This window comes from Gallinula chloropus (genome assembly GCF_964237585.1).
Source record: "Gallinula chloropus genome assembly, chromosome: 4".
NCBI classification, from domain to species: Eukaryota; Metazoa; Chordata; class Aves; order Gruiformes; family Rallidae; genus Gallinula; species Gallinula chloropus.
The window spans coordinates 57,770,120-57,914,298 of NC_140088.1; the positions used below are offsets into that span (position 1 = coordinate 57,770,120).

The following is a 144,179-nucleotide window of genomic DNA, read 5'->3' on the forward strand; positions in this document are numbered from 1 at the left end:
GCAATCTCTGTTAATTCAGAGCTCTCTTACAAATAAAGGCCTTCAGAATAACACCACTTTCAAGGCTACAACTTAATGAAAGCAGGCTTCACATTAATGCAGGGTGCCGGTGCACCATCCTTCTGAAGCCCCATGTACTTCATGCAGAAACAACAAGGCAATGGTAACTCCTGGAGTCAGGTCACAAAGTGACCAGTGAATGGGAATCTCAATTTCTGGATTGAACTCTTGAAAAAGATGGGGTCAGTCAACAGAAACAGAGTGCCCATCCGTAACAAACTACAAACAAACGGACAAATGTAACAAACATACATCTTTAAAAAAAGAAAGAGAAACAAAACCCCAATCGAACAAGTGTAGAAAACACTCAGGCTGTAAATTTCAGTTGTGTACTTATGAGCCACTGGAGAGTTACGTGACTGCTCTCAAGCACATGGGTAAACTGGAAGTGTTCCTCTCCAAAGTGAACAAAATGAACGGATGTAGATGATGAAACTGCATCCAGGCAGACACAACTGTTGCTATTGCTTTTCGTGACCGTCTCAGAATGGAGTGTGCAAGGAGTGACAGTGCTCTGGAGGCATGTGCATGACTGGTCCAAATCCTAGAAAGCTGACTCAGTCCCTCCCTGTGACCCTCCCCTGTAGTTTAGTGTTGGATCTCTGTTTGTTTTTCAGGATTTCACCTCTTCGCAGTCTTGATCAGTGGAAAGCTCCACATCGGACAGTCCAACCTCCATTGCCATAATCAATGAAATATCTGAATCACTGCTGACTGCTGGCTCCTGTTCATCTGTGAGGGTAGAAAAGACAGGAAAAGGGCATTAAGGTCACATCTTTCTGTCAACGCGTGCTATTTTTTATCTCTGCAAATGGAACCCAGAGGTTTCTCCACCACTGAGGTTTTGCTTAGATTCCAAAGTTTGCTCTTAATTAATATCCACCTAAAGCATTAAAAAATATCAGACAGTTCAAGCCATCAGTAGTAAGAAACACAGTGACAAGAAGCCTGGATGGGTAACACTTTCTTCTCATCCTAATCCTCCTAGGGCTCTCCATTCAGGCTCTTCATCACCATGAGCCTTCCTCCCACTGCCTGAGCACTTCCTTCTCCATCCCCTTCAACCTAGCATCACCCTACTCTGCCCATAAAGGCAGCCAGTTAAGGACAAAGTCACAGGCAACTGATGGAGCAAGTCAGCCACCAGGACAACACTTTGAACAGGAAAAAAACATCTTCCCGAACCCTCATTAGGTGACAGAATCTCTGTTAGTGGAGCTTTTTAAGAGGGTCCTAGGCTAACATCTGCAAGGAGCAACGTTGTTAGTTCTGCCTCAGGACCAGACTACCTGCCTTCTCAGGTGCCTCCTCTCATCCCTTCCCAGTCTCTCTTCTATTCACCTTTTCCTCAGATTTGAAGGACCTAGCAGTTTCTTGATCCAGGTCGAATGGATCTACCTTAATCCATCACAATCCCAAATACAGTAAGAGAAGGATTACTGACTTTCACCAAACTGCAAATCCCATCCAAACTACAAGTGTAGGAGCAGCAACTCGCTTTTGTTTTGATCCCACAGCACTCACTACATGTGCATTTAAGGGCAGATAAAGCCAACAGATTTTAAAGGACTGAAAGCTAATCTTATTTCAAGAACAATCAGGAGAAGCAAAGCACCCTGGGTTTTCTGGGGAGATTTTCAAAGGCACAAAACTCCCTTAGGTGGGATTTTTTAGGTCCCTGAGAGGAACAACTTGATGGTTTGTATTTTCAAGTGGTTTAATTACAGTGATGATACTTACAGTGTAACAATACAAGGTATTTAAGTCTGTGGCAGTTTTTCCTTTACATGTTTTATTTTTCAAACAATAGAAGCAGAGCTTGATTGATGCTAAAAAGTCAAAAAGTTGAACATCTAAGAATTAGTAAGTAAAAAACATTACAGAGGAGCCAGGAAAATAACAACTCTTCATAGTTTAATTATTCACTTGAATCCAAGTGAGCACAATTAGTTTCCCCCCCAAGAGCTGCATTTTAAAAAATCTGTTTTAGAGAAAAAACACATATATTTGCTTGTGCTGGGATCAGACCTCATGTGCTGCGGAGAAAGCTTGAGTGGGATCTGCATTATTCAAACTCAAAGCGCCAGTGCTTTCCTTTACAACCCTTCCCATTTTTGCCCTGGATTATTTTTATACTTTCTTGATTGCAAGATAAATAATTAATGCACACTACCTCTCTAGATCTGTACTTTCCCCCTCCCCCCCCATCGATACGACAGTAGTACAACATTTCAAGGCATTGCTTCTGACTACAAAGGTTTCCACTGAAGGGGGAAGAAGCACTTGCAAACTGAATGATACCTCCCACAGCCTTCAGTGGGCTTCAATTATATATTGAACCATCAGGTGAACTGCTAGATCCAGGCACACAGAAGGGCATCACACACACCTCCAAGACCTAAAGCATCATCTGTAGCGGTAACAGCTCCCTGAGCCAGAACGATGTGGTTCCAGACCACTGGATTATTTATCATTCCTCTGTAAGTAATAGGATTACAATGAAAATGATGCTTTAAATGTTGACCTAAGAGCACGGTTATATTTGCATGACAGAGTTCCTGAGGGTTAGCCATGTTAAACAGCCACTTGGAGCACTCTTGAGAGAAAGGTGGTTTCCATCTGAACTAGCTGCGCAGGAAAGGAGGGCTGGCTGCACAGTGACAGCCACAGGTATCCCAGAGAGGCAGGCTGAGCTGCCAACACCAAATGTCAGAGCATCACACGAGAAGTGTTTATGGTGCTCAAATGTTATTTCAAGAATTGTTGTTTCTTCTAGGGTTGCAGAGCAGAAAAAGATCTCAACTGAGTTCAAGATAGGCAGACAGAAGAGGCAGATCTACAGCTCACCTACCGTCTAACCTACATACACAGGAGCACCTGCTCTCCAAACCAGCAAAATTAAGTTTTACATTAAAAATCCTATTCAGTTATTGAAATTCTTGGATCTCAGTCTTCCCAAAGCATGGGCTCTGTAGTCTGTCTGCTTTGGGACTGAAGTACAGGTCAGCAGGAACAATGAACAAAGGATCCTAAAAACGCCCATGCTTATACCCTGGCATTGCTTTTCCAGTGCTGCGGAACTGCCTAGAAACAGGAACACTCCACCTTTCTTGTTTGCACACAGTGCAGCAGTTCAAAATCCTCACAGCCTGTCGCTTCAGCAGAGTAAGGAGAAAAACTTGGACATCCCCATCCCTTACGCCTTCCCTGTCAGGAAAGGAGTCAGCACTGACATTTCTCTGGAAGACGCAGGCAGACCAAGGAAATTAATGCATCCCTCAGCACTACACGCTCGCTCCTGTGAACAGGAGTCCTACTACTGACCCTCCCCCCCGCCCAGGATGAAACTCTGGTAGGATGCAGAAGTTACACTAGATATGGATCTGCTGTAGGGCTACAAACTGCCTCCCCCCACAACTCAGCCTGTCCAGACTGAGGTGGGTTTAGTCTCTTCCTCCTTTCTGTTTCCTTTTAGCTGGCTGCGTAAGGCACCGGCACAGCTAGTGACACTTGTTAAAGGCAAGCAAACCTCAGCTGAACTGCCAGGGCCAGGAGCTTAGCCTGCATTTTGCTTCTCTGGTTTTTCGATCCTATTGTATAAGCTTTGTCACTGTAAATCACATGCCTCCTACAGAAGATGCCTGGCCAACTGTTAAGAACTTTTATGACCTTTTTGCAAGTTTCTTTGAAATTTGGTGTTTTTCTTCAAGCTCTGAAGTCAGATGAGGATCTCAGCTTCCAGTGACGATCCCAGCTTTCATTTTTAAATAAATTAATCTTCAGAAGTAAAAAGGAAAGAGAGTTAAAACCCCCATATCCCTGATTCCTAGACACAGTCTGTGTTTGAATATCTGACTTGCAATTTTAGATGTTTAAGACTGGCGATCCTGCCTAACAACATACACTCTAATACTTCCAACCACGTTTTATAGCGCTTGGAGCCACAGGCATAAAGCCTTTTGCTTAATGAAGCAAAAGGCACATCCCAGGCTGCTTCTCAGCCCACAGCCGGCAACTGTAGAGCTCACTACCACATTCCTCTCATGTCAGTGAAACGCAATACACCACAGCAAGCTGCCTACTTCCAGACAGACTTTTTCCACTCACTTATATTCCCTGACACACGTTTTTTTTTTTGAGAGGTGCAATAAAACAACCCCCTTCTCCAGCCAATCTTACTTTAATTATGCTAAGGCAGGGAGAATATCACCGCGTAGGCATGGAACTGCCCTACATAACAGCGGTACAGCCCTTACTTCTTGTGAAGTTCATTAAATGATGTTTACATTTGGGTATAATTGCACTCAAACAAGGGTAAAAATAGTTAATTACTCGGATGTTTTAAAAACAGTAAGGCTGCACGCTAATAATGGTGAGCTACTACTGCTGCTCCTAAGGCTTTACCTAAGTCTGTAGCTGTTGTACACTAATAAATATTCTAAAAGAAAAAGGTCAGGTGATGGGTTTCTAAGAATTTGATACTGTTTGCAAGAGCCTTGGGAGGAACCTAAGCATTCAACAATGAGTTGAAAGAGCATTTGCAAGAAGACTTATCTGCCAGGTGTAGGTAAGCATACAGGCATGGGCACAAATTGAGATAGACTTCTTATGATCTACTTGAGGACGAACAAGCTGATGTAGCCATGGTAGGTTTTGCACTTATGGAAGCCTCACTCCTGCTTGCCTCTGTGCTCCTCCCAAGAAGGCCACATCCAACACTATGTGCTGATGTCTTCAGGACATGGGCAGTGCCATGAGTCTCTCCTAAAATTGCTCCTGGTTGCCTCGGAGGCTGAGATTTCCCCCAAGCGCAAGGAGGTGAAAAAGCTGCAGAACCCCGTGACAGGGATAAAAGCCCCAAAATTCACTTGTATCCAGGGAGTCAGCAGTAAAATAGAACACACTAAAACACACAGCAAAAGCTTGTCAGCACTGAATACATATAAAGATTGTTTAAGATGACAGACTTTTTTTACTCCTCTGGACCTTCAGGTGGCTGTCAGCTATTACACCCATTGGTGAGTAAGCAGAGAAGTATTGATTATTACATGTCGAATGAGAGCTGCCACCAAGTGTGTAATTCATCTACTGAAAGCGTAACTAAAGCCAGCAATCTCCTGTTCTTGTGGATTACAAACACAGGCCACAGCAATAAAGTATTCAGCTGGGAGTCAGTCTCCCTTCCCTCATTTATTATCAGCTCGCTGTGAATTAATTCGGGATACTCAGTCCTGCTCCACACACACCACTGAACCACTGCACAGCGCTGTGCAGCTGCTAATGGTTTCCTTCAGCCTCTGAGAGCCACAGGAATCAGAGAAAGAAGCTGCCACCACGCTACTGATTCAGGTGTAACCTGTTTGCCCAGCTAAGGTGAGCATTCAGCACGAGAAGCGTGCTTATTTTAGGCAGATCTTCTGCTTTTGATGGTAGATGCCCAGCTTTGAGGAGAAATGAATAATTACTGATTTCTTCATCTAATGAAATGCTGTGCAAAATTTATCAGTTGTTCTCCCATCCTTAGCTTGCAGAAACTGTACAGCAGTCAGCAGGACTCCGCCTAAAACCTTGTGTTGATAATAAATATATGGCAAGACTTGATTTCACTATTCATTTCACATCCTCACTGCTGTGAAGCATACCTTATTTCTGAACTTTACATTTTCTGAAGGTAGAACTAAGCCAAAACACAAAATCCCTGCTGACAGGTATGCTCTTGGATCTAGACAAGTATCTATGTGTTAGCATGAACCTTATGTCAGGCTGGGGTTTGCTTCTGCCGAACAAACATTGCCCCAAGTCAGATATGTCTGGAAGTGTTTTGCTCCAGAATAAAACCAGAAGCCTGACCATCTCCTGGAGCTCTGTGGACCCGAGAAGAAAATATATCCAGGGTCATTAGAGGCACTGATACGGGACCTTTATCAAAATGGATTCTGTTCAGCCTGAAGCCACACAGAACTGCCAATGCAAGCAGTGTTATTCAGATTTTCTTTCCAGTATCGGAAAAACCAGAATGCGATTCATCACATTTAACTTATGACAGGGAGAGAGAGACGTCTCTAGAGCCCTCTATTTTAATTTGTCTGCCCAAGAATGCATTTTACCATTTCAGAGTTTATTGCTCCCTCCTCTCACAGCCTCACACAGCATCACTTTGCTGCTTATAGCTTAAGAGGAGGAGCATGGGCCAACAAAGGTAGCACCGCAAATGGCAACTCCTTCCACAACAGCACCAATCACATTTATTTTATTGCTAAGATCCTTTTCTTTAAAAGCCTTACCAATTCGTAAAAATAATTCTCAAATTATCATCCAACACTTCTTATTGGATCAGTTTATATGCAAGTCTCAAATTCCTTTCATATCGTCTTTATAATTGCAACACTTCAGAAAGGGCCATAACTTCACTAACAAAGCAGCTGAAATAAAGCACAGGGAAAGCACTGCCAATGACATCTCTAATGCAAAAGCAGCAGAGGGAACGTGCTTGAGGAGAGGGTTATAAAAAGCCTGTTAGGAACACGGTCCTTCTGTACACAGAGACTAATAAAATGGATGAAGAAGTCTGGCTGACTACAACCAAGACCCAAGTAACCGGGGAAATATTTTGCTGCTGTTCCCTGGCGTCAGGGAGAGCCCGATCTGAGCAGCGGGGGGAAAAAGTACTTGAGCAGGGTAACTGCTTTTAGAAGAAAAGGTCAAAGTCTTTTCCATAAATAACGAGCCAGAGTTGAGTGAATGTACTAACAGCAACAGGGCTTCATCCAGAGGATAAAGCACACGTCGTCTGAAATGCACTGCACAGAATCCCCACACATCAGCATGCCAGGAAGAACTAAATACCACAACCTGGCAAGATTCATTCAGGACAACATTTCAAAAATGTGTTTAACTGGGTCAAAGCCCTAAACAGCTGAAAGACTTGAGAGATAGGCCTAAATATGACATAAAACACTAGAGTCCCTCCCAAAGCAAACTTGGTTTTTTTAGTTCTTATTGAGTGAAAAGGCAACAAACTTTCTGCCCTTAATTTTTCTCTAGGATATATGTTTTGGGAGAACATACAATAGCTTTTAAATCAAGAGCACCAGAAGCCGTAATTCCTTGCAGTAATCATCAGCATTGCTGTAGACATGAGCTACTGAGATGCCCTTCAAGGCATTCCCAGATTCTGGGTTACGGTTAAAGACACCATAAATCCTTGGGATTTTGTCCATGAATCAGAACATGAGGCCTTTGAAATTCACAGCATGTATTACCATTATTTTAGGAGTCACCACTTCGGAGATCTGTCTTCTTTCTATGAGAGCCTGGCTGACATTTGAAGAACTTTGGATCAGCTGCCTTAGTGGGCAGCTGCCAACTCCCTCTCTCTGTGATACAATGAACATGCCTCTGCCATGTACAACACAAGAAAAGACAGTATTTTTGCTTTCATTATACTTCCTCTTTCTCCTTACTCCTATGGGTCGTGCTCATCATGTTATTGCCCTAGGGCCATCAGGAAAACTCCTTTTGTGGGCTAAATACTGCAATATAATTTCCCTTTCCCATGACTAGTCTTTCTTTCCTGCTGGAAATATGTTCAGAAAGATTATGTGACCAGTAAATGGAGTCATCACACAGGGATCTCTTGTACCAACCTCTATGCTCTCCTATCAGCTAATCCCCACATTCAAGGCCCTTCACACTTTATCTGGTCTTACTACAAAGCATTTTCTTCCTTCTTTGACTGAACCCATCCTTCATTCTCACACCTTGTTTGCCAGACAAGAACCGCCCTACTTCCCTCACAACAGGGCATCCAGCCTCTCTAACCTTTGCAAAGCTGCTTTCCTTTTCTCCTCCCTGGAAAGGGGGGACCGACAGTGAGATGCTGCTTACACACCCTCCTTACTATTTACCACTGGTCATCCTCAGTGCCCAAATACTGCACACCAGATGCACCTCTGGTTAGGACAGCACGTTCTTCTCATGCCCACAGTAAGTTTCAGAAATGAATCTGAATGTACAGCCTGGTAGAAATGATTATTATTTAGAACATGCAAAATTATTCATGTATTTGATTGAAAATCAGAAAATGAGATCTCCTGTTAAAAAGGAAAAGATTTAAATGTACTAAAGCATGAGGCTGTAACTACACAGCAGTTTTGATTCTCAAGTACCTTATCTACCTTTAGTAATACATTACATAGTCAAAGATCTTCAATTCTGAAGTAATTTAGCTACTTTTTGTAACATCCTGCCAATTTCCTGCACCACTCTACGAGCCCTAAGAAAGATTAGAAGTTTTCCATTTCATGTTAAACAAAAAAATCTAACTCAACTCTTCACCAAATTCACCCACAAAGGCCCAGACTGAACTAAAGTCACTATTAGCCTGCACTGCGAGAAACACTTCATGCACAGGTATTATTCTCTGATCCTTTCTGCTATTCTTCCATTTCATTTCTCTGTATGCAGACCACGTTTCTGACTTAGCTGGTGTACAGTTCCACGTACCAGACAAGAAGTGGAAGTGCAGCTCCCCTTCCCTCCCTCACCCTCCTGCCACCTATCATCAATCAATTCTTCTGACTGGCCATGGAGTTGACTTAATTTGAAAAAAAGCAAACCAAAAGTCATCTGCAAACTGTGTTGGAACCATTTTTTGCTAAGCTAGCAGCTGAACAGACGGGCTCAATCTTGAGGCGAGTTCTGCAGCCAGCTTCCAGAAAGAAGTGTGCAAGAAGAGAAAGAAGGGAAGGGATGTTTCACATCTGCAAGCTGTCCCTGCAGTACTATGATGTTACACATATGTCTGAAACGTCAGGTGTGGCAAGGAGACTGCATTTTACTTGGGTTTTCTAAGCAGCTGTTAAACAACCAGGGCTCCTCGGTGTTACCGCAAAACAAACAAGCATTAGTGATAAAAGCTAAAAATAATCTTGTTTTGACATGTTAATGGTGTGTAAGGGATATGGCAAGGATTTTTCCAGCAGCCAAGGTGAGAAGTGCAGAGAGACATACACCCTTTGAGCAGCGAGCCCATATTTGAATCACACTGCCAGCCACTTAAGAACCTGCAGGGACGGCAGGTATGTGACAAAAGCAGAGTTAAAAGCTGTGTGTACTTGCACAGCTTACAGGATGCACGGCCTGCTAGCGGGTTGTCATAATACAGAGGCTTTTGCACCCAAGAATCACAGAGTTGTAGGGGTTGGAAGGGACCTCAAGAGATCGAGTCCAACCCCTTTTACAACTTACTTGTTCACATCTCAGTTCCCACGGGCTATACTGGTGACTGCTATTGTGAACTTTCCTATTTCTGTTTCAAAAACCCGTGTCAGCAGCGTGCTCTGCTTCCTGCAGGCCTGAGAGGAGAAGGAAGTGACGGCCTGACTCAGACATGTAACGCACCGGATTGAATGAGCGAGGCTGCAATTGTAGGAGAAACTGCAGTTTGGTTCTGTTTTTACAGAACATAAGGAGGAAACACCCTTTCACAGGATGCTTTAGAGGTGCACTGGCCGACACCACACAAATACCTCAGGGCAGTCACACAGGAGAGACACTGCAATGCCCCCAAGCATGACACAGGGTTGAACCAGAAGACTCAATGTAAGGTAGTGGTTTCCAAAACCTTTTTCTCCGGTCTCATCATGCAGCAGAGTCTGCAGCAGGGCCTGGAGGAAGCTGCAACCCATTGTTCTGATCTCTGCCAAAGAGCTTTAGCGCTTCTGGATCCTGCAAAGGACCATGGCCCTCCTGGGAAGGGGGAATGCCACCTCCGGCACTCAGGGGAACACAGGAAGGAGGGTGTTTAGTGCTTGGAAGAGTAATCCACCCCGGGTACACAATTAGACTTGGACACAGAAGAGCACCTGCAGAGCAAGGCCTGGCTAGGCTGCTCTAAGAGATCTCAGGTTACTGCAGCTTTTCTTTAAGGACGTTGGAAGCTTCTCAGCCCCACTTCAGCTCATGTACAAGGTGCCTACTAGCCCATGAAAATCTGCATGGGGGCAATTAAACCTGAGAACTTGATGTGAAACGTAGGCTGCCATGACAAGCAGAAAAAATCCATTTCTCCTAAATCACTATGAACTGCTTCCTCAACTGCCAGCATGCACACAGCTGTAACAGAAACAACAGCTTGCTTTAAAGACAACTCCTGTTAATTTTTGAATGAGGGGGTTGGAAAAGCTCAGGTTATTCTGGCTGAGTTTGTCTGTCACGGCAGCACGTGCATGGTTTTCAAATCTGTCTCTTTAAATACAATTTACTGCATAAGCTCTCAAAAACCTTGGTCACTAGAGCAAAACAGAGTGCTGAGGAACTGTATAGTGAACTTTCAAGAACACCCTTCTGCAGAGATGTCACAAAAATGCCTGTGCATATGTTAAAGGATTTAATGAGAAAATACACAAAGAGGTGGCTGAAAATCTCAACAGTGATGGAATGACTTGAATAAAGTGCTCGTGTACCCTCGCTCATGCTTTCTCATACGTGGTGCAGTCTTCCTTACCAATGCTGGGCTCCATCTGAGATCTCCAGGATTTTTCCAGGATGAAGGGGCAAGCCATTAGCCCAGCACTTCCTGGGATCTTGAACTTTGTGGGTATTGCTATTTACTCGTTCCTCACCATGTGTGCTGGTGATGGATGGCTGAAATGTAATTCCATTAGAAATGTCCATAAAAAACATTTCACCCAGGGCTGTCTTCTTATTAGGTATGAAAGAAATGCACACAGTCACGAAGCCTAAAGAGAAAAATCCCACCGTGGTGGAACTCCCATCACCTTTTCTGCTGTCACAAGCAAAGTAAAACTTTTAACTTGCATTGTTAAGGGGAAATCAGTCTACCTTTTTGCTCTGTGCAAGGAAACAACACGTCTGAGAGACAGGCCTGGCTCTGTTGCAGCCACAGCTCCCACGCCTGAAGCAAGGCACAGCTGTGGGACCACCGTGCCTGCCAAGTCTGTGCAGATTAGTACGGTATTCAGTGGTCACCCATCCGCACAGCCACAGCATCCTTCCCGCTACCCAAGGGCTGCCTCTAGAGATGTAACATCCTACGTCACACTTTTGCCTCCCACCAGCCACATGCAGACTTGCTGGATTTAAGCATTTCTAGTACATGGCACCAAAAAATGGAGACATTTGACCAAAGTACTGCTTAGGTTAAAGACCAATCGCCACAAGTCCATAAAATGAGAAACAGGACAATGACCCAGAAAAATTTGTTCTTGAACTTTTTGAAGTACTGTCTAACCTGACTTGAATTGGACAGCTTATTTAAATATCTTGTCATAGGCCATAGCTTATCTACTTACCTTAGTTCAGAATACAAAGATTAATTTAAGTGCCCTTCAGCTGTAGAAAATCTCTTGGAGCCAGGAAAAAAAAAAAAGGCAAAAAGCAGCACAGAATTGTGGAGCTTCAACTGTACAGGGGCTCAGTGACTCTGTAAGAAATCCCCTGTTTAAAAGCAAAACATGTGCTTTTCAGTCTCACAAGCTCTACCAAGGACCTGAAGGTGTAGTCGTTCTTGATGGTGTGACATCAACAACAGTGCAATGTTCTGTAGTCAGGTCTGATGCAGGTATTGGAACAAAGTAAGGACCTGAACAGATGGGTACAGGCATAGCTCTACAATTTCTGCTAACAAGGGCACATAGGTAAACAGATACTTTTCTGAATACAATTGTTTAGCCAGGCATTTTTATTTTTACACAGAACATTTAAGAATTGATAGAACAATCAATTAAATAAGAACATTCAGTTCTCTATAGGGAAGAAACAATTTCAGCCATTTTTATGTGCATTAGCAATGAAGAAAAATAACATGACAAGCTGAAATGCCGCCCCTTAATTTCATTAGAATTGCAGTATTTTTTAAAAATAAATTCTAGATGCTTTCGAAGTAACCTATTCTACTAATTCAAATCTTGTTCCTACAGGTTTCTTACAGTATCCATACTCCTCTCTTTTGAGGATAATTTAAAAATTCTGCAAGGAAGCTTTCTGTAATATCTAATTTTGCAGAATTTTTACCCTAATTGAAAAGAGTGCACTTCATTTTAGTGCCCTATGCTCAGATGCACTCTTGGTAGGTACTTGTGTCTGATCCTCCATCATACACACACATGAAGACCAGCCCTGACCTTCACTGAGCACTGGCAAACACTTAAGATGAGTCACTACCAACTGCTGGAGCTGCCATAAATGTCTCCTTTAAAATAAGTAACCCAAAATGCTTCGCTGTTTTCAGATTTTTCCTCTCTGGAATCTAAGTGACAAAGCTGTTTTGAAACAATAGCAAGAAAGGGTGGATAAGGCAGAAACGACGCTTCAAAATAGCTTCAGTAGCCAAATCCTTTAATACATGGAGTATTTCTTTTCAGTTAAAGAGGAAGCCTTAGGAGACTTGCACTGGAAGGGACGTCCTGGGCAGTTAGTCTACTCTCTACTATTGTAGTGGCTGCACGATATAATCCCTTTCAGATGCGCTAGCAATTAGCATCATTCACTGTACAAGCTCCCCAGCTGCTCAGTTCATCTCTATCGCAGCGCAGAAAGAGACATCCGCAGCCGGATGCCAGTTAAAAGCTGTAATACCTGGTTTTCAAAAGATCCCTTCGTGCAACACCAACCCACAGAGATTTAATTTTTTTGGTTTGATTTTTTTTTTAACATCCTCAGATGACAGATGAGTTCGGCTGCTAACGCTTCTGTCTCCTGAGCCTCACAAGCCTACCAAACCTTGCGACACGTTTTTACATCCCAGTGTCATGATGCAGGTTTTGAGCAGGAATTATTCCAGCTCTGATCTTCCCTGCAGCCTACTCAATAGTTTCACTAGTGGGCACTTCTCTGCTTGAGAAGTGAACCTGACCACAGCCAGAAACAGAAATGTCCCTATCAAAATGTTAACTTCTGTACTTAAAACTTTGTAAAATGGGAGCATCCCACTATTTGGGTGGCCTATGTACCAGGAAGGTCCTTGTGTACCACTGGGCAGTTATGCTGTGGGTTGGCACATGCGAAATGACTCCAAGTGCTGTTGACGTCTACAGATTGGCAGGTGGGATAGGACATTCTCAGCACTGGTATAATTTTAAAATCTTGTATAACTGTGACAGTACAAGCAGGAAGAGTAAAGTAGATCTGTGCGGCCAGAAACAGCCCATAGTTCCCAGCAGGAAGATTTCCCATGACTTCCTGCAAACTTAAGCAATAGAACTGATTTAATCTGTCTTTGCATAGATAGTTTAATGAGAAATATGGCACACTTCATTAGTTTAGAAATCAGAAAAAACCCCCCAAAGACTGCATCAAAAGCTTTTGCTTTTGGAAAAACAAAACCTCTTAAATGTCCAATATTTTTGATGTAACCGAAAGCATTCTATAGGAAAGAAAAACAAACACATTCAAAATTCATCACAAGCACATGAAATGAAGATTAAGACATGACTAGGAGGAATATAGATACCACTGTCTGTTTGGAACAGAAATATTGAAAATGTTATCGAAACAAGTGTTTCTTGTCGCAGGGTTAGTGCACCAGATAAAATGCACATTCACAAACACGAGTACAGAACAGCAATCGAGAAAAGCTTTCATAAAGAAAAAGGTCAAGAGTTTATGTTATGTTAAGAAATTTTAAATGCCAATCTCCTTTCAATGGAAACATTTCTTTAGCAATGCTGCAAAAGCTCAAGGTTTTTTGGTTTTGCTGTCAAAAAATAAATCTTTGGCCTGCTACGTTCAAATCTTGTCTAAAGATATATTTATAAAAACAGCTTATGGAAAGAAGAAAAAAAATAAATCAGCCTTTACAAAGAACAGCAATGAAGCTAACAAGAATTTTGAGTTAAAGATTTTAAATTAATTTAGGGCGAGTCTCCCTCTGATCCCGTCTCCTTCCTGCCTGTCTCCCTTTCTGCTTAAAATGAGGCTTCCTGAAAAAGAACATAGTGCAGTTTTACTTGGCTCCTTGACCTGAGATGTGAAACCAACAGCTCCATCTCTCCAGCCTACAGCAAAAGCACAAGCAAGCTCTCTCCTCAATTAACTACCTCCTCTTGGCTTCCTCGCTCGTGATTCACACTAGCAACAGCAAAAAAAAAGTCACCTCCAGTTACTTGCTTACCAAACACTAGGTGTGGCAGAGAGAGGCAACCAGGCCACCCAGCAGCAGGGCTAACTCTAAAGAGGGACCTCAACCTCACCTAAAGGCCACTAAAGGTGCCTAAAGGGCACCTCAGTCCTAGCACCCAGGGTAACTTCTCACTGGCCAGGTGCCTTTGAAGGCCTGGGCCTGGCTGGTAGGAAGCTCCGCAGGGACAGAAATAGAAGGTGGCCTCTATAACTCTAGGGCCATTTAGCATTTCCTTTCAATAAAACTTGCAGTCACAATCCAGTTTCAAGTGAAAAACTTCTGGCACCAAAAATCCCCCCAAGCCACTGCTTTTATCAGGGACTCTGGCAGAAATGCTTGTGAGAACATGAGAAAGGCCAAGATTAAGACATCCATTTTCAGACTTTCTTCTTGGACCGATGGAGGGGAAAGGTCAATTTAAGTTTCAACAAATTACAGCTGGAATTTTACCAGGAAATAAGTCCATTAGGTCACTTGGACATCACCACTACCATCAAAGACCTCCCTACCACTCTACAATTGAAACTCAAATTCAAACCCACTGTTTCTCTGCATGAAAACATTTGTCTATTTCAATCTTTTTGGTGAACATATGCTCCTGTTCCACCTTCTTTCAAGTTCATACAATATCCTCAGTCAGAAGGGACCCATAAGGATCATCAAGTCCAACTCCTGGGTCCACACAGGGCCAGCCACATTCACACTCCTCAGAGGAGCAAAAGAATAAACTATTACTCTGTGCACCACTATGTACCTGAAAGGGTAAGAATAACAAAAGCTTTCTCATAACCTGGGAACCATCCATACAGCTTTAAAAAATGTGAATGCCTTTGCACTGATTCATTATTATTCCCCTTGGGAATACTACTGTAAAGTTAGAGTAAACATTTTGTGACATTAACTTTGGTTTTAACCCATTCTGCCTTTCTTTTTCCATTCAAGTTCTTAATTTTCAACTCCTCTCATCGAAAAGTGGTAGTTTCCAGAGGGTGCCCAGGCAGCTCTAAAAGAATACTTAGACCCTGGGAGCTATCAGAAAAAAATTAAAGATTAAACAGTTACATTATTTATTTAGTCTGTAAGGAGAACTCTTAGGAATTGCATATAAATTTACAGTAATTTTCCAGTTTTTGCATGGGAAGTGGATTTGTATTTTCCAGCCAGAATCAGACAAAACCTGAAGGATTAATTAAAAAAAAAAAAAAGAAAAAAAGAGGCAGAAGGAATGAATTACTGCAAACAACTGTAATGTTTCCACCCTGTGGAATACGCAGCTGTTACCGTAGTTAACAAGGCACTTCTAAGGATGAACAACTGAAAATATAATATTTCTATTATAGCTTTTCTTCAAAACTGTTTCCTTTGAAGTGTATCTGTAGGCTGCAGGTTACCCAGCAGCTGGGAGCACATCTCCCAGAGCAGGCTGGCAGACAGGGTTATTTTTCTACAATCTCCTCCTCAGACTATTTTGGCTTACAGATGGATAGCTTTTCATGCACAGGAAGACAACTTGCTGGGGCCACTGCCCTTTCAAAAAGCAATTATAAGGAAGTAATAAAGTTCAGCAACATCTCAGTTGAATTCAGTGTCCCATGCACATGGGGGCAAAAGCCAAAGTCAGGTTTGTCATACATACCTGAACACCTGACATAGCCCATTTAGTGGCTGTCTCCAAAGAAACATGAGCAGATGAAAACGCTGCATAAGGAACTGGCAGATTTTAAACCTCCTTTGTGGGATTTTTTTTCCCCACCACTGAGATGCTATGATTTAATACAGCTACTTTAGCTAAGTGCTTTTCCTATTTTGACTTCACCAGGGGTATCTTTGTTCTATACATTTTCTGTGCATTTTTCCTGTAGGAGTATGGTTTTTCATTGTCTTGCAGCAGTACGCTACCTAGACAGTGGCAAACAGAGCAGGAATTCACCACAGAGATCTCCAGGTAAGTGGTTCTGCACATTAATAAGTGTATTAACATAAGGTTTAATTATTGCCACTACAGAGCATATGCTCTTGCCTACTCTCTCTGAGCCCCTCAGATATGTTAACTAAAGTTAAAGTGAAAAGAACAATCAAAGGTATTGGCACTTGCACGAGACAGTCACGATAAAAGGTCAAGTTGTGGGGGATGTTCCATCGTATCTCCTGGGTGTTTTGCAAGTCTGGATATTCATTAATACAACACTGATGTTACCGTGCACTGTGCTGAGTACAGCCCAAGTACATTCCTCAGTGTATCAGTGTTATCACTGGGGTGGCAAAGATGGCATCTAGTCGGGCTAGAATATAACCACGTGGGATCCTATTTTCAGCATCCCTGAACGTGAGGGCTTACCCACCTCTCCCCCTCCCCTCCCACCCCACCCCAGGCTCTGAGGCATGAGAAAATCCTTTCCTAACACTCATGCTAGTAGTTGGATATTTCCTCTAGGATGCTGGGCTTGACCTGTTACCTACATTTCCTCCAATCATTCATGTTTTCTATAAACACTCCTTAAGCCAGTTTCTCCATCCGGCCTATCCACCAATTTCAAAGCATCAGTTTCAGGTACTATATTCATTTAAAACCACCCAAATCCAGAACAATAGAGAGACAAGTCCAATTATTAAAGATAGAGTGAGAACTCCCACTTCTTGGTGAAGTGACCTGGTTGCTGTGGTAACCCTAAGGCTCCCTGAAGCACCCTAATTTCCACTGTAGTTGGAGGTAACCAGCAAAAGAAAGCTGTTTCAAAACCACACTCAGACTTGACTGGCATTTTATGAACAAATACCAATTTTTTTTAAAATTTTTTTTTTTGGTGCAGGCTGAAATCATATGCACTAGAAGTTGTATGTGGAAATCTGAGCTCTTGCCCCTACAAGAATCTAGAGAAAACTTAAAGCAGAGCAGTTTTGAATGCTTCTTGTAGGCCAAACATCTCCTGCAAGACTATTGATCTATCACACAAGACACATCACACATGTACGCACGCCCACACCTCTTTTGCTTAATCTGCTTCTAAACACAACTCTCATGGTTTTTAAGAAATCAAAACTTCTGGTTACAAGACAAGAGGTACAGGTGTAAGTAAGCATGCATGTGACCCTTTAAATGCTCGTGAGAAACCAGACAACTTCTGTGTGCAAAGGATTCTCTTGCACATTCAGATTCAAATCCCAGATGAATAAGGAGGAAAACCTACAAGCCAACGACTGCAGGCAGTGCATCAGTAGAGCTTTTACCTGGCTTACTTCTTTCATCTGACTGACCTTCAAAGTGGACATGACACTATGGGAGCACTAAAGCAAATGTACACTCCATTATGGAGCATTACAACCAGAACAGAATACATGCAAGCAGAATCAAGGGTGACTGCTGCAGCACTGACACTGCTTTCTGTGAGTGCCTCCTGTATTGCAGCCTTATGTTCTTACTCTCCCATAGGCATGGCAGCTTTTCACCATCTTTCTGTTCTTATTTATGAATTTGTTTGCTTGCTGTCATCTGCTCTCACCTGTGAATTGTTCAGAAGTGGGTCCACTTGTTCCTGTCTGCGTAGAAAATGACTGGTACAGCAGAGACTGACCCTGGCAGGGGTCTTTGGGGTCTGCACTGAACAGGCGAGCATTGCTTTTGCACTGGTCATCTGTCTGAAATAATAGCAGCAACCAGCAGCTCTGAGCCCGCAATCCTGCCTTTCCTCTGCCTCCCTGACTAGAGACCTGTTGCTCAGTCTTATTTCTTAATTCTTACTTTCAGGTGTTGATCTGAGCTTGTGTCTCCCATTTGTCTTTGGGCCTGAACTGGTCAGAAAAAAGATTCAGAATCACAGCAGTACATTGCATCTTAAACAGCACTTCCTGATGATTCCGGTGGAGGCTTTTGTGTAACAGCTGATGGGAAAAAAAGTCCACAGACTTTTGAGATGTGAGAATGAGTCCTATGTAATCAAGGAGATTGCATGCAAGGTGCTGAATATCTCTTGCAAGGCAAAGTTTTAATTATCAAGTATAAATCAAAGAGATCAGCCAGTATTGAGTCATCTGGTCTCTCCACAGTTCTGATTTGTATTTTACTCTACACTGTTTGTCCATTTTGCTATAAAAGCTTTCTTGTTCGATATTTTATCTAGCTGTTTGTTTAAGACAGTGAAGTATAAAGAAAGATATAAGCTATGTTTCCACTGATCCCAGTCCTCAGATCCCCCTTTCCCCTGCAGGTATGCAATGTGTATTCAGAGCAACTGGGAATGATGTATCTAAGGACACGCTTGTGTGCCATCATGGGTTTTACAATGTGTTTTTCTTACTGAGTTTCATTGTCAGAGATAATAAGTCCCTTATGTCTCTCATATTCACTGACCATTAATAAAATGCTATATACTCATACAAGCATCCAAATGCTATTGGAAACTTCATGCTCGCTTTGCCTATCAGTTTATACTGACTCCTGGGCAATACAGACAGCTGCACAGGGTCTAGGCTGTTCTTCAGCGAGTGTGCTTGCAGTTGGCAATACTGCTGTGAAAACGGGCTTAGATTCCCCTCTCTTCTCTTGCACTTCCCCCTGCTGTACCAGCACAACTACTTCTGTGTCAGGGAACTGATCCAGATGAAAGCCAAACCCACACCAAACCCAGGAAGAAATTGGTTAGCTTCTGGACCAGGCTCACAAGGTACCTGCACAACAGAAGGGCAACACAGAGGCAGGAACAAGTAATCTGGGACAGAGAGGCAAGAAGGTAACTGCCACAGCATTTATCTGTGGAGACAGACTTCTAAGTGAAGTTTCCACTGCTGAAAGAGAAAATGTTCTTCTAAGTCTCTCCCTAAAAGTCAGTTGTTAATCACATTTCTTAACGTCTGCACTCTAGGTTAAGCCAGACTAGCACGTGTGCCCAGCGTGCCCCCTGATGAGGGGATGAGGGCACAGTCACAGTGTGGCTGCAGCAAAGGAGGGAGATACAGTAACCAAGTTTCATCCCTGCTCCATACACAATGTCAGTGTACACAGATGTGAAACAGAAAGAAACAGGAAAATGACGCTTTAAATTTGCTCCTGGTTTCACAGCATTCTTGTACGTCCCTTTCTGCAATGTGCTGTACAGAAACACTTCGGCTATACTTCACATCCTGACATATGGAAAGGGAGAGCAGTTTTGTAACAAGAAAACTTCTCTGTCCATTCACAGAGCCTGGCAGGACTCTTGTGGGTCTACACAATAATCCAGGGCACCCTTTTAGTGCCAGTGAGGTTTCACTAGGTGACTCTTTCAAGCCACCAATGCTATTTTGGCACTGGTGTTAGTCTCAAGATTAATTGAGGACCTCAGCTCACTAGAATTTTCAGTCCATGGTGACTACTGAGTGTAACATCTGCAGAGGCTTTTAATAGAGCCACCGGGACTTATGTCATACTCTGGGCACATGGGATCCGATCTGCTCAATCTTTAACTAGGTCCCATCAGTATTTGTCTCCAGGACAGTGTGAGGTGCTAACGCAAGTGTTAATAATAGCTTGCTGCATTAACTACTGTCAAGGGAGTTTTTCCACCTTTTCCTCCCCCTTTACATTCTGCCAGAAGACCCCTCCGCTATTAATAGCAAGGAGGAACAGTCAAGTGGTTGCAAGACAACAGTGGATCACATTCTTATGCACTTTCATCCACTTCCAAAGGCTGATTATTCTTCACAAAGACATTTTAGACATACACAGATCAAAATAATTACTTGAGAAGCTATATTAATAGATTTAATGAAAAGCTATCAAAGAGACTTGAAAGTGTCCTAACAGTCACGATGAGCTCTAGGTTGGCAGGGTTTTATGGAAAGAACAAAAAGAGAGGCAGAAAAGGAACTGCCAGTGTTCTCTAGACTGCCCACACTGCTGTGCAGCCAATCTCAGTGGACTTTGCAGGTGATATGACACCTTGGGGCAGAGTTTGTGGGTTTACATACTGAAACTCCTGCCCATATTTGCAGTATAATTATTTATGAATCTTCCAAATACAGAGACAGTGCCAGTGGGATTTCTGAGCCCTTATATGCAGTATGACGAGACATCCCACTGAAGAGAATATAAAAGCTTGTCTCAATTGAGAAACTAGAGGTATTTACCAACAGAGAGAGAAAATTCCGGCAGTGCATATTATCTAGTGCAGAAATTACCAAGTGCCACTTGGGTTGAAGGAGATGAATGACCACAGATGGTGTAAAAGATGAAAGAGGAAAGAAACTGTTTTTTCCCCTGCAAGTGTCAACATACAACCTTTAAAATACTGAGATGCTACTTTCCCAGCAAACTACCTTTTTTAAACCGTATCATTCAATCCTAGCTGAGCCTGACCTAAAGAATATTCCAACGTCTTCCTCCAATCCCAAATCCACCTTCCACTCCTCCAAAGTCGGTGTAGCCCAGAGTTTCTTCAAGTTCAAACCTTAGCCAAGTCCAGCTCACACTCCCATCATCTGTAGAGCAGGAAATTCCACCTGTGCTAAGACTTCCAAAGATGTTAACACTCTGCATAACTCACTACTAAAAATTAGGCGACACATTGCTAGGATGCATTCTGGTGGAAAAAGATCCTTATCTTCTTTCATAGCCTCTGGAGAGCTGAAAAGTCAGTGTCAAAGCAGGAAACCCAGCTGAGATGAACTCATGTATTTCACATAATTTTTTCACCACTACGCTCCCTTTTTTTTCCCCCCTCCAACACCAGTTTTCCAAGTTTTCCATCCACGCATTTTCAGCAACTGATTACAGAAATATCACATTACAAGATACCATCCCAGGATCCTGCACAAAATCCCACCAGAGAGAGTAAGCCATCACTAAATCTAAATACTGAACAGACTTTGGGCTGTAGATACACCCAAGGGGCTTGGATCTTGGTAGAAGCCAGCTGAGAGAAACTGCTGGTCCATTTTTAAGTGCTCAGTGCTACTACACAGGAGATACTTGGCTTAGTAAGGAATCCTGGAGATAGGCTCCCAAATGAGGTCCCATCCAGATGTTCATAGTACACTACATCAACCAGGGTCCCACAGAAGACATAATCTATTCAGGAGCATGGGGAGAAAGAGGGAGGGAGAGAAGAGGAAATGTCTGCTGAGCACACACAGAGAAATAAAAAGAATAGCACTGGCCCTGTGCCAGAAATGAAAATCTGGCCCAACTGAAGTAGGTGGGAGCTTTGCCACCAGATTTCAATGGAGATAGAATTTCACCCGATGTGAACAACACTCTGGAAATATCTTCCCTCCAGACACACTGTGGGAGCTCTTCTGGCTCTGAATACTCACTGGAAACACAGAAAGGGAAATTAAACCCAAAACAACACAACAATACCAGAATGATTAATCAACAAACAGAAAGGATGCAACCACAGTTACGCAAACAGTATTGCAGAAGCGGGTGGAAAGGCGGTGGCAAATCCTTTACCTCCAGGAATAAGGAGGGATGCAAGGACAAGTGATGCTGCGTACAGGCTGCCACATCAAGACTGCACTGGAGACAGTCTGCACAAATTCAGTAACAAGAAGAAGAAAAACTTCTAGCACACATTCAGCCTTGGAGTATGCTCCTGTCACTAATGCTATATAAAGAGGCCAGAACCTAGCAACTTCAGCAAGATTCCTAGGAGCAATCAGCGTCATCGCTTGCAAATTCCCAGGCAGGCTAGTTCACAGAAAGGGCACGCTCAGCAAGCCCTGATGTTGTGTAACTATGAGGAGTCTGCAAATGAGAAAGACAATGCCTGAATGCAGGAAACAGACACAGTGTCTATAAGGCCCCATCTACACGACAGCTATGACCCAGTTATTTAGCCTACAGTTGCCCTCTGATTTAGTTAGCATTTGGTTTCATACCACAATTATATGGTGACCCTGGATGTTCGTTCCCCTTTCACTGGCTTAAGAGTTCAGGCTGCCTAAGATCCAAAGCTCTACCTTTCAGAGAGCTTGAACACCCCAAATCCACCTAGGGAATTTATTCCTTCGGCCACCTATTACTGCTGGAACTCATCCCCTAACTCCCAACTGAAGACCTCTTCTTGCTGCAGCTCTGCTGCAAAGAGAGACTAAATGACTCGTTTTCCGGAAATTACTGCAAATTGCACCACTTTGGATGTGGCAAGGACAGCATTTAAACTTGCACATCTAACACTGACCAATATTCAAGCACTGTATTCCACTTTGAGATGAGAAATCCAGGTGAAGATTCATGTCTACATATCAATGATGGATGAGTGACAACAGCCAGACAAGCATTAGACCAGAGTTCCCCGACTGACTGTGTAGGACATCGAGCAGCGTAGGCAGGCACATATCAGAGTCTAGAGGCTCCCAAGGTCCTTTGAGCTCTTCTCAGGACTCCTCTTTCCTAACAAAACAACTGGAAAGGCCTGATTTTAGCAATGGGTGCCCACCCAGCCCTGCGCTGGTGTGAGGGTCGCAACCTTCACAGAGCTCAGGCCCTCCCTGCTCTCTTCTCTCTCTCAAATAACCGGGCAAAACCCCTTTTCCCAGCCCTTCCCCAGACCACATGGCCAGCCTCTTCACATGAAACTCCATGGTGAAGCTCTTCTGAAGCTCCATGGTTTGTTGTCTCATTATCCATGTACCTGGAGAGACCACTAGTCTTGGTGTGAGTTCCTTGTCCACGGGCTCTGCTGTCAGTTCTCAGGATTGCCCAGGGTTACAGCTTATTGCCAAATGCCATTAAAGGTAGAGGGAAAAAGAGAGGACACCAAGGCAAAATAAAGCATTTCTGCAGACCCCGCAAGTTTTTCCCCCAGCTCCTTAGCAGACTACTTGGAAAATGAAGAACAAATGTGTCTGGACTGACACTGATCCTTCTGCAGACTCTGGAAACAAAGCTGGAGAGGAAGAGAATGGTTGGAGAGTTACCGAACTCTTGTGCTGCTTGGGTGCCTCCATACAATTGTTACCCCTGATGACAAACCAGAAAAATTGTTTCTTGGTGTGCCAAGATCCTGGGATGAAAAGCATGGACTACCCCTCATGCTGGGCTTCGCACCGCGCTGCCAGCTCTTCTCAGCGTGTGCCATGCAGCTGTGGGTGTAAAGGGCAGACCACAGCCCCCCTTTCCCAACTTCTTGCAAAGAAAAGCACAGCACAGATAATTATCTGCCAGAGGAGCTCCTCACTTCAGGAGTGTTAACGGGGTAACAGCTGAGACCAGTGTCTAGCCCAGTCTTTTGTTACATTGTGGTACCATGAAGGAGAGATTTTTTTTCCTTCATGGTTTAAATCAGCCTCAAATGCATTTCAAAACAATTACTGGAAGGAACAAAATAACAACTCGTTTTGACCAGCTCTTGCCTGCATTCAAGGAGGCTTGAGAACACTGTGTGCCACCAGCTGACAGGCTGGCTACAGATGACAGCTGGGCTTACACCCTTGCTGGATCTTGGACTCAGACCATAAAGGGACCGAACCTGAAAACACTACCTAATCCACAAAGGGAGAACTTAAAAATCCACTTCTGGGTCACTTGTGGCTTAGCTCACAAGTCCAGCGCTTCCAGAAGTTATTCTCACTGCCATGACACTGGCTGCAATAGGAGAGAAAATGTGATTACCAAGTCTCTCCATGAAGTAAGGAGACTGATATAAAATCATTTTAGCATAGTCCCCTCTTCTCTCTCCTGCCTTTAACACATCATTTTATTACCTGCCTTCTTTTTCACGCCCAGCCCCATAGTAGTATCTAGAAATGGTTGAAAAAGTGTAATTTTTTCCAGGACCTACGCTGGCTCCATACACAAACCTGTACTTAATCATGCTCTTCTACCTCCCTTCAAGTGTATCTGATGATTTCCTACAATAGTCTTGTCAATACGAACACACCAACTGGTTATCAAACAGATAGCATTTTCTACTGATCTTCTATTTTACCTAAAACTGAAAATTTTAGACTAGTAAAATCCTCACTCAAACAGCTGACAACATTTCTTTTAAACTGTCAGAAGCAGATTTTCAACAAAGAATATAATTTTTAGGAACGGAGACACATGCAGACTTTTTGAGAGTAGCTGGTTCAAATGGTGCCCCTGAAGTGAAAACCAAACACATTGAAAGCATCCCAAATTCCCCTTTTCTTATAGTAATTGGCAGCATTGTTTCACTGCACAAAGGTTTTCAAGTACCACACCTCTGACCATCAACCCTTCCCAAAATGAGAAGTTCAAGTACAACTGAATAACCAGCCAAGCTTCAGGTGATAGCAGATGAAGGAAAAGCAAAACCAGAATACAACACACCTTTTCTTTCTCTTGACCAAAGGCAGTAAGAGTGATTGGTGTGTTCACTAGTTATTTTAGAAGGTGCAGGTAAGAATACCTTCCACATAGTGACACGTAGCCCAGCGAGGGCAGGCAGGCCAAGGACACGCGCCGCTCTGCTTCACAGAGAAGCCAGGTGACACGTGGCAGGTTATCAAGGCGAATGGGATCACTTACTATAAACAATACCTGGAGATGGCCGTAAGCTTGTGTTTGTTGTGTGCTGACTGAAGCAGCTTGTTTGATGCAGCCAACTCCAGTTAGTTTGCTGTTCAACACATTGCTTCGCACACGGCCTGGAAGTGTTTGCAGTATGGCACAGCAACACGATATTTAAACATACTTACCCTGTGGATTGCTGCTGGGCTTAAAGCAAGGCCACTGCTCCAGTGAGAAAGCCCTCAAAGGTCGTTTTTCCCACACTAGAGATCAGCTTGTGATTCAGGTTTCTAAACATTTATTTCAGTGAAAATTCAGCCAGAAAGGGAACTTACTGCTTGTTGTGAAGTTACCTTCCCCAGTCTGGGGGAAGGAGTCTACGTCCTGGATGACCTGCAGTACACCCACAGTCCGCACTGGGGGATCCAGGGCTACAGAGCTCTCGTTCACTGTTATATCGCTGGCTCCTGTTATCTGGTTGGTTGGTGGTCCACCTATGGATGCTTCCAAGTCTGGAGGTATATCATCCATGCAATCTGCATTTGGCTAGTGGGAAGAAAAAGAAGAAAATAGAGCTTTTACCTGATAAGAAGTTTTAATATACCTGTTCCCACTTCTTTAGGGCTTTTCACTTTCTTTCAGTACTGAAAATAGCAACATAAGATGAACAAGCATGCACAGTCTGCTTGTTTTCATGTACTTAAATTTTTTTTTTATACAATTTGTTGCAAGAGAAACCCAAAGTATGCATTGGAAATATTCAGTATTAAACTGGACCTCATACAATCTCTAAATATTCTTATTTATATTTTTAAAGTGTTTGGGTAAGCACACATTAAAAAAGTCACTCATTGATATCATCTGTTTAACCCAGGCAGATTGCTGAGTCAGATTACAAATGTAAACAGAGATGGTAGCTGAAGGGGAATGATTATCTTTTCCCTAAATATACATTTTATAGAGCCGATATCAGAGCTTTCGGGAATAGGAATTCAAGGGAACTGCCTGTGGGCGCATCTATGTGTGGGGTGCAAAACCAGAAGCTAAAGCTGTTTATAAGACAAGTTTTTAACATCAAAAGACTTTTCCTTTGCTAATGCTGTGTTTTCTACAAAATAAAATTAGGAGAAAAGAAACGGAGAAGCAATAATTGAGTATTATTTGATCAGCCTTTTTTGCTTTCCAATTCAGACAGACCAAGGATGGAACTGAGTTCTGGGAATTTAGACACTTCCCTCTTGCAGTTACATAATGAACACATCAACACCTCCAGAACGAGCCCAGCTCTTCAAGCCAAGTGTCTGCCTTTCCGCTGACATCACAGGGAAGCAATGAGAGGGGGCTGTGATGCCCACCTTTCACATAGTGTCCCTAGCACTGACTGCCTCTTCACAAGGCGTACTGAGACTTTGAGTGGGCACTGGGTGGAAAAGAGGATCATGTGTCCACAGACACTATGCCCAAGATGAGCTTCTAATCTTGTTACAAGCCTGATGCTCCCATTCATACAGCATTGACTTCTGTGGAGGTCCCCCTAAACACTGGTGACAAACATTTGAGTAAACAAGCTTTTCCCTCTAAGAGGAAACAGATTCTTACATCATTTTCCCACAGAACCAGGTCTAGTTCTTCCCAAGGCATGGGGAAAAGCTGTTTGCATAACTATTTCAAGAGCTGGGTTTTGAAGTTTTAACATACTGTAACAAAAGCAAGGCTAATTTAGAAACAAGCATGCTGCCTGTCGAGGTGCAAAGCTTCCAAAATGACAGAGGGTCATAGCAAGGTTGACCTGCAACTACACAGATACTTTGTTAAGTTCAGAACCATAAAGTTAAGTTCTTGCTAATTCATCTTTACTGTCCAAGAGTCAGACAGGTAATCTGGATCAGTCAATTGGGTTTCCTCTGACTTCAGTGGCTTGAGACAATTCTAGAGTGTGATTCATCCCATCCTAAGGTAAGCAGAATGAACTGCTCCCTCTGCTTTCCCACTGCCCAGCACTGAGCAGAGACTGGGCTTAAGCCCAGCCCCTCCATGGTGAAAGTCAGAGGAGATGTACTCTGCCCTGTGGATCTGATTTTTGCTGTGCTTGGTTGTCTCACTTGTGAAGGTGTTATTAAAAACCCCACTACCTGCCTTGTCTCCAACAGCGGGTACCTAGAAACTAAGCAAAATATGATACAGCAAAGACTTAAACAGAGGCTTAGCTTTAAACACAAGAGTAATCCCTTTGAACTCGGGCATAGAGGGTTACCATATGCTTACATTTTTTGCAGAACCAGGAATTTAGCATGTTTTCTCTTTTCCCATAAATTCCCCGTCTGATTGTTGCCACCTCATAAATATCTTTTCACAAATGTTCCTAATGAAAAAGGCAGGCATGTTAAACAATCCCCAGGTGACTTGTATCCACAAACTGAGTTTGGGATAAAAATCAGAATTGTCATTGTCTGGCTCCAGTCTAATCCACAAGTAGTTGAGAGCTCCTCAGAAGTGGGATAAAGGCACATTCATTAAAACCTGGTACAGCTGAAAGTCACTGAACCTGTACTTTTCTAAGTGAAATACCAATCATTTATCTGTGGGGCTCAGATCCAAAAATTATTCCCTCACCCTTAGCTGCTATAGCCAATGCTTTAAGCATTTCATTTTTAACTTAAATTTGGCTTTGTTGGCAGTGTATCTTAAAGAAAAAAGTCTGTTTTTTCTTTTCCACTCTGGGAAAAATTATTTTACTTTTTTCTTTTTTTTTTTTTCTCAGGGCATCAGTTTTCTGTCCTTCACTCTGATTCCAGATATTCTTAGAGTGGGGTTTTATCACTAACTTTTAAACCTTTAAAACGGGGGGATTATAATTGAAAGCCAAACCAAACATTAAAGATGCAAAAATAGCATTGCTCAATATAATTAATCCCTTTATTCCTGAATCATTTTAGTTGGAAAAAAAATACCCCAAACTAAGCAGCATACTATAAAACTAATGATATGAAATACTGATCGAAAAAAACCCCAACATTATGGCTTCTGCTGTCAGAGTGACCCAGATACATTTGCTAAGTTTAATTATATTGGTTTCACTCATTCCCTGCATGTAAGTGCTTTGAGGGCACAATTCCACTAAAGTCAAGGGAAGGCTTTGTGTTGACTTCTGAGGGCTTGGCTAAGGCTCTTAGTGAATAGCTTCAAGTCATCCAATCTGCTGCCAAAAATGCAGCTGTCTGCATATCCAGCAGATATTTGCAGAAAAGGGGGAGAAGCAGAGGGAAACTATTTTATGCACTACGATCATCCCAACAGCAACGTAGCTTTCTGAGAGCGAAGGACACTTTCACTAATAATTCACTTCAAATATTGCTGCCAAAAGAGGTGCAGTCTGAGCTGAATTCACCAGCAAAGAGACAGCAGGAAAGGTTATGCCAAGCGTTTGCTGATAGATAGTTAGTTAATAATCCTCTGGAGCTACAGGGAACCCCGGTGAAAAGCGGAGATGCGAGGGTGCTCAGCTACCGTGAAAATGAGTGCAGTCATTTTGGTGCCTCATGGCAGCCTGGGGAATCTGGTTTTAGGGCAGATAGTATTTAGAATCTCTGTTGCAAAGTAAATGGAGAGTTTAGATGGGAAATGAATCCAAGTGTTTGGATATTTGGGTTTTAACCAATCACTTCCTGGAAAATCCTGAGTCTTCCTGCTAAATGAAGCACAATATATCCACAGTCACACAAGCCAGCTCTTTAATAATAACCATAGGACAAACATACAGCTGGCAGGAAAAAAAACATATTAGCCCTGCCTATGGTAAGATTTCCTCATTCCTCCCATTGTAGAAGCCTGCAAAAGGACTTTAGCAAATCTGTTCTGAAGTCTCCCATGCCACCTGCCTAAGGCTGCTTTTCTGGGTGGGAAGTTTCAGCTAAGATGGCTCAGCAAGACTCAAGAATGTGATTATGGAATGACACTTTGCTTTATCTACTCTACAGAAATGTTTGCCACCTCTCCACTGTCAAGCCCTAAAGCTTTACAGCTCCTTCCAGGGAAACGTCCTTTCCCACAATACCCTACTGACATCTGGCTAAGTTATGAGCCTCTGAAAATATCAATTCATGTGTGCTGATAGAGACCAGTGGCTTATTTGGGACCAGCAACTACACCCTCCTAAAAGAAGTGGGCTTCACATGATGCCTGCAAGCTCACAGCAGCACCAGAAAGCATCCCCCAGGACTGATGCCCACCCTGGGCTGCCTTCAGACAGTGCCAGGCAGCGAGAAGCAACACCACAGCACAGCTCAAGAGAATAAAGGTTGTGCAGGAGGGGTTATGTAGAGGAGAAGCAGGAAAGGGAATGAGGTAGGAGAGGGAGATGCTGGAGTTGAGGCATATTTTAGAAAGAGATGGAAGAGGAAACAAGAGGATGAGGAGCAACTGATAGCAGTACAGGACTTTTTAACCCCAGGCTACCAGATGTTCTTAGACTCCCACCGCCTTTGCTGTCAGCCTGAGGTAACGCCTGATATATAGGCTACCATCTGCTCTCAGTTCCCCTGGACAACAGTCATCTTAAGTCTAGCATGCAGTTCTCCCTTCATGAACCCAACCCATGATCCTTGCAGGTGGGAGCCAGCTTCCTCCAAATGATGGAGTGGGCTGTCTGCAGTTTGTTGGCTTAGAACAACCTAGGGAAATTTTTACAGAAGTTGTAAACTAAAGTGGAACATTAATATTCAAGCGCTTGATCTTTAGGGTTAAGACAGACCAGCACTAAGGCTGACTCTGAAATCTTAATGTGACCCAGTTGTTTATGTTGGCTATAGCAGTATCTTTAATTTTGTGCCCAATACAGTTACTTCCCCAGAAGCAACATGTGGAAAGCTCTCAGTGATGGGAGCAGGATGGATCCATCTTCTGCTACGCAGGACAGAGAATGAGAGGGGGAGCTGTAAGGAGAGGAATGATGGCTGAAGAAACTGAGTGGTGCTTTTAATTATGGCCTGCAATCAGGTTCTATACCTGCCACTACAGAGCTGGTCATACGTAGTAAAAGCCAGTCATGGAAACCAAAACTTCTACACACAACCTCTGTTCTCCCTTGCCCTTGACACACTCAGAGTCTGTGGACACACTTGGCCTTCAGCGAGAGCCAAGCCACATTCCAGGTATAAATACTGTACTAAACTTCCTGGAAAGATCTTAATATCTCACCGCAAGCCTCCAAAAAGTGGAGGTCTGATTTGTCTGTATCCCCTGATCATGATGCTGGATGAAAAGTGTGTTAATGAAATGTGTGGGTGAAAACGTGAATGGACCGGTCTGAGAGCAGATATCATGTGCTGTTGCACAGTGCAGGAAAAAAGCATGGAACATTACACTGGGCGTGGAGAAGAGGTGTCAAAATCCTGGGTAACTGCTCATTGGCAGGCCTGTGAATGGAGACAGGGAACCCAGGAGGGATATTTCTGTATTTAAGCCTAGGCACAGAGATGCTGAATGGCAGAGCCAGCCATGTTCCCTAAGTACAGTGCTCCATTTTTCCTGTTGCATGATTTTGGCTTGGCTTGTATTAGGTTGATTAACATATCTGCCTACAGCAGTAAACACATACTTGATCACTTGCTGTGGAACCTCTTCTGCAGCAATATGGTTGGCTTCCTAGTCTCCATGAAAACAAACTCTTGGGGAGTGGCTGCATTAGCTACATTCACGTGAGCCATTTTATTTAGACAGCCCTTCAATATGTGAGCTGGCACATCACGCTCTGTAACTGGGGAGCGTATTTACAGCATCTGTTAACACATCAACTGGTGGTGTTTCAGTGTTAAACTTTACTATCTCAAGGCAGGACTCACACAATGTGACAAACTGATGCCTTCCTGGCGAAGCCCCTCATCTTTGTGATAGCTGTGGTTTGGAAACTGTACGACAGACATGCACTATCTCAACATAAACGTGCAACCTAGAAAGATCAGTTGCTTTGGCAGCTTCTAACCACATCTGAATGTTCCAAATAACAAAGAGCTTAACAATTTCTTGTACGTCATGTGGTCCACCACATGCTTAGTAACTGGGAGAAATGCTCCCTAATTGGAATTAGGAGTCCAGAGCTTGCTGCAGATAGACTTTAAGAGAAATCTGACAGAAAAAAGATTCGGCTCCTCAGAATGAGCAATTAGCTGTCCTCAACTAGTACAACAGGGAAAATTTTATTTGCAGACCTTCTGCTTTCAGATTTGAACCAAGAGCATGATTAAAAAAAGAAATCCAGCCCTGATTTAAAACACAAACAAAAGGTACATGAAAGAATCTATAAACCCACCAAAACACCAGTAAACAATCCTCTGCTCCACAAAGCAGGCAACCACAGAGGAACAAATCCCAATATCCAACCAACCCTCATAATACACTTGCTCTTCCTTGCTAATAAAAGTATGGTGTAGAAGAGAGGTTGAGTCAGACATTTCAGCTTCATAAACCAATAACATGGCAAGAAGAGTAGGATGGGACAAACAGGCAAAGGTCTAGGGATATACCCCAGTAGCTGGTGCTTCCCCTTCTGCCCTGACAGGCTGGTCTGCTTACCGGGATCCCTAGAGCTTTCAGAATATTCATTTTACACATCGGGCAGGTACGATGGTCTAGCAGCCAAGGGTCTACACAGGACTTGTGGAAAAGGTGCCTGCAAAGAAAACCAGGATATTTTAATTCAAATCCACCACAGCACAATTTATGTCTTAGTACCAGATGCTTCTTCCGAATTCAGTAAGTGAGAGTATTTGAAACAGTGTGGTTTGTGACCTCTGCAAGGACTGCAGAATGGTATCCTATGTACACAGGAATAAAATTATTTCTGCAGCATCACAGGCACATGTGAACAATCTTGTTCAACGGAGTTTGGAAAAGAAGCCATGTACAGAAGCAGAAAAAATACATACAATGCATCAGCAAACCACATATTCTTTAAATGTTAAAGGCTGTCAATAAAAAAAACCTGGTAAAGGTAAAAATCACATTAATATTTCTTAATGGTTCTACAGACAAACCTGATTACATATAATTTAAATGTGAAGCCATTGGGGGGTGGTCTGGGCAGTTTTAAGATGCAAGACGAAGGAAATAAAGTGGTTAAGAAAAAAAAAAGCACTACTTTTCATTTAATTGGAAACCCCAGAATGATGCTTTTTGAAACATTTTCTCTGACTTTCCCACTCTTCAGAAGCTGCCCATCAGAGTAAGCTCCTAAACAATTCCAGCCCTGAAGGGGTTGTTGCTAATCCTGTGCTTGGTCTGATGTGACCACTAGGCAAGTACCTGAGCCCTGTGGCTGCTGGGGGCCCCTGTTCTTAGGCACTGTCCAGGTGGAGGAACTGAGATCTTCTTGTCTAACTTCACCTGACACAAACTGAGATGGAACACAGAGATATTCAGTGCATGTACCTGACTGACAGATTGCATTTTCTCCTGCAAACACATTCTGTTACCCTGGGGTTACAGAGAACAAATATTCTAAGCCACAGGAATGTGGGGCTCAGGATTTGGGAAATGCTATTCAGCAGGCCAAGCAGAGGAGACAGGGCTCAGCTCAAGACAGAGAAGTTTGTTCAGCCCCACTTCTTCTGAAGAAAAGGAGGAAAGTTTCCTACCATGCACACAACCTCAGAAATTACACTGGCATGTAGGAAACTAAAAATTGACTTACCTACCTAAAATCCTTTAAAAAAAATTAATTGAATTGGACAGTTCAGTTGGAAGACACCTCAGTCCAACTGCCTAATATAACAACGACAGCAGTAACTGCAGCAAAATTGAAGAGTGCATTTTATTCTGAAATATGAGGCTCAATATACACACACAGCCTTGCTCCAAAAGGTGCAAACTAAGAACAATTTTGCTTGGTTTGAAGCACTGTACTGATCAGCTCTAAACGCCCTTTCCACAGCTTGCAGCAGGTGTCCCACATTTTACTTGGCAGGTCCTGAAAGTCGTATGTTTCAGTCTGCTTCAGCAGTCCCCAGCCAGCGTTTCCCTGTGCTGCCACTGCCCCACATGCATCGTTGTGCAGCTCAGCCACAAACCCACCAGGTAACTGTGGGGGTGCACACAGCTCTGAGCAGGACACCTACCAGCCTCCATGAGGAAATGCAACCTCTGGGAAAGCCAGGATCACTTAATACACCAAAAATCTAAATATTTAAGAGGTACATATTCAGCTGCTGTATTGTGTCGTGGCCTCTCACACAAGATACACATGGCCTTTCAACTTGATGGAGGATATTGAGCTACCCTTTCACCAATACCAATTTGCAGTCCTGGCTCTTGCTAACATGATATTGACTCACATGGTAGCTGGCTGGCTGGTTTACTAGCTGGCTGCAGTCCTAAGTAACTCCAGAAATTCAAAGTCAAAACTGTGTGAAACTCAGAATTTTGTTCTTTCCTCTGAGATGTTTTTTCTTGCTGCTTCTAGAAGAAATGGGTCCTTTGTGAAACAAAGTTACACGGCAAATTATCACATTCCTGTACTTGGTCTGACTTCACACAACTATGGGAAAGGGCAAATCTGTTCTTGGAAGTTCAACCTAGTCTAATTATATCAGTTGGCTGCAATACCAAACTTTGTCAAACCTCATCTGATCCTGTACATCAACATGATTAATACAAATGAAGTACCATGATACTTGAAGTTTAAACAACTACTTCACTAAGGCATCTAAAGCAAGACTTCCAAACAAGAGTTGCTTTACTGGCTAAAAGCACAATGCACCCAGTATTGATATCTGTTCCTGCACAGCTCTTCCTTCCCTTTCTCTCAAGAGGGATATGTTCAGCACACCATCAGGCAAGCATTCTGAACAGGTGAAAGCACAAAGGTACAGTCCTCAGGCACCCACGGCTTTACGTTTAGAAGTCTCACCAACAGGATTGCTTGGGTGTGTTAATTCACCAAGGGTACTGAAAGTCAGAGCCTTGCTTTGCAGCTACTTGAAAGAACTATGAAACTCCTGATAGCGATTGGTTTTCTTTAAATATATACTCAAAGCATAAACAAATATGTTTAACTGCAAACATCTGATGGGTGTTTGTGCCGAAATAATCAGTACCTTTACAAAATCAGAAATGCTTATTATTCTTCTCTTGAAAAAAAACCAGGTTTCCAAAATCTGTTTCAGATAAAAAATACCTAACTTCTATCAAGCCATTTTACCACAGACTAGACAGTCTCCTTTTGTTCTCAAGTTCAAGTTTTGCAGGCCTCAGTCAAGCTGAGGTTCATATTACAGCATTTCAGAATGTTTGTTAATCACCAAAAGCTCGGAGCTGTCGTGCCTTAAAGACCTGAAAACCTCAAGTTTAGTGTTCCTAAAGCTGGCTTCAAAAAACAATATTCTGCAAGGAACCCTACCAATGACAGTAATTGAAATACATGACAGATCATGTCACTTTACACCTCTCAATAATAAATTGGCACACTTTATCACGGCTCTATTAATTTCAGATTTAATACCTACAACAGAAGGAACTTGATTATTTGACAGGAATCTACAGAAAAGTGGAATGTTATTGAAAACCAGATAAAGATTTGCATTTTTAAATTTTTGTACCGCATTATATGATTAGAGTGCTCATAATAGCTATTTTCGAACATGTAAACATTTGTGCAGAGAAGTGAGGTGGCAGGCCTTGCAGATTTGGATTTGAAAGTTTATTTCATTTGCTACTACCTATAGCACTATATATGTGCTTATGGCTTTTGCCAAACTGTCAATTATTTCATGTCTTGATAACTTTATTATGCAAATTCAGGCAAAGTAAGGGTCAGCACAAACTGCAATATTTCACTTTCACATGGTAAGACAAAGATGCAAAGAACATCAACTGCAACTAAAATCCCTCTCCTTCTGCAGTTCTGACTGATTCAAGTTTTAAAAGGCAGGAGAGGCTGTTCAGAAGTAATGACCTGTACAGGGGGACAGTAAGGGATGTTTCAAGCACAGGCTTGGGACATGGCTTTGCCAATCAAAGTCAGAACTAGAAACGTTTCCCCCCCCCCCCCCCGCCCCGGTTGTGTGCAACCACAATGCATTGCAAAACCATGCTGACTTGGATGGACTTCAAAGTTTCTCAAAAGAACTGTAATTGAGTAGTTGAGAGAGAGGAAGGCAAGAGGAGAGAGATAATAGAATCACAGAATGCTTTGGGTTGGAAGAGACATCAAAGATCATCTAGTTCCAACTCCTCTGCCATAGGCAGGGACACCCTCACTAGCCCAGGTTGCCCAAAGTCTCATCCAACCTGGCCTTAAACACCTCCAGTGATGAGGCTTCCACAACCTCTCTGGGCAACCTGTGCCAGTGCCTCCCTACTCTCAGTAAAGAATTTCTTCCTAATCTAATCTAAACCTACCCTCATTCAGCCTGAGGCTGTTATCCCTTGTCCTAAATTTGTTAACAACCCTCATACAAACCCAAGGCTTTCGTAAAGAGAAAGGAAACAACTGTTCTTCACCTCTCCTAGGGATAAGAGACACAATAATGTGTTTAAACTGCAGCAAGTAATACCCAGGTTACACAACAGGAAAAGCTTCACCACAATCAGGGCAGTAAAGCAGTGAAACGAATTATCAGGGGAATGTGCAGAGTCTTCATCCCAGGAGGCTGCAAAGTGTGTTGGAAAACACTCCCAAGAATGACATGTGCACGGCTGGTGGCCCTGTACTGTTCCAGAGGTGGTGGCCTCCTGGGATCCCTCCTGCGCTCTGCTGTGACTCTGCGATTGCACATGGCTGTGTAATCCTCAAAAAAAAAAAAAAGAGAACCTAGAAAATCCCAGAGCATTTCATTTACTATTACCTAAATAGCACTTTGTATCTTTTAATTGGAGATTACTTTTGTTTCATTGTATTTAAACTTTCTTTAAAGACACAATTTTAATCATATAAGGAAAAAAAAAATTCTGGCTCAGCCCAAAATTGGAATAATAATTTGATTGTTGTAAAACTATTCTAAAGCTTTCAGCTTGCCAACAACTTTGAGAAGGTTTTTTTCCAGGTTAAGGGAAACTGTTCTCCCACTTTCTAATCCAAGCCCAAATTTTTCAAACAGTATGTAGACACATCCCGCAGTCATGAAATTTTTCTCAGAAGAAAAGAGTGATCTAAGAGAAAACAAGGCAAAGGCAGAAAGAGGTACAACCCTAGGGACCCTGAGTAAGAGCATGGATTAGTTGCCTGGATTAGACACAGGGCTGAAGCAGAGGGCTGAGAAAGGTTTTGGTGAGAGACTGAGCAACTCTGCCGTATCCAGCGAGAAGGTTTGGGCTTTTGGGGGTGCATGATTGATATTACCTTGCTTATTTTTGAGGAAGAAAGAAGGACAAAAGATGATGATGGTAAGTGAGAGCAAGGAATCAAAGGACGTATGTGATGAAATAATTTTCAGTGGAATCTCAGAAAAAGAGAAAGGAGGAGTGCAGCAGACTCTGCAATCACAGCTGTTCATGGAGTGAAGGCTTGGGAAGGGAACGAGATGGAACAGGGCAGAAAGCGTGTTTATTGGTGAGAGAAATAAAACCACCCAAAAAAGAGCTTATAAAGAACTCAGTAGAGATGAGGTTGAAAGAAGTGCTTTGACTGCCTGTAGAAGTTTAATAAAGTTAGTAAAAGTTCAGTAAAAGGCACACACTGGGAGAAGCAGCACCAGTAACTTCTCCAAAGTCAGAGCAGAAAAGACAAAGGCATTTTGAAGCTAGAGATGGAGGACAAGGACAAGGAACTAGGGCTATGACAGGAGATGTCACTCTGGGAGCAGTGAACTTGGTTACATTTGATGTTGTGTCAGTGCTCTCAAAGATAACTTCAGTGATGCTTGCTACCATTAAACATAAAACCAGCTGCAAGCCAACACTGTGGGGTTTTTTTAATCAAGTGTCAGTCCTTATTTATTTAATACATTCTGTAGAGTGAAGTTTATTAATATAGTCAGTTGTGGGAGCTGGCTAAAGAGGACAGAGGGGAAGAAGTGCAAGTTAACTGGAATTCTCCTCCTAGGTCTCCAGAGTGGGATACATAACAACAGGCTATCCCAGTGTCGGCCCTTTGCCAGCAGAAAAGGAAGGACATGTAGGGAAACTGTATAGCACTAGCAAGCACATATCTATGTGACTTCAGAGCACACCTGCTGCAATATTAGCTGGTGGATTTTCGGTACCAATTTCTTAGGAGAGTCAGGCTCCATCAGCCTTAAAAAGGAATCTGAAGATATATAGGGCTTTACACAGAATGTGCCTGCTAGCAGCGGTCTTCCCGTTACTGCATGGGCAAAACCTGCAGGATAAAGCAGCATCTTTCGTGTGCAGCTCTTGGGGCGTATTTGGCTTTGCAGGTAACATGTTCTACGCCTTGAGCACCTCCTGGATAGAAACAATAAGGTCAGCCAGCGCTGGCGTCATACCGTGCTGGCTTCTCCAAGGCTTGCTGAAATGTCAGCTTCTGATTAAACACCTGGCTAATGAGGTTCCCATACTAGAAACTGCGCACAGTTTAACTGAGGATGCTGGAGGAAGAGATCTGGAGTCTATAGTCTTTATCTAGATACAACACTCTCCTACTCACTTAACAGAGACAGAAATTAATCCACTTTTTTTTTTTTTTTCTTTTTTTTTCGAGTAGGGGAGGCTGACAACAGCAGAAAGAATCATGACTACCATTTCCTGTTTTGGAAGACCAAACCCATGCGAATGTGTAAAATACTGCCCTCCCAATTTGGGTAGCAGGAAAGCTAGGGCTTGTGAAGTAGCTGCTTGAGAAGGATCTTTGCGTTTTTATCATTCAAAACTGCTGAGGCTCAAACTGTGAGTACTCTACAAGACAGTTCTGCTGCTGCTGCTACCCTTTTAGCATGAGTCATTTTCTAGGTGACCTTTTCAGTCAGCCAAGAACTGAACATCACCTGTTAACTATGTGTTTCCTATTCCTGCTTGACTCAACACTGTGGATGACAAAGTCTGACTGGAGCCTCATTGAATTATGAGGCGAGACACAAGTGAAAGCCAGAGCTTAGGCATATTTTTTTGGCTGTTGTATAACTACCTCCAAAACCTGCCTGTCTCTATCATGCAACATTTCCAAGCTTTGAAATGTTCTTTGCTTCTTTGAAAACAGGCTAGATGTCAAACCAAACGCCACATTTTCTGGTAATTTCTCATTTTTCTGTATTTGTGCTTCATGAAGTGATGTGTTTGTGTCTGTACATGAGAAAAAAAAGAGTTCACAGGCAATTTGTCATTGTGGGGGATTTATAGTAGGTCAAATTTATGATTAATCTGTTGCTTTTTGTTTGCCATTTAGTGATGGCAGTAAACAGATTTAATGAGTCACATGAACGAACAGAAATGGACAGCTTGTAACATTCAAATCTCTACTAGGGAACAACATAGCAGGAAAAGAAACAAATATTTCAGTTTCTCAAGCCAGTGAACATGTCTGCAGGAGGAGAAAAATACTAAAAGATAGTATCTGCTCTGTATGTACAGCACTTGAGGTGCCTATTTCTAGGGAAATCAAACTCTTGCCCTCCTACGGGAACCACTGTTCCTAGGAAATTTCCTAAGAAACTGTTTTCTTTAGACAAGTCCTTCATTAGGTAACACTTTGCAGATGGCAGTGCCATGGCAGAGCCATTGCAGGTGACAAGCGGCTGCGCTCCCAAGTCACATCACTGCGAGCGCCATGTGCTGCACAGGGCACATTCACATGAGGGGAAGAACAGAGAAAGAAGCAGCCCAACAGTTCTTGTCACCACCACATCACACATGTCCCAGAACATTTTCATGGCAACAACAGACGTTATCTTTGCCACGTTCCCTTTTTGCTTTACTGTTTCCACTCAGCATACCTCTGTTTATGGCTGGGTTTGGTGGGGTTTGGTTTTTGGGTTGGTTTTTTTTGGATAGAAGTCACCCCTTTCTCCGTGCCTGATCCCAGGCCAGGTCAGCAAAACAAGCAGCTCCATGGGGAACAGACACTTGCTCTCTCTCTCTGGCTGCTGTGCCCTCAGCAGGAACAAACTTTCCTATGGCACTTCTTCTGGGCTGATAGAAAACCAGTGAGGGCAACAGAGGAATCGAAACTTTTCATTTAAAAATCGTGCAGAAGACTCTGTAAGCCATCCAGATCAGACAAAATTTATGACTATCATGCTAAACTCAGGTTCTCACCACCATTAACACTACTTTAAATAAAGTAGTTAAACAAAGGGGCATTTCAGCTATCTTTACCAACAGACCTTGAATAGACTGAAATACTTTACTTGCTCTTCCCTCCCCAAGCTCGCAGGTAACTTCACCACCATGATACTGTGAGAACAAAGCCTGTCTTGAAGCAGAGAGACTATCGAAGTTGAACTTACCTGCAAGGCAGAATTCTGACAACGTCATTGGGCTTGTAGCCTTCAATACAAACAGCACAGTTATCAAAGTCTGGCTCAGTTTCCTACAGGAAAGAGAACATTCATAATTTCATGTTTTTTATTTTGTCAGCTAATCTCTTCATCAAAGAGCCTCTGTGACAAAGCAGAACGGTCACCAACGCATGCTGCAAATCTAGTAATGCATTTCACCACAAGCAAGTCAGATTTTTCCAACATGTTTCCAGTTGGAAACTTGCCCTGGGAAGCATGCAGATTTAGTCAGTATTTTTTAAACTTTCAGGATTTTCTGCATCTTCACAAAATCACCTTCTCTCTCTACTCCGCTCCCTTGGTAAATTGCTTACCAGTATTTCTTCCCCGCCTGAAGGACACACGGTAGCTAAATAAGCAATTGCCATTTCTGCTCTTGCCTCATTGTCCCAGTGGTCTGAAGGAATCCTCAGCACAGAGTTTCATTTAGTAATGAGCAATTTCAAAAATTACCTTATCACCTTTCCTGATTGTTCTGACTTGCAGCTTGCTGATTGCTTTCTTTGCAGCATCTCCAAGCCGGCGCTGTAATACAAAATTTGCTCTTAAGCAAAGAGTATCTCTTTATGCAGAAATCATCACCTTTTCTCCCTAGGCTTCTTAATAATCTGAAGTGACTGTACATGAAACAGGACAGTGCTGTATAAACAGATGAGGTCATCATACTGTTAGTGACAATAAGGACACAGTAGGCATTCTAGGCTTGCTGGAAACCCAAGGCTGGGTTCCAGTGGAGACTGCATGTGAACAAATCATGATGCTACCCTAGAGAACCCTTACTATTACAGTGAGTAGCATCCACTATTTGAGTATCCTACTTCTTCCCCCTCCTTTCATAACAACACTTGTAAAAAATACCTTACTAAATGAGGCCTGAGTGAACACTAAGATTCAGGTCTTTATTCTTGTTACAGAACTAGTTAAAGATCTTCAGCAAGATGTGAGTGCTGTGAGCGAGCTGTCAATTTGTTAACTACAAAAAACACAAACAGTGTTCTCTGCTGTTCTTTTTTCCTGCAATACAGAGTTGCCTGCTTTAGGGGAGCAGTACAAGGTATAAAAATGAGGTGAAAGCATCTGCAGTTTCTCACAGGTAAAGAACTATGTAGTCCTGCAGTAACATCCTCTCTGTACATAACCATCTGCTTGTTCTTTGCCTTTCTATCTTCCCTCCAGTGGACCATGAATTGCTCACCACGTGATGTTTCTGACTGTTCTCCCATATTTCCAAAACACCATTCCTGTGCTGGCAGGGTCAGAGCCACTCAGGATTAAAGTATGTAATAACAGCCTGATGCAAAACACCCCGTTCTCAAATGTTGACAACAGAGATGCCTGCTGCTTGCAAGAGGCTGTGAACACTACAGGGCAGTTCGTACAACCCCTGCTCAGCAGAGCTGCCTCTGTGGCCTGTGCTCCAAGGGCTTTGCTGCTCACGTGTGCTAACCCAACAGTGAGAAGAGCTGGAGACAGACTCACAGCCTGGAAAGGGCTTTGAAAGGTCATGTACTCTCACCCCCTGTTCAAGGCTGGGTCAAGTTGAAAGTCAGGGCTACGTCCAGTCAAGTTTTGAGTATCTCCAGGAAGGGAGATTTCACAATCTCTGTGGGTAATTGGTTCCAGTGCTTAACCACTCTCACAGCCCTTTTTTAAAAAGAAACCTCCAACCAAAACCCACAACATACAAATGGAATTTCCCTTCTAATTTGTGACCATTACCCTTGTCCTTTCTCCACACACCTCTGAGAAGAGTCTGACTGCCTCCTCTCCAGCCACCTGACTCTGCAGCTGAAGGCTGTGAGCAGAGCTCTTCCTCCCCCTCTGCTCCCCTCCCAGCTTGCCAAGCTCCCTCTGCCTCTCCTCTTGTGTCATGTGCTCCTGTCCCCAGACCATCCGGGTGACTCCCTCCTGGGGTCTCTCCAGTTTTGTCATTCCTTTCTCATACAGTTCCATGCAGCAACACCTATTCCAATGTTTTCTTGTCCATTTTCTAACGTCATGATACAGCGCATCCCAAATTCCCACCAATAAATGATTCAAACTCTTCTTTTCACCTCCCCTCCCCATCTGTGTTTCCAGCCATGTGTTATTAGATAGGAGGGAGACTTCAGAGCTTTGGTGACTCAGAAGACATTCAACTTTTTGGGCTGGGAACACTGCCTGTGCCAGAGTTCAGAGGAGCCTGCCAGCAGGAAGGGTTTCCAGCTGGAGGGGGTGAGAACATCAAGCCAAAAATGGAAGGAAGCTGAATGTAGTTTGTAAATGGAGACCTAATCATCATACAGACACAATTAATAAATTACCATGTTGTTCTTCAGATTCAATTAAAACCACTGAATTACATTTAGAGAGCAAACTTAGTGGGTTGGAAAGACATGGAAGACTGACAAAATGCAGGCAATGCTGAAAGCAGAGAGCAATTTCACATCTGGCTAAAGAGGTGAAAATTATTTTGGCCATCATGTGAGATTTACATATGAGTTTTCCCTGATAACTAATTACTACATGTGAGAGTGTATTTTGTAGCTATGCAGCATCTACTCAGTGGTATGTTTTTCTCACAGTCTCCCCAAAACAAATGGATCAGACAAGAGCTGGAAACATTACTTGCCAGCTATTTGTTTCTTTAATGTAAATCAAAGACAGACTGATAACATACAGCAAGAAAAGAGCCATCATGTCCTGCTTCAGGAATTGCTTGTGATTCTTTTTTATCATTATCATTACTTAAACTAATGAAATGTTTCAGTTCTTTTTTCCACATTCTTCAAGGGGAAAGGACAAGATTAAAGACTCATGTACATCTTTGATCTGCTTGTTTTCATGTTTGCTTTCTCTTATCTATCTTAAATAGACAAGTTCATGACTGACTTACAAATGAGAATAATTTAGTTTTTGAAAGAACAGGAATATCTTGGAGTAAAGTCATATTCCAAAGGATTCTTCAATTTGAATGAAAGGCATGCTACCACTAACCAATGATTTCCCCTAAAAGACAAGAGGCATTACAATTATGTAAGGGTTTAAAGTGAAGCACAGACATTTACGGCCATAAATCTGAAAATCTGAAACTCATTAGCAAGGCTGCAACAGTCAGTACTGGGCTGGAAGGAGTTAAGCACGTCAGATGCAAGTGGTCTCATGGAGATGTTGATACTAGTTAAAAAGAAAGGACAGTAGCATGGAAAGCATGTCTTGTCTGCTCCTGAGGAAGTAAATGATGCAGTGGAAGAGAAATTACGCTAAGTGCTTCTCTCAACAGCCTCACTAAGCAACCACCTTTGCAGGGAGAAGATTGCCTCGTGCCCTGCACAGGATGAAGTGGGCCATCACAACAAGGTCTGCGATATGTCTGCTGTACGACTGATCAAGTTTGCGGACTCCATCACAGGAAGCATCTTCCCAGACTGCTTCAAAGATTGATGTGTCTCTTCAGTGACCCAAAACTCTCATTCAAAGCCACAGCCAGCAGTCTTCCTCCTCAGATAATTGCTTGACCCTCCACATTCTGCCAGCCACATATAAAGTAGATCCTTTACTGGAGATTAACCCCAGATGCACAGGGCCCTTCTCAGCCCCAGTGCAATCGCTGCTTCCTTCGGCTTTCACAACCCTGCAAAACTCATGGAGCCCACCAGTTTCAAAACTACTTCACAGAAAACTTCTTAACAAAAACCCATGGGAAGAAATGGTACAGAAGAAATACGGTCAGCAGGGTCTGGCACGTAAACATCATTGCCTTGCCATCTTCCCCATCTCATGTCTCACAGATGACAAAAAGAGAATTTGACTATTAATGAAATATGAAATCTGACACATTGACAGCGTTAGTTTTGGATTTTTTTTTCAGCAAGTGTCCTGGCTGTTACAAGGCTGAGAGAGCAAGTCACATTTTGCTGAACTGTCTCCAGGACTTAACTTGTCATGTAATTCCAAACTGCTTTCAGTTAGCTCTGCAACCCAATGTCTCTTGATGCAAACAATTCCCACAGTCTTACACAGAGAAACTCTCTCATCTTCAGGAGGGCTCCAGAATCAAGCTGTGGAGGAAGTTGATTGCCTGTACTTTCCTTAGACAAATTTAGCCTCTTCATATCAAAAGGGCATATGATCAGGGCAACCACATACTTCCTGGACATCTTGTTAAATGGGGAAAAAAACCCGATGTCTTAGATTTTCATCCATGCAAATATTACTACTCATCTTCTACTTACACATGTACTGTATTGTCATCTGTGCTTGAAATGAAAGGTATTAAAACAAAACCTGAAATCTAACCAATCCAGAGGAGGCCGAACTGCTCCTGGTAGAAACTCCATTGTCAGCCAAGCTAAGGAAGGGCATGCATAACAGAGGTTAATGAAGAGGTAGGCACAGGTTTTTATTTGACACAGAAAACACAGGCCTTCACAAACTCTTGTTTTAAAATCGTAGGATTTTAAATCCTTCAGATATCGAAATGAATTTAAGATTTTTTTTTTTTTTTTAATTTTAACTGAAGCCTAATAAATGAGTCACAGCTTTTTGCGCCTTCAGAACAGGGCAGCCAGTCTGCACAGTTAAGATTTTATCACGTCTTAGGGTAGGAAGTGATACACAACTTTCTCTGAACAGGCCAGCTGGCTCCCCCTTCATCTCATGCTCTGTTTATCCAAACATTTCAACCTTTGGATAAACTTTGGCCTGAGCACACCAAATACACACAGAAGGAAGCATCTTTCCTAAAGTTGGCCAGCAACGAAGGTGCTTATAACACATGCAAGGCTTTCCAACAAGTAAGCACAATACCTTCATACAGACACATGCAAGATACAATGGCAAAAGCTTTTTGAGCGCTATGACAGAAGAATCTTGCTCTAGCAAAGCAATACAATCAATTTTTTCTTGTATGTATCTGAATACCCAGTATCTGCTTGAACATATAAACCCATCGGTTCCAAACTACAGCACGTTACCTGAATGAGCTTCTTACTTTGCTAGATCTCATGTTTATGTATGTCTATTTATGCTGCTAATCTGCCTGTATAATTACTTGATTGAAAGCACATTTACGGTACTCACATACATAAATCAGGCACACATGTGCTTCTGCAGCCAAGCATCTAAAAATTATCACAGCCGTTACAGTCACAGCAAATCTGCTGCCAGTGATGTTCAAATTCCAGCTGGGATAGTCTCATTCTTGCTATCCAAAATTTCATACTGTATATTTAAAAGGAAAATACATTTTTTCTGTCTGTAAATACAGAGCAGCTGCTCTCTGTTTCAGAGGATGCCTGAATTTTAATGGTGGAGGCATCCCTATACATTAAGTGTATGTTACAGAGTACGCAGTAGTACTTTTTTCTCCAAGATGATTATTAACACTCTTAGTTTTACTTTTTCTGCAGAGCAAGCAAGGCAATATCCTCCCTCCCCTGCCCTGACAGCAATTTATTAAGGGCCCAGAACCATCTCTGAATTACAGGGCATTTTTTTCCCCTGCAGTAAAATTGTTATCTCCTCAGATTTCATACACTGATAACATTTTCTACAGTACCATTAGAATGAAATGTAGAAGCCTCAGCTTCACAGTTCTGCTGATGCCGAGATAGTTGCATCCAGTCAAGAAAAGATTAAATTTATTATCATCATTGCTATTATTATTCACTGCTGAACTACCATAAAGATGAACGGTGCTTCATAAATTCAGAGCGCCTCAGTACCTCGGGCTCATTCCCACTGCTGCTGACTTCTCTCCAGCTCCATGGGTTTTGTATTTCTTTCATGGGATTTGGACAAGACGCCAAAACCAAAAGTAATGGTTTAATAACACTGGTGGCTATCACTACAGCACTCACATGTTCAGTGATCATTGTCAAATAAAGAGGGAACGTGTTTTCCTGTCCAGCCCAAGACCCTTGTAAAGAAGTATTAAAATGAAAATACTATGTTCTTTTTTAGTTTCTTCACTTACTGTGAACCCTTGTTTCACACACAGACATTCACATACTTTGCTATATTTTAGTAATCATTTTGACCTTGAGAGACGTTCTATACATTTCCACATCGCTTGGCTACATGTACTAAGGCAACATTTTAACTAATAAACACTATATATTTTCTGCCTATTTCTTGTTTCACATGGGAGACATGCTCTACAATATATATATACATATTCATAAATTCCTTCTGTCCTGAATCCTAACTGTATTGTCTTGGCTTTCCCCAAACACAGACACTTTTATTCCCATTCTTGAAACTTCTTTTTTTTTTTTTAACCACACATTCACAGTCTCTTCAGATTTTACTTTTAAGCTGAATCCCACAGTGACTTTTTGGAAACACAAACAGCCATTCCAGCACTGCTCACCTGATTCCTGTCTCTGGCATTTGCGTAGCGGAACCGCTGGATGTAATAGAAGACCAGCCAGGCCAGTGAGATGATCATCAGCACAATGAAGGAGATGGAGACGAACACCACAGAGGTCCGGCTGACATACTTCTGCAAGTTGCGTGTCCCGATGGTAATGTACATCATCACAGTAATGTTCCTCTCCAGGAGGCTTACTATCTCTTTTCCTTTGGGTTCAGGAATCATTATTGCTACAACATCTTCTAGGCCTGTCAGACAGGAAGGAGAAAAAAAAAAAACCACCTTAAGTAAAAACAGTTAATCGCCTCGTAATAAAATGACAACAGGGTGTGGCCAGGCCAAAAATACCCAAAAAGCAAAACAGAACAGTAACAAAAAAGCTCCCAATTCTCCTGCTGGTTATCACCAAGAGGTAAGTCAGATGGATCTGGTGAAGGTTTCAACTGGTACCAGTTGCACAGTGTTTTTCTATAAACTAATCTTGGTGAGACACATAACTGCGTTTCATGGGCTGACATAAACACAGATTTCCAGCACTACTGAGGCTTATCTCGATACCACAGCAAGCACTGCAGAAAGGGAGACAAGCTGCAGTCAGCATCTTCCCACCCAACACTCCCTATGGATTTATCACAGTCCATTTTGCAGGATGCCACGTCTGTTGGGGAAGCTCCTCCAAACGTTGCATTCAGACCAGAAATACATCACAGATCCACACGTGGCTTCACAGCACCAAAGCATCGCTGCCCTCGCCCAGGGCTGTCAACAGGAGAAGCCTGCAGGCACAAGCCGGAGATGTTCCCAGCTCATGCCACAGGATGCTCCTCAGCCCAAGCCCATGTGAAAATTCGTGAGTCCCTGCTGGGAGCTGGGATCATCAGCTGATCCAAGTTTAAAGTCAAGAACAGTGTTTTATTCCACGAAAAACCCACTACCGATGCTAGACCAGCCCCCAACACAATTTCGCAGCATGGCCCCACAAGGACACCAGTCACCCAGCTGGGGTGGCAAAGCAGTGTCCACTAGTGAGATGGGGTAGGAGCTTCTTACAGTCTGGTTGATCTGTCTGAAGCCACCACCCTCTAAGATGGGCTCTCCACTGATCTATCATGCCTCGACGCTGCACCAGCTTTCCTTTCTGTGCAGTGCTGTTTCATTTTACTTGCATCACACACTGCTGACACTATTTTCCTTTCACAATTTTATGTCCCCAATGTAGATGACAAATATAGTCTGAACTTATTTGGAATTGGGCAGCTTGCTAAATGCCTTTTCCAGCTTTATAAACAAGCTATCGCCGCTTTATGGTTTAATATTAGGGAGATTCTGTTCTTCCCCTTCACAACACAAGTACATGGACAATTTTTACACCTACGCTATATACTGCAGTAGTTAAATCCTGAAGTGCACTAAGCAGCTGAGGACAAAGAGGAAGTATGTTAATGTAAAAATGGGCAGCATATGGAGTAATTATAAACTGTCATTTAGTAAGAAAGGCACAAATTTGGGCATGTCTGAAGTCAGAGAGATGATGCTGGTGAAACCCTGTGAAACTGGCCGCCAGCATGCTGTTAACCCCATGGCTACCTGCATTTTGAGTATGGCTACCTGCCTCTGGACATTCATGGAGGTGGGAAGGGATTGCTCAGCCATGAATGAAGACGTGAGAGGGCAACTAGCGTTTCCAACAGCATCCCCTTATTTGTCTAGTAGGAGCTCACCTTCAGCCACCAAGACAAACCTACCTTTGCAACTCTTCTGATACTTGTTTATTACAAAAGGCTAATGCAAACATTGCCCTAACCACCTGGGGAGAATTTGCCAAGTCTCAAAGTGGCTGAGAAGGGCACTGGTGCCATGCCAGTAATTTTCCTGCAGTCAGTAAGACAAATTGTCTGGAGGAGTGCTTAGCTGTCCACATGCCTGCCTTTGTTCTGTCTTTTTTTTTTCTTTTAAAGAAAATAACAATTTAAAAATCAGTCTACAGGAAAACCAAAGCAACCACCTCACATGTAGCCAGAAAGAATTCAGAGTGAAAAATGCCACAGCCAAAAGCACTGAAAGGAATTTCATCAGCTCCTCTCAAAAGCCACTACTCTGTCCAGTATGAACCTCTAAAATCATCTTCAGTGCAGTCTGGGATACTATGAATGAGGTTATGTGAAAGCCTATAAAAATGATAGAGACAAAACTATTTTCAGTAGAAAATATAGCTAGTATGTTAACTGTTTAATTGTCTTGATCTTAAATATAGACACAGGCCAGCTATTGCATGTCACAAATAATCACACTGAATGGTTCCATTATGAAATTAATATTTTTGTAACAATAAAAAAAGCACCCCATAGTAACATCCTACCCTTCTTTACTATTGCAGTAATTAAAAAGGGGAGAATAAATAGCGATCTCCTGCTTAAATTTAACCTCATTCCTGTTTTTCCATCACCTGCCCTTTCTGATTAAGCTACAGTGTAGGTTTCTGGCTTCAGGTCATGATGGAAACACAACCAGTTCTAAACAGGAGCGCAGCCACATGCCTCCCTTCTCTGCTCTCCCCTTCTGACGTCTCTCTGCCAGCAAGGCCTACGGTCACCTCGGGCGAAGGGCCTTTTAAAATACTTTAAAGAACACAAGATCAGCAAATTGCCAGGGATATATACTAAGTAACACTGCATTTAGAATGCCAAGTAGAAGACACAGCTATTGCAAGAGGAAAGCAGCTTCTTTTGTTAATTCAAACCCTTAATATATTCAAATTGTAGGCTATCTGGTTATTTTCTTGGAAGTCATTACCATTCGTAATGAAGCATTCCTGGAAAAAACTCAACCCACAAATCAGCAACAAATAATAATCAAGAATTTTTAAAAAAACATTTTATTGAGTTTATGATAATTTCTCCAAGGTACTATAGAGAATGCAGTTTGATCAATCGAGCCATTAAGCTATGTTTTTCATCTCAAGTATGCTTAAAATTAGAAAGAAAAGGGGGAAAATGAATTTATTTCCTTTTCTCCCTTAGACAAAATGTTTGTATTACTGCAGTTTCAGTATCTAATGACACATGGGAGGCTCTGACATACATGAAGACGACACACGTTAAAGAGGAACAATAATGTAATGAGACATCCACATTTGAGTTGCATTTCTATGCCCAAGAATGGATTTGTTCAACAGACTTCAAAAAAGAGAAAGTATCTGGTAATACGTCCTGATGCTTCTCTGGCGAGTTAAATGCTAACGATGCCTCTCATTAAACACACCCACAACGGCAACAGCATTTTGTGGCACTCTTGTTACCTAACACATTTCTTTTCTTTTCCTGGCCAAGATTAATGCAGAGTTTGACATGAATTTTTAAGTAGCTGTCAGGATGAATCAGAGATTCATAAATCAAAGGTATTCAGGCTGCAATGAATGGATTTTTTTTTCTTCTGTTTTGGTTTAGGAAACATTTAACGTATCAGCACTCTCTCCTTATGAGCCAGTAACAAAAGAAGTAAGGTAGAACTTCTAGACGTTTGGGATGATTTAAGTTCCTTGAGCTTGCTGAAGCGTATTCTGGGTGGAGAAAACGTGCTGCTGGCCTTCAGGCAGCTGTTCCGCTTCTGGGCTCTATGTCCCGTGGTGTAAGGTGGGAGGGCCATTGGCACGGCGATGGCTGGGTGTTGGGCAGGCCCAGGCATCGCTGGTTTCAGAGGGGCTGCGCCGTGGAGCCGTGGACAGGCTCAGCTTGTTTCCCTGTCGCCGAGCCAAATGCATGGCCCTCTGGCTAATCCATCTGCGGCACAACACCTGCGCAGAGCTGCTCCGGAACTAATAGCGCTTGGTGCGCTGAATCCCTCAAGCGCTGCACCTTCCTGTGTTGGTTACACTGGGCTCTTCCTCACCCCAGCCTGCAGCAGAACAAGTCCCGTCTCCAAAGGAACTGCTAACAGCAGGAGGAACTGCAGAGGACAGCGAGTCTCCGACACCTACACGTGGCGGCGGATGACAGAGTTGCGAAGCAGCAATGAAGTCAGAGTGTTTTCAACAGCAAGACGCACAACTTTGGAAATCCAAAGACCCAGAAGATCCTCTCCAAACCTTCCTCCTTCCCACAGTACTTGGCTATGGAAATACATTCCAGCTGGGATGCTTTTATGTAAAATTGCAAACTTTTTCCAAGTGTGCCAATCTAGTCACTGGTGAGAGGGGAAAGGAAAGACTTCATTTCTCTAGCAGTGGGTTTTGGCCATTTTATGGCCAGAAGATGGAAATTCTCCACCCCTGGCCACAGGCTGTGATGACAAACCTGCAATATTTTTTGATGCTGTGCTGGGAGCTTCAGGAGTGACACTGAAAACAGTCCCTTGGTCTCCAAATTAGCAGTCAGGCCCTGCAGCAGCAGGCTGTGGCTTTAATGCTTTGTCAAGTTTTGTTGGAGGCTCTAAAAAGCGGTGTTTCCGACTCATCTCAGAAGAGATGATTTAATTCTTCATGCTTGGCAACTGCCAGAAGTCAGTTAGAGAAATAATTAATTGAATTATTTGAATAGAATTCTGATTTGGGAGGCATATAGAGTCTTCTCCAAGATATTCTATCAAGATGTAAAAAAGGATTTCTCTCATGTTGTACACCAAAATCAAATACCGAAGCATTTCCTTTCACAGATTTTGTAGCTGAACACTCAAACGCTATTTCAGAGTTCAGGAATTGCCCTGACAAAACAGACAGTGCTCAGTCTTGCTTAGAGCCTAGGAACTGAAACCTCGCAGGAGAGTGTAAAAATGCCAAACAACTCTTTGTTTACTTGTTGAAGAAATAATTTCATTTTCAGGAATCTATTTCAGTAACTAGCAGCTATTAGAAAACAGCAAAACAAATGCAGATCTAGACAATTTGACAGCATTCCCATGCCCAGCTCTGGAGCACCATCCCCAGGCTCAGCCCGTGGTCTGTGAGTCCTGCCTGCCCTACGAGGTGTGAGCCAATTCTGTGATGGTGCTCCCAGCAAGCACTGAAATTATATATATTTTTTGAAATATCCTATGTTTTGGTTTGTTTTTTCTTCCCCTCCTGAACAGCTCAGCTGAAAACTACTACTGAAGAGTATGAAAAGGAATCCATATGATGGTGCTGTAGTTGCAATTGTCTAAGCTATAACCAAGAACGGTCTGTTGGGCTATTAGCACATACTACCTTTTCCTACAGACCTTGCTCTCTTTGAAAATACTATTGCTTTATAATCGTGTTTGGTTTCTTTATGATTAAATTACATGGGAAATGGTATATAGGTTAATCAGATGGCATTTCAATTGAATTTTAATGCCATGTAATTTTTTCTAATAGTTTCATAGTTCCAATATTGTCCCAATTTTTTAAAAACATCCAAACCATTAAAGTTCAATCTCAGTTTTTCTGTTTTCTGTGGTGCAATTATAAATTGACCAGAAGATCAGCTGTTGCCTCTTTTTCTCCTTTAAAAATAAACTTAAATTACATTTTTTGTGAACTGAAAAATTACTTTTGGAAACCAAACCAATATTTTGGCAAAGCTGTTTTCTGAGCAGCAGCGTAATACTGTTTTGATGACGTCTCAGATTCTTATGTGGGCCAACTGGGAAGCATTACCAGTAAGAAATCAAACTGGATAAAAGGACTGTTCCCTGTAAGAACTCTGCTTTATGGGGCATTCACAGCATTGGTCTAAAATAGAAGCGTCTGTAAATGAGACTAGAAAAAACTGGCAAAGAGAAGAGCAATATATAGTAAGGAACAGTAAAACATAGTCAATATCTCATATATTCATAGGTGAAATGACTACAAACTGTAGTCTATCATCTCTTGCATGAACTGTCTCAGTGCCAGAGGACTAGAAAAGACAAAGATTTCAAATGATGTTTCATAACAGATATGGGCAACTACAGATCAGGTTGTCCAAAGTTATTCGGTGAGGTTCCTCACCAAAGACTCTTCTGCAAAAAAGATGTCTTTGAATAAAATTGAAAGGGCCTCACATGAGAAAATAAGAGGTTAAAAGACAAGTCTTGGAGTTCAAAGCATCAGAGAGCCACAAGTACAAACAGCACTCAGGGATCACAAACTGCTGGAGGCTGGGAGAGCAGTTCTGGGAGAAGCAGGACTAAACATTCAGCTGCTGCTGTTAGCCATTACAAACACCACGATGCTGGGACAGATGGACCTTTGGTCTCAAACCACAGACTTGCTTTTACATGAACTGAAAACTGCAAGTTTTATTTCTCCTGGAGAGAAGAAAGATTAAATCAAGTCATGATGGTGAAACAACATGGCCAAAGTCAGAACTGTGATTATACCAAAAAGTCCCTCTCTGAGCCCAAGTGGGAAAACCAGAACTGTTTCTGTGACTGGTGATGACCAGTAAAGGACTGGGGCCAAGGCAGTTAGTGCCTCTTACTTCTCAAAGCACCAGTGAGGGCTTGACCCATGGCAGAAGGGTGTGTTTCTGATCTGGAGGCAGGCGGGTGGGCTGGTGGCTCAAAGCTGTACACCACATACCCAAGCATCAAGTGTCCCGCTGCCACTGCAGGGTATTTATGCAGGCCCAAAGCAAAGGAAAGCAGTAGCAAAACAGGAGATACATCTGCAGGTCCAGAGAGAGACTGCATTACCTCCTGCGTTGAACATCACATGTGGGCCCTGCAGATGGGCCAGACCACCTCTTCTCTCAGTCCTCATCCCAGAAAGGTACTGCTATCACCAAGGGCATGGATTGTTGGGGTTTTGGAAAGGATTTCACCTTACAGTGAGGGAAAGTGGCAGGGCTGGATGCTGAAGTCTTTGCCTACCCACTTGTGGTGCCCCACAAACACTGCCTGCCCCGGGCTGCCCCACACAGCAGCCCCACTCTGCCCTTGCACCCTGCCAGGCAGGGGAGAGTTGCCAGCTGGGAAAGGAAAGCAGGAGCATGATCATTCTCCGCTCCTTCTCCCAAAACCAGGATGCACAAGGCAGGCAGCTAACCCCCTTCCAGGGTGCCAAACCCGAGATGAAAAAGAAATGCTGGGAGAGGCCAGAAGTGAAGACAGCACAGAGCCCTGTTTTGGTGGATATCAAATTACTGAGGTTATCAAAACACAAGTTTTCACCATATAATCTTTTTTCATTTTTACTCTAGAGCTCTTGCTTTGCAGTGACGTGGGTGCTTTCATCTCCCCCCCGCCCACATTTCCAATTTGTTTTCCTTCTCTGTCTAAAAGCTGAGAGATATTTCCTTCAAGTTATCCTCTCCCTCATTTCCCGCTTCTCCTTGGCACTGTTAGCACTTGCCTTGGCCCTTTTCCCATCTTCCAAAACATTTAACTGTAAATCACGTTTCCTTAAAAGGCAAATGCAGCAACCAGGGAGAGAGGAGCAACACCTTTTCCCCACAGCTCTTTTCCCATTTGTAAAAGGAAACTCTTTTCCACAAACTATTTATTATTTTTTTCCTTAGAAAACCTTACTGTTGCGAAACACTTTTCACTGCAGAGGCACAGATATCTAGTGGGATAATTAAGTGACCTGTGAGGAAAAAAAGACTTACTGATGTTAAGGACTGGCTACAGTACTTAGGTAAGGGACATCAGTTTTCTATTGGGTCCCCAGGCAACAACAATAACCTCAAGCAGAGCTGTTCCCGGTTCGTTTCTTTCAATACTATAAACCAGGAGAGGTAAGATGGTTCTGGCTGTGATCTTTCCTGTGCAAAGAAGACTCAGTCACCGTTTATTACTGTTTAGGGACAAAGGCATTTCTGTTCGTGCTTTTGTAATCAATGCTGATCTCGCCAAGGCTGTAAGAGCTCAGAATATATTGACTCCTTCTGATTTTATGCAGAAACTGCAGCAAAGGAAAAAAGTAAAAAGCTACAAATCTCACAAAATCAAATTCAGCATGATATCTGCATTCTTCCTGGGCTTGGTTCCCACAGTGTCAGCTCATCAGTCTGCTGAACTAACCACTGCTAATGAACCAACATAGTGTTACTTATTCACATTTAATTACAGAACTCCAAGGTTTCCTCAGACCCTGACCCAAGGCACAAATGTTCAAGACTGTTATCTTAACCAGGATGGCACTTCATTATAACTGTCTAATCATTAGTTCTGAAGACCTCTCTAGAAATCGCCCTTGGCTTCTGAACAATGTACACTGTTAATGCCATATAACAATCCTAAGTTTTCCATTCTGGAATTTTCACAGCAATGCTTTATGATTTTTTTGCCACATAGAAAGATGTCAGACAGACCCCTTCACGCAGGCCTTACAGCCAGGGTATGCTCCAACTCATAGCAAAACACGCTACGGGGACAAGTTATTAGTAAAATACCACCTTTTCCAGAGTTGTGGCAAAACACTCCCACTGTGCAAAGCAGGAGCTGCTTCAGTGGAATTGTGCCAAAAGAAAAGATGCCTTAAATAGCATCTTAGGTAGTACAATGCAAACACATGCCAGCCCCTATGCCTGGCACTCTTGGAACAGGTATAAATACATTTTCATTCACAGATGGGGAAAGCATCGCACGTGTGGTGAATGCCTTGATAAAGCTTCCCGTGGCAGCCCCCAGGCCAGCTACCCCTAGCACAGCCGACCACAGCAGGGACCTGCGACTCCCCCTGCCAAACTTGCATCCCATACCTTGACAATACATGAACACACTGGGCAGAGATGCAGCCTACAGGTGCGCAGAGATGCACGGAATACGCAAAGGTAAAACGAGGGTAACAAATTAACACCACTGGAAGTAACTGGAGTTGCTGTGTGCGTAATTAAGTCACCTGTATGGAATTGTGTCCTGTTAATAGAGTTACGAGCTGTTTGTGCTTTACGAATTTCATGAACAAAGAATATTGAAAACACGGAAAATTAGGAAATAACCCTGAGACTATACACACTGCAGCCGCGATTATGCAGATTAATGACAGCTTTTCGTCTAGAGAGACAGAATCAGGGAATTTTTGGGTTTTGTGGGGTTTTTTGATGTAGTGACAAATTCTTCCCATTTACTTACAATGTCAGAGAAGCTGTTAAGAAAATATTAGTGCCATATGCAAAGTAAATAACAGTTGACCTTGGAGAGTAAAGTATTATTAGGAACTTTCCAAGCCATTAAAAAAAAAGGGGGAAAGACACGTATGCAAAAATCTCATTCCGACTAAAATGCCCGAGTTCCAAAATGTGTTTCAAACAATTTTTAACGCAGTTGAAAATACCTCTTAAGCCCATGAGGCTTCATCTGCAACTCTCACTGAAAACTATTCATTAAAGGAAATAGATGGGGACCAGATGAGGTTTTCTTAACCACCAGTCCCCATGACTGGGACTACATCAGTTGCCGGCACAAGCCCAAGCGGTTTCAAAAGCACTACAGCACCCGTGGGCTGGTGAGGGCTCCCCAGGGTGCTCCAGAGCCCCCACTGCAGTGCTGTTCTGACCCTCCATTTCTCCCACACCCTCACCATCTCTCCCTGCACTGCCAATGAGTAGCAGGTCACCCCAACATTTAGCTGAGCTCTCACTGAAGATCTTCCACCTCGGCACCCTAATTATTATGTAAGGACAGCTTGAGAGTGCCTTAAATTCCCTGCACCCCTGTCCTCCCCCTTTCATGCTGACCAAAGGACTGGGTGCTGTGGACTGCAGGCTACAGGAAGGGGGACATGGCGACACAGTCTGACACTTGGAGAGGCACAACTGCACATCCTCCTCCTGCACCATCAAACCTGCCAGCCAGGGCAGCTTACAGGGTTTTTCTCCAGTGAAGATGAGCCTTCGCAGAAGCATCCCTCAGACACCCTCACCTACAAATCTAACGAAGAAAACCCCCAAACCAAGAGATTAACACAACTCTGGTTGAAGCCACATGTTACAACCCTGGTGGCTCTACATGGGCTGGAGCAGTTTGAAGTTTAAAAAGCACAGACAACTGGCAGAGTAAAGAGCTAGAAAACAGCACAGCGTATCTGATGTGGTTTTAACCACCATCACTGAGCATGTTCCAGTTCAAGTGACCCTGCATCAACTGGGCAAGAAACAGGTTTCAGAGCAGCAGTCTGGGAACTATGTAAAATTACTTAAGGGGATTTCCTCTTTCCTCACTCAGATCAAACTTCCCCAGAGGTGCAAAAACACTGTGGTTATCACTCCGTCCAAGGGGATGAGATTAAAGATAACTGGCAAGAACAATTGATTAAAATATAGCAAAAGAAAAAGAACAGTGAAAATGAATGATAAAAACAGAGCAAAAGGACAAATAAGCCGAATCTTGGGCAGAGGGCCAGGGACACATCAGCAGGACCAAGCCAAAGCTGAGGCAGAGCATCGTACTACCACATTGCCAAACCTTCCAAAAATGCTGAACCACCCCCAGTGCCATTAGCTTTTTTTGTGGGAGTTTGAAACCTCTACAATATGTGCCTTTAGTAATCTCTCTTCCAAACTGAATGATCCCTGTCTTATTCAGCTGCTCCTCATATGGAAGCCATTCCATACCTTTGAACATACTTTTCCATATAGGGGCTGGATAGCTTTGATTAATAGTGGAGCATCTGCCAAAACTTTCTATGCTGCCATCTTAAAGACTTTCCCAGGAAGAAAAAAGGCTTCAGTCATTACACTCAGTCTAAGTTGCAGCCACAAGCCTGGACCTTCCTGTTAGTGTCACAGGGATGACTGATGCCACAAGTCTTTGTACCTTCTGCAAAAGCAGCAGCCTAGATTTCTTGTAGAATTAGCCCTTATTTGTTTTTAATCAGTGATAACAAAACTATTCAGAAAATGACAAAGAAATGTAGAAATATCCTTATTTCCCACTTCAAGCAACCCTTCCCCGTAATGCCTTCCCAACTGTTTGGTAAAACACACACTCCTATGGGTCCAGCCTCATCTTGTCTTTCTGCACAGCAACAAGCCAGCACCATGTGTCTTCTAGGTGTGGGGAGAAAAGGAGGGAACACAGGCAGGGCAGTGTCAGCTGCTGCCCTCAAAATACCACCCAATCCAACCACAGAAGGTTTTTTCACTGTTCCCAGAATGGTGAAGTCTGTGTGGGGGAATACCTGTAACTTCTCTTTATAAGCTTTTAAAAGCCCAAATGCCAGTGACTTCCTGAAATAAATAAAAAAAAATAAAAATCAAAGAATCATCTCTAAATAGAGAGAGACACATCTTAATTGGTTCTACCTTGGACATAAACAGGAATAATAAAGTCTCTCTTGTTTTTGCTGAAGAGATCTTGTTTGCTCAAGAATCTTGTCATGGAAACCTTCTGTCCTGAGGATGGGGCAGAGCTGCTGAATCTTTGGCCTTCATTTTCAGGTAGTATGGTTAAAAGCCACTTAAAACTGGGGACCTATTCCACATACTGAAATTGAAAAGGTAAAACTACTCTAAATCACACAAAAATCACAGCAACACACATTATTCAGATGCTAAGTTTCACCTTCGCTCTCAAGAAATCAAGTTTTATTTCATTAGTCTCTACTGTTGTTAGCTTTGCAATTCTCCAGCTGTCCTTCCAATCCCTTAGGGTAAACAACACTTAAAATGTCTAATAAAAAATAAAAATGGAGCAGAAGACAAATGTTAGGTCTTTCCTACTATTATGAACAGACGTAACTAAAACTGAATTTCAAACTGATATAGTTAAATTACCTACACCAATGCAAACCAGGTTAAAATAATTTCAAAGAACAGCAATTTCAGAGAATGTGAGAGCTTTTAGAGGAAAACAAAACTCCCAGGGCCTCCCTATCATGGAAAAAGGTCTGGCAGGTGACACACTCCATTTTAAACTGTTGTGTCAGGGTTTTCTAAAGACAAAATTCACTGAAAGTTAGTTTATATTGTTTAAAAAAAAGGAGAATAACAGGAATAGAGACTTAATTAAGAACAGCTGAGACAAAACTGAGAATAAGCTACCTAAAAATGCTGGTTTGCGGCGGGGGAGCAGGGGGGCACTGCTTGGACAAATGCCTAGATTTTTGTTTTGTTTGAGTATTTTACGTCCAAGTGAGCTATCCTGGTGTCAGAAAATATTCCTCTGACTGCCTGATTCAACTTCCAGCTCTGCAGTGCAGGGCAGGGGTGATTTAACCCTGGCAAATAACCAACCTGAGCCCTGACTCACATAGCAAAAGTATGTCTGAAAGCAGCTAAACATCCTCTTCACCGTCACAGCCACCGAGCTCTCCACGCCAGCCTTTAGTGGTAGCAGCGCGATGAACGAGCCCAGCTAGCACCACAGATCCTGCTTTTCTGCACCTGACCCCATCTAGAAATGACTGCTTCTGATCCCACTGAGAGGTTGGGCATTACTCTCTGCAGCTGTAACATCTTCTCTCGCTGGTGGCTGTAATGTAGTGGGTAAATATTATCAGTTTAGAGTGGGGCAAGGTGTCCAAGTCAGAGAAAATCAATAGCAGACTGGGAAAAGCAGATCTAGTTTATCCTGACGCACCCACGCTCTAGTCCGCAAGTCCCACTTTCCAGCTCCACTACAGCACAGGAGAGAGAAATCCAGCTCACTAACCACTCAATGCACAATAAGGAATGGCTTCTGACACACAATGTAAATGCAAGAACTAATGTAACCCCCAACACATACCAACTGATGCTCCAGAGGAAAACCTAGCCCAAGAGCACCCCCAGTAGAGCCTGTTTCTTACATGAAGTAGCCAGCAAAGCAGACTGAATGGCAGGAGAGGGTTGACAGGGATCACCTGCCCCCCTTTCAGCAATACACATTTCCAAAGTCACCCCTGCAAGCAAGGAGGTGTTTCTAGAACCAGGCAGCCTGACTGGGCAAACAAATAATTGGGGAGTGGGGATAAAAGAGAAGAAAAACCCCAAACAACTAAAACCCACCAAACCAAAACCCAACCCCCCAAAAAATTCACCAAAAGAGACTGAAAACTGGAAAACAGTTATTGTGGCAGGACAGCCAACCAACCAAAAATGCTACATCAGAAGGGAGTTCAAAGGTAACTTTGTGGCAAAAAAGTAGGATTCTGCTATTTATAAACAGGAAACTGTTAGCAGAAGGAAAGAGCAACTGGGAGGAACAGCAGAGTAACACAACTGCTCTTGGCTGCAGAGAAAGTGTCTCAGGGAGACCTGCAGTATGCCAAGCTTGCTTTACTGAAAACAGGACCAGGAGGTGACTTGATTACATGAATATACATACGTATCTATATGAGATATGCATGTGAGTGTGCATATACATATATGCATATATATATGTGTGCATATATGTTTGTGCACATGCTCCGAGAGAAAATAATGATTAGTAAGAAGGCCTTTGTCTACCTGGAAAAAAACTGGAGTCTTAAGGTCATCTTTTCAAATCAGAAATAAATCACAAATCTTTAAATGGTGAGGGTGATGAGACAAGGAAACAAATAGGTTTGAGGGGAGCACATAATTTGAGCTGAATAACCTATTCAGGCAGCACAGGAGATGCTGACTAAAACATGATTATCTGGTTAGTAAAACATAAATATGACTCTGATTTCTGTGACGTGCACTGTAGCTTCTCAGACACTCTGAAACTTAAAGATGGTAAACCTGCCTGGTCTAGTTTCAAGCACATTTAGCTATCATGAGAACAAAGTTTTAGAACACAAGAACTTTGCCAGGTTCCTTTCCATGTGGACAGATGTCCGAACAAGGATTCAGCAAGGATGTGTACGTGTGGGTGTTTGTTCAGTACCCTCACCAGTACCTGCCATGGCAACTGTAACTACCACTTGCATTTAGGCTTAAAGCAACCTGAGTGCTGAAACAAGATTATCTGATGGGAAGCCCAAGATCACCAGGTTTTGTTGTTCACACAGAACGGTGTCACTAAAGAATTCCTTAATATTTATTACTGAGCCGGTCCTCCTTGGCTCCAGGAGCAAGACCAGAGAGGCACTGCAAGCTGCACGTTACAAAACACACCATCTTTCATAAGGTGATGTTCCAACTCGAGCATAGAGCAGAAATCCTAATTCAAAACAAGAAACAGAACAAACAAAAACAAACTGAAGAGAGGAAAAACTCCACAAGTGAAACAGAGGAGAAGTGTTTTTTTCAGGCTTCAACTAGACGAATGAACCGTGTGAACCCAGAAATAGTTGGCAGTGTTAACCAAACCTCAAGCTCTGCAAGATACACCCACCCTTAGCTAAGGCTGCACATCAAGCCTGAAAATGTTTTGAATATGCAGGCCTTCTCACAGCAGAAAAAAAAAAGAAAAACAACCCTCAACAGCATGTGAAAGTCTAAATGTCTTGGAGAAAAATATTTATACTTCTATAGAGGCACACTGTTTCTCTCCTGATTTCACACAGAGAAAGTCACTGGAATGCTTTCTAATGCAACACAGAGAAACAATTATACTCCAGGACCTTAGGATTGTTAAATCTATGTGGATTTGGACATGCAGCTCCTTAAAAATCTTTATAAAGCATACCTAGCTATGACAGTAATATAAACAGCTCAAAAGCACAATTCTAATATGTAAAAAGCAAATATCTTTTAAATCTTATTTCCTCACCTTAAAACCAAGGAGGAAAGGTACACGCTCCCATTCAGAAGTCACATCCCTTCTCTCCGTAAGGCCAGATCTCCCCACAGTGAAATCAAAGTTAAATCACACAACACAGACCTGGACTTTTCCTATGTAAAGCCAACTACGGAAAGGTTACTGAAGAGAATGAAAAGCATCTAGCACCACTGAAAAAGCTGGATATTTTTATTTATACACTATGTTTCCGACAACAGGTTTGAACAGACTGGCTCACAAGCCTTGTTTTCCTAGCACAGGATATGAGCAATTTTGATTGATTACATATGGAAGCAACAAACATCCTGGAGAAAGGGAACAGGGCTCCAGATGTCCTGGCAGGTGTAAGAGCAACACGTTTTCTTGAAATACTACAGTTGTCCCAGCATTTTACAGGTTACCACTGGCAGCAAAGTAGAACTGCAGATTTCATGAAATCCCACTTTAAACAGCGTCTCAATGAATCCCTGCCAGATATGCACCCTGGCTAAAACAGCTCCACAATCTCATCTCAGAGATGTTATTTCCAAAGAGTTACTTAAAAGGAGTTATAATTATTGACAAACAATCCCACTGCACACAAAGAAATTCCTCTTCCTCTGCTTAGCGCATCTTTTTTTTCCACTGTCAAAAGCCCGTGGGCAAGATGGGAAAGGTTAAAGCTCTGATGTACCTTGCAGATACATCATCTCTGTATGTCTTCAAAGATACCATTATTTTTATTTCACTGTTATCAAATTCTATAGAGCTGCGTCTGGCTTCACGAGAAGCGCCACCACCACACGGAGGAAACACCTAGTCCTCATGTAGTACCCGAAGAGATACCAGATTCTCCAATGTGTCCTCCATACTTGATGTTGAAATGTAAAACAAAGAAAACTTCGGCATTATTCCAACAGTCAATGTAAAAGGCTCAAAAACACAGTTCTGTGACTTTCACGGGATGACTAAGACGACAACACGGGAGTGCCCACTGACAGCCACGTGGGCAGAACGGTTCGGTACCACTGGTGCAAGCAGCGACGCAGGGCAAGGGCAGCGGAAACCCAGGAGCATGTGGTCACTTCCCACCAGAGCTGCACCTGCCTGAGGGGCCAAAGCTCATGGAAAGAGCCACCGATTTCCTAAGAGGCCACTTTCCCAAAGGATGACACTTTTTCAGAATACAAGGATATGGAATTTTCTAAAATGCAAAGTTATCATATTATACAGTTAGCAATAATAATGCCGCTCTCTGTGGGCTTGGCTGTTTAGATCTCTGTGCCATGAGACAGGAGCACTGTTATCCCCGGGTCTTTCCTGCTAATTTTTCTGATACTACTTAGGTTCAGGATGGCTTTAAGTAATACATCAGTTCCATAATTCCTGTAAATGTTTTGGGGTCTTAGTATTTAGTGCAGTGCCTCACCGTGCCACTTGCTCACGTTAATGTCAAGTTAGAACAAATCCCCTTTTTCTTTTTACCCAGTCTTGAAGCAATACATGGGCAGTGATTCATCAAGTGCAGTGTTATTTATGACATGAAAAGAAGTGACTTCAGAAATAAGAGAGGGAAATACCAAGGACTTTAAAGGAGTAAAAAAGCAACACGCTATGTGATGCTCCAGTTATGTAACATTTCCCCAGAAGGTGAGCTTGGCAGTCTCAAAGATTGGTACATTAACAGTCAACACATACACGTGTTCTACACCAAAAATATACTCCAGACACTTAAACCTGGACAGCCACTTCCAGAAGTCAAAAGAGAAAGAATAAAAAAGACCTCACAATGCATTAAATTCAGACTTGTGGCTGGAAATTTTTAAGGTTCTTTCAGCTCAGCACTGAGATGCAAAGTATATCCACAAAGATTTCAGTTTTGTTAGTGAATTCTTCTGGACCTTTTTTCCTTCCTGCAAAGAGGCCACCACTTTCTTCTGTGGAGCACTGTCACATTGCTAACAACATGAGTCCCACACGTACAGCACATCCGTTTCAGCCAGCGTTTATCCCATTTACCAACAAAATAAAGAAAAATGCACCTAGCTTAATAAAAGATGTGCCTTTTTAAAAGCCCTGCTGCATTGTGAATAACATTTGAAGCAGTAGAGGAAGGGCACCAAGTAAGAGCACTCAGGTTAGTGAAGACGTAAACCAAACCTGCGTGACCTGTCAGAACAGTTATGCCTGCCTGAAGTGCAGAGACACGGCCTAAGTGATTTTCTGAGGTTCGTTTCAATGCTATTTTTACATGATTCTCACAGTTACTAGCTTGTAGCACTTACAGGCATTGTGGTAGTTCCTAAAAATATTTAGTGGAAATGTACTTGCAAAAAGAGGAAGATAAAAGAGGGAAAAACCATAGAAACAACGCGTTTTGCTTGAGATGCTTCTACAGATCAGTTAGTCGTGAGCATCATCTCCAAACCTGAATACAGCAATCTAAATGTTAGGGGAAAGAGAGGAAAAACACAGAAAAGTTAAGCCTAATACCCTAAACATGGGATGCCTCAGGTTGGATGAGTCAGTGCCCAGAAAAGGAAATAAAACGGTGCTCAGGTGTGGTCCCATCAAAATCAATGAATGGTCTGTTTTAAAATTGTAACATGGAATTAATGCCACCTCAGTAACAAGGTAGCTACCTCAAGGCTCTTCCTGCAGTTGAAAAAGATGAGATATTCACCCTTGAGAGATGTTTTCCTCTCCTTTCCACCAATAAATAGGACCCAAATGACTTGTTCAGATTAGTAGCCTCACTTTTAGGTAACTATGGTTTAAAAAAAAAGAAAGAATGAATGTCCTCCAAAGTAATCCATCCACTGCCATTAAACAAAATCTGAGTGAGACCAAGGAACTCAATCTCCACACACTGAAGGCTGCCCCGAACCACAAAGCTGTGCATCTCAGCATAGATGTAATTGAAATCTGGTCACAGAAAGCCTGCAGGGAATAGTAACCACCTGACTCAACACCCATTTGTTTACAAGAAGTGAGAGAAAGACCGAGAACGGAATACTGTTTTTATACCCATAATCAGAAGTCACAGCAGAGGTACATGCCATTACAAAGACAAGCTTTGTCAAGGATCCAAAAGGGACGTCACTAGGCAATGACCACAGTGAACTGCATGAACCCTGAGGTCTGAAATTCATGCCAGCCCAGGGTATTTTTATTGCTCATATGTGTGAAGGTACACAGCCATCCAGAAACACACCAGAAATGCATATAAAACTGTAAGGTTTTCTTTAGTCTTTATTCTTCAGACTTCTTTCTAGCAGGAAATACTATGGGCAGTTGCCGTATGTCAGGCAGATTATATGGCAGAATGCAGAGCCCAAGATGACAAACAAAAGCTAACTCTCACCTAGCCCTAGACAAACTGGGCAGGCAGTCCTGCTTCTGGCTGGAAGGTGTAGCCTAGGCAAGGTGGTGATAGCTGCTACATAACGCTTGACTGACCTACCAAAAATGCTAAAGGGCAGTGAGACGCTCCAAGAAAGCAAGCAGTTTGGCTGTCACACAGAAGTGGCTTTTGCTGGGATTTCAGATTCAGCTGCACAAAAAAAGTAACATCAGGGCCAAATGATGCAAAGTGACTTGTATGGATTGGTGGCATTGCTCTATTTTGGAGTGAAGTTTGGTTCACTGGAGCTCTGGTTGCAACATGAAGCTTTTAGAGCTCTCCATTTTGTCAAGATCCTTGGAAGAAGTTACCACAAAAGGAACTGTTGCATGATTCCTACAATGATGGTCGAGAACGAGCCAAACACTGCCAGGTTGTACATGGGTGGCAGCTTGGGCAGTTACTAACATGTAATACTGCTGGAGTGCAGCGAGTTGAGACCTTCAGTTTAGCATTTCTTGTAGTCTCCTGACAGGAGAGAGAATGCCAGAAGGTTTCAGAAGTTTGATACAACTTTCTTCTGATTTCTAGGAATAGAGGACCACTATATTACTCTAACGTGCTTAACCCACTGTGGTATTACCAACTCCCTGTCTTTTTCTCACAGATACCAGTGTTAAACAACATGTTCTTTGCTTGGCTGCAAATACCTGTATGCATTAGCAAGCTGTCTGGATTAGAGCAAATGCTGCCCTTTTCAGTTTCCTTGTTTATTAATCTGCTCAACAGTTCATATACATTATGTGAGCTCTTCCTGGGGACTTGGTTTTGAATTACACGTGACTCTTAATGTTTCGAGTCACTAACACAATGCTTTTTGCTCCTTTCAGTATTTGCTTCATTCATTAACACCCCAAACCCAACTTGTTTACATTAGAAAATATAATTTCTGCTCTTGCTATCCTGTATTTTCTTCATTTTTAGAAGGAAGCAGTTGGCAAAATTGAGCTGCAGCTGTCAAAAGTCAGCACTTAAAAACACCTGGTATAGCAGCAACGAATATGTATTGACATACGCATGACATGGAGACAGTCAATCTTCAAAATGTCTTTCCTTGGCATACAATATTAGCCAAATACTCTGATGGCAAACCCTTAGTGGTTTAATGAGTTATACACCTCTAATAGAAGGAACTGGTAAAACTGACCAAAACTTGCAGAAATCTGAACTGTGAAGAAAGATGACTTTTGTCAAGGGACAAGGTAGATTCATGCAGGGCTTCCACATGCAATAAAATCAGTGCCGCAAACACAGAGGGCCAACAGGGTGCTTTGTTTTGGGGGCTTCAGAGCTGCTTGCTGAATGGGAGGGAATGAGGGCTGAGGCTAGAAACCATGTGGTATTGTACAAGGTGTCTCTCCACATCGAAACCTTCAGAATGACAGATGCTGGCTTAGAAACTGACTATGAGAAATCAAAGAAGGGTGAGAGTTACATTGACATTAGGGCTAAGGGTTGGGGCAGGAGTTGAGTCATACACAGGACAGACCTGACAAACAACATAAGAAAAAAGCAAGCTCAGAGAGGACAAATATAAGATGCAAGAACCTTGGCTTCTCCAGCTACTGCTGTTTGCCATCCTTTGGAAATGAACGGAGAGGAGATGGCTGACCACTGTCTTTGATCACAGAGGAGGTTTATTCATGACCTTTCTAGCTATTTGTCTAGAAGGTAAAAATCATTCGATCCATTATCCCAAGGGGACCCTTTCCTGACTACAGCAGCTCTCAGATTACTCACAGCCCCAGACAATCCCTGAAGCCATCACATTCACACATGGCCACTATGCCCTCTCTACCATCACAAGAATCAGAGCTTCTCCCTGCATTCTGAGCCCCTGCACCCTTTCAAAAGGCCACTTGGCATCTCTCAATCGATTGCCTGCAGGATCTTCTAAACACCACAGTGAGAAGCTATCACACGATTTATACACCCTCCATGGACAGAAATATCCAGGTTCAAATACTATAGGTATATAATGAGACAGGACACTTCCTTACAGTGGTTAGGACAAGTTTGGCAAGTCCAGCTAAGCTAACACAGCATTCCCAAATAAAATACACACAGTATGACCCTTTGACTCCACACTGAGGTTTCTTGTTATCCTGGCAAGATTGTCTAGTTCTTGGCTTGTCCCCTACACTGTTATTAGTTCAGCCCTGTCTGTACTGGCTGAAATCTTCTGTCTCTGATGTCAAAATAGATTCTTGTACCATTTATACATAGACTAAAGCAAAATGCAGTTCTGGAAAAAGCAAAGTATCTGTGGTTTTTAGTGCCTATTACCAGGCTCTGATTCTCTCAGCTTCCCCACAGCACTTGCTGCAACCTGTCAGAACTGCACGTTGTCTTAATTTCATTAAGCTTTTACCTCCTGACAGTTGCTACACATTAGCTAACGTGATTTGTTTTCCCTTTGTGAAGAGGCTTTGTGAAAGCTGAAGCTGCAGAGTCTGGATTCACCCTGCACAAACACGCTGCAGTAATCTATACAGATAAGGCACTTGGGGTCCGCACCAGGGTGCCCTTGTGATGTGCTCCTCATCTGCGACAGTAATATGAATAAGAGACGGCAAAGCCTCTGAGCAGCACGTACAAGACAGGTTCATTCACTCTAATTAGACCTAGGTCTTCCCTGCCCCCCTTTACGTCACAAAAAAAGAGGAAGCCTATAATGCCATGAGGCTTCACGGTTCTGACATTATAGAAACTACCAAGCACGATATAAACTGGTACTCAGGAGCTGTACAAAGATCTACAGACTGATGGACATCACTAAAATATGGCAAAGTGCAATAAATGTTAACAAAACACATATTCCCACCATTCTTCTAGGGGAAGAGGAAATAGGCTTGCTACATAGCCTGAATATAGATGTTTACATATGCACACACGCTGGGAAACAGTAATTATCTGTCTAGAAATGAAGGAGTTTAAGAGCAGCATAGATCACCTCCAGCTCATTTCAGAACTTTTCTGTATATGCTGAAAAGAAACAGGCTCAAAAAAAAAAAGGTGAGTGGATTGTGAATTTAACCACCTGGGTTTTGGTCAGTATTAAGAGGTGGTGAAAAGGAGTAATCACAGCCTTAGAAGCTGGTCAAGGGAGACTGATGGGGATAAACTGGTTTTTTTCATAAGGGAAGTTGAGGAGAAAAGCTAACTTGTTGAGCACATTGGCCGTTAACACCAAGTTCCATAGGCAACAGCCTGAAATTTAATCCTACGAATCACTAGAAGGAAAACATATAGTTGAAACAGCTTGCTCTCAAAAGTGCTCCCCCCTCCCACCCGAGTCTGTTCCTGAATGAGCGGCTGTCGCTCAGCACATCAACAAAACAGATTAACTGTTAGATAATCTGATTTGGGGAGGGGAGGGGGAAGCTACCCACTGGCCATGCCACACTCTGCTAAAAGCACATGGCATAGAGTGTCACAAATTTAAGGCTGTACAGTCTGGTCCTCCTCTTGACTTTGCACCAAGTCTGGAAGCGTTTCTTCTCCAGCCAAAAAAGGCAAAAGGATTTCACGTGGAGACAGTCAGCTCTGCTTAAAATGCCCACATAGCACATGGATGCTGCTCTCCAATTTAAGACATGATTCTAGACCTATAAGCCATGCATATTATAAAAACCTACCTTAAAAACCCAAACAAAACAACAACAAACCACCAAACACTTTACTTTTGAATGCATAAACCAGCAATGTATGCTTGTTATGTTCAGAAGTAGAGAGTTAAACCCCAGTAGAATGTCGTCTTTTATTTTATTTTGCTTTCAGCTGCTTTTTATTAGTTAAGCCTATTTTTCCTCTATCTTTGCAGTGATCCTTTTCAATTGGTTTCATTTCTTGGTGTCAAGTCAATGTAAACGGCTGTTGCTGAATTAGAGAGAAGTGATTTAAATCATAAAGCACCTTCCAGGAAAGAAGCAGGCAATGAAGCACAGCAGCTGGTGCTTTTCCAGAGCAGCTGGACAGCAACAAGCTGAAAACATCCCAGCAATACAGGGGTTTTAAAAAAAATTCAAAAAGCTGATTTTGGTTTTCATAATTTATCATGTTTACATAGGTACTAAGAATCTTGATTGGTTTTGTCTCGGCTGCAGAAGCAAACTATTACTCTGTGTGGCTTCAAGTGTTTTGTAAGTATTGTAAATTAGCGCAAGGTCTATATTTAAAGTGCCAGAAAGACACTGCGAAATACCCGATTCTGAAAGTCATACCCCAGACTATCCCAGACCACATTTCACAAGAAGGAAGTTTTTATGGATTTAAGCAGTCATTATGGAATTGAGTGAAAGTTTCACCGTATTGATTTTGAGTTCAACAACTCATTTATTGTAATCCTAAACTGAGGATGAGGGCCACTGCTTTTAGCTAACCAAATGTCCTTACTGGCAAATGACATGCCGTAGGCTGTCCTTTCTAGGTTTTTTTGTTTCACTTCTTTCTGACACATCTGCATTATCATATTAAAGTCAAGCATTTCCAAGGGACTGCCTGCCTTCTACTTTGCACCTGAAGATGGCTGTAAAAGATCCTGCCCTACTCTGTCTCTGTCCTGAGGACTCCAGCAGTGATGTCTTCACAACTCCATGTTCTGGGGCTCTGCCTTTGACAACCCCTACTGCCAGACATACTGCTACACAGGTACGTGGAGCCTACATTGCAAGTGCAAGGTGACACTCGTCTTGCTCTGTACAGTGACACTCACTGCACATGTGCACATGCAGGTTCTCCATGCAACAATTCCATATGCTTGTGGGAAGTCTCACAAACGTTTGGGAAGGCTCTGGACTAAAGTGGTCCATAGGGACTGCACAGATGAGGGATTTTCACTCTGAAGCCTGTTTAGTCCTGCGAAGACGAAGTTACCTCAGCAATCAGTGCAGGTTAGAGGAATGGGATCTGCACTGTCCAGGCTTGGAAGAGGTATTTGAGAGTATTCTCTGCAAATTTCAATGCCAGACATGGTCTGTAATGTATGAAGCACCTCCTCCCCAAAATCACTTCCCTGCAGTGGCATTAAATCAATCCCGAACTAGGAAAGTAGCAATCCACACCCTCAATCACCAGCACAAACTCTTTTGCCTTTGTTTAGGCTGTGAAGTTACATGCTGGAGGGCATCAAAAGCACCTCAGAAGAGAATTACTGAAATTCTGAAGAACTGACAAATACCAACAAAACAGCTGACTTATGCTGTCTAATACTGAGCACTTAGTACAAGAAGAGTTTAGAAGTGCAGGCTAAGGAACTGATGCAGTGCATATGCAGGGCCACAGTGGAGTAACAGTGCCAGCATCCTGCTGTGTGCATGTGTCCAGATGTGTGAAATAAAACGGAGCTGCAGGACCATCAAGCTACAGTACAGAACCACCGCCCATCAGATCATCACCCATGCAACGTACTTACAGAGGGACTAGAGAGGGGTGAAGAGGTGCACATTTGGTACTCATTGAGAGTTAGTGCCTGGAATTAGTCAGAGTCCTTGACCGTTAATCCTAGAAATTCCCCATTAGAAAAGATGTTCAGTCATCTGGCCAGATGTTTCTTACTCAGCCTTTAAGAGAAACTGCCCTGTGTCTGCATCGCAAATATTTGACTTAGTCATTCAACAATGGACATGTATTTAGCCAACAGTCTGTTAATAAAAAGACAAACAAGCATAGAGCTTCCTAGGGATGCTTTGGTTCTTTGACACACAAAAATTACCGGCAATGTTCAATGAAACAATATGGTTTCACTTTGGGGGTTTTTATTCTGTAGGAAAGCCACGAATTTATACTGTCTTAAAACCAGCTCTGAAATCACAAAAATATTCCCTTGAGTTCTAGCTAAAGTTCTGTAAATCACTTTCTGTCTGACGCCTTTAGTGATATAGAAATGTGCTCTTGCAATCATTGCAGGCAATTAAAAAGCTCTTTAAAAATTAACTGCCACCCTGCCCAATTGTAGCATATATATTTTTCTAACAACATCAGTAATAATTTTGAACAAACAGATTCAGAAAGTGAATTATACTAAATGGAAAAAAAACTCTCTCACAATGCTCTGACAGAATTAAAATTGGTGAGACACTCATTCCCAGTGTTAAAAGGAAACCAAAACAGATCCTATCCTTGGAATGAAAATGCACTGACTTCAACGGACACAGAGTCAAGTTCCATGTGCGCAGCTTTTCTTCCACTGCCGTTTAACTGGAGGGAACCTGGCTGATTTCCCTCTTAAGTATATAGCTCAGTTTTTCCTGTCCGCAAAGAACTTGCAAAATTCCTACACTTTTTTATCATTAAAATACAAAATGGGTTCCGAGCCAAATCCTTGGATCTGAACACAATCAGCCTCTGAGGATTAAGTCCTTATCTAAGCAGAAAGGAAAGATACCACCTACAGAGCCAAATATCCAAAGATCCCCTAAACCGATTTTAAAAGCTAGTCCAAAACAGTCTTTCGTATCACCAAATGCCTTCTGTAGTGAAGATGTTATGTCATTTTAGACCTACCTGTAGATCCCCAAAATTTCATCTGGGGTTCTATAGTGCAACCTCTTCTTCATCAAGAGAGACGTTTATGCTAATTAGTCTAAGCTAGGAGAAATGCTGGATGAACCTCAACTCCACTTCTGCCATGTCACCCATCATGCCTTGGGCATAATGCATGTGGGCAGGCATGCTGCATTTGAGGATCTGTGTTTAAATTGCTACTGCCCAAACCACTTCTGCTTGTCTATGTGTGTGGCCTTCAAGGTCTACAGTATTTTTTCTTCAAAACATTAGCATGTCACCTCTCAGATACCTCAAATCTGGTTAGGGAATTGCTTTTTTTCTCTCTGTTGTTTCTGTTTATAAAGTGATTAACCAGCTAAAACACTCACAATGAAATCAGGACCACCACCAGGTAGGGAAACTGCCATCTCTAAGCTAGACTTACACACATGATTCTTCATCCCCATAAAAAGTTACTTTTCTTTAATACTCAATAAAAATCATTTCAGTGCAGAGGCTCTTTATACATGGAGAAAACCAAAGGAAGATGCAAAACCTAAAAGCGAAGAAACATGCCCTTTTAATGAGGTCTCAGGGGAAGTGTTTAAGTCCCCCACTCTCAGGGCACTGGTTCAACAGAACAGAAAACTGGGAGCAGCCTGGTCAGCTTCTAAACCTAATTCTTCAGGTTCTTTCTCCTGTCTGAACAGCCCAGCAGCACAAAGTAGGTAATTAGACTGGAGGCAGCTGGACTGGAAAAGGATGTCTGTCTTACTCATCTTTTGTGGATACTCTTTATAATGCATTTCAAATAAGTAAATAAATGAGGCAGGAGAAAAAAAGAAAAAAAAAAGGGTTGATGGTTCTGCGCCCACGACCTCCACAGAGAAGTCTGATGTCAATAAACGAGGCTTTGTTAAAGTCAGGAAATGGAAGGCTGAAAGATGTTCTGAGATATAAAGGGTATATTTTATGAAAGATTTACAAGAGAGATATTCAGTGACATTTTTCATCACATTGTACTCCACGGCATTGCACTATGCTCTCTAAAAACATCCACTGTAAATCAGGTATGCTTTCTCCCTTTTAGTTTTTGAAACTTCTTACAATGCTGTTTAGGAACCTGGTCTTTAGTAGGTCCAGTGTACCCTGAAGTGCAAAAAGCCAAAGCACTACACACCACAAAGACTCTCTCAACTTCTGCCAAGTTGCATTTGACAGATGACCTCGACGTCATGTCACTTCGGCCCCTGTCAATAGGCTCTTCTCCATACCTACGTAAGTAGTTGGTGCAGTTTTCAATTTCAATACCCAGACAGTCTAATTATTCTCTCATATCACAAACAATTTTCAAGAGTGAGCTTTTGGTGTAGGATGAAAATACCAGATGGATCAACTTCCATTTAAACCACTATGTTGCAGCTAAACAGAGCATAAGGTTGTCATTCAAATTTTAGGCCTAATCCTGCCACCTCTGCTGTGCTGCAGGAGGAACCCGACTGGCTGGGTAGCTACTCAGCAGGAAGCAGGTGGTAAAATATGACACTGTATGACTAATAAGTAAAAATTTATCCTATCTTTATGTTTGTCTGCTATTAATTGAGTAAATGGAGGGTAGTTCTGTGCTCGTTAATTTTCCTAGATGTCCTACACAAACAACAGAAATCAGCTTTCCAATGCCCAACAGTGAAAAAGAAAACATATATAATTTCTACTTCTCTGCCTAATTTCTCTGTTTTCTCTGTTGGGACAAAGCACAAACCAAACATTTTGCACCATTCAGGCCTTTTTGCTGTAGTCCAGTTATAAACCTGCTTTGCAGGGTTACAGCTTGCTGCAAAAAGAACATGGGAGAAAGAAAAAGCATCATTTTATGCCAGCTACTGGCAGACATATAGCAAAATACATTAAATTACCTTGCATTACATGAGAATCACATTCCTTATTAATGGAAAATATAGGTATATTTAAACAAAAGCATGATTTTTTTTTCTTCTCCTAAACAGATTTCAAGTATATTTATTACTCTTTGATGTCTATTCTCATTCTGCATTTAGACATGAGTAACTTTGTTACAGCCCATTTCAGGAAACTGGTTAGAACTTGTATCATCATCATAATACCTCTTTTTGGAGGGTTTTGGTATTTTTTTTTCCTCAAAACAGTATTCCTCATTCTTTTCTAACTCAAAAGGGGCTCTAATCTAGAAGCAGAAACAACTGGTATGAGGATTCATGGATTTGATGACAGATCAAACAACTAAAAAAATTGTTCGCTGTAGAACAAGTAAATATAGATTGAAAAAAAGGAACATTTTAATTTCTATTAAAAATATTAATAAAATATGGCTGGAGAATGAAAATCAGAACTTTCTAAAACAAGTCTATGAAGTGTTCCACCATTTCTACACATTGTCCGATCCAAATCAATCCACACTTCACGTATACTTTTTAACTTTAAAAAATCTGAAGCAAAACGTGTTCCATGTTCTAGATTAAAAGAACATTAGTCTAAATCATTCAGCTTTCAAAATAAGATGCAGTAGAACTTGATCTTTTAATACCAGCTTAGGCTTTTCAGAGAGGAGGACAGACAAACAAAGAGTGGATCCAGACAAAGAAAACAATTATGGGAACTGTTCTATAATCCTAATTACAAAGATCACTGCTCACAATGGACATATTACGACCATGTTAAATATACAAATTAATTTTATGATTCATCGCATTATGTTCTAATGGCAGAAGATCTCTCCTTAATCTTGAGTCCTATAACCGAAATACTCTGAAAACACTAAGCCAAAAAAATTCTCCATCATCGAGCTCTTTTGAAAATAATAGTGTATGGGAAATGCTGGTGCCTGCAGACCAATAGGGAACTCAAGTACAGGTAGTTATTTGCCTTCTCTCCATTAGCATTGTTAATTAACACAGGTTTCTACAGCCAAGCACCTCAAAGACAAAGCAAGGTATAGCAAAAAAATGAAGACAAACAAGGGAATAAATCAAGAGAAAAGATAACTATGGGTTGGCAAGATAAAAAAGCCCAGCTTCTTTCCATAGAATTGGCTCTTATATTCAACATGATGCTTCACATAGAATGCCTATTCCTGGTAACCGTGCTTTTGAAGTCAGTGCCTTCTGCACTTACAGCACCCATGGATCTTCCCAGGATCCTATATTATATATTCAGTAGTGCTTGTTCATGGACTTGGATGTATGGATCGCTTCAGGATTCTTTTTAGTGAAAAGCAGTGCAAAATTTAAATCTCTGGAATCAAGGTACTCTTCCTTTCTATACCTTGCCCAGTTTTGGATGAATAATTCATTAATATTCCAATGGGGGAACAAAAAGAAGAAAGGGAAAAGGTACAAGAGCTTTTTTCTAGCAAGTAGAAAGCGTGAAAGAGTGAGTTTTCAGAGCAAAACCAACAGCTCATGTTTCAAAGAACAGCAGAACTGTAGTAAGGTATTTGTTGACAAAGGGACTATTTCACACTTCATTTGGAGCTTCATTTCCTCAATGCAAAAGATGGTTTAAAAAAGAAAAGCTTCAAAGAAACACATGAAAGGACTGAGAGGAAAAGACAGGTCTGACACTCAGTACAGTGAGGGTCTTACACTTCTGCTGGGATTCTGTAACAAGCATAGTTAATCTTATGACCTGGGATCACACTGTGGGAAAGTAATGAAAATATTGAATGCATCCAGAAATTCCACGTACCGGGCTCGATTAACTTCTCATAAACATAACTGGAAAACCTGACTGTGGTGGACAGCCTGATGAGGGTTGGAAAGCTCATTAAAGTATTTAACAAGTTGGTAGCTTTGCTTTCTCCCTCTTGACTTTGCCCATACCTCGCACCTGCAAGTATCACTACAAAACTGACAGCTCTGCAAGTATTTCCTGAAATAAAACCTCACCTGTCTAGTATCCTGCCTCTGAAGGTGTACATCCTGACACCTTGCTGAACCTCTGGGTAGTGCCTGTGGGATGGATGACAAAGCATTCAAGGGCTGTGGGATGCTTCAGCATCAGTGAGGGTGCTGGGCTTCCCCAAAGACAGTGACAGGGCTGAAAGGAAGCCATCCACTTTTTCTCTGGAAACAAGTCCTCAGCTAAAAGATGATCTGAATATCAAGTAGCTAGACTGAAGTGCTAAGGGCCTGAGAGGACACTATAGAGGAAGGAAAAAAATAAGCAATTACATATGAACCTCAAGTTGCCTTAGGAAATATTTCTGGACCTCAGAGCTTTTTCTGGGGAAAAATAAAACCCAACAAACAACAACAACTCAACACTTGAGAAAAAAGCAAAAGCTTAAAATGACTACACTTTCAAAGTCTCACACAAGAAAGTGACAAAGAAAAAAACCTATAGCACTTTTTTGTCTCAGTTTGGGAGCTGGAAAGGGGAACTTGGCTGATAGGAATCTGAATGCTGAGGGCTGAGAACAGCATTTTCAAAGGGCTGGAGGCCTGACATGAAATATGTGAGGAAGGACTATACCAATGTAGGCAAAAGAATGTTTTGGAATGGATACTGAGGATAAAATTCATAGCAGGGGACTGAAATGTTCATGTTAGGTAAGGAAAGAAGAGAAACATTTAAAAAATTGGTTTTCAGCTTTTCTCTTTTTACTTCTTTACATTCCTGCAGTTGTTCTCCAGGTATAAGCAATGCTTTGTAAACACAATGTGTAAACAAATAAGTATTTTACTCATATTTAATTGGAATTGTATCTCTTAACTTTTATATTTAAATAAAGAAATTTAACTACATGGGAACTGGAGCTCTTAATGTATTTTAAGGACAATTAATTAGCTTCACTACTTCTTCCACTTGGGGAGATTATTTAACTCTTAAAATTCCGAGGACTATTGCAACAGTTCTGTCCTCCGCAACACGGCTCCTAGTTTCTAAAACGATCCCATTATAGCAGCTTCCCTTCGCAGTGCTGAGGGTGAAAGAAGGGCTTCTGTAAAGCACTGAAATGGAAAGTTCAAAACTAGCACAAACAGAAAAACAGCTTATTAAAAAACCCAACAAAACATTAACTAAAAAGCCCAAAAGAAACCCAAAAGCAAAACATCCTCTCTGCAAACGCTTCTGTTTCTGCCAGTGGAAACTGGAGAGCTCAATGTTTACTTAACCTGTCTTCCTACTTGTCTACTATTTGTATTTGTGGTTTGTTTTGGTTTTCTTTTCTTTCCCGCATTTAATTACAACATGAACTTTGCAGGCATGTCTTTGTTCAGGCAGGTGCATGTCTCCCTCCTCCTTCCAGCTCAGACAAATGCTGGTTAAGACTGACGTGAATAAATGCTTAGATGATGAGACGGGAACATATACTGAGGTCTCCTCACCTAACAGCAACGAACAGTAGCAAGTAGGCAGATATACACTAACGTTTTAGTAGCACTAGGCTTCATCTCCAGACATCTCCTCTTACAGGCTGTAAACGAGCCTTAGTAATTTCACATTGTCAAGGACAGGGGCAGAATTTGTAAGCGATATTTATCCATGACTAGGATTAGTCAGAAAAAAAAAGAAAAGAAAAAAGAAAAATGGACTAGAACTTCACAAATGACATGTCAGAGACACTGTGGATGCAGCAATAAGCTCTTCTGCAAGTTTCTCAAAGGAGGGAAGTAAGGGTAACCCCAGAAAGGATATACATGAATACAAAATTTGTCCATAATGGGGAAAAAAGGGAAAGGTGGACAAGAGAAGGTAAGTTTTAACACTCATTTCAAATATATGTGTCCCACACGCTTTGCCATTTAGAGCTAGGAAAAGAAAAAACAGACAACAATGGGGCCTTGTAGAAGTATATAGTTTACTGTCTTCAGCCCAAGTGACCGATGGTTTTGACAAAACCTGACAAGACGCTGGCTGCAGAGAGTTGGACCAAGTTGCAGGCTTGGTGAGACTGAGTGCTTCCAGTCACTCAGCAACCTCCTCTCCAGCTGCCCTGTGCCTCCTCACCTCCTCATCAACTCCCTGCACGTGCCTATGTGAGACCTGACACTTCTACTGGGGCTGGGATGCTGGCTCCTGCACATATCCTGCAGCATCTGAACACCTGTGGCCACTCACAAAACAAAATGGGTATTTTCTTCTTTGCTTCCAGATGCTGGAGTAGAAGTCACTGGTTCCTAATGCAATGACCTCCCTTAGCTAAAGAAATCACCATCTTGCCATTGTGTAAAAATCTGCAAAACTTACAGATATTATTTTGTAATTGACCCTATAACTAAAGAATTCCAGGAGGTAAAGGAGGTCATTACAAGATATGGCAGAGAAAATTTCTTTTTACTGCCAGACGAAACACAAAAAATGTATTCAACAAACTTCTTTCTTTACAGAGTTAAAAATAATAATTCAAATGTACTGACCATGTGTTTCTGGCTAAGATCTGAGCTAACCTAGCTCTCCAGAAGTCATTAAAAATACCAGTAATTCACTGGTTACCTTGGAGCCAGCTCCGGGCAGATGCCTGAGACAGGGTTAGGTGAGGCAAGGGTAGAGCCAGGCCAGTGGCTGGTGCTGCGGCAGGGCTCAGAGCGTGAGGGTCAGTGCCCACTGCAGAGGTGCAGCCAAGCACTGCACAGACACCGTCCTTCTGCAACTACGGTCCTGCAAAACCCTCTCTCTGGGTCCTTGCCTGTAGTTTTCGGCCACTCCCTCCTTGGCTGTTCCTGTGGGGCCCCATGCCCAGGGTGCCACAAAGTGCAGTTTCACCCCTGCACTGAGCAGTGCTGACTTGGCTCAGCTCCATCCCGAGCAGCGCTCACGTTCCGCTTCTGGCCACAAAGCTGACTTGCTCCCAGGTCCTTCTGCCTACAGCCAGATTTTTAAACATATGAATTTTTGTTTAAATTCATAAACCTGGCAGTTGTTTCTCAGTACCTGATCCGGCTACTGCTTCCCGTTGCAGTATGCATATGCTAGAGTTCTTCCCATTTGGATTTTTTTTTCCAAGTGTGGCCTAGTTAGTGATGTCATCGCTAATGACTCTCCAGTCATGGCTCTGCCACGTGCATTTTCTTTACCTCTATTTTTGGCTTTATATTTCCTTGAAAAGATCTCTTGATGCCAAGACCAATCTACTTCAAAACCATTTTCAACCATCAATTTGGTTCCTATTAGTCATGTACAGTATCGACAAAGGGAGCTTGCAGACTACAAACCCTTTGGAGAAGAATTTTGTCAACAGACCTAACCCACAGAACAGCAACATATTACACACAGGGAAAGATCTACGGAAAGACAAATCCAGCCTGAACTACTTTTCTGGTACTGCAGAATCACTAACGTGATTTTCTGTCAAGGAACACATGTCGATGTAGAGAAATCAGGCTCCTATATTTTGAGTTTCTTTAATTATCTGCCTGCTCTTGGCACCTACACCCTTTATTTGCCTCACATTATCACTTGCTGTCTTTGCTGCCCAGCTCCTGGCATTTCTTCCAGTAGCACTCCCTCGACCCCCAACCACGTCAAATTCAGTGCACTTGAAGAGGTGCCCAGTGCTACTTTACACTCCTTGGGGTACGTGAGAAACCTGCCTGGGGCCAGCAACTATGATGCAGGACCTCTGTGAGCCCAGTGGTCAGCAGGGTATGCTACTGTGCAGGCAATGGCATTAGAAATCTCCTTTTAAGTGACTGACTCCTCCTTCCAGGGTTAGGGAATGCTTCGGTGACTCAGGTGACCCGTCCCATCCGAGGCTGCACACACACATGACCCATGCTTTCTCGCTGTACGTTGCCAGAAAGTTTTTTTCAAGGTCTGTGCCTTTTCAGACCTAAGGCATCATACCTCCAGTTAAGGCTGCCCCGCCAGCTTTGATGCGTAAGCGGCACGGCCAAGCCTGGCTGAGCAGAAAAGCAGGTCCTTTTGGTTCAGTGACTAGATGCCGTCCCATCTCATTGGGATCTCTTTTTCAGTTACATATTGCACAATCATCTGTAACTCCGTGATATGCACCTGGAACTTCTGGTCCATATCTTTAAACCAGTCTCCTTTGTGCTTTTATCTAAAGCATACCAATTGAAAAACACTTTGAACTCTTCTCATTATTTTAAATTTACCTACTGAAATACAGCATTTCAATTCAAACCCTCCTTTGTCACTCAAGAACACGAACTAGGACATGAATCTACAGGGATTCAAGAGACAGAATGCTAGGAAACAGGAGTATGCTCAAGTCTTGCTATTAATTACCAACTATCATTAAGAACTACATAAAATACACTCATCAAAATGCGTCAGTGGGTGTTAAACCCTGGGACTGTGGCAGAGAGACCCTGCTCACTGAACGAGGGTCTGAGAGACAGTTTCCTTCACCAGTATGCTGCTGTAAGGCTAACATCTTCTGAGGTAGTAGTAACCGTAAGCCAAGAAATACTCCTTTGTGGGATTCTTGTGTGGGACAAGAAATGGCAAGATGGAAATAAAGGCAGAGGAGGAAACGGAAATCCTGAGGAACCTCTCATCATTTTTTTTTCTCTGAGATAAAATGATGGTGCTCTGGACCTTGGAAATTTCTCCACATTTTTCTGTGAAGTGTGTACGCACGTGTGTGCATGTGCATGAGGAGGGAACACAGTTAGGAGGAAAGCACAAAGAGAATTCAGATAGCACTAAACTAAGAAAGAACAAGAAAACATACACCTGACAATCGTCAAATGAAACAGAACAGTAAAATAAATTTTCAACCAGGGGTTTCATGGGTCCCAGGGAATGCATTTTTCATCTTAGCCTCAATTATTTTTCAAAAACACCAGTGCTCTGGTGAATCACCTGATTCTTCCAGTCACACATCTATGAACTGTGTCCTTTTTTGACCTTCACGGACTTCATCAGCACATCAATCAGCATACGACATCAGTCTCTGCTTAGCGCGAGATGGAGTATGTTTAACTTGCAAAGGAGGCACAATGAGAACTCAGTTAACAAAAGTAACCAGGAAAATACATGTAAATAACATGACTCCTGCCGTAAAGGAGAGAAAAACCACTGTGTGCACAAGATGACTCTTGATTTTCTGTTTGTACCATCTCCTGCTGCCATCTTCCCCCGAACGGGAAGTGGCAAATAGTGTGGCCCAGAAACCTGCAAGACGCATCGAGCAATACCTAGAGGAGCAGCTTTTCATTTCCAAAAGGCTGCAGGTACATTTTTCACAGCTGCCCAAGTAGATCCAGGAGACCAAACTCTGGGGCTAAGACCTACCTCGTTAGTGGAGCTATATATCAAACCCCAGAAAAAGCAGTCGCATAGGCAAGCGCATCAATTACATAATTACCCTCCTGGCAGCAGTTCAGTTTCTTCTGCTTCCATCGCATTTATATTCAGCTTAGTTAAAAACTCCCTGTACATCTATGTATGTTTCTCCATGCTTTTCTTATGCATAATTGCTGTTTGCTTTATGTTTGCGAGCTTTTGCACCCTCTCACCCATGATCTGTTATTTAAGCAAAAGGAATACACTTGCAGGGCGTTTAAAGGAGAGACATCTATTCAGAGAAGGGGGAAAACTGCCGTGTATGCAAAACAGTGCAGTGACAAACAGATGAAATCATTAGGTATTCATATTCTATCCTGTAACTACCTTTGTATCCAGCTTTTGAAGAAGGGAAGGAAAACAGAAAGATCATTTAAAAGATCGCTCCCAAGAAGGATAAAAATGAAATGAAACCAGCTCTTGCAGCCAGATTTTTCTTATCAAATCCTTTTCTTCCACCAACTTTGCCACACGACTACCTGGCAGGTAAATCTCTTTCTAAGCCTACAGACTGGGGCACAAAGCCTCTCCACGGTGTGCCCATTTAGCTGGGAATGGTGACAAACTGGTGTCTCTCTTCTCTGCCCCTTCATTCCCACTATGCTGCACCCGAGCAGATTATTCTTTTGGGGATGTTTTTCAGCCAGTCTTCCCCTGCAATGCTTATTTTCTGGCAGTGGCAGCGACTGGTCCACCCAAGCGCCAGGAAAGCAACCAGCAGTTAGGCAAAAATGTGATTGCAGCTGGCAGAGAGCAGCAAACAAAGCAGGCTCATGGCGTGCTGTTTGGAAGACAGTTCTTGCAGCTTATGCTACTGTCATATTTAGATTAATGACGCATTTTATTTTCTAAACAAGCTAAAATCCCTCCCTCCTTCCCCTCTCGCTCATACACACACACACACACACACACACACACAGATGCTTCCATCACACAATTCCCTGTCTCATTATGTGCAATTTAGCTGCAGCTCACTACAGGTTGATCAAGTTATCTTTTACGTTGAACTGAGGAATTTGAGCGTCAATAGGCTTTCAGAGAAAGGTAGAATCCTGGGCCTTTATACCTATATAAGGAGCACTAAATATCTTTGTTTAATTCATCCACTCAGATTAAACTTTCTCCCAAAGAGAATGCATTTCTAAAGGAAGTGCAACATCACCTCTGACCAAATCACCTTCACACAAATTTAAGAGCCAGACCTGGTTAAATGTAATTTATCTGCTTTTAGAACAGAAGACTGAAGAAAAAGGTTTTTAAATGGTGGTTAACAAAACATTCCAGTGGTGTTCAATCACTGAATAGACAAAGAAATTCAAATGTTTCCCAATGGCACTGAAATCATAGCACAGAAATGGAGACAAACCACAGCCAGCATTTGTGTCTGCTGTCCCAGTTCCACCCTGTGGTCTACTAGGCAAGCCTCCTGATTGTGTCAGAAGTTCTGCAGAAGCCCAACATCTCTGACATGAAAACAGAGGTCCAGAAGTTCAACTACATAACACAAATTGGATTCTTGGACTGCAAGTCTGTGTAGTTCCTAAAAATTACAGCCTGAAATCTCTTGTTTTGCACGTGCATCCTCCTGAAGTACCTAGTTCCTGTGAGCTAAGCAGCACTTAGGTCTTCCAACTGATCTGTATGCAGAGTATTTTCCAATAATACAAATAATGGAGAGACCTTTTTTGTAAAAAAAAAAAAAAAACACAACCAAAAAACCAAACCAAAAGCAAATGCCTTAAGTGTTAGCAGATTAAAGTATGTCTCTGATTTTCCCCTTAGTCATGACCACTGGCAACAGTACACTCAACGCAGCAACTGTGGAGTACAATTCCAAATGGGGAACACCCGCTCTCCTGGGTCCACATCTCCCTGACTTTTGGTGCTCTGTGAGCTACTGATTACAGGCTACTGTAGTACTGCCCAGACTTTTCAGAGGAATTATCAAACTACAAAATGAACGGGTATCAAGGATCCATCCCTAGCATCAGGCAAATTACCCATCACTAAAAAACCTGACACCATGTCTTTCCTGTTTTCAGGGGAGAAGGCTAGATCCTTACCTCTACCTGCCTATTTTTAAAATTTTAATCCCATTTAAAGGGTATTATAAAAACAGATTCTTAATACACACATGATATTTACTCCTTAGACTGTACACCTCTTGGCCAAATTCTGGTCTCATCTACATCCTGTCCTGTTGATAATTGTTTTCCAGGTTCATCCTTAACATTTCAAAGTATGGGATATCTCATGAGGGAGCTCAGTCTCACAAGGTTTTAATTTTATCTGGGGCTTGCTCTCACCTAGGCACTTTACATGTTACTCAAATCCTTAGTGTGCAACAGAAAGTACTCTGAAAATGGAACAAAGCTATTGCACTGGAAACTCTCCAAAACCAGATCAATAAGTATTGGGGAAGCTCTTGGTGTTTGCTCCACCCTGAAGGGATTTCAGGTCAATTCATTATCACTACTGTGATGTTACAAGTGTTCTTCTTACCCAGGCCTTCATATTAATGAACCTTGTTGCATCTTAAATAACAAATCTCACAGAAAGAGTAAGGACTGTACCTTCCTTGGACCTGCTAAAGACTATTGTTTAATGTTCAAATTAAAAAGAAGGGACAATTCAAAGATACAGAGTCCATAAGTTGCATGATTTATAGAAACTCTTCCACAAATGATATACACCTAGTCAAGTTCATGTTCCAGCTTTCCATTCCGGTCTCCTGTTAACTGCACTCCTTTCTTAAAGTTTATTTTCAGTGTTCTATGGAGCAGAATCTCATGAATGTAAGTAAACAAAGCCATCTTTTGTCTGCTATCATCCACTCATTTGTATTTTTGCCATTTAGATGCCTCTGCAATGATAGACGAAGACAGTGAATTGTACTTATTTGTATTTGCTTCTGAGTAAATTCAAAGAAAAATTATTCCACTGCTGTAATAACCTCCTTAATAGGCCTGAATCACTGAGCACATCATTATAGATAAGTAGAGCTAAGGAAAATATGCTCAGGGATGAAAAAAGGAACCATGTAATCCAAATGGTGCAAAGGACTAGCTAGAAAAGTTGAAAATGCTTTTCTTGCTCAAGGTTTGGTATTATTAAACCTACGGTGGTGCTTCCTGGAAGGAGGCAGCCTGAGGATCTGCTACAGCATCTTTCAGCGTCAAAATCATTCTGACTGTTGAAACACTCAAAACGATGCCCTTAATTGTACACTGGAGCATTTGCACAGAGATAAGCACCTTGACTTTGTTAATAGTTCTGATTTATGCCACGAAGCCAGCTTCTGAGAATCAGGACTACTTCTGAGTAGATTTTTGATGCACTTTTCAAAGGTCCTGAGTAGCCACTGTTTCCTCTGAAGGAAGAGTTGCAAGCACATCTCTCAGAAAAGACCATGCATGCAGCCAAAGTTAAATCACTGAAGGTCAGAGCTACTAACCTGTAACTTTCCAAGTATCAGGTAGAGTAGGCATAGTAACGTAAATCTTCACATTGAAACTGACACAATCTGGAGCAGTGATATGCAACAGACCAACCAATGTGGTTAAAGCAAGCAAATGAAGAGTCACACCTATGCAAAGGAACAGGTGTTTAAAATGTGAAGTTTGATGCTTTTAAATTTTTTTTTTTTCCTTTCAGCCTGTACTGGGGAAGAAAAAAACAAGCACACAGATAAAACTGTCAAACTTTTAACCTGAACTTGGCCAGAATCAAACCAAACTAATCCAAATACTTCATTTACTGGACTTCTGTTCCAAAGGACAGGGTAGTTCACCAAAAGAAAGTATTCCTGAACAAAAATAGCACCGATGACTAGTGTAAACAGCTTCAGCCCCCAAAATGTGCCACTTCGATTGCTGTGGTCATGTACCTCACTGCATACCCCTTTCAGGTGACCACCAATGAGCAGTGCAGCACCCATTCACAACAACATGCCCTGTCCAGCTCTCCCCACCCTTCCCAAGAGATTCAGGATTGTGTTCCAGCTTGCATAGGAGTTACTGAGGAATGGCATGTACCAAAAACCTACTGTGTAACTAGAAAAAACACATTATGCGTGTGATGCCAGTCTGGGGATTTTACAAAACCTTTTTTCTCTGGGGGCTCTCTGGGCTGAGATAACTTGCTATATTTTAGCTGTTTCTAAAAGACATCAGCTACCCTGTGACACGTTCTCCATTTGACTGGCTCTTACTTCAGTATTTCTTGTTCAAATACTCCATGTGTGTTCATTTCTTAACTTGAATGTCCCAACTGGGAGTGGAAGGAGGAAGGTAAATCTGCAGAAGTTTCTGCCCTCAAATCCTCTTGCATTTTTCCTGGAAATTGTGACTGGATGTGAGTAAAACAAGGTCAAGCCAGGCATCCACTACTGTGGGACAAGTTAAACATGCATTTTGTGCAAAGTGTCCCCTATTCTCAAGCACATTTCTTATCAATAAAATGAATATTTCCATTAAGTAATCAAATGAAACAACCCCCTCCACCCAAATCTCTCTGTCCCAAACCCTCTTTAAATGCCTAAAAGGATAATTTCACAGAGACAGAAGTGCTGCAACCCCACACTCCAGATTCTGACTGCACTAATCTACCACACTTCATTTTGTATGTCACTCCATCAGCGAGCATTTTCTCTACATTTCAGTAATCAACTAAAGTAACGAGCTAGACAGGATCTTTTTATGGCAAGGAAGCGAGTGCGCTGGCATTCAGACAGTAAAGCTTAATCTGGAATTAAAGCCTGTGACCGTGCCTTAAATGCCACTTCCACTGTCCATTCACATTATTTTCTCCAAAGTTTTTTCCCTCCAAAAGAAATATAATATGATTTTTGAATTGTCTACCAGCATGTCAGAGCTAGAGTTAAATGCACTTGTTTTAGATCAGCTTTTTTGGTGCCGTTAAGACGTGTTCCGATCATTCCAGAGCTAACTAGTGAAACCATCCTAAAATAGCACTGTCAAGAGCTTACAAGGGCAGACGGTCATCTCTGCAATAAAAAGGACCTGTTGAAGAGCATTTCTGATTGAAGCAGAATTCTCAATGTATGCTAGGCAAGGCGCTTATAGTTTGATGTGGAGCCACAGGTGCTCTGCACCTGAAAGAATTGTTCTAGTTAAGCATGGGAAAAAACCCCAGCTCTCTCTCTCTCTATATATATATACACACACACACATGCTGTGGCTTTCATTACCAGATTAAATGGCATTCAGAAATAGATCAACAGTGTTGACAGACCGCTGAATTTCATTTTACTTTGCGATCAAAATATATCCCACTGTTATTTTTATCACAGATCCCAGATATGGATTATTTTTTCAGGTCTGAATTTGATGAAGTGTCCAATAAATAATACTCTTACATACTTTAAGCTATTATAGCTATGTGTTATTTTATAGCTATTGCACTGGGTGTATTTTTTTAAAAGTCGGTAGCCCATGAAACAGCTACATACGTAATAAACAATGTTGATGCCATATGTATATTTTCAAAATAAAGTGCCCCTCTGCAAACGAACCACAGATTTCCACAAACACACCAAGGCTGCTAGACTATACAAGTAAGCCCGTAGTAGGTACATGGGATTTCTAAGGAAATTGCTTTCTTTCTTTGGCTCTTAGTAATACAAACTAATGCTAATACTCACATTTCAGACTGCAGTAAGACTTGTTTTTTTTACAGACAGTTCTATTCTACAAGGGAGAAGAGACACACATGAAGCTGTTACCAGTTCTTTTCAGTAACTCGCAAATCCAGTGTTCTTTATCTAGAAGTAAAATTACCTCTCACATTTAGCAAACAAAGGAGCGAGCCAAGCTTTATTCTAGCTGTTCAGCTTTGGTATACCTCCAGGACTCTCCAGACACACGTGCAGCTAGCTCAGAGGACAACTGTTCCCCACCGCAGTAACAGACACAGGCTTAAGCACACAGGAGCAGCCGCGACTGAACTTACAGCTGACACATCGTTATCATCTGCTGTGTTAACTTTCCAAAACCTTAAACTACTGTAACATGAATTAACTTGACTGTATAGAGGGAAGATGCCTTTAGAAGAAGATATGGCATTAAATCTACTTCAGACAATTGAGGCTCCCTGTAAGTAGCAAAATGGAATAATTTTTCTTCCTGTCTTGCCTCAGACATCAGCCTTTTCACTCTCCGGGCACCTGGGTGTTTCCAGGACTGAGCTACAGTTTGTAAAACTCAGGACTATGATCAAATGGAGATACAAACTTAGTGTCTCAAAATGGCATGGATTTGAATGTAACAAATTAGCATTTCTTGGTAAAAGTGATTTTTTGTTTTACGCTGGTAGTACAGTATATTTGCATCAGGTTAATTGTGATTCCAAACTATCACAAAAGGAAACTAAAATAGAAAGACTTTCTTTTTAGAAAATAATTTCACATATTTGAACTGTGATTTTTATCTCAACGCGCAAAAAGATACAAAACCCCTGGTTTTTTTAACTCCAGTGCATGAACACTGCCTTGTGAGGAGCCATTATTTTATGCACAACAGATTTTTCATGATCACATGCCAAGTTTGGTAGCAGTTTACTGACTTTGCTACCAATTGCAACATTTTTTTCCAGCGAAGCAATTCCTTCACAAATACAATAAAAATGACAACTTACGTTTTATGCTTACAATTATGGCTATCCCAATTCTTTCACTCAGGAATGTTAAAACATGGAACAAGACTACTAATCAGCAACCTCCAGTTTTATACACTGGGAGAGCTCCAAATCAGCCAGATGGGGCTTTCACCCATTATCAAGAGAAATCAACTTCTGTACTAAGGGTAAGAGTGACAGCTTGAAGCCTAAAAGCCACGTTAAAACACAGTTACAAAAAACAAACAGGGAGGGATTAATGGAACTGCCCTATCTGCCCCTGTGTACAGACAGGGAGATGTTGTAACTAGCACTGTAATTCCAGGCAATATGCAAAGCAATTCAGCTTATGGCACAGAAAGAGTTCTGTTAAACACACTCACACGGAGTACAGTAACTGGAATTGTAAGAGGTTATAATTGGAGTTCTTGTTCATCTAAAATGAAAACCTATTTCACCCTATTAAATTCTGACAGTACGACATTTACATGTACTGAAAGGCTGACAGCTGTAGCATTTGAACACATCTCAGAGCCCTCCATCTCTGAAGTACTGTGTGACTACCTTTTTTTCGTATTTCACAGGGAAATTCAAACTTGTTTTCTTCCTATTAACAAATGTACAATGTTATATTTACAAGCACTGTAGAAAATGAGGAGTTTGTGACTGGCCTACACTGATACTCTGCGTGGAGGAGATAGGAAATAACCTGAAGAGGTTGCTGTTCAGAATTCCGCTTTAGCTTTGCAAAAATACAACATGCCACATTTTCTTCTTCACTGAGGGCAATTAACACCTCCCAAGTGCTTCTGCATCAGAGGACCTATCTGCACCACAGCCCTCAATAAAGGTTTTAGAGGGGGCTAGAGAGGGTTCTCTAACCAGCATGAAAAGTACAGACAAAAATCATAGAATCACAGAATCTCCTGAGTTGGAAGGGACCCATAAGGATCCAACTCCTGACTCCACACAGGGCCAGCCAGATCAGAGCATGGGACTGAGAGCATCGTTCAGACACTTCTTGAACTCAGCCAAGACTGGTGCTGTGACCCCTTCCCTGGGGAGCCTGTTCTAGTGCCTGACCACCCTCTCAGTAAAGAACCTCTTCTTAAAAATCCAACCTAAACTTCCCAAAGCAGAAGGAAAACCACTAACCATGAGATCCACAGTGTAGACAGTTGCATTATTTGTGCTTTGCCTTGCTCAGGGTTAAGTCACAACCTGAGGGACCCTTCCATAGCATGCAGATACATGGCGAGCAGACACTCGTGCTCTTTGACACTCCCTGGCTGCTCCTTTTGCCACCTCCCAGCTGGGCAAGTCACAAAGTTTGCCTAAAAGTATGTCTGTAGGGATACACAGAGCTGCCTACTTGTCAGGCTTTGCTCCTGCTAGTACAAATAACAGTAAGAGTGAAGATACAGGGGGTGGGTGTTCATGTGCATTGGTAAACAGAGTAGGAGAGGCCGAGAGTACAGTCTTAGTGCTGATGCAGGTGCCACTGATGCTGTTGAATACTCACTGCTACTACCACCCCTTCAGGATCACACTGCCTGGCCTTAGGGGTTATAAACACACCTCTGTTTTCTAGGTGAGTATACTTTAAACTGGCTTGTGGGACAAAGCTGGACCCCAATTTGTCATTGGGTATTCATTAAATAAGTGTTACATCCGCATGTGCTGAGCAAAACTTAATTCCACAGATCTAGATAAGAACAGGTACTTCTTCTCAGAAAATTCATTTAGAAAACCACTTAAAATACTTGTAGAAAATTACATTTCAAATACTCCAGTCCATAGCTTTCCTTTTCTACTGAACATTATCCAACATTACAAGATAATCTTATATAAGACTATAAACCTATGATATTTTTGCTAGCTCACGAGCATTCAGCTGGGAAAATGAATATAAACAGAAGTAAAATCACCTTATCAAGTATAATCAAATCACCAAATTGTGGTGAAACAGAAAAGACCTTAGGAAATGCCCTAATCCACTCATGGTCTGGTGATGATTCCTGTCTTGACAAATAGTTCATACCTTTTCCCTTCCTAAGGATTTCTACTACAGCCCACATTCCTCTATTTCTCTTCCGCTTTATTTTTGCTGCTATCTGTTCTTCCTTTGGCAGCTCCTGCATTAGTCTTCTGGCTCTCCAAACATCTGTAGCTTTTTGTCATTTCTATTTATTTCCTCTTTCTCAGCACTCATCCTGTTTGGAGCTCCGAGCGGCTCCATCACATGCACGCCTGCCTTCTCATGAGGCTGTTCTCCTGGCAGCAACTGACGACGCACAATGTTGGCAACAAGCCGCCAATGAGTCAATGAAACTGTGTGAAGTGATGGCACAGCACATGTAATTTTGAGACAATGTGCTGCACAATAAGGAAACCTGGAAATGTGTTATTAGCCTCCTGCAGAAGGCTCCCTGTCATAGACCCTGATACCACAGGGTTCTTGACCGTAAACCCAACCTTAGAAACAAGTTGTCTTTGACCCCAGACGAGACTATTTAAATGCTCCGAGTCTGCTGTGCCACAGGTGGTCTTACTGACCTGAGACACATGCATCCAAGAGTCACTGTACTAAAGTGACTTTTTATAAAGTACAATTTTATAAACAAAATAAACAGCTGCCTCGAGCCATAAACTGCTCTCCTGCAAGCAGCTACCAGCACTGCTAGCACTGTACATGATGCCTCGGTATATATAACACTTAGAAATCTAATATTGGAAGCAGAAGTGGAATAAGATCACACAATACCATTTAATGATGCTCACCTCTAGTCTTTTAATGTGGTAACTAATTCTTCCTCTTCTAGACCCAAAAAAGAAATGAATGCATTCTTCTTGCATTAAGATATAATAATTTCAGCATGAATACGTGAAACCAGGACAACAAGATTTTCTGATAATAGATATTTTTACTAACATTGCTTTCCAGCAGATGATGAACAGCCTGACAATAAGCCAGTATGGACTTAAGAACTCAGTACCAGCTTTTTAACCTCTCAACCATGCTAACTGACCTCAGAGGCAAAATCTCTCTCTGCTAATCCGTACCTACTCTGTAACATTCAGTGTTTTAAAAGCAGTACTTAATGAAGGTTGTTGCTATTCCCTGGTGTTTAGACTTTTTGGTACATTTTCCTGATACACAAAGGCCCCATCCCAAATGCAATGCAAGCACTTATTTTAAATGTAAAGCATGTACTAGACTCTGTGGGAGATCAAAACAGCCAAAAAATAACAATCCTTGTTCATGCAATACTGAGGCCAAGCACTGTGATGCTATATAGATCTTCTGCTTTGCTTGATGCCTATTCAAATAAAATGTGGAAGCATATTTAGTTGCATTTTTAGCATATTGCAACTCCTATCTGCAAAGGAAAATAAAAACCTTTAAAACTGAAGTGTGAAAAGCATTTTTCTCAGCACTGTGGTCAGCGAATGCCTTCACTTTTTATCTCCGCTTTTTACATTGCTGCTATTTTCACCTTTGCCAATCCTGCTAACAAAATTACAGAGAAAATAATGAATTAATGGTACATCTGTGACAGAGAGACAGCACAGGACTATAATAGAGTCTATAAAAGGACTGTAGTAATTTAAAATGCATTTTAAAATGTCCAGAATCTTAACCATTTATTCACCAAGTTTTATTCACAGTTGAGTAACTGCCTTAGAACTAAGTTTTCTGTTAGTTTGCAATGATTTAATATCAGTTCTGTTAACCTACAAGAAAACAAGTGGAGAAGGATATGGAGAAGACGCTGTCCACTGCCTAGACAGTGTAATACAGGCAGAAACTTAATCAGGTAATTCATTGCCATTAGTGAAAGATGTACAGTTGGGTACTCATGTACTAGGCTGACTGGATACACCTCCATAACATAAGGATTTTCCAGTGAGACTGAACTTGAAACCTGCAATGGTCCAGGTCCACAGTTCAGACAGAAGCAACAATTTCAGACCAGGACTGACCTGGACTTTGAGTTTCAGGGAGCTTTTCACAATCGTGACATGATTTGCAATGTTCAGTTTCTGTTGTTTAAGTGAACTTAAATACATAGGTCTGAAGAGCATCTTGTGTTCTGCAGCGATTATGGGAAGGTGGAAAAACATAACCACCATTCCCTGAAGCAGCCACGAGGAAGTAAGCTGTTATGTACATGAAAGACACGTTGAGGAAAATTGATTCTGAATTTTCATTGAAGACATAAAGGAAAGAAGGAAGCTGCATACAGGGAAAGATGCAACTTTTAACCTTGATCAGAAAAGCTTACTTGGGAAGAGTTGCACTTGCTGTGCAGATTATTTATAGCTCCTTCACATCTGACTGGGGTATGGACAGGAGATGAACAGCCATGCCATGTGAAAAATAAGCATTTGTACATGCTATTTGGAGTCATTAACATCCTCACCACCAGAGCAGATCTACTTGGGATGCTGACACAGATTTTTCAGTATAAGTAACTGTCTTCCCTGACCTCAGCTACCTTTCTTTGAAAATCTCCCCCACCCTTTAAAATGTTTTGGATAGAAAGACAGACAGATATACTAGATACAGTTCTACTGCACATCAGAATATTATTCTGTTGCAACAAGCTGCTGGTACTGAAACTGTGCAAGAAGATTAGAGACCGCCCTTAGAAAAAGCATTGATTAAACATCAACACGCAAGCACATAGCTAAGAAAGAGCAAACACATACCCTGTAATAGTGTGGCATGACTTGAAATCACAGAATAGAAAGTGACTAAAAGCAAGGAAGAACCGCTAATGGGACAGGAAGTCATCAAGGATATGATAGATACTCTACAGGAAGAGACGGCTCTGCTGGAACAGTGAATATCATCAAGCCAGCCAAAGCAGAGGGCATGCCAAGATCTGGGGAGCGGGAAGCTGCAGCTGGTGTGACAGAAGCACCATCAGAAACAACCCAACACGAACATCCTGAGGACGTATGGCAGGGAAGGACTATGTCAGCGCTCTGAGCCCAGGAAGCTGGGGCATACACATTATATGGACAGTTCCGCACCCACGTATGATGTGAAAGTTATTTACATTAGTTTCAGCCCATTGGTTCTCTCAAAATACTATCTGCTGCTTTTCTGTAGCCCAAACCACTTTGAATGACATTTGAATACACAACAGATTTATGTTCAGGGCCTTCCTCTAAGCTGGAAATTGAATCCAGAAGCAGGGGAATCCTTTCTCGACTGACCTCAGATTAGGAAGCCGCTAAGGGGCTTTTGAGCTTTGCCCGCACACTACTGCTCTGTTTCACAGACAGTGTAATAAACACAGCTGCACTTGATGCTCAACTCCAGAGAGGATCCATATGCAGTTCCATCAAGCACTTTCTTTGGGATCAAAGCCATCTTGCTCCTGCCGCAGCCCCACTCACCTACTGTTCAGCTGGGCCAACACAAACAAGATTTTCTTCTTTTTAATTAAAAAAAAGTATTTTTAAAGCCCAGTTAATTTTGGAACTGCAATGTGGGAATGGAAAACAAGTAGCTTGGAAAAAGACAAGGAGAAGAACAAGGGGACACAGGGAGCAGTCTCTCTCTAGGATGGTTATACACTGAGTCATTAACTCTCCTGTTGTCTGAGGGCTTCCATGGACAATCTGCAGAATGTCCTACTTAGGGTCTTCAGGAACACAAGAAAGCAGAGACTGTGCCATGGACACAGGAGCAAGAAACACCAAGTAGACTAGTGCAAAACTTCTAACACTATTAAAAACTATAAATACATACGTGTGTGTATATATATATCTATATATAAAGGTCTCAAAAATTTTTAAATGTTCATTAACATGATCTTGCAGATTTGTTTCAAAGGACATTTTCCATTTCAAGTCTGTCCTCTCAGAACAGTGACAAAAACATTTTCTAAAAAAATAAAGGTTTTATGCCTTATGTATAGAAATTACAGTAAAGAAAGAGCCACTGCTGTGAGTGCTGTGACTAAAAAGGCAGCATTCCCTTCTTCAATGCTTCCCTCTAACTTTTAATGTCTCCTAAATTAGAACCAGTAAATTACCATTAGTATAAAACAGGCAATTAGCGCCTCATAGCATCTGGCTACTTGCAGAGTCAAGTTAAATGCACTGCACAAGAGGCTGTATTAGAACCTGAGATGGGTTTCATTCATGTTACAGAAATATATTAATCTCAGCACCTTGAACTCAATGTGCTGATCAAGAAACCGATTTGTAATGCTAATAAACCTACTGTTCCTTTGATGTAATCCCAATCTAGTAATTTGTCCTGGTCAAAATCATAGAAAATACTTTGCAATCATTATGCTCAAATAAACCAATATATTTGTATCTTTGAATACTTTTAAAACTAACAAACCTCACAAGGGAAACCAGCCTCCTGGAACTTGGTGCACAGGAAACCAGAACACCCCCCCCGACCACCCCTCATACTTTTAGGCTGGGCTGACAGTGAGCTTTCCCTGGTTACCCTTCCAAAGACAGCTGTAGGCACCCTTACCAACAGTCATGATCTCTGCCCCTGCCAGTGTTAAAATTAGCCACCCTAGGTGTTTGTGTGTACCAGACACCTTTCACTAGTATCAGGATATCAGGAGATGAAACACCATTCAGTAGCTGGAGGTGTCCAAAGAAAAGGTATTATTTAAGTTTTGAATTTAACATGAAATCTCATTATTTCAGTAGGCAGGGAGGGTCACAAGGGAAAAAATGCATTTGCTCCAGCTATAGTTTATACAAGTGTTAATCTCCTAGATTATGTCCCCCCTCCACAACTATGGGTTTCTTTTGACATTTACAAAACTAAGAATTGAAGTAGAATTTCAGAATTAAAATTATAATATATTTTAAAAATTGAATTACAAGAAAGCTTATGGAAGAACAAAATACAAATGGACTTCAGTTAAGCACGAAGGAAAATTTCAGAGAGCCTTGTTCTAAAAGAAATCCCAACCAATCTTGGTGGGAGTTCAAGCATATGGAAGGAGTAAACAGAGAACCAAAACTGGCAAATAGGCTTGGAGAAGCAAGGTGCTGTGGGGATGGGGACGACCTACTGCTATTACTACTGAATGAAGGGTGCCCTGGAAGGCTGGACTCTGCTCCTCACACACGGCAAGATCTGGCTACTCCACCCTTCTTGTCAGGTTCTCCATTCTTAAAATCTAAAGTTATTTATTCATCTTTGTAAAGAAAATGATCCTCAATTTTTTAAAAGAGTAATTACATGCACAAGTTCTACCACTTACAGATCCTTCCTGCGGAGACACATGGGGAAAAGACGTGGCAAGTATTGCATTAACTAATTGTGAACATCTCCTTAATTAAATCTATTTGTTTGCTATCTGGATTCTTGTCTTGCATTGTGATCCACCCCGTGAACCACTGCTCATACACACAGCCCAATGAAATTTAAGGAGCCCCATGTGCGTGCAAACATACACCCAATAAAGCTATAAATAGATCAAGCAAGTTCATTACATGCATGAGGTACTTTGCCTGCATGAGCATTTTCAGCATGAGGGCCTAAGACTGTACAACTGATCTCTACATGTTCCCTACAAACCACCTTTCAGCCGAGGAGCTAAATGCTTTAACAGAATTCTTTCATTTTGTCTGCGAGCTCCTCATGGAGCGTGTGTGTCCAGATGGAGAAGAACGCAGAGACCACTCTCTGACTCATTTCTAATCAAGCAGTTGGAACAATATGGGAACAACATTTATTTCATTTTTGTACCCAGAAACTATGAGAAACTCATCTCCAGATGGAATCTCTTGCTTCTAGTACTCTGAAATGCTAATGAATAGAAGGCAAATTCCTGTCCCCACTGTGTTGTTACACCTATGCCTATACAAGCTGCAGCACTGTATTATGAGGTGGCTGTGAAACACATATTATTTAAATTCTGAGACCTCAAAGGTTAAAGACTAGAGCTGAGTCATATTTTTTCTTCCTTCCTCTCTCCTCAGTCCCCTCCAAACCAGAAAAGCACACAGAGAAGGGGCTTCGTTAAAGCTGCCCAGTAATTTTTAAAAGCTCTCCCTACCCCCAGCCTCCAATTTTTTCCATGCTCTGTACAACTGCAGTTCAAATGAACCCAAAACAACCAGCAAGAGTACTACCACCATGCCATGTGGACTCAAAATAGCGCTGTTTACATCTACACAGATCATTCATTGGTGAAATTACTGTATCAGGTACCTACATGTCTTGGCTTACCTGTGAGGTCAAGACCAGATGCAGGCTATCTGCCCTGGCTGACCTCCCTGGAAGAAGTCACTATTTTTATAGATACATGTATGTGAACAAGGACACAGGGACATAACGCTCACATCTGTATCTATGGGTAAAGGATTCATTCTACTGCCTTCTACAAAAGGGTTTTTAGATGCCTACAGGGAAGTTATGTGCATAAATGGGTCCAAATCTGTTTTAAGCAGGCAGAGTCCTTCCTCTGTGCTGTTCCTTTTATAGGAACATTGCAATACAGACTTCGCTGCTGACTATTCAGTCAGAAATAAATTCCTCTTAGCACATACTTCTCAGGCAAATTCATGATGCTCTACTGAAGCCACCTCTTCAGAGTGTGTTTCATGTGCTCATATTTCTAAAACAAAGCACTTGTCAGAGTTACCTGTCAGTATTTGCAGGCTTCACGTTTTTGCCCACGCTACCTTTTGTACAGCTGTGACTGATGTTTTTATATGGTTCGTTATACGGTTTCCACAATTGCTCTGTGAGATTTAGGCAAGCTTTGAGGATGATGAAAACAAATGCACTTAACATAATGCTGATATGACAGTACATTGCCAATTAGATCCCTTAGTTTTAATACTCAAATACCAGTGTAGCACCTGCTGATTATAAGGGTTTTCCATGTCGGATCAGTCCATGACAGACAAGGTAAGTGCCGCAGTCCCGTACTGAAATCTGATTATCTGTATGTGTCCAGAGTGAGAAATTTCAGATTAGAGTTCTGGAGTGAATATGAATTTTGTAACTTCAAATGATTTGAAACAAAAATTTGATATGAAATTCTTCAGGATCCAAGATGTTCAGAAAATAAATCTTGCACCAAATTTAGTAAATTTTAGTTTAGTGCAGAAGACACAGTTGAAGATGTGAAGGGTCTTTATTTAAGTTCTACAACTGACTCCTAACCAAGGTTTGTTTTAAACCAATCTTCACTTCGAGGGTAGCTTCTAGTTATTCTCTGAATATGCCACTCAGATGCTGTATCATGCTGTTGAAGACATTTACATGCTATTTATGTGTCTGTTTCCACTCCCTTCTCCTTTAAAATACAAACAACAAAAACCCTCAACAACAAAATACAACACAGAGGCTCCCAGGGATGAATGCTAGCCATAACTATTGGAAATTTTCCTCCACTGGTAATAATCCTTCTGCTTATATATGTCTATGTTCAGATTGCATCAGAGACCAATTCTGCCCACATGTGAGAGGACATGAAAGGAGGGTAATTCTATTTACCTTGGTTCTTGCACGAAGGCTTATGTTCTCCCTCTTCATTTAGCTTTTATGCCTTGTATGACTCAGTGCCTAAGTATGAGCAGATCAGAACTACAAGCTTAAATCGTGAACTTCAGCTACCCTGTAATTTCTATGCTGAATCACCTATCTGGATCTCTCCTTTGATTTCTGATACTTTTATGTAATTGTAACATTTCTGTTAAGTATAGCTGTGTATTAGATATTTCTGTCTGCATTTAGCCTCTTACAATTAATTTGGATCAAAGAGATCAAAAGGCAAAGTGTCTTTAAAATACTGCAATGCCTACACTAACTGAGACCCTCTCATTAGCAAACATCTTTATTAGCAAAGAGATTCTCCATGATAAGCCATGCTTAAGACTTACAAAGGAGCTAAACAGACACAGATTTCCAAAATGAAGGTGTAGTAAAAACTGAAAATAAGTCATTTGCAGCATAAATCGCACAATTCAATGTCTTGTCATCAGATGCTGAAAAGGGAGAGTGATCTGAAGCATGTTATTGGAGCCAAATGAGATTAACATAGCAGCGGTTTTGAAAATCCCACAAGCTCTCAAAACAGATCAGCATCACTCAAAACACAATATGCACATTAGAACAAAGGCACTGAAATCGACATGCAGTAATGCCTGCACTGTGGTCTCTTTGGGCAAACCGTAGATTAAGAAAAGTCAGCAACCAACCACATATTCTAAGACCTAAAAATTAATCATCTGTTTGGAGTAAGTGCAGCCTGTATTAAATGCTTTCCTAACCTGGTCAGACTGAAAGTAGGAAGGTAGCACAGGTAGGAATGACCTCAGCTAGACTTAAACGTGGATAGACTTTGTTTCTGTAACTATCTCTGAGAACTGTCCACATTTACTTCATACAGAGATGGATGGTATAAAATGTAGATTTCACTCCTGCACTGGAAGTTGCAGATACTGATTTTGAGCACCCTCCTAACCACCATCACCAAAGCGTTCCTTCTGTGGTAAGCCTGTCATCATTGCCATTCCTTCTTAGCACTGCAGTTAGTGAAGAAAGGTGTGAAAACCACGCTGCTCTCACCCACCAATACAGAACAGGACTTTGTGTGGTGCCTCCAGCCAGCACCTGCTCGAGACCGAGACGCTTTTATCTCAACTGTGACTTTTCTCGGGCAGCTCATGTGAGCCTGGCTGCTCCCTGCTCCTGGAGATCAGCCAGCAGGCACGTGCACCTCGCAAACCGAGCTTTGCCGCCTCTTCCTGCGGCTCCGCGCTAACGCCGCCGCCGCACCTCCCCGAGTCCTTTCATTTCACACAAAAGCCATAAGCCTTGTGAGAACTAAAGTTCAGCTGTCAGTAGATTTCAGAAAAATTTGTTTTGAAGCCCACTGTCAGCAATACACATAAGGCACAATCTACTATTCTCGAGCACTTCAAAAGGTAAGAAAATTAACTCCTACCTACATCATAAATGTAACAATGGCTACATAATTCACACAATTGCTTGAGGCCAGGTGGGCCTTTCATTAAATGCACTGGAGAGCTCATGCAAGTTAATATTTACAGCTTCAAGGCACTCGGAGGCTGGTCCATAATTTTACTCAATTACAAAATGACCTTAATGAAGCCCTGGTGTTGTCTGTTGTGTTACTTGAATCTGATAGATGTATGCAACTCATATGAAATGCAGACTGCTAATACATCACTGAGATTGCTGGTGGAAGACTGGTATTATTTCTGTTGGGTTGTGATGAATGGGGCTTTATTGTACTTGACAACAATGTGTTAAATACTATGGGGGCAGTAGAAGATATATAATGGATTCAGGTATTAATTTTCTTGCTTTAACTACTTGGCAATGAAATCCTTGGGAAGCTTTGGTATTGACTTCACGAGGGTTAGGATTTCAGAAGTAGACATTACACATTAATGGCATAGGTAAGTACATTGCTGGCAATCAGCAAACTTATCACGCTTTTTCTAAAGGAAAGATTTGGGGCTTGGAATTTTACAGGATGGTTATTGGCATAATATGTAAATATGTGAAATGGGGGCTTAGGAGACTCTTAGAGTAACAGTGACTAACCTGAGTGTTCAGAAATCAGCACCTGAGCTGGCCTGAAAGCAGTGTGCATACAGAAAACAAGGCCTGTGAAAAGTAAGTTCAAAGCACGGTGTAATCCCAATACTCCATGTAAGAACTATGGAACCACCATATTGGCACTGGAGATTTTGTTTTTTTTTTTTTCACGTGAACCTCTCGTGACTTCTCCAGCAAGCTGCTGGTGTGCTACCTCAAAGTGGCTACAGAAGTGCACCTACATAAAACTTCATACATTCTTTCTGTTTCCATGCAAAGTCTGCACATCCTTCCACAACAAAAAGATACAATCTCTTCACTGCTACAGCCTGAGGTTGCTTACACGTTGTCTATAGTATGTATTCCTTTCAGTGACAGGGACATTGCCATATTAAAGATGGAAAACAAAAATAAAATTGCAATTTTATTTTTATTTCGCTGACTAAATATCATCCATTTGAATAAAGACTTAATGCCCTATCAGATCCTGAAACTCTTGCCAACAGGTGGATACAACTTTTGGATAACAGCACGAACATCGGGTTTATTTTCAAATTAATCAAACCTGCAATAATTCTCTGATGGATGGATTCCAATTCTGGTTTATTAAACAAGGAGACAAAGGAGAAGGAAAACTAGGTCCCGAGCCTGTGAAAAGCATAAATGGATACTAATCACCTCCACTCCCACTAATGTCAGTTCACATTATGTAGGATCTTTGAGGCTTGTGCTGATAAATACAGATTTGCAGAGCACCGAAGACACTACTGAGTCACCTCAGGTATTCATTAATACTTGTACATTATAACATTAATATTAGCCTCTTGAAAGTCATACTGTGATGTCAACATGGTTGTCATGGGGCACCCCTACATATTTACAGGTTAATTAAAAGTAGTATATTATTTCCAGGAAGATCCCTTTAACTAATTATGGCAGTTAAAGTGTTAAGAATGTCTAATGGAGGAATATCTGTTCACTTTACACTTACTTCCTCCTTGGTTACAGTTTCGCATCCTCACAACATACCCAAAACAACTGTCCAAAGTTCTCTTCAAAATGGATATGTAGCATTGGGAACATTAAGAAAACCTCTTTGGAATTTCTCAAAGCAAAATGAAGCTGACAGGCTGATAAGGCCACAAGGGAGGGTGCAAAATTTTATCTACTGGAACCAAATCTGCAGAACATTACAGTAATTACTCCCAAACTGGAACAGGCATAAAGTATGGAGCTGCCATGGATCTGATAGGCCTTAGATATGCACATATCTCCAATTTAGGCAACTCCCTGATTAGCAAGAAATGCTGTCTGGCTATTCGAAACTACATGAACTCCTCTAGCTCACCTAGCAAATACAATTGGCTGGCTGATAGAAATCACTAAGCCATCTGCAAATAACTAACCAGCTGTCCACACCTCTCACAGCTGTGATTGCTCTCTGCACACACTGGTATCAGACATCAAATAAGCTCAGTTAAGAGGAGACAGCATCTGGGTTTTACAGGGTTTGGGTGGTCAACTCTTCCTCAGAGTGAAGGGGAAGAGTGTTCACTGGAAGTTGAGGGGCACCATCGCTTCTTACTGCGTACAGACATACCTGATACCCCAGAAAGCAGAAGCCAATCTATGTGAAGAAATGTAAAATAAAGTACCTCCTTTAATAGGTATTTACAAAGCACCTGTTTTATGAAATATCCGAAGTGTGTGTATATATATATATAATTAGAAATATGCCTTGTTGTCAGGACTTTGACTATTCACTATTCTTGTGCCCTCACAAAGATGACCACAGTAACATTCTTAGTAGCAAATCTCTGGGTTACATCAGACACTAGCTTCTTCATAGATTACATTTTCTTATAAAATCAGTTTCAATCACATTAGTCAAGGAGCTCAACTTCTGGCCCTTTCTCAGCAAGAACTAAATTTGAGCTTAACTATACCTATTTTTGCAAACATCATTCCGAACTGGGATGTGAAACATTCTCCAAATTATCTTAGTAAGATGTAGACATAAAAATTTAGGTTAGATTATTTTTAAGATACCTACTAGTGAGCTTTATGACAGAAAAATCACTATCTTAGTAGTCAGAATTAGAACTGATGTTTAAGTATCAGTCTCATTTGCAAGTAAGAGGTTTTAGGAGCTGTTGCGTTGGTCTAAGTGAGACAGTTGTACTTGCCTCCCTGCAATCATTACTACCAGTCTATTGCTTTACATATGCACAATAGTTCCTGTTTTCCAGGCTTATCCACAACAGATTTGGCTAGTCAGAGCCAAAGTCAACAGCTCTGTGATAAAGCTAACACAGTTATATTTGCATTTGTGAAAAATATTTCTGGTCTATGGACACAAAATAAATTGTCCAGAAAAGACCAAGAACAGTCATTGTGCTGACTCTACAGGGTATTGCTTGTGAACTAGGAAGAGATTCTACACTTCAAATATACAAGATAAACACAAGATGATATTCTATACTAAAAATTCAGTGCATGCTTTGTTATTTTTCGTAAGTCTAACAGCAGAAAGATGGTTATATAATTAATTAAAAGGAATGAAGCTCTTCATTACTGGCGAAAGAAGTGGTAGGCCACGCATGTTTAGAAACCAGATAGTATCAATCCTCTGTGACAAAAGATTTCCTTAACTACCAACCATTAGAAATTATAAATTCAGAAAGAAGTTATACAGTAATATTTTTCTCTTAAAAATCAGCTATGGAATCTTATAACCTGAATCTCAGTAAGTTTTGGTTAGGAGGCTAGGACAGGGGAAAAAAAAAAAAAGGAAAATAATTCCAACTGTCTGGGACTTAGAGGGATAAAGAAAAGAGAGTGCCTCTAGAGGGAAAAAACCTCACCTAACATAGAAAAACAACGTCTTTTTAATGTGATTTCTGAAGCTGAGGTTTGCAGGCCAGGGCAGTGAAGAGGGCAAACAAGTTCCCTGAAGAATTACTAGATGCAGTAGATGATCCTGACTGCCTCAGACACAGCTCCCTACTTTCCCATACAGTTGTTTGGTAGCTTTCTCTACCAGTCAGGCAATATTCGGTGAGCAATTCAGTCCTTCATGCTCAAACACCAGCAACATGCAAAACTGCTAAAGGCAACTAGAGAATATACAAGCTCAAACCTGAGCACAAGGTGACCAAGACCCTCATCACCTCTGAGAATGTTCCCACCGCCTGCAAATGCAGCAAGGGAGGGCTGGATTTCAAAGATCATGATAGAGGGTACTAGTGAGAAATGGGAGTCAGTGCAGAACTGAAATGGGGATTAAGATACATGAGTTAGTAAAATACATTTCATAGGCTTCAAAAGGAAGAATGTCTCCCTGCTGATGATGCCACAGGATTCACATGTTACTTCCATGGCTGTTACTTTTCCATCAACATGAGTTCACCTCTCCAGATTCAGGTTATGTCACATGACTACCATTGAACAGTTATTTTAACCATTTCTCTGGCAAAGTGAATGACTGCATTATTGGTTTTTGAAGTATTTCATCCCCATTTGCAGTACCTTTCCTGCTCTGGGTCACATTTAATAATGAAATTCCCTTGTGCTGGCATTCAACATTTAAACAGAAATGTTGGAAGAGAAATGCTTTCAGCTTCTTTTACAATGTGAGACAGATGCTCCGGCACAGGCTTGTTTTGCGGAGGCTGACAGGCAGCTCTCTGCATTTGTTGGCTATCTTCAGACACAAAAAATAGAAGTGCCTCAGACTCTGCTTTTCTTGCAAGTGCCTTTTCTCTCAGCTTCCTATTCCATGAGAAAGTCACAAAGAAGTAACAAACTGACATTGGTTCACCACTGCCACCCAGTTAAGTTTTTTCCAGGTGATAAAGGACACGCTATGCTGAAAAGCTCAAAAGGCTGATGCTTCAGGCCATAGGGTTTATCTGTGCACACAGTGCAGAGCTTCTGCCAGAGCTGTTTTGACAGTCTCCAAGTGTGGAAAAGAACTGGGTGGTAATTCCAGAGAGGTACAGTACCTAGAGCAATAAAGAACTACCTCACTCACCTTCTCTAACCTTCTGTGTACACATACTACTGCAATTTTCCCAGAAAACAGGGTAATTTTTCTAGGATGTGACTTTTAGAGAGCTATCCAAGCCCACTCACATAACATTAAGTTACGAGCAGCATTCAGGAAATTGCATTTTACTACAGGCCTGAATTTGTCTCACTTCCACTAACAACTACTGATCCTTGTTATGTCTTTTGTCTATGAAGGCAATCTTTCACTCATACCAAATACCATTCCTGTGTGCGCCTAGACATGGAGCCAAAGTCACTTCTAGCCTGCTGGCAAGGATACATACACGGAGCAAAGGCCAAGGATCCTACAGCTTAGGGACTGCACAATAGGAAGACAGAGAGCTGTTGGCACACTATCACAGGAAAGAAATTCAGCATTGCAAACCTGAGTTCAATTTCCTTAAATAATACCCACAATCAAACGTGTGCACTCATTCTTGGAGGAGTAGAGCAGTTGAATCAGGAAGACATTAGATTTGTGCTCTGGGGTGGAACTAGTGCCTAAAGCTGGTAGAAGCTGATAAAGATGTCAGATATCATAAAAAAAAAAAAAAGGAAAAGAAAAAGAAAGGGAAACCCAAACTTCTCTGAACCTGAAATTTTGATACATTAAACTACTAAAATAAAACCTTACTCAAACTCAGAACTGTAAGATTTTTTCTGGAGACCAAAAACTTTCCAAAATAGTCTTTGTTGAAAATCCATTTCACTTCTAAAGAAAAACAGTCCTATGGAAAAATTCCCTAACAGTTTTTCTTGCACCCAGTGGGGGAAATCTCATCTTCTGTAAAAGCACGAAAGCACAGGATCAGCCTCCATTACATAGAGGGGACCATAATTTAGTCTTATGAACTCATGAAAAAGACTTAGGAGTGTTCAGCACAAAGACATTCTATGCATAGCAAATGTGCTTTCCCAGCTTGGTGGTCTTCTGCTTATAAACAGCCCTGCCACACTTCCTCATTGCTAGTGTCCCACTCCTCCAAGCCAACAGACCTGGAACAGCAGACAGGTGGTGCTCTTTAAACCCAGATTCAGCCTGAAAGGAAAAGCAACCACAGTAAGTATAATCCAATAGCTTTTGGCTACTTTTGTCAGCTTGGTAAGGGATGGGGAGAAAGGGAAGAAAAAATCCTTCTAAGAGATGAAAACCAGGTGCAAGGCACATAAAAGGAGAGGTGAAAAAGATATTATACCACCCCCCCACCACCACCCCCCAAAAAAAAGAGAAAAACCTAAACAGATAATGAAGAGGACAGAAAGAAAAATAAGGCAAGAGAAAGACATCAAAGGCAGTATTATAACAAGACATAATGGATTTTGCTCGTATAGTTTCTCACTTTCCAGCATGAAAAGTCCTGATACAGTATTTAGTAAAGGTATGAATTTCATGGACAACCATATGGTACTTCAAACTCTTGAACATATAAAGAGCAGTAAGAAACCCAGCAGAGATTAGTCTCACAAAAGCTGCCTCACTCAAGGAACATGATACAGGCATATAATAATGGCTTAAAAAGGGACAAGAAGGGAAAGCATGTTCTGTACAAGTATAAGAAGCAAATGTGAAAGAGACTGCAGCATCAGACTGTTCCATTTCAAAGACTGAGTACACACACAGGCACACCCCAGAAATATGGCCAAAGATTTAAGATATTCTAATACAAAGACTTCTGAAAGGGCAAAGGACAAGCAGAAATATACTTGTGCCTTCTAACAGAAGATACAGAAGTGGAAAAGGAAGAATACTAACCCTTTAGCTAGCATGACAGGATGTAAAACCAGAGAGATCTTTATCAGGTACTCATACAGAACTCTAGCAGAATGGGAAAATCCAAGGAATCTTTTATAGTGAAACTTGTTAGATACCCAGAGCTTTGATTGTGAAGAGCTGGAATCGCTCTGCTAGTATGACAGCGCAGGTGCAAAAGCCTCCCCAGCACTCCACAGATCAGTTAAGGCAAAACAATAAAACCATGCAGCTTACTGAACTGGGTCTGAACCCAGACAGCCCACAACACATTCAACTAACGTTGACACAGTTTAGAGTAATCTTAAGAGTAGAGATGTATATGCAAACTGAACATACCTACTGCGGGGGCCTTTAGTCCGTTCCCAGCGCGGCTGTGTAATGAGACACACTCAGCACGATCGAGCGGTGACCGTGCTAGAAATGAGTTTTTTGACAAGGACTGCAAGAGCAAGCAATAAATAGAAGAGCACAGTTTAACAACGTGTGATTTATAAAGCTGGAAGCTTCAGATTAGAGTGATGCATAACTCTCTTTAAATTACGTATATTACCTGGTGAGATGCTCTTACAATGATTTGAAAAAAAAAAAAAAGATGCCTTGTAAGGAGAGATTTGAACAGTAAGAGGCAAACGAAAGAGCATATAAAAAGGGAGGAAACCCAAGGTATGGAACAAATTATGAGGAAGAATAGTATCCTATATAACTAAGCCAACATTCAGGGACAAAGAATGATGGTTCATAGACAAATACGTCAGTATCGAGGGTCTATCTTGGTAGAAGAGTATACAGAGAGAACTGCTTTGTTATGGAGCACCCCACTGCCAGGGGGTCCTCTCTCACGATAAAGGCTTCAAGACACTATGGAATATGAATAAATTTTTTAAAGCTATGTTTCATTAACTGTGTAGCACAAGGGAGCACTTGCCAACTCATCCTATTCCATGCATCTCTGGAGGAACTACATTCCTGTGCAGATGTATTGTTTCTCTCTGTGTTTAAGGAGTATATAAGACGTACTCAAACCAGGACCCTCTGGAGTTACGTGGCTGTAATTGATGTTTCTGTGTTTTGGAAACTGAAAAGATAAATATTTTTTCCTGTAACTTTGCCTCAAACTGAAAATAAGATTAAAGTAAATGGGCTACCTTTCCAATGTACAGCAGGGACTATTACATACATAAACACAGTTAAACACATCAAATTTGTGATCAAAACTCTGGCAGACCCTTAGGTCTGGCAGTATAATTGAGTATCACTATGATTATACTGTCAGAAGCAAATGAACAGGCACTTCACTTTATTGATGTTATTTGTAAGTCACTCTAGAGAGGAAAAAGAAATGAACAATTATTTGAAAAAGCTATTCTATCTCTAAGCAGCAAAGCATCAAAATATTTCAATGAGGAATAGCTACAAAACAAACAGGTTAATCTTTTCATTATCTCCTTCAGTTTGCCTCAGTTCAGTTTTCTAAGGTTTATCTCAATTTATTGACTAGGGGCCAGAAAATAAATAATGCCCTTGTTAAGCCTCTCTTGTAAAACACAACTTTCACAAGCAAACCTTTCTCCATCTACCAGAACTGGTGAAAGAAGAGGTATTTCCATTCATCCATTTAAGAACTCAAAAACTGTTTCCACCAGGGCAGTAAGCATTTAAATCAGTAATTTTCAACCTATCCTGGCTGGACAATTACTTCTGAAGAGAAAATGCACTGAATAACAGTAAGCCTATAATTGATGAGCTTCAATTCACAGCAAATTCATTAGCAAACTTCTAGGGTTATGGAGCTTGGCATCCACTAATATGGGCAGTGGATCAGACAGGAGATATAAAGCTGATGGATTTAATACAGTAAATTTTAAGAGTTGAGGCTGCACCCAAGTGATGTGCGTTTTCTCATCCAGGTAACAGAAAGTGTAGTTCTTAATAGAATTACCTTCTGAGACACTACATCTAAATGTGTCCATGAACAAGCAGGATATCCTGGGGAGTTCCTGACCTCTGCTCATCCACACTCAGGTCCCAGTCAAACCTTGCAGTGGCTAACCTGTGGCTAACCATCTAGACATCTAGGTTTCCAGAGAAACCAAAGCACGATGGAGTGACATGAGGGGAGAGCTGGGCTCGAATGAAGTCCTGGGTCACATCCCACTATGAAATCAAGACACAGCAGAGTAAGCTTGTTCAGACATAACCAGTTACAAAACATTTTGCCTTCTCTTTCTTTTTGCAATCACTAAATACTCCCCTAAATGGTGTGGTACAATGGATACAGTTGGTTTTAAACCTCATCTGTTACAAGTTATGCCTCTTCCAAGATGGCTTTGTGGAAGTTAGGAGAATTAAATATTATTGAAAGATATAATACTACTGTTTAATATCCTCCTGCATTTTAGATCTCTTGCCTCATCACAATTCTGGTGCTTACATAGACTGCATTTCATCCTGAAGTACCCCAAGACTCTTTCCTTTGCAAGACGCTAAGCAAAAATCACTGACAGCAGTAGATGGCAACACTGTAGGAAGCAGTCCTGCATTAGTAAGGTGACAGATTACAGGGACTACTCAGTCTTTTCCATATCTGATTTCTATGAGTCAATGATTGTATTGTTTGCTCCCTTCCACACCAAAGAAATCATCAAGTGCCTAGTACTCAAATGCAACTGAGAGGGCAGAAGTGGAGCTTGTCTTGAAATGAATGCCGTTTCTGTGCAGGTTAGCTGTGCAGAAGCTATTGGGAAGCGGAGAAGCCGTTGGGCTCTCCCTTCATAAAGATCTATCTCTTCATCAGCCTGGCTTGTGGTAGAGGTCACTTCAACTCAGTCATCTCGCATGACAATGCACTATAAGCTTCATCAAACAAGTGTGGCAAAATAATGGGTTCTTTTAGTCCTTTGCTTACATGAGAAAAGTAGAAAGTGTCCTCCTCTCTCAGCAAGAAAAGAGACTCTTAAAGCACTGACACTGAACTAACTTAACTGTACGTTTTCCCCCTCTTTTTGCTGACAGTGTTCTTGTGCTTTATGACATACCACAAAGGGGGGCAGCACAGAATCCAATCCGCATGAATTAGTGAGCTACAACGTAGTTAACACAGTACAGAGGCTGCCACGGTATTCTAGTAACTCAAACTAACGCAGACCATTTCAAAGCCAAAACACCGACAGGACTAGAACAAACCATCCCTTTATCAAAAGCAAGCCATTCTCCTAGAGACAGCATACCTAAAGCAGGTTGCATCCAGATTACTAGGCAGCAGTTAGGATCAATGCTGATACAGATTTGTTTCTAAGTAAGATTTTCTTCTTGCTGTGTCACTTCTTTGCTACAGAGACCCAAAGACAACATGAGCACTTGCATGAATATCACTGCAAACAAATGCTGCAGATTAACCCAAGGGCATGCAGAAATCTGCTTTTGCAATCAGTAAGCCTGGAGGATCAGTGCAATCTTCAATGAATCAATGCTTCACCACTTTGTAGGGAAAGCTGTACCTTATGACTTGGTCCAAAGCTCAGTGGACTCGCTGTCTTGGCACTGACCGCAATGGGCTCTGAAGGAGAAGCACAGGCCAGTTGTGAGGTTGACAGAAGATGCGAGATTCAACACGGCAAAAAGCATCTCATCCTGCACTGAACTGGCTGTCCCAGGTAGTACTGGAGACAAAGCGTATTTTGTTGCTCTAGTCCTTGTAGGCCAGATTGATCCCCTTTAAGTCAGCTAAAGCTAAACCAGTTACCTATGACCACAAAGTCCCCCCCCTTGACATAGCTGAACAGGTCTGTGGTAGAGCAGTCCACCGCTGAACCACAGCAGAACCAGCAGGCAGAAGTGTGGCTCACTAGCCAATGCAGTGGGACAGCTTGTTGGCACTACTGCTGGCCCTAGCCAATGGTACAGATCTGTGATTCTGACAGAGAACCAGATTTAAAAAAAACTACTGAAAGCCAGGCCTACGTAACAGATCCAGGAGCTCCTCTGAGTTCCTAATGATGGCAGCACACCCCAGCTGTGCCTCAATTTCATGATGGATAAGGCTCAGAGATACACTAATCTCCATCTCCCTCCCCCCCACTGACTTGGATTCTATTAGGAATGAATCCTAGGTGCCTGGAACAGAAAATTATTATGGCAGACCCTGGAAGGCTGAGATGTCCAACCCTCGATTAATTCACACTTATCCAGACGCAAATTCAGTGTGAATGCTGTCAGCACATTTTCTTCATTAGAATTAAAAAAAAATAACAGTTTAGGAAAACAAATGTTTCAATAAAGGAACAAACACAGCCACAGTACTGAATTAAGTTGGTAGAGAGAGGAGTCTTTAACCTCAGTGTTTAATTTCCACATCAGTACAAATCTAGAGGCGAGCCCAAAGGTAAAACTAATACCAACACATCTCAATGTACGTAAAAAGCCAGACTAGCCATTGCACAACCACAAATCTGTGTACAAGGGAAGCTGCTACTGAACTGAATGTGAATCAGTGAAGGATGGCCACATTCACAGCACGTGCGGAGGGACAACAGCTCTTTTTGCAGCAGGATGGCCATGCCCTCCTCGTGCAATCTGGCACACACATGCTACACTTGAGGGCCAAACAGGGAGGAAAGGAGGCAGTCATCTCAGACTCCGTATGAGATTCCATGTCTCAAAGATACAGCTGACAGTTGCTGCCAGTGCATACGAGCCACTACAAAAGCCAGGTCTCTGCAGGTTGTCACACAGGCAGCACGAGGCTTAGAATTTGTGATGGCATGCGCTGGAAAAGGAGAATACGGAGGATGTAAAACTGCTCAACACACATATGCTTCTGGCACAAAATGCTTAGGATGCAGTAACAATCATATCCATTCTGTGACATACTCCGAGTTCAGAATTCAAAATGAGCGTTACAAACTGTATCAAAAACTGTAAGGTTTGATTTTTGCCTACATATGAATTGTGCACAGTCACAGTTAACATCCCTCCCTAGCCCCAGGCACCTGAGAGGTGCCCAAGTTAGAAGTGGTCAAACTAGGTTCCCTCAATAAGAGCTGGAGAAAGGGAAGTTCTCACTTGAATGAATCTTCTGGAAGGGTCCCTTGCTGTATCTGCTCAGAGGAAGTGTTAGGACAGGTGGTAAGATACTTTCAATTAATACTAAGTTATCAAATGCAGCCACTGTGGCTACAGCCTTTTCAAATTCCTTCTGAGTAAGAAAAAGAAGCCAATTAGAGACCCTATAGAACACCATGGATTACATCCTCTTTCTACTTCTCTTCTAGAAAAAGGTTGATTTAGGAGAAATAAAAGAAATTCTGGTTGCTTTCATCCTCCTCTGGTTAAAACTGACTTAGTCAAAAAAGCAAACAAACTTCGACTCACAGCTCCTGTACCATACTTGAAAACAATAAACATGAAGATATTGGTTTGCAAAGACTGTAGCAGATGCTCCAAAAGCTAAGGTGTGTCCTAGCACAGAAGCCACAGAGCTCTGCATCCCTGTCACAACTCTACCTCACCCTTCTAGATGTGCAAGCAGTGACCTAAGTACAAGCTCCCTGAAAGCCAAGGCTTTCAAAACAGTGACTGAACTGGTTCAAATCACACACTTTGTCTGTTCTGTCTGGTGCACTATAAATAAATCCTATAAAGTTGTATTTGAAGATTTCCCCAACAAATGACATATCACCACCCTGGTTTTGACTCGTTTTGAGAGTGGGGAGGGGGAGCTCTGAGGGAGGGGAAAGAAGGGGGGAAGGGAAGCCTTGCACACTCCTTCAAATTTAAGAGTGGTTTCTTGCGGCAGTTGCCTATAGATTGTAAAATCAGGAGGCACCATGTTAGCAAAGGGTCACTGGCATGCACTGCAGCAGAAAACAGGAAATACAATTATACATACAGCTGTGAGGTAAGATCTTTGGCTGGAGAAAGACAGCTTTGGGAAGAAAGCAGCAAGGGCAAAGCACTATGAAGTAACACAGCAACATGGTCAAGAGGGGAATGAAGCACAGGGGAAGAGATGAAGAACATGAGTGCTGGGGGAAGAGGAGCTGAAAAAGCAGCACTAGAAGAGAGAAAAAGACAGTAAAAAAGAAGTCAAAGCATACAGAAGAACGTACATAAGGAAAAACAGCTCTTTAGTAAGGGCAAGAGCCATATTGTTATGCAACAGGATACTCTGTTTTCTATATAGAAAAAGTTTATTTCAGCTTCTATGAAACCTCAGAAAAAGTCTGTGGGAGAAAAGGAGGAAAAAAAAAAAGAAGAAAGCAACATCATATTCCTTTATACTTTTAAATTGCTTTTTAGGTCATATTTCACTCCTCCCCTCCAACCCCCAAGTATTTTCCAGGCTGGAATTTTCTTCTTCCCACTCCAGGATTTGGCGTGGGCAGAACACCGCAGATGCTGCTGAACTCAGAAACCAAGAACCTGATTCATTCTTCCCTTGAATCCTGTGCTGTCATTTAGACTGGGACCAAGCAAACGTCAAACGCTGCAAGTCAGAGAGAGGATTTTACACAGTTTGGATATTCACTGTGTCCCGGCTTAACAGTGGTACAAAAGGGAGAGTAAACATAAATCCAGATCCAAACCCCTGCTAGTTTGCCAAATATTTGTTTAAGAATAATTATTTTTCCTCCCGTTCCAGCAGACTTATGCTTTAAAACTCCTCTGAGTTTTGACTGTACACAGAGAACAGGTTTTCCGTGGAGGTAAGACCAACAACCACTTCTTGACTTCACAGACCAAAAACCCTTAAAATGAAGACAACCTCAGACAATCAATCAATCAGTCTCACTGACCATGTTCAACAAGTCCAGATTATCTGCTGCAAGTTTCCCTTGCGTTTCAGCCTCTGATACTGTATAGTTACACTGCTGGGTATCAATTCAACACTCAAAAAGGATTCTCAGAATAAACTGTAAGGAGTCATATGACATAAAAGAAGCTGCCCCCAAGATAAGTGATGCAGTGTTCTTATTTTTGAAAGCTGAGGCTGCTTGCAGTAAGAAAGATTCCCTACTTACTTCATTTTAGACTTAAAACAAACAAAAGCTTTAACATTTTAAAGGTTAGACATTTTTTACTCCCACTGTTTCTTAATAAAACACCATTTGTGTGGGAAACCAGCTTAGCACATACTTTGAAAGCAGGCAAACCATTAATTGATCCAACATGTTGGCAGTTTTAGAGAAACTCACTAGAGAAGAGCAAGTGATACATCCTAAGTTTTGAAACAGCCTGAGGTTTACTTTAAGGGTACATAAGCATGCCAAGCTTCTACTACTTTATACTGCTTAGTATATAATCAGTGATACTTAAAGTACCAAGAAGTATAATCTGAACAGCTATTAAACCATGTGCAGGTTATAAAGCAGTTTCAAGAAGCTCAAGAGGTTATGAGTTGCTTGTCTCACAAAACCAATGGAAAATAGTAAAAAAGCCACCCCATCTTCCTAACAAAAAACCACCAATTTGCCTAAATAAATGGTTGCTGTCTTCCAGTGGCTGCACACGAGAGGGTCCAAAAGCACTACTTTTGCATCAGAAGTATTACAGCACTATAGTTAGGCAACAAATTGTTTTTCAGCACATCCATGCTAGTCAGTTTAGTGAGGAAATTTAAAATGTCATTTGAATAACATCCTGTTTTGGAGCCTCCCTGTGCTTTGACTTACCCCTAACTCTGCTAAAATTCAACTGGCATGAAACAGCTGGGCGTGATTAGTTATTGGATGCAAACTAAACGGAGGTTTCGCAATAGGTGGCATTTTAGTCGCCATGGCATAGGCTGCTGATATAAAAGACCCCTGGCAGAAAACACTATCCCTAAATATAAACCTGGTGACGTGTTTTTAAAACACCACCATTGTGATTGATCACTGGTTCAAAACCAGCATTTTTTTGTGGGCATAGCCCGAGGTTTGGGTTGTTTCTGATGACTGGATTTCAGCTCGGTTCTAGTTGATGAGCACATGCTGGGACCTGAGAACCTGTGTACTGATGCTGTGAGCACAAACTCCATCAGAGCATTTTCCTGGAAGGATGAACCACCCCCCTCCTCCCCAAGCCCCATTCTGGACAAAATATCTCGTGTTCTCACCAAATCAGGTACTTGTCATTCCTACTCGATCACACAGCTTTTACACTATCATAGGCAAGGCAATGGACACAGTGTTCCCTACTTTACTGCACCTTCTGATAAGCCTGCACCATAAACACTACACTGCTCCTCTTCTGAAGGTGTCTGTCACACCTGGTCCCACACACCACATCCCAGAGGATCCTCAGGACACAAAAAAAGCACCGGTGCCCCACAGCAAGCTGAGGGTCCCATCCATTTCTCTGACTAGACCCAAACTTTACCTCTCCCAAACTTTTCATCCCTGGAGCATCACCATGCATTACTGCTAGTGGCACATCCGTCCTTTGCCATGGCAGCATGGAGAGGTGCTCCACAGCTCTCAGGATGCGTACCACCCCCACCCAGCGAGGCCTGCAGCCCATCCTGCTCCCTGCCAGGAGGTGCGAGGTCACCTACCCCCGCAGCAGCTCCCACCCCAAGGAGCGTGGGCAGAGTGGGCTGCCACACACAAGAAAGCGGGAGCCATCCACCCATCCAGCACAGACCTCGGGGTGAGCCCCTGCGGCGCGCGCAGGGTGCCGGGGCTCACCTGCGTGGGGCATGGTGATGGTCTCGTTGGCGTTGCTGGAGCCCACGTTGTAGATGACCACAGCAGAAGCGTTCTGGGCAGCAGCGTGACGGATCTTGTCCTTGTAGGTGCAGTTGCCCCGCGGGATAAGGGCCACCCAGCTCTTGCCCGGCGCCGGAGCATTGAAGCGGGTGCTGGGGTCGCAGGCATAGCGGTCGGCGGGCGAGGCGGAGAGGGCCACCTGCCCGCGGGCGTCCTGCTTGGGCGACTGCTCGCCGTAACGCCCGCACTCGCTCTTCTCGCTGCGGAGCTCGGCGCTGCCGGCCGCCGGGTCGGCGTAGGTGATGTTGACGAAGGCCGTGTACCACTCCTCCTTCTCGGCCACGGTGAAGTCCAGGCACAGCAGATGCACGAAACAAAAGGACAGCAGCCATGTTGAGAGAGCCAGGCTGCGGCACGCTTGGATCACAGACATTGCCATCTTCATCTGCCGGGCCCCCCCCAACCCGGCCAGCCGGCCCGCCCGCCCGTCCGTGTGTGCGTGCGCGCCTGGCGTGCCCCGAGCAGGCGGCTCCGTGCGGGGCGGCGCTGCTCCCGCCGGAGCCGTGCGGGAAAGGGAGGGAGGGGGAGGGCGGCCCTCCCCTCTGCAGCCCGCTGCCTAATTCATGTCGGGGCCGTTTGATTTCCTCGGACTGGCCCCGTCCCCGCCCTCCCCCGCTGCCTCGCTTCCTCCTGCCCCCTCTCTCCCCTCCCCGCACAGCTGCCTGCCCCCGCTGCTGGCAGCCCTGCCGGCCGCCGGGTGGGGAAGGCGCGGAGGAGGAAAGATTTCCACCGGCGCAGACGCGCGCCCGGCGCCTCTCCCGCTCCGGGCCCGGTCCCTGCGGACGCCCGGCGCGGCCCGCCGGAGGGGCTGCGCTGCCCGGGTGCGGGGCGGCGGGGCGGGGGGAGCCGCCGAGTGCGGGAGGAGCGAGCGGCGCGGCGGCGGCACCTGCCGGCAGAGGGGCGGCAGCGCGGGGGAAGGGAACCTGGCCACGGCCGTTAGAGCCCAGGCGCCCCTCACACCTCCAAGGCGCAGCTGTAACGGAGATTTTCACACACCCCCCGCCCCGGCCGCTGGGGGATAAGTTACATTGCACACGTGGATCTTACGGTGTATTTGTGTCTCACAGCTTACAGAGATCGTTGCCCACAGATCAGGTGGGCTTACTACACCTGTCGAATGACCCCTGACACGCACCTCCACCAAAACTGGGTGTGTGGCTGACTGGGAGAGAGAATCTCTGAGGTGAAACCTCAGAGTGAGAGCACCACAGTCCCCCAACGCTCAAACTCCACGGACAGGAAAGAATAGCTTAAATTTGGCTCAGTGAATCCCAGACTTGGGGATTTCTAATGTATAAAAACACTGCAAAAGAGCTTTGACCAAGACTCAAATGCCTTGCAAAAGGCTCATGACACAACTCTGTGTCTATTCTACACCAAGAGAGTATCAAAAATCCTGCTTTTCTGTAAGTACGTTCAGTAACAGGAGGATGTCACGCAAGATTAAGAGAGCTTTGAAAAAGTTATTTCCCCAAGTTGAAAAAAGATAATTTGGCAGAAAATGTATAGGCAAATAGGGGAATAGAATAGAGAAGCACAGGGAAATATGGTGGGTTGCCAAAAAGTCTACTGTGAAGCAAGGGAACAACTTTCCTTCAAAGTCTGTTCCTGGAGAAGCAAAATCACCAACTAAGAAGAAAAAATTAGCATGTAGAACTAACATTGAGGGATGAAAGTAGGTGGCAACCAATGTTAATTAGAAAGCGTTGAGATTTCATAAGGGAAGCAAAGGCTGTAAGGGGAAAATCCATGCCTGGAAGGGCTGTGGTCAATAAAGCATTTGCATATTTGGGAGAGTAAGAAGTATTATTAGAAGGCAAGGCAAAAAACTATCAATTATATCTCATACAGGGAGGATGTGTTTGCCAGATTACGGACTCATGAAAGAGATTAAGAAGCATCTCCTACAAACATAGAAAAACCAGCTGGCCTGGAAAAATGGCACTCGTGAATCTCCAAAGAGTGGGCGGAAGGGTGGAGAGTCTAACCAGGTCTCTGACACTGCTTCACATCTTGGCATAACAGGAAAATCTTGAATGATTGAGTTTTCAGATTCCTAATAAGATCCAGGAAAACTGATTACGGTGACCAGGTAGTTACAGGTTGGTTAGCATAACCTTAAACAACCCCATGTGAAACAAGAGAGAAAAAAAATCCAATGCATGGATAAAGTTTGTTTTTATAGGAAGCAGCCTGCCAAGCAAATATGATTGATGTTTTTGTGAGGCATTTATCAATGTGGTTGGTAAAGTTAGACAGGTTTTTGAAAGGCGTGTTACTCAATGATACATGACATTCCCATTGCACATGTAACCTATTCAGGACCAGCTTTGTGAAAACAGATTGTGTTTTTATGGAGTTCAATGCAAAAATAGGATTCCAGGCGACCAAAGCTGCCAGCCACTCTGGAGAAGAACTGGGGAGTGTGGGGCTTACTCTGCACACAGTGAATAATTTGGGGGTGAGAGTAGGAAGGAACTATGGTATACTCCTAGGGAAAAGGGGCCTAAAGAGGATGCAGCTAGCCTCAGGTATTTCAGGGGAGCAAGAAGTAGGTGTAAGGAAGCGATTTTTCTCTCTGCGTGAAGCATGAGTGAGGCAGACACTGGAAGCTGTCCAGTTTTGGTATCTGCATTTTAAAAAGGATATTGAAATACTAAAGAAGGTTAAGAAAGAAACACTGAAAATAATTTGAAGCAATTCCTCTCCAGGGAGAGATTTCAGGTGCCCAGCCTATTCAGCTTTTAAAGAACAGAGGCAATACGATTACATTGTGCAAGTACCATCACAGGGATGTAACAGCAGGCACTAATAAGCTCTTGAAGCTAGTGGATAAAGGCATGACAAGAAGTTTAGACTAGACAATGCAAGTAGCTGGTTAAATACTGACACTCTGTTGGAGAAAAGTGAGGCTGTCCTGGGAAGTGAAAAACAATCTACTCTTAGATTCAAATTAAACAAAACCCCAAAACAAACAAAAAAGATGGAAAGCATGCTTTAAGTGGAAGATACAAAAGTCTTCACAATTAATTTACAATCCAGTGGTCACTTCTCACCTTAAAAGCACTCATGAATAAAAACAACAGAATACTTGATTGTTTTTGTTGCTGAAAGCTGAATTATAATCAAGTAGGTAAACGCTCTGACTTAGAATCACCCAGACTGGTATAATAGCTGATGATGTTTCTTCCCATATTATTTATTTCTTTTTACAGGAACATCTGAGATCCTCCCTTTGCCTCGCTCCCCGGAACTCTGCTGTGTTCCTGGGGCACAAGAACACTGTACTTTCAATGAACATTCAAGCAGCTGTAAATGAGTTTCCTCTCAGGTCAGCAAGACATTTGCCACCACCTTATAGAATCATAGAATGGTCTGGGTTGGAAGGGACCCCAAGGACCATAGAGCTCCAATCCCCCTACCACAGGCAGGGACACCAACCTCCAGGCCTGGATCTACACAAGGTTGCTCAGGGCCCCATCCAACCTGGCCTCGAACACCTCCAGGGACGGGGCATCCACTACTTCTCTGGGCAGCCTGTTCCAGCACCTCACCACTCTTTCTGTAAAAAACTTCCCCCTAATATCCAATCTAAACCTTCCCTCCTTTAGCTTTAGTCCATTCCCCCTTGTCCTGCCATTATCTGCTCTTTTAAAAAGTTGAATCCCCTCCTGCTTATAAGCTCCCTTCAGGTACTGGAAGGCTGCAATGAGGTCCCCCCACAGCCTTCTCTTCTCCAGGCTGAATAAGCCCAGTTCCCTCAGCCTCTCTTTGTAGGGCAGGTGCTCCAGCCGTCTAATCATCCTTGTGGCCCTCCTCTGAACCCTCTTCAACAGTTCCACATCCTTCTTGTATTGGGGGCCCCAGATCTGGACACAGGACTCCAGATGGGGCCTCACAAGGGCAGAGTAGAGAGGGACAATCACCTCCCTGTCCCTGCTGGCCACCCCTCTTCTGATGGAGCCTAGGATACCATTGGCCTTGCGAGCTGCAAGAGCACACTGCTGGCTCATGTTAAGTTTCTCATCCACCAGAATCCCCAAGTCCTTCTCAGCAGGGCTACTCTCAAGAAGCTTTTCTCCCAGTCTGTATCTGTGTCTGGGATTCTTCCGGCCCAAGTGCAACACCTTACACTTGGCAGTGTTGAACCTCATTAGGTTCACCTGGGCCCATCTTTCCAGCTTGTCAAGATCCCTCTGGATGGCCTCCTTTCCTTCTGGGGTGTCGACCACACCACTCAGCATATCCTAGCCTATGCTCTCTTCTTCAAAAATCCCCCCAACAAACCAAACCCTGGGAGTTTTGTTGCACTCCAGTCTCCACAGAGGCATAACAAGGCATTCATCCAGCATGATCACAAATCACCTTGCCGGGATTACAGTCAAAAGCACAATCTCTACTTTTATATCCTATTGAAAATCATTTTACAGTGTCTGTAGCACTGGGGTGAACCTCTGAATTTTGGATGTTATATATGATTTTAATAAATTTTCCATGCTTCTGAAGTGAGAATAATTCCAGCTGAACTGTACCTTGTAGAAAGTTACAAGACCACCATATTTAGACTTGAGCATGTGAAATGTGGTCAGTACGTAAAAGAGAAGTGGCATGTGGGGAACTCCAGCTTCAGATTCTTGATATACAGGAACTCAGAAGCTGGATTTAAGTGACAGCTGACCACGAGAAAACGACATTGAAATTCACAACATGATTACCTCTACTATGTGCCACAGTATTTTCTCAGATTGCCCTTTCAGAAGGTAAAATTCATTAGCTTATAGCCTTTAAGTTTAAAAGGTAACTTGTTACGATCAAATTAAAATTATCTCAAAGAGAACGGCTAGAAACTGCTTCAGTGAAAGGTGAGGACTCTCCTCCACATTGCTAAGCCCCTCTGTTATGGAATCCCACAGTGTTTGTGGACCTCTGTCTCAGCCTGTTAGGACAATCACTGCCAAGAGGTAAAATGGCAGAAGGCTTTTAAAGACTAGGCCACCCAAATTCTGCTGAAGTAGGGCTTTACCCAGAAGTTAGGAATCTTAACCCAGAAGAATGTTGAAGATGGCATTGCAGAGTACTGAAAAAGCCTAAACTAAGTGCATTGGTACACTTTACTGTTAATGGAAAGATCCTCTAGCAACCAATTCAGAGCATACAAACTTTATGCCTTATTGTATATACGACCTGGATACACCCAGAAGTCAGTGATGCTGTGTTGAGTGGGGCCCAGGCAAAAGGAAACATATGGAAAATGTGTATCACAGGGTAGCTGAGAAATCCCAATGCTCGCTCTCTCCTCTTAGGAGGTTTCAGTTGGCAGCTTTGTTCCTCTGCATTGAGTGTCACGAGTCCCTGCAGGGGTAGGGCCTCAACAGGTCCCAGTTGGGAGTGACTTGAGGTTAGTGCTAACTTCATGTCAGCCTGAAGGTTTCTTGATGCTGATGGACAGCAGGGAAAGTTGACTGAAATACGATACATCTCTGCAGGTGCTGAGGAAAATGAGTTCTTTTGCCTTCCCTAGCTATGAGACTGAAATTGATTCTTGTTTACAGCTAGAGAAGAACAAAAGAGATGTTAACACTGGGAGACCACACAGAGGATAAAGCAATACCATTGCCTCATCCATTTGCTGTCAATACTGTGCTTAGAGTTAAAAAAACCCCAACACAATAAGTTTGCTCATTTTGAGAATTAATTGAGCAGTACATTGTTTCTTGACCTGACACTGTTAATACTCCAATCCGTCTTCCTGTTCATATGCCAATAGCTATATTGCCTGTCACTTTATTACAGAATCCTGCCTTAGATCTGAATACAGCTTCATTCTTCTGTAGCGCTGCTTGAATTACTATCATTGCTGCTGTAGCTCTGGTTTCACTTACTTAGGTCAATTTAATATTCTTGATAATGGTCTGACATTCTGAAAAAATCTTACAAGTAAAGTTCCAGAAAAAAAAAAACGTGTTGCAGCCAAGATAAACTCCTCAGTGGAGCCATAGGAAAGGTTCAACAGAATTTATAGGGAAAGTGACATTTTCATTTAAAAATTATGGAAAGAGTTGAAAGGAGCTTTATCTTGTTTGATCCTTATTAAGCTTTCATAGTGAGATGGTGCTCCCTGTGTCCCAGAGGCAAAAATTGCCATGTCTTATCATGTTTGTTTAGTGTCTGCTTTTGTTAGAGATTTTTTTTTGTAAACTACAAGAACCTAGGAGATTGCTGCTGAGGAACATCTTCCTGCTGCTTCTTCTATTACAGCTTCTTAAAAATAAAGAACATTTGAAAGAAACACATCTCCTTTCTGCAATTTCTTTCTCCTCTGTAATGGCTCACTCAGGCCCCTTAAACTTTCAGCATTTTCCACATTTCTCATGACTTGCACGCAGAGGCTTACTGAGCTCTCAGTCAAAACATCAGCTTTTTCTTTGCAACGTAAACATATGGAAAAGTTTCTTTGCTCCTGTTACAAGGTTATTTTCCTTACTCTCCTATAAATTGAGTTATTTAAAAGTCTTACTCAGAGAAGAAAAAATGCACTGACAAAATCCAGCCCCAGTTCTGCAGGGTAGCAGGTGTCAGTGCTGAGCCGGCGTTTCCTCCCATCCCAACCAGGCGGTTTCTCCAATGGTGCACCAGTAACGCCATTACAAGTGCTCACCGTATTTTCCTACCTGTCTCCTCCTAAGGCAGAACATGTGTAACCAAATCTATCAATGATTTATGAGGACCTACTTTGGTCCTGTTATTAAGAAGCTTACCATCTTCCATAGCCTACAGTGTGGGGGAGGGAGAAGGAAATACTGTGATTAGCATCAGATCCAGGTTCCTCTCCATCTTTTTTCCTGAGCGGTCAGCCAGACTGACTGGAGACAGCCTTTAGCTTATAAGGCTCAGATTTATATTTCTGCATCTGTACTAGCTGTTCTGGTGCTGACAGACACACAGAGTGAAGCAGAGTCCTGCTGAGGCAGAATTTCTAAACCCACAGGAAATCCAAGCTCCAAAACAGTACCAGTTCCTAGCTTTTGAATCATCTTCCACAAGAAGTGTTGTGAAGTACCTAAAAGAAGCTGTAACTTATAACAGAGATGCTTTCCAAAAAACACAGACAAATTGGAAAGGTATTAGCCAAGACCGCATAGAGTAGAACCCGCTGCAGAAGCTGCAGAGATGTGTGACTGGAGATCATCTGTGCCTCATACTGGAAGTTCAAGTGATCTGGAATGAAGAGAGTCATTCTAAGTGCTAGTTAGATGCCTCATAACTTCTGTGGTGCAATGATAAATCTAGGAAGTAAAGGCTGCCATTCTCTAATGGCTAAAAGAAATACAGAGTTCCATGCTGGTGCAGAAAAATACATGGTCTATTATATGTGTTATATATATATCATATATAAAATATTATATATTAAATATTACTGAAGTTTTCCAATTAGTGACAGCATCCCACTTCACACATTTTGTTGAAACATCAGTGAATATGCTGCAGAAGAGGTAGTAGTCACTACTCGTTCAACAGACATCCTGTGTCTTGCTCCTTAAGCAATCACCAGCAGAAAAGGGTGCAGAGATGCAAAATACAGTGCTCACCCTGCCAAGGCTACTGGTATACCCACACTGAAAGATTTTCTTGTGTGAGGCTCAGCTTTTGAGAGGATGTCCCTAAAATTCTCCCACCATTGCCAAAATGAAGCTATTAATTGCCAGTATAATAGGTGTGTGAGAGGGGCCAAGTTACACATGCACATCCCAACTATGACTCAGAGATTGCTTACAAGTGACATTTCCCTTACACTGTTACACTTCTATAAAGGTATCACATGCAGATCAAATATGAGGATACCCAGTGACACTGAGATGCTAATCTTTGTCAAGACTTCCACCAGCAAGTCTCTGACTGAAGTAATAAAAAAATAGATATACCTAAGGTAACGATGGAAATGTGCATATGGCTCAATTCTGACATCTGCAGACATTCCTGGTCTTGCTTGAGAGACAGGAAGCATATACCTGAAATAACGGGGCATCTTCCTATACTAACAGACCTGGCTGATGAACTCCAATGGAGCATTTATACTGCAGCACACAAGTGGCACAGGCAGACACTTGGCCTAAAGGAAGACAGTAATACATTCTGCTAAAAACAGGTGTGTGAGGTTACTCATGGAGGTTTTTCGGGAGAGATTCCTGGGATTGATCATAGTTAACATGATCATTAATGACCACAGTGCATACAAACAAAATGGGAAACTCATTGATGACATAAAATAAGGTGCCATTGGCAATAGAGAGAAAGACATGTGTGGAGTACAGGAGAACCTTATTGATCTGACAGAGATGTGATAAAATTCAATAATACATTATGTGAGGTCATGAATTTACAATTTTCTGCTCTTAACTGGAAGCTCATTGGTTGGGATATTAATTCATGAGGATGTCAATGTCACAAAGATTCCATTAAATAGTCCAGCCACTTCAAATGGGGCCTTAAAAAGCATTAGCAGGCAGGATCATCAGTGATGGGGGGCATACAAATCTTCTCACACAAGGCCTCAAGAAAGGCCACCTGGAGTCATATGGAGCTGCACTTGTAGAACATGCAGAAAGGGAAGCTAGGAGAATGAGGGAATGAAGAATTATATATTAAAAAGTTACAAGCCTGGCAACAAGGGGAAGGCCAAAGGCAGTGTAATTGCTCTCCACTGATATATCAGGAAGGCTAAATGCAGTGGAAGGAAAATAGCAATTCAGGATTTGGCACTTCAGAAAAAGACCACAAATTGATCATACATGAATGGATACAAAAAAAAATGGAGTAAAGTTTCAAGTTAACATAACTGTGAAAGTTTCTAGTTACCTATCTGGAATTAAAGACGACGTGATAAACTGATGTTAAGGAATTATTAAATGATACCATGCAATAGCAATGTTTGGACTTGGAAATCCCCTTTTTCTATATCCAAACTGTTGACAGGATATTTCTTTCCTTCCCCTCCTAAAAATAGCATAAATAGCATTATTGGAAGACACCAGATGGTGCTGTCACAGACAGTTTTATAAGCTCAGTACATTCAGACTTCCACCTTTACAGGTTATGGCTGAAACGCTGTGTAGCACATTTTACGATGCACCTGCATATGCTATTAAAGTTTGTTTGCTGCTCAAATCTGTGACTGAACAGATTCTTAGATGCAGCGCTACCACTCAAAGGAAGCACTTTCATATGTAGATATTAAAATTCCTCTTCAAATAGTATTTTAATCACTGGTTAGAAAGAAAACTGCACTGAATCCTAGGGGTGCTGAGCAGGTGGACAAGATGAGAGCCCATGATTTTGTTGTCTCATTTTCTTATTCCCCTCAATGGATCTTTCTTTAAATTAAGTGGAATTATATTTGTTACCTGGACTGCAGCTCAGATTGCAGTCTGTGAAGACTTTGAACACAGAGTTTAAGGAACAAATACACATAATTGTTACTTAGAATTTGAAAGAACTCAGATGGGCTTTATTAATTTTGAGCTATTATCGCTTCTCATTCTCTTTGTGCTTTAGATCTCTGTCCTTCTACAAGGCTTGTCTTTAAAAGTGAACGTTCTGAATTCATCTCTCAAATACTTCAGGCACTGCATTTAGAGTTTAGCTAATAGCCTCATCCTTTGTATTGTGTCTTCTTATCTCATATATTCATAAACTCTTTACCACTACAATTAGAACACCAGAGAAATGGTCCATGCTAGAGTGACAGAGAAATGGCCCACACAGGATAAGAACTGATGAATGATTTATAAGTACTTTTAGCACAAAATTCAAGGAAGTTTGTTCATCAAATTCTAGCTTTAACCTCTAATGTAGAGGTTTTGGGTTTTTTCCCCCCATATAGCATTGAGCACAGCTGTTTGCAATAACGCTGCTGTTTGTCTGACAGAGTTAAACTCAAATTGCTCACATCCCCTTATTACATTGCACCTTTATCTGCCATATGCCTTAGTCAATATCTTGCCTAAAAGCTCCTGTTTGTGACTAGACTAAAAGTTTTGTTGTCATACAAGTCAATGTAATGGTTCATTATAATATTGTCTTGGGAGAAGAAAAGGCTTTTCTGGAGTCAGTATGGGTTTGTTTGTTTTTGTTACAGCTTGCAAAGGCAAATTAGGATTCCTGTAACAGGGTCCATTATGATCACCTATTCTAATCTCCTACAATGCTGGCAATGTTATTAACATTTAAATTGTTAATATTGTTTTGAATATCAGATGTCACTCCTAGGTCCATGTTTTAGGAGACATTAACAAAAAAAAGGTATTTTTTCAACTTATTGGCATTTCAAGAATTTATATAGGGTTTTATATTCCATTACCTTTCTTGCACTTTACAAACTAATTTTTGATCTTCAGACCATGTTTGTAGAAATTCATTAGTTGACTTCTAAGCTACCCATGATCACAGGCAAAATTTACTTCCACAATAAGTAACAGTTCTCTTAATATCCAAACTGTCAGTGAAAACAAGCAAAACATTCCAATAGGTGGTAATGCTAGATGACCAATGTTATCAATGAATGTAAACTATGCATTTAAAGAAGAATTAAGGTTCTTCTCCCTAGGCATAACATGGCCTTGTTCTGGTTTCTTTACCTTGAACACTTTGGTCCTAAAAGGAGCGCCTGGTTTAGTAAGTGAATGTGACTACCTGTTGTGACACACAGAAGCTAACAAGACATTTTCTCCCCAAATGCCTGCTTGCTTCCACATAGCCCAGACTGGTCCAAGAGAAATATTTTATTATATTTATCAAATATCAAGTCTTCCACAATCCAACTTTTAGAGAATCAGCCTTAAGGCAAGTTTTTGAAAGACAAGAGGCTGAAATGATTTGTCACGAAGCCATCAACCCTCCAGTCTGTTCGGACCTCCAGAGTGGTCAGAGAAAGCATACGGAGACTTTCTCTCTACCTTGAGGCAGGAGAAACCTCACAGCCTCCTCCCCTCACCCTTGGAGGGGGGCAAGCGTACTACAGGGGCAAAGCCTGTGACTGAGAAACAGCGCACCCTAAGAGCGGTGGATGATGGGTGATGTGTGTGTGTGTTCAGTTGTTACAGAGATAGCTATACTTGTGACTTTTCTGCCAATGGCCTGCTTTTGAAAAAGTATTACCATCGTCATCACCTTTTAGGGATTTCTTTGGCACCTTTCTTGTTGCTGAAAGGTCTTCTGGATGTGCCTTCTCTTCAGGCAGGAATCATCTGTATCTTCCTTCTCTATTTTAAAGCAGAAGAAAAAGTGCATCAAAACAAAAATGCTCCACTTCCTCTGTAAATATATTTAAAACTTTCAGGGCAATTATGTGGTACCTGGTAGCTAGCCAATCCCCCAATACAAGGAAGCCCTCAATAGACACAGAGTTAATCTGTGGCTGTGGGTCAGCCCCCCCCCCAGGAACTGACTGCTCATATAAGTTACTTAAGGGTGCCCTCATGTTTCTAAGTGCTGACCCCAGAGATTTGACCAAAGTTCCCTCACAGTAGTTTAAATCAAGAAGGGACCTTAAAAGGAGTAGCCACAGTGCAACATTTCTCTGCCTTTCAGAACTGGAGGGTTACTGACTCCTGGAAAAAAGAAAACCAAACCCAAAGAAGAAAATCCATCATTTGTCCTCCATGACTGTTGGCAACCTGGGAGTCAGGGCAATGGGCAGGTAGGAGAGAAGGAACAATGGGCAGTCCATCACTGATGGGGATTCGGAACAGACCATGACAGTACTTGTGTGTAAGCACTGCTTCATGCCTGATTTACTGTGCATGTGATGGTTTCTAAATTTGGTTTTCCTGATGTCCCAGAGACACCAATTAGTCCTGTACAACAGGCCAGCTCACACTGCTAGAGCACTGTGCTTACTAACCATAGAGATACAGCAACCAGGGTAGGTGGAGAATAATCATATCACATAGTTGATGTGCTGCAGCCCACAGGCAGTGGCAACATTTCCACACTATTTAGGAAATATTTGCATTGCCTTTGTGCATCTCAGAGTGATTTGCGCAGAAAGAAAATTGCTTTCTTCTGGTGAAGATTTTTCTGATACTCATCCAAGTGATTTATTCACAGGAGCTTGGAAATGGATGTATTTTAGCAGACATACAATCTACGTGAATCAGCATCCCACCCCTGAGTGGTCAAAACAAGGAGAGACATTGGAAGGGATAAAAAGCCCTATGATAAGCTGATGCGAGGTGATTTATCCTCTCATCATTGCCTCTAGCTCATACTATACTGCCTTCCAGAGATTACTGTCTTAAATCTTGAAGCACAAGAGCTTTGTGCTAGCCTCACCCACCAGAAAGATGGAAACTTCCCAATCTTCAAGCTACAGACTTTACATTAAAGCTGGCAACACATAGCAAAAGAAGAACGACATAACTCAGGTCTGTAGGCAGCCACGGAGGGCTCCTTGCACATCGCATTTCACGGCACACTGCGTGACCTGGCAGAGGCAGAAAGGAACCATCCGGCCACGGTTTTGATGAGATACAAAAGAGAGAGATAGTTTCCTTCCTTAAGTCTACTGGTGTTTTAAACCACATTTCAAGTTAGTAGAAACATTTTTAACTTTCAGACCATGGTTGGACATAAATGATTTCAACTTAAATAGTACAAGCTTTTTACAGGGTTAAATGTAATTCTGTAACTCCAAGGGAACACCGTGTGCATGAAAAACCATGAAAAACACTACCCACTGTGAACAGAAGTTAGATTACTTATAAGAAAGGCATTTTCAGACAGCATAACAGTGAAAACAGGGTACTCTGCTGTATACTCGCACAGTGCCACAACTTTAGAGTTGCTCACATTTAGACTGATAGGAACATTTATCTAGAAGGCTTTAATGGCACAAAGTTTATTTGCTTATTTAGTATCACTTTTATGGATTTAAAAAATAAATAAATCCCATTTGAGCTTAGAACATTGAACTCAACATGAGTGAAATACTAGCAAAGAAGCAAATCATCTCCCTCAGAAATTAAGCTCTTAGTCCCCACTTAAATACGGGACTTGTATAGAAACAGTGTTGCAGCCAGTGTGGTGGCTTTCCCAAATTCAATAAAAATCCGAACTCCTCTGTGCATGGGACAAACCTGACGCTTAATAGGATGACCACAAGAGGTCATCACTGCTCCATGACAACACTCCTCTGTGGTCGAGTTAGAAAAACATTGGTGTCTTCTCAAGTGTATTGGATTTACTCCCTATTTACACGAATTACAGAATTAAATGCAAAACTGGCATAACAGAGTTGTGGAAAAACAAAGAAAAATGGGAAGACAAAATAAGTTTCTGCAATAAATTCAAAGCTATTTCTTAAAATATGTACCTTTATTGTTAATACATCTTTTCTCACTTTCCTTAAATTTCTTTCTTGAACCTTTCATCACACTGATAGTTTAACCTTAACTCAAGGATCAAGGAAGAGGAAATTATTTGTGACATTTTCCTTGCTAGGAGAAACAGCTACTTATCAGTCCAAAAGAATGGATGGTAAAAATCACAGCTCACGTCCTTCCTTAAGAGATCTACTGACCTTGTACAGTCAACCCTGTCCCTTGTCCCATTCTCAATTTTAAAAACCAACTGAAATATTACAGAAATGCTTCTCTACTATTTTATCTGATACAAGGCCACCTCCCTAGCATAAGGGGGTAGCAAATTTTGAAAACTGTTTTATATTCGGAGCCCTTAAGAAATTCTCTTACACTGGTCACATCTAAAGCTTGGCAATTTCTTTTCACAGCTCTTGAAAGTTGCAGACTTTAACCACACTTGTTCTTATCTAGGAACCCATCTCATTTCCTGATGGGAGCTTCATCCACCTCAGGTATTTATGGGAGGTTCTTTTTGTCTTGTCTTGGCCATATGTAGGCTAATTCAGAGTACTGTTATAAGAAGATCATCATCTTGGCCCTTTTCCTCCGCTTTGTTTATATCCCTGCCCTAGCTCTTCCTTCCTGGTCATAAATTTTTGCTGCCAACTTCACCTTGAGAGGCATCACAGTCTCTCCTGGGTTTGCCACTGCTGTATCCTCACTCACCTCACCATCCCTTTGCCCATGCTACCAGTTTCTGCTGCCCAAAAGTGCTTTCCCAAAGCACTGCCACTCTTTCTTCCACACTTTTATTCCTTCAAAAGTCTCCTTCAAACCAATATCAGTTATTCAAAGGGCAAATATCAAACCCAATGTAGTCAGGCAAACGATTTGCTTTGATCACCGCCAATCCTCCTTACCTCATACTTCGCCAGTGTTTCTCATAAGCTCATCCATACCCAGCAGGAAGCTCTTTGAGGGGGAACCATCTTCTGTATTTTTATGATCCTCTACGCAGTAATGTCCCACTTTATTCTAAGGGCAATGAAATCACATAAGCACAGATTAAGGGTTTAGGTTTGAGGGAAACAGCTTGCATAACTTATTTCATGTGGAGACATGGCCAGCCTGGAAATGGGTTTGAACGTCAGCAGAGCCTACCTGGTTTCAAGCAGCACAGTGGACATTTAAAACAGAAGTATTATTTTGACTATAGAGTGCCTTCATTTGGGACCTATACAACTCCAGAGCATGTTTCCAAATCCAGTCATGATAGAGACAGTATCAAATCCACTGAAATCCACAGCAAACTCCCACTGATTTTCAGCAGAACTGGGATTTCATCCTCAGCAAAGTAGGCAGTTCAGAATCACATCAGCACAAAGAAATTGTGTAGTGGCCATAGTCTCATCTGGCGATATCACCATGGAAACCTCATCACAGATCAAAGCTAACAATCCAGTAGCATTCAATTAGCACCAGTGTCAGGCTACTCTCATGAGTAGATATGATTTATTGAAATACTAAAAGCTTGCAGGGCAGATACTGCCAAACGAAAGAAATCCAATTCATTAATTCCAAGGCTGTATTACAACATGCAAATTTTCTAGCTATTGAGTATATTTGCAATTGTACTTTAAAATTGTTTTTAAATAAAGAATTCCACAATTAATGTTTATTTCATATTTTATCCATGACTGTCCTCGTCTCATTTTTTCTAACAAGCATTGCTGTTAACTAACATCAGAGAACCCAAGATTCATACTGGAAAAGATTTATGTTGGGGAAATTGATGTACTGGTGATGGACGTTCAACTTGCAGTGCAGACAAAATGTCTTAGATACTCTCAGTAATTGCATACAACTCACGTATACGAAAAGCACGGTGTTGTGACTTAAATTTGGAAGCTGTAATATACTGACTAGTTCTATCAAAGAGATAACTTTCTCCTCAAGTAAGGAGTTGGTTATTTGGTTTTTTTTTTTTTTTACACTACATGAATTGGTCTAATGTTCAACTACTCTAAATATCTAACTAGATTACTAGATCTACATTTTTAGGTTACATCAAGGGGATAAAAAACCCATACTGTCTAAAATTTGCTAGCTTATTATGGCTACTTCCTGGAGCATAGCAAAACCAACTCCAAGTTTTTTACATCCCTATTGTATTTCATGTGAAAACTACAACATACTTTACACAGACAAAGTTCTCTTAATTCTTATACCAAATATTAGCTTTAACATAAGATTTCACATCTTCCACACTCCATCAAATAAACATTGCCTGCTAAATCATATTATGCATATGCACAGATACTTTGTTAATTACTGCCCAAGCATTGCAAAAGTATACTAGCTTTCACTACTCTGCTAGAACAGTTATTTTATAGCCAGACAGGTAAGTCCCACACAGCTCTGCGATCAGTAAGAAATCCATAGAATCACGTGGGTTGGAAGATACCCTTTAGATCATCGAGTCCAACCACAGACTAACCCTGAGTAATCCACCTCTAGATCATGTCCTTAAGCACTTCATCTTCACAGCTTTTAAACACTTCCAAGGGATGGTGACTCCTCCACCTCCCCGGGCATCCTGTTCCAATGCTTGACAACCCTTTCAGTGAAGAAATTATTCCTGGTATCTAACCTAAATCTCCCCTGGTGCAATTTGAAACCATTTCCTATCACTTGTCACCTGAGAGAACAGGCCAAGCTGGACATCCCCGCAACTGCCTTGTATGTTGTTGTAGAGAGTGATAAGGCCTCCCCTGAGCCTCCTTTTCTCAAGGCTAAAAAGCCCCAGCTCCTTCAGCTGTTCCTCATGGGACCTGTGCTCCAGCCTCTTCACCAGCTTTGTTGCCTTTCTCTGGACACAATTCTTCTCAACATCCTTCCTGTAGTGAGGGGCCCAAAACTGGGCACAGTACTCAAGGTGTGACCTCACCAGAGCTGAGTATAATGGAACTATCACTTCCTTACTCCTGCTGGTTACACTATTCCTGATACAGGCCAGGATGCTGTTGACTGTATCTGGGCACACTGACGGCTCATGGTCAGGGAGCTCTCCAGTCACTGTGCCCCAAGCCTGTAACACTGCCTGGGGTTACTGTGACCAAAGTGTAGGACCCGGCACTTGGCCTTGGTGAACCCCATCAAGTTGGCTTCTGTCCATCGATCCAGCTTCTCTCTCTTATCCACTTTGCTTAGTTTTGTTGAATGAGTTACTATTTCAAAGCAAAAAAAACCCAAACAAAAACCAAATACAAATAGAAGATCTTTAGCAATTTTAATTTCTTGTATAAGAACTAGTTTGTAAGAATCAGCTCTGAAATCAACGTGAAAGGCATGAAAAGCTGCAAGGGGAAAGGCAAACACAGCTAGGAGCTGAAAATGCAGAAAAAGGATTAGGCTTGCAGATCAGCAAGTGACCAGGAATTTACCACTACAACCCAGTAACTATGTGGGTTGACAGAAGATTGAAAAGCCAACCTTAGGCTGTGCAACCAATCTTGCCCACTTGTTAGGACCAAGGACAGGAGCAAGGTTATATCGCGAAGGACCCACAGCCAGAAGCAGAAGCCAACAGCCGTGTCACATGAGCTCAGGACAGAAACCAGGATGTGAGCCAACCGCTGTGGCACAGCCACCACAAGCTCCAGCCGCTGCCCACCCTGCAGGCCTCTCTCGCCTGCCCTGTAAGAGCAGAACCCCAAAGCTGCCAGTCACAGCGTGGACACCCCTGGGATTACCCAGGGCTGGCCGAGAGGTTTTGCTCATCGGTCAGCTGCTGACAAGCCTCTGCTAGGGAAAACCTCACAACCCTGTCAGTCAGCAATTCAGCAGGCAGCATGGTTGTTATCTTTCAGGCAGCAGTGAGCAAAAGCTTTTGAGGGCTGCTAATATGTATGAGGCTGTGGGAGGTGCCACTTTCTATCAGAGGATGAAGGTGGAAGGTCTGTTTCTGTAAAAGTCCCCCCAGGAAAGGCGGTAAGAATTGTGTGGCAACCCATTTCCAAGCTGGAGAATTTTATTTCATGTTTATCTGCATTTAACTCTGCATCCTCCTTTCCCAAGGATGCCTGTAGTATTCCCGCACCCTATTTATTAGCTGCAACAGCTCCACAAGAGATGTACCTGCACAACAGAGATAGAGCAGCAAACTCTCTGCAGACCATATTTGACTAGCTTTCAATAACTGCTTTTATTTCAGCACCTTGGCTCCAGCTTTATTCTTAGACAGGCTGTGTCACACAGAGCTCTCTGTAAGCCTCTGGTGTACATTGCCACATAGCAATAAAGCATCGGCAAGAAGAAAATCACTCCAAACTTTACATTAGTTTCACCTCAGCTGCAAAGAATGCCAGCTGCCAGCTACCCAAACATTTGGATGAGATCAGCACCAGGCTGAAGAGCAACTGCTGAAGTTGAATCCAAGAAGGTCTGATGTAATGACTGAGTGGGTTACTCAGTGGAAGGAACATATCATTTCTTTAGTTCTCCTTCAGGACACCCTCCCAGTGCTCTTTAAGAGATGCACAGCACAGATACTCACTAAGACTCCTTACGCTTGGGCCTACACCATTACAAAAGGAAAAAAAATGACACCATTCCCTAATGGGTATGCTTCCAAACCTGCCTCTTGCCCTCTCAGGGTCAAACTCAGACTCACCAACTTTGTGACACCCACTGTGAAAAAACACAGTCTTTTAGAAAAGGTCTGGTAAGTTCATAGAAGTCCATTTACTCAGAGCTCAGCCTGTTGCAAGTGTGTTGCTGAAATGCCTGGTTCTCCTGGGAGCTGAAGGGCTTCCCATCCTCCATGGGGAGGGACAGGAGGACCCAGGACTGAAGAGCTTGGCTGGCTGCAGTACTCAGGTCTGCACACAGCCTGCGAGGGCTGCAGCCAGGCTCTCACCTTGCCATGTGACCCAACTGTTCTGCTGATCATGCAGATACCATCATAACTTGTGTTCCAAAACCACTGTACAAACCTTTCAACCATTCATTTGTTCCTAACTTGACCTCTGTGGAGAACCTTCAGGTGTCTTAATTTGTATTGTATTCATTCCTGGAGTGTCTTTACATTCACCTATGTAATTGCCTGCGTGTCACATTTAACTTCCAGTTGTGTCACACCATAGGGGGTGGGAGTGATGACATGACAGACCTGCAAGTGAGGGAGGTTGTGACACAAACACACCCCTGGGCCCCAGCATGAGGTGGAGATGAGGCCAGGCAGGGTGACAGCAGGGACAGTGGGACACAGGGGCAGGCTGGGCAAGCATCTCACTGAAAGCGCCAGACTCGGTAGCCCAGTGTGAGAGCACGACCAGGTAAAGCATAATGTTAACGTATGCTCAGCGAGCGAGCTTGGAAAGTCTCGCACTTGCGTTCTTCCGGTACCTCCTGCGAGTATTTGCAGGCTGCCACTCATACTTTACACGTCCTCTCCTCATTTACACATCCTCTTCTCATCCCCAACCCAACAGCAGACAAATGCTAGAGTCAACGCCCGATGCCGTGCAAAGCTAGACAGATCCACCAGTGACCACAGGGATGCCTGTTGAACTTGAGAGCATCCCACGGTAGGGAATACACAAACAGGACTCTGAACACATCGCTTCCACCTCTCACACCCAGTGATCCTATTCTGGTCTTATGTTTTTAAGGATCTTAATTAAGGGTCTGTCTTTGATCTTTCAGGAACTTTAAAGGACCTTGGAGAAACTGCTAGGATGCTGATTTTACTTCAGTCCCTGAAACCTCATGAATAAATTCAGCAAGCTATCTTTTTTGACAATCCGGTTATTTGATAGCCTTGATTAAACCTTTTTAGAATGACTGGAGGCTCTGGATGTTATTTATTCATATTCAGGCAAAGAAACAGTCACTCATGCATAGAAATCCTCAGTGACTCACAAAATGATGTGCTTACTTATGCATAGCAACCCTGGGTAACTCACACAGTGACACACTCCTGCCCAGACATACTTGGTAACATGCACAGTGACAGACTGGCCCAGAGCACTTATTTTAGAAATCCTCCCAGGCTCCCAGAAGGGCCTCCTCTCCCTTGAAGCTGAAAACAAAACTCCCCAGCAACTCCAGCCCACGCTGCCAAACATGCTTATCCACCTCCTCCTCCCAAGTTGAGCCTTTTCTCACCACTGTGGCATTTCCCTGCTGAGGGTTCCCCTAAGGTCGCTAATGCACTCATGAAAGGAAGTCTCATTTTCACTACCTTCACATTTTAATATCTTAATGCCAAAGAGCTGCTGTTCTGCTTTTCGGGTTTCATTTTGTTTTGTTTTATATGGAAATTTTACATTAAACAAACATTACATGACAGTCGAGGGGATGAGATGGCTCAGGGGATCGGTAATGGGCTGTGAAGTCTTTTCTTTCTAGGCCAGTGCTCCAATTCATTCTAGGCTGTTTTAGCTGGATTTAACATTGGGGAAAAAAAAAAGCATGCTCACTTAAGAGGTCTGAGCTCTCTGATATGAATTAGATTTAAAGTGAACTGACCGGTGACAAAAATACCACTATGCAAATAAACCCCACCAAGCAGTCACTTGAAAAAAACAAATGGAAATAACATTTTACTTCAGCTGGGTAATGATACAAATGGAAATGCTCTGGGAACATACTGGCTGCCAGGGGCATCCCATCCATCTTCCAGCCCGAATCTGTTACACAACTAGCTTTTGTAGGATGCCTGGAAGGTCTTGAAGCTCGGAGGGGGTCAGACCAAGAGAAGCTGGCAGCGACCAAAAGTTATTGCTGACTTCACTCCTCATCATGCAAACAGCAAATTCAGTGGCCTCGAGGCCTGATTCCTTGTAGGCAAATACTTATACAAGTATAAAACACATAGCTGCATCCTAGCTGTGGATGGCTTCAGACTGTCCAGTGACACAACACCAGCAAGAACCGTAATAAACAACTTCTCAAACACCTTGATGATACTTCCAATGACCCAACAGACATGCACTCAATGCGGAGACTGCCTATCTACAATGCAGTTACTCTACCTTGTCAAGAAAAACTATAACTTAGTAAAAATCAGCAAACATACCAGATGACAGTCCAGGAGGTTATTTTCAGAAACGGATGTCTTTTTTCTTGTCCTTCTTTTGGAGTTTTACCTTAGGTACATCACGGTTGCAGTTTTCTACTAGTGTTTTAAATAATACATAAGTGAAACCAACCAATTCCAAAAGGCTTTCGCTCTGCATCTTAACATTACCACCCTTGGAACACTTATTATACAATGAAAATGTGTTTCACAATACATCATCCATTGATATGATCTAGCTCAGTGTCACACAACAGATTTCTTACACCACAATAAATATAAGTAAGTTTAGTGAATGTGAGCTCATGACTATTTAGTGACAACTCTAAATACACAGGTAATAACAATTCTATTGCTTCTCAACTTCAATTTTGTACTATAAATTATATCTAACAAATAAAATACAAATTAGAATTAATAGAGACTCTGTCAGAATATCACCTAACAGCAGTGGAGCGTAACCAATTGGGTTTTCCAAATAAATCAGAATACTGAGGACTGATGTCCAAGCCTAGAAGTCGTTCCAAGTCTCGTTATCCATAGTGCCATAACATATGATTTGGCACTTAACTACCAGCATTCAAACATCTTATTTATAATACTGGTATTACATCAACTACAATATGGAGTTCAGTATGTGATCAATTGCCACATGATGCCATTATAAACACTGGGTGGAATTCTGCTCTTTATCCACAATGCTTTTCAAAACCACGGTGAGGGCAAATAAGATGCAAGCTTGTGAAGTTTGTGAAAGATATGGTAAGACAGAGCTCGCTGCAGTCTCAGGGAAGTGAACTGGTGATGCAAAAATTGTCTTTCATTCCTCTGAACCTACAGCTAAACCACCCATGTTGTATGCTGTAAAATAAACAATCTGTCCTTCAGCTTTCATTAGCTGAATAAATTCAGTACTTAATTCAGCCAGCACTCAGTACTGCTGATATTAGTCTCATCTAATCGGAGCTATAATTAGACAGGAAAATAATTCAGTTCATATTTGCATAAGATTTCTACGACCAAATTCTACTGAACAAGGAAAAGCCATAATTAAAGGAGAAAAATTGCCATATAGATAAGAAGTGACACAAAAGAAGAACACGTCACACAGCTCAATAACTGAGGAAAAACATGGAACAGCTGAAATGATGAATTTGTTACCACAGATATTTCAGAAAAAGATGGCCAACAAATACACTGCCTCATCCAGGCCATAATCCAACTGCCTTTGAAGTCAACAGGATTCTCCTATTCAGGATCTTTGCATGGCGAGCTGTTAAGCCTGTGAAGAGATTTCCCAGAGCAGTTGTGCAACCTCCATCTCGGCAACATTTAAGATTCAGCTAGACAACCTCCTGGCCAACCTTATTTGATGTGGAAATTTTCAGCAGGAGACTTGGCCAAGGGACCTCTGGAAGTCCCTTCCACTTTAATTAATTGTGCTATTTTCATAATAACCATTCTAAATTACAAGAAAGTTTCTCATTGTCAATATATGAGGCTGCAGCACAGCTTTTACATTGCTTAACCACTTTTACCCCAAACAATTTTTTCCCATATACTGGTGGTAACTCCCCTTGCTGCAGCTTGTGGCCATTGCCTCTCATGCTTTCACTGTGTACCCTTGAGAAGAGTCTGGCTCTATTTTCTCTATAAATTCCCATCAAGTCCCTGAAGACAGCAATTGGATCTTTTCAGCTATCCCTTCTGCAGATTTAAACAGCCTCAGCTCTCTTCTTACATCAAATAACTACAGCCCCTCAGCCTTGACACCCTCCCACTGTTACTTCTCTTGCACCACATAGCCCCAGGCCATAAATTTTCATACCCATTTGCTCCTGTGCCAGAATGGGTGTCATGCTTCCCCCCACCCCAACTTGGCTTACCCATGTAAAAGCCCCTACCCCATTTGACCTTTTATTTCACCAGATACAACACACCTTTTAGCCTCCTCCTATATATCAGCCTTCTTAGTTTCCTGATCACCTTGGCAAAACTTCCTTCCACCTGGATGTCTGAATTCTTTACCTTGAATAGGGATAAACAGGTATTAACTGGGCCACACTTATAGAGGGACTTGTGAGAAGTCTTCAGGAACTTCAGTCCATCCCTCCTTCCTCTCTGCTGTAGCATCTTCCAGTGCAAGACATCTCCTAACTTGTGTAATATGGCTGTAGCTGCAGAGCCCCCATTTCAGATCAGGGCTGAACTCAGGTAACTGTACCAAGCATTCTGGATTATGCCTTTTAAGACTTTTTTGATACCACCATCTCTTCCCTAGCCCCATTGAAAGCACTTTCTCTGGTATACCCCAGAACCTTACCTTCTTTGGCACAAGCAGCTGTTAGTCACCCCAGGGCAGGTTTGACACCATCTAGCTTTACTTCTCTGGAAAAAAACAATCATCCTGCCCTCAGAGAGATAGTTGACCTCCTTCCAGTGCCCATCTCTCTCTGTTGATTAGAGGGAAGAGGCCTGACAACAAGCTCAGGAGCTCATCATTACACAGCTGAAGTCAGGTGAATTAATCTAATATCCTGTGACCAATTAAAACATTCACATTTTTCATTCTCCTTTGTCACTTCTACCTGACAAGGCTGCAGCACTGTGAGAGAAATTCTTGTCATCAGTCATTTGCTGTCTGACCTTGACTTTTTTCTCCACATTTTCCCATTTCTTCACACAGGTGCTCCTGTTTATTTCTGCCAGGTATCTCCCTCTTCTTCTTCAGGCACAGACCTCCAAGTGTCACATCACAGCAAATTTATCACCATGCCCTAGACTTTTGATAGGGTCAGAGGGAAGCAAAACAAGATAATTTACGACATTGCAACCTCATCATGGAAAAACAATTCTAATAGCTTGCTACCAGCCAACAGTTCTTTTTATATCACAAATGATTATTGCTTACCCCTTTTGTAGAAAATGAGTAACTGATTAGTCTTGCACTATGCCCTCACCTCAGCAATCTTAAATAACACGATAATTAACATAGGATACTACATTAAATGCTATACAGAAATCCCAGAATTAGCTTTACTGCATGTCTTTCATCTTAAAAGATAAAATGAAAAAGCCCCAATACACTATCACAATAAAAGGCTGTTTGGTTCTTTAAGTCATGGAAGACATGAAATTATACAAATTGATTATCATAGGAAAGATTTAGATTTTAATAAAGAAGTTGACAACTGAGTGAAAGACTCCTGAATCAGGAGTCTAATCACTTAACATCAAATCCTCTCTCTTCCCCCCCTTACCCTCCTGCCTTTGACATATTTCACAAACATTGATCAGACAAAATAACAATTTAGAAATTTCTTGGGGGAAAATTTTTTCAGGGCTAAGAGTAATGATTGTAGGCATCAGTTTTAATAGTGGGGGGCAGAGAAGAGCAGAGAAATCAGCTCTCCAACACCTATTTCACGAAGGCCTATTTTAAAATACTGTATTTGAACATGCCCATTCAGTAGACATCAATAAAGACTTTTGCCTCAAGTTCTTTTCTTTGTTTCCTTTTTCTTTATGTAGTTAAATCAGCAAGGATAAATGTCTACAGACAAAATTATCTTACATCAAACAAATATTGACATGACTTTTAAGGTCAGTTGCTGCAAGGCCAGGATTTAAAAACAAATTAAATCTGATGCATGCCGTTTCAAAGGTCAGTTGGAAAGGTATACGCTGCACCCATTTTACAGCGTGACCCCCAGGGAGGCAAGCATATTGAATGCTGTGAGGGGACATTGCAATAATGGAGATAATTACAATAATGTGCAGGTAGGTAATAGGGGCTTAATTAGATCAGAACAAGCATGTTACTTAGAGAAAGAGAAATTGCAGTGTATTAAATTAAAAGTAAATTACAACAACTCAGGTCAGTATTTATTTCAAGTTGATAGTTAATGCCCTTTATTGAATCTTTAAAGGGACTCAGATATTACAGCAAAAGGCTGTAAGAAGGTTCTGCTGTCATCTAGCAGAGTCCAGAGTCACTGCATATGAAGGTCCTATCTCTCCCAGAGTATTGCCACCCTGATAGAGGCTGTGCACACATTTTCCCCATTTTCCTTTCTGATCTCAATAATTTTCAATAGTAGAAATGAGATGGCCCAAATCCTTCATTATTACTTGAGTAGCTTAAGGAATAAATAAGCATCCACCTCTGAAACATGCCCTCACTGGAAAGGAAGAATTTCTACAAGATGAGCAGACAAAGGAGTGAGCAGGGCAATTCTGAAGCTGGTTAGTGCCCATGTGAGCTGGTATGTTGGGCTGCGATGGCATTACTCAGCTTTGCCATAGGAAAAAACAACCTCCACCTTCCCCCAGACAACTGTTCCAATCACATCTTTTCTCTGAATTATTCCTGTTTAAAATGTTTATGAATTTACTCCCTTAAAAATGTGTATCTGACTGGTGGTCAGTATATAATCCACAGTGCTACTGCTCTGCCCTGCCATGCAGCTCCAAAGTGTGAATGAAAAAGGGAGTGAGGTGGAGATTGCCTAAAACTTCATTGCTCTGCACCCTGGGCAGCAGTTTATTTTGGAGGGATTCTGATTTAGGAGCATCCTCTGGCCCTCTGCACAAGAACTTCATGAGATGCATGGTGGTGTAGCAGAGAAAAAAGGGAGCGAAAAACAATGCCTGCTGCAGGATATGCCTCAGATGTGTAAATACCAAGAGAACTGTGCTATCATTGCATCATCTAGTTTACAAGAGTGACTTTCCCTGGCAGTTCTCTCCAGTGTACAGCTTTTACTCTGCAGGTAGCACAGCTTAGGGTTAAGACAGTCCACCAGTATCTCTGCTGTCATGCAAGCTCCTGACTAGACAAGCACCTGTGTCAGGCAATGTAGCGAGGCCCTCACAGAGCCTTGTCCTGTTTCCTCAGCTGGACAGAAGGGCCATTAAGCAAAAACATGACAGCCCCAATTCCCTGTAAGGTAATATGGAATGATGATACTTCAGAGACACACACACACTGTCCTTCCATGGCTCCTCTTACTGGAAACACCTCTAAAAATGAGGGTGACTCCTCTGCATGTCTCTAAAACAACAGCCCACGCCAGTTCCCCGTATAGTCCCGTATTGCTAATGGAAATTCTGTAAGCTCTAAACTGGCTATTCTCATCTATTTATTTTCTTTAATTCACTTGTGTTATTACAGCCCTAGGCCACTTTCCTGGCTCTGAAAGGAAGGTATTTTACTGTTCATGAGTGAAGTGACTAACTCCTGCCATCTAAGGGTGGCTTCTGGAACATAGTCGAGGCAGATAGGGAGTTTCACAGGATAAAATTTGAAAAAAAACCTGCTTAAAAGCCATTTAAATGAGCCGGAGGTGAAAACGTTAGCGTCCGCCTATCTCCTTGGCGTTTTTCTAGATTCTTCCCTTCTTTTTCACTCATGTGTCTGTGTAAAGATGCCCACTCAAATGAGAGGACAATTGTCACGTCTGTGGATGTACAGGAGCTGATTCTGTGATTCTTTCTTCAACGTATCCATTCATCCATGAAAACAGACTGTCTTACTAAGACAATTATTCTAAAATAGATTAAAACTTTCTGTTTGTGTTTTCTCCCAATGTTATATCATTTATTCTCATTCTGCTCTTGCATTCATGGCTGCCTAAAACACACTAGAATGATCACAATCAGGATAAAAGAATATTAATAATTAATAGCATTCATTATGAAAAGTGAGAATGAGACAAAGAAAGCTCTCAGGTCTCACAAAAGATCACATTTTCTACTTAGCATGTACCCATGGCTGCTACTGATGATGGTTTGCTTCTCCACATGCTTTCTTACAAAGAACTATCCAGTTAAGTGATCCTCATCAATTTTTGTTTTAAATAATATTGCATTTTTCTGTATGTCCCACTAACCTGGTGTGATGATTACATTGAAGGAAAAGCATGACAAGCTAACAATTTGATGTGGGAGATACAACCCTGGTCTCACGAAAGTTCAGAGAGTCTTCCTGGAAAGGCAATGGTGGCCAGTGAATACTGGCCTCTCTCTCTAAGGCAAAACAACATTCCATAACTAGCAGCCAACTTTCAGTAAGAAGTGCATGACCAAGTACAGTGTGAAGCAATACAACCGCGCCACCTGAGTGAAGGGATGAAACAGGTGTGTGTGCCCTACAACGTATTCGTATGAAATACATATCAGACCCTTCCTAGGCAGAAATTTATCACTGGGATGTAACGACTCCGTGATCCTTGCACTCACGTTCATTGAAGTACCTGTGCCTCAGCTAATGGTTTTCATGAGGAGTTTTCTAGGCAATATGGACAAGAGCAATAAATACACTAGTAGGGAGAACTTTTGATTTAAAAAAAGAATTAGACATCCTTATGTTTCTACTCGTGTGCCATTTATGAAGATGAGTTAAGCAAGGGCTCATCCTACACATGACAGGGGAGCAGCGAGTCCATACAGCTGTCTTCACTACACACTTCCTTCCCCTTCCCACCCCGTGTAGTATCATTCATACCTACCAACCAAACCAAGCTCCAGAGCTCACAGCTCTTGCAGAACTCAAGCAAACACCACCAAGTTACAGACCTTCAGGTAACTGAGCTGAGCTGAAGTTGCTGAGAAACAGACTGGACTCTCTTTCTGAAAGGTAAGTCAATCTGTGACCAGGTATGACCTGTATAACCTCAGGGGAGATGGTGCTGAGTAGAGGGTTGGGGTTTTTTTATGGTGCAGATATTACTCCCCTTTTTAAGCTATGCTATATTCCTACCATAAAGATTAAACAGTATTTTGAAGGCACATGGAGACACTGATTAAAGACCTTATAAATAACTTTTCGGGTGCCAACCCTAATCAATGACAATCACCACTAATTGTTGCAATTACTACACTCTAACATTTTGTTTCTCTCAAGTGAAACATTGCAAGGCAATCTCTGCAGCAGTAAACAAAATCTGGGGATGGAACAACCACTGAAAAGTAATATCCACACCAACAGCTTATAAAAGCTTCTTTGATGATTTCCCAACCACAGTGAAACCAGCACTGTACTTGATGCGTGGAGAAAAATTACCTTGCTCAGGACCTCCAAAATAACACCCAGAGATTATTATTATTTTTTTAAATCATTCTCTTCAGGACACATTTATGTGGAGAAAACAGTTTTGGCTGTGTTTTGTTTTTTTTTTTAACCCAAGAAAATGCAAGTACATGTAACTGCAGTTGGTGTTACAACACCAAGTGCTCAGTAGTACACAAGGTGCTGGGACTACCTACTCCTGCTTCAGAGAGCTCTCTTCGGTATCCACGCATTTACCATTTGATGAGGTCTCCTCCCAAAACTCTGGCAACACCTTTCCCCGCAGCGAGCGTCGTGCCCTTTCCTGGGCCCCAACCCTTCGACGTCCAACCCGCCGACACTGCACTTCTGTAAGAAAGCAGACACTTGCTATTTAGGCACCCGCGACTGCCCCCAAACACAGCCCCGGGACCCTCCGGCTCCCTCAGCCTCCGCTCCCTTCCCTTTTTGCTCCTTCAGCCTCCCCTGCCCAGAGCGCCGCGCCTCACAAACCACCCCTCGCCTGCCGCCCGCTCGCCGGGCGTGGGGCTCTTCCCGCTGTGAGGGGAAGGGCGGGAGAGGGCGGCTGCCCGAAGAAACCTGCCTGCCCGCCCGCGGCTCCCACGGCCGCCCTCGGAACCTTCCCGCCTCGCTGCGCGGGGCCGGGCGGGCAGCGTACCGCGCCGCGCCGCTTCCGGCTTCCGCACGGCCGCCCAGCCCGGGGGAGCTGAGGGAGAGGCAGCGGTCCCGGCCCTCTGCGGCTTCCCGGTTTGAGCAAGCGAAGCGGTCTCTGACTTCCCCAGAGATAAGTGCCGAGAAATACGGAGACCGGCGGTCCAGGTTGGAAACGTGTTGCGACACGGGCTGGGGGCCTGGGTAAAAATACTTAAAGAAGAGAAAAAAGTACAGATACAGAACGCTGGAGAAACGCAGTACGTGTGGTTGTCACACAAGCGGCGGTTGGCGTGTCACCTAACAGCCTTAAACCAGGTCTTGGGAACGCGTCGGCCTCACCCTCGGCGGCCGATCCCGGCGGGAAGGCAGGCAGGCAGGCAGCCGATCCCGGCAGGAAGGCAGGCAGGCAGGCAGCCGATCCCGGCAGGAAGGCAGGCAGGCAGGCAGCCGATCCTGCAGCCGATCCCGGCGGGAAGGCAGGCAGGCAGCCGATCCCGGCGGGTACACGGGACGTTTCCAGAGGAGGGGATGGGTCCGGGACGTGCCTGAGGAAACCTCTGCGCGCTGGGCCCTGATACAGCACAGCAGCCCTGAGTCGCCGCGGTCAGAGGTAGCTAGACCCCTTGTCACTGGGAGATGGGAGTAGCTCACTGAAGTCAAGCGCCTTGAAAATGATATAGTTGTGGACTGGGATGCCAGAGGTATGAAATACTGCTAATGCAGGTTCTTTTTAAAATACCGTAATCTTGTATAAGGCTTGCAGAGTGGTAAAACAGATGTTCGTTGAATTCTGAATCAGATGTGAGCCAGGAAACTTACTGTGATTCCTCTTTTGATGAAGGTGCATGCGGCAGAACCTGTTTGGTGGTCAAGTACATGTTGAAATATGGAAGACCACTTCTGGGTGGTGGCACTTGCATGGCGCAAGAAGAGTAATCCAACAATTGCCCTGTTCCCCTGGGGAATAGCTCGTTGCAGCTGGATGCTGCATTTGTGATAGCATATCTCATAAAATATTCTGACACAAGGGAATGTTGTGGATGGCACAAAAGATCCAGAGATCTACAAAGATCCTATGAAGAGAGGCTGGGGAGCTGGGCTTGTTCACCCTGGAGAAGAGAAGGCTGCGGGGGGACTGCATTGCAGCCTTTCAGTACCTGAAGGGAACATACAAACAGGAGGGGAATGAACTTTTTAAAAGGTTCAACACTGGCAGGACAAGGGGGAATGGATTAAAACTAAAGGAAGGAAGGTTTAGATAAGATATTAGGGGGAAGTTTGAGAGAGTGGTGAGGTGCTGGAACAGGCTGCCCAGAGAGGTGGTGGATGCCCCATCCCTGAAGGTGTTCAAGGCCAGGTTGGATGGGGCCCTGGGCAACCTTGTGTAGATCCAGGCCTGGAGGTTGGTGTCCCTGCCTGTGGCAGGGGGGGTGGAGCTCTATGATCCTTGGGGTCCCTTCCAACCCATGCCATTCTATGATTCTGTGATTCTATGCTGATGGAATCTGGTTTTTTGCCTGCAGCAAACTTAGTATGTCTTTGGGACCTCATCAAGGACAAGTTCCAAGAGAGGAAAAAAAAAAAGGCACAGGCATAGTATAACCTCAACAAAATTTAGATACCAGACCTCATCTATATGTTTTACATAGCTCAACCATCAGGTAAAATATACAAAGTAGTCTTTGGTGCTGTGGTGGGAACTCTGCTGTCTTTGCCTCGTTTACGTTACCAAAGAATGCAGCACATGGGGAACATCCTCCCTCCACCTCCATACCTGGCGGTTTTCAAGGCCAGGTTAGATGAGGTCCTGGGTAACCTTGTCTAGATCCAGGGGGTTGGAACTCCATGATCCTTGGGCTCCCTTCCAACCCAGACCACAGTAGGTGAAACTTTCACCTAATGCCACACACAGTGCTAGCGACCCAGTACTTACAGGCTTCTCCTCTGAACTACTGGTTGTCTCACAGACAGCCTCCTGATAGCCACATTCTGTTCTGTGCTGCAGCCTCAGCCATTAAGCTGGAGTCACACTTGCTCCTTCAGCTGCTCTGACCCGGTCCTTGGGGGAGCATTTTGCTCTAAGTCCAAATTTTCAAGTGGACAGCCCTCCCATCCCCCATCCCCCTGCCTTGTGCAGAACTGCACCCAGTTTGGGAGCTCTGATGCTCTCTGTAGGGCAGCAGGGTCATACCTTCTGGGGCTGAGGGAACAAAGCATGGACCTACCTTGTCCTGGACAATTTCTACTGCAACATCTTCATGAATGATGAAAAGGAGGGGGCTAGCATGGCTCTAAGTCTCTGCCTTCAGCAAAAAGACAAAAGACTCACGTGATCTTTCCAGCAGGTAGATCTTAGGCGCAGAGCTGGCTGTAGGTGATCTCTTGATAACAGAGCCTATTATTTCAGGCCTTCCAGAGGCATTTTTCTCTCATGCACACCCTGCAGGGACTGCGGACAGATTCCACTGGGTCTTCACTGAGCATTTGGTAATGGTGGTGTGATGCTTAAATACAGTTTTGGGTCATCCATCAGCCTCAGGTTACAGAAGCGTTGCCAAAAGTAGAGGTAGAACACACTGCAGAGGCCTTTTAAATACTGAGTAGTGATTTTAAGAGGTGCGATCATCTGATTTGAAAGGAATTGCAGGTAAACAAAGGTTTTACTGCTGTAATTTCTGGCATCATAGCACTATTAATTCCTCATCAGAAAAATAAAAGATGGTAAATTCCTTAAACATTTAGAACTCAGAGTAAAGACAACAAACATTTTAAGGGTGCTAGAATGCTGATCTATAAGATGTTGTTATTTATTGGATGCAGTTTGAAAGCCTGGACTGAGTTGATAACTTTGTTCAAAGGACCTGACGTTGCAGTGGTGTTACTTAGTTTAGTGCATCTTTCTGAAAACTACCATCTTAAAGTTTTCTCCTAATCTCTGTCCTCAGTAGGCGTTGAGACAGTGTTTTTCATGAGCACAGTTTGTCATTTTGGTGCTTTTGATTATGAGATAATGCAGATAAGTCAAGGTATAAATGCTTGCCATTAGATTCTGTTGTTAAATCAACATTCAAGCAGCTTGAAAATTAGCGTGCAGCCTCATCTTCGACTGCCAGTGTCAGAAGTGTCACGCTTTAGAATAATGACAGTTGGTAGCAGGCAACTCAGCAATACAGTTTTGACTGCAAAAGATGACACTAACACAATTTAAACATGGTGCAAAATGCTACAGGGCAAGTAAACCGATTTATGTGCACTATCAAAACCAAATTTTAGTATTTGATGGGGACAATCTATTTCTTTATTTGTGAAAGTTAGGATTGCTGGGTTTATTTTATAAGACCTTTTGAACAAAGATACTAATTTTTCTTCCAAGCTTAAGCTTCTACAATTCACTGTCTGTGGATGCTGCAGCTTTCCTTACAGGTATGAGCACACACGTGTGCTTGGACTTAAGGAAGAGGGTAGAGCAGGTATGTCCCATTTCCTCAGGTCATCCCATAGCCACCCATCAACCTCCTGGAATCAGCAGAACTTTACCTGGGCAGAGCTGTCCCATCATGTGGGCTGGTTTCTGCCAGGCCCCAAGTCTAGTGATTGTCCTCAAATTCTTTAAGTGGAGACAGAGGTTTTAAAATGACACTGGCCTCTCAGTTATAATTGTTTAAAAGTGTATTTCTGCAGTTTTAGAAATCCAAGGCAGAACAAGGAGCTCTGTTAGGTGTACTTGTAGCTAAAAAGCCTGTGGCTTAGTTGTGCAGTGCAATGTAAGTTGGGGTGACTTGCTAGAGAGGCCAGAGTTTCAAAACAGAATCACTGTGGTGAGCTACCAAAACACACGAGCTAAACATTTCCAGCTTCATCTGTCATCTGCAGGGAGGTATGGTTTGGTAGCTACAGCATGAAGTGGACCTGGGCCAGAGGCTTCTGAGTCTTTGGTTTTGTGGCTTTTGTTTGGTTGTTTTTTTAGAACCATATTCAATAAGCTTTTTAATTTTTGTCAGTGGAGAGGTCCTTGCCTTGTCCTTAGCTGTTTCATTATTCCCATGCTTGCTAAGCAGATACCCTCCCACCCCTTTCGTTACCTTCCCCATCAGGTTGTGC

General features: G+C 42.4%; 2 protein-coding genes across 2 annotated transcripts in view; one reads left to right on the forward strand and one right to left on the reverse strand.

Moving 5' to 3' along the window:
• Positions 1 to 673: 673 nt before the first annotated feature.
• Positions 674 to 112,301, reverse strand: RNF150 (ring finger protein 150; the record flags this gene model as incomplete). Its single annotated transcript, XM_084262956.1, has 7 exons — positions 674 to 792; positions 24,989 to 25,199; positions 31,224 to 31,320; positions 39,047 to 39,129; positions 39,551 to 39,622; positions 45,450 to 45,700; positions 111,836 to 112,301. 7 exons carry the CDS (start codon positions 112,299 to 112,301, stop codon positions 674 to 676), a joined length of 1,299 nt encoding a protein of 432 aa, XP_084119082.1.
• A 27,821-nt stretch (positions 112,302 to 140,122) lies between these two features.
• The window catches only part of ZNF330 (zinc finger protein 330), a 15,701-nt gene continuing 11,644 nt past the window's right edge, over positions 140,123 to 144,179 (forward strand). Inside the window, exon 1 of the mRNA XM_084263016.1 lies at positions 140,123 to 140,243. The gene's annotated coding sequence lies outside the window, so the exon portion shown is untranslated. The remainder of the gene's footprint in view (positions 140,244 to 144,179) is intronic.